Source organism: Rhinolophus hipposideros (genome assembly GCF_964194185.1).
Source record: "Rhinolophus hipposideros genome assembly, chromosome: 1".
Lineage (NCBI taxonomy): Eukaryota > Metazoa > Chordata > Mammalia > Chiroptera > Rhinolophidae > Rhinolophus > Rhinolophus hipposideros.
Genome location: NC_138047.1, coordinates 4,108,458 through 4,242,671, shown reverse-complemented (window position 1 = coordinate 4,242,671; position 134,214 = coordinate 4,108,458). Strand labels below are relative to the sequence as shown.

The following is a 134,214-nucleotide window of genomic DNA, read 5'->3' as shown; positions in this document are numbered from 1 at the left end:
CTGAATGTTTGTGTCCCCCCAAAATTCCTATGTTGAAACCCAGTCCCCAGAGTTATGGTATCTGGTGGTGGAGCATTTGGGGAGGTGAGTAGGTCATACAGTTGGAACCGTTATGTGGGATTAGTGCCCTTAGAAGAGAGAGAATTGCTTTCTCTCTCTGCTCTCCTTCATGTGAGGTGACAGTGGGCAAACAGCCACCTGTAAACCAGGAAAAGGGTTCTCACAGACACCAGGTGTGCTGACATCTTGTTTGTGGACTTCCCAGCTTCCCTATCCCTGAGAAATAAAGGTTGTTGTTTAAGCCCCCCAATCCGTGGCATTCTGCCATGGAACTAAGACAGGCTGAAGAAGGGCAGTGAGCATGCGCCAAAGCTAACCTACAGAATCCTTGGAGTCCCTTTGGCCCAGGATTTCTGTGCACTTTTCACTGAATCTTACAGACTCTTGTTGGATGTTAAACTACATCAAGAAGATGACAGGTGATTTATTGGTGCTTCTGTGATTTTCAGCTACCCCCAGGGTTGCCAGTCATCCTGTATACAAACACCCAGCATGAAAATGGTGGAGACAGTGATAAAAATGTGTCTATAGGACACTTTATTGTCTCACAGTTTTACTGAGTTATTAGTTATTACTAAGTTTGTAGTCAGTGATTACACAGCAATAGATAGCTAATATATCAGCCTCAAGTATTTGCATTTGGATCAGTTTACCAATATTCAGAGCTACTCCAAGTACCTTGATTTATATCTTTTTACCAAAGAAGCTCCCCAAAATAATTTCTCCCAGAATAAAATGTTTATTCTGAAGATAAATGACCTGTTTTATCTTCAGAGCAGTGAATTCTCAGCCCTGGCTACATATGATCATCATACTGAAGGTGTTTTGTTTTGATTTGTTTTGTTTTTAATGTTGATGCAGGAGCCCTATGCAGGTAGGCAGGGGACAGACTGGCAGGTATTTTTTAATTTCCACCTCCTCAGTTGTCCCTACTGGGAAGCCAGGGTTGAGAACCACTAATTTAGAGCCTCGTGATATAATTGTCTAGCACTATTAGAATGGCAGTTTTGTCCCTGTTTCCAACATGCAAAACTCAGAAATAATTGAAGTTCACTCTCAGAGAATCCAGCTACACAAGAACTGTTTTTAATAAAAGAAAGGACGTTTCAGTGTCTGGTTTGAATTTTCTCGTTTTATTGGACAGGAAGAAATGAAATGCCAGGGCATCCAGTTTGTGCTAGCCATCTGGAAAAAGGAGTCATGTCATGGGGGGAGCGTGATGCAGCCAACTCATGGTCCTTTAATGGGGAACAGGATTAATTGGAAAAACACAGATAACCAAAGTTTTTCATTTTAGATCCTTTTTTGAACCTCCTCCCTGAGCCTTTACCAAAGGTTGAAGAAAGCAGCAGATAACCTCATTAGAGTTTTACCCCTTCAATATGTTCACAGCCTCTAGTGCCAAAGCCCACAAGTTCTGCAGGCACCAAAGGCGGGCAGGAGGGGTAGGGAGGGAGAAAAAAAGCAAGGGGCTTTCTAATCACCTCCCTGGAGAAATAGTGTCTGAATAACCAAAGAGTGACTGCCACATAGCTATTTTCTTGTGTGTTGGTTGTATAACGTGGTGAACAGATGGTACTATTCAAGGGTGTTTCCTATAGTCTAGGAAAGTTGGAAGCTAAAAAGATCCTGAATCTTTATACTCAGAGCAGGTGGCTTTGGATAATGGCCATTTGGTTGCTGTAAGGTATTTGCCGTGGAAGAAACTGTCCTGGAGGTAGAATTCTCCTTGAGGCCAGTAGCTGACCGCTCTCTGGAACCCACGGAGTAATCCCCCAGCCCTGTGCTTGGTCAAGGGTGAGGCCAGATGTTAGGCAAGGATATACAGGAAGAGGAGGAAGCATGGGATGAAGAGTGTCATTTGCCTCTCTCCTTACATGTCTCCAGTTCTTACAGTTCTGGGAGGCTCAATACATGATACTACTGTTTACCCTTCATTCTTTTCCTTTGTCCTTTCCTCCACAAGCATTCAGTTAGTGTCACACTGATGAATTAGCCACACACCCTGCCTTCATGGAGCTCACAAATTAGTGAGGGGAACAGACACAAGAGCTAACCAGCAAGAAATGTGGTCACTGCTAGAATGGGAGGGTGCCCAAAATGCTACAGGATCACAGAGGAAGGATTAATGGATTCCAATTAGGGAAGGCTTCACAAGCAGGGTATAATTGATATTTAGTTGTTGCACAGCAAGAATATGCCTAACACTACTGAGCTGGACACTTAAAAAGGCTAAGATGGTAACTTTTATGATACTTGTTTTTCACCAAACATTTAAAAATGATCCTTAGAAAAACTTTCCAGTTGAGATTTGACTGGACAACCCAAGGCTTCTCAGTAGTTACCCACTTCCAGACTATAACATTTTAAAGAATTATAGCAGTTGCTGTGGGGAATGAGGATCACGATAGACTGAAACTTGAAAAAGATTTTCTGAGATAGAGGAGACAAAGAGAGACCAAGCTGACAGGCAGGGGAATGGGGTAAGCAAAGACTGAACTGCATGCCCTGTGGCTTAGGATGAGGGGGTATAAAAAGAGAGGAAAAGCAGGAGGAACTGAGATGGTGATTCCTTTTTATTGATAGAAAGTTTGTATCACAAAAATTTACTATTTTAAATGTTGTAAAGTGCATAATTAAATGGTTTTCAGTATATTCACAGTGGTGCGCAAACATCACCACTGTCTAATTCCAGAACATTTTTTCACCTCAAAAGAAACCCTGTATCCACTCTCCCCATTCACCCCCAGCACCTGGCAACCACTAACCTACTTTCTTCCCCTTTCTTTTCCTCTTCTTCTTCTGTGACTCACATTCAGTGTATTTAGTTAGCTTGTGGTATCCTACAGGCCTTTTAGGCTCTGTTCATTTTTCTTCATTTAAAAAAAATTTTTTTTCTCAGACAGGATAATCTCAGTTGACCTATCTTTCAGTTCACTGATTCTTTATTCTGCCTATTTGCATCTGCTGTTGACCCCCTCTAGTGAATTTTTCATTTCAATTGTGCTTTTCGACTCCATAATTTCCATTTGGTTCCTTTCAGTAATTTCTATCTCTTATTGACATTCCATATTTGGTGGGATATCGTTCTCATGGATTCTGTTTTGTTTATTATTTATATACTTTAGCACTACTAAAGAGGAGATACTTCACGATTTCCTCTGGACCTTCCTTGACGTAACAGCCTTATCTCGATCAGGGATCCATGTCGGCATCTGTCAGATGCCAAGAACATCTACTCCAACTGCACACTCGAGAGCTGGAAAAAATAACCACCGAATGGATTCACAGACCCGTGAGACTTACTGTGAGATGGACGTGAGCCAGAACACCATCTACTGTCTGGCCCCCATAAGTATCCCCTCTGATGTTGGCTCAGGGATAGCCCAGCACCATTGTCCAGTCCCAGAAAGGTTTTAGAATTTCCCTTTCTCCAGTGCACATTTAAACTGGAAATCACCTACATGTCCTCGGTAGATAACTAGGAAGATGTATGGCATTCTATATTGTTACTGCAAAGTCTTTCTTCCAGGGTTCCTTATCTCCCCTTAAATCAAGGGGTTCTCAGCACTTTTCAGGTCTTGGAATCAGTTGAAGGGCTATTACTTTCCCATAAGTAGAGACTCAAGCCAGGCTTCTGTTTGCCATATATATACATACATATACATATACATATACTTATACATATACATATACATATACATATACATATACATATACATGTACATATACAAGGTGTGATCACAAAATATGGTGAATGCTGCTGCTGAGTGTCACCCAACATAAAGGCAGGGGTCTTCAATATGGGAAGTGATGAATCGAACCTTAGTAACAGTGTGTGACAAGTTTCAACTTGTTCGGATGTGAGCTACGGTTGAGAGAAGGTGTGTTTTAAAGTGTGCTATAAATCATCCTCCATCATGACAAGGCTCTGTGTCACATATCACTTCTGGTATACGGCAGTTTCTGTCAAATAAAAACATTACGGTGTGTTCTCATTCACCTTATTCACCGGATCTGGCAGCAAGCGACTTCTGGCTCTTCCCCAAAGTCAAAATGACCATGAAAAGTAAACGTTTTGAATCGATTCAGGACATTGAGGCAGCCACGACAGTGCAACTAACGACACTCACAAAAGAAGCCTTCCAGAACGGCTTCAGAAAGTGGCATGAGAGATGGTACAAGTGTGTTTGAAGTGGGGGAATATTTTGAGGAGGATTAATGGCAATGTGTCTTTTACTGTAATAACTTTTTAAAAAAATTAAACATCCATCATATTTGTTGATCACGCCTTGTACATATTATCAGGAGCTCCATTAATTTTTTAGTCCTGGAAGCTCCTTGGTCATATTTTCTGTTAGTTAAATACTAACTTTGTCTCTGGAAGATGAGCATTGCTACATCTTTGTACCCTAGGTCCCCAATCCACAATGACATCAGGAACCACTTTCAGTGGCAATATCTCCACTCCTCTCTGATCTTTAGAGGAAGGTGATACTCAATAAATTTTTTGGTGACACTCAAGGATGGTGATAATTATTTTTTTTATTTGTTTCCAGTTTTATTGAGATAAAATTGACTTTGAACATTGTGTAAGTTTAAGGTGTACAATGTGTTGATTTCATACGCTTATGTATTGCAAAATGATTATCACCATAGCATGGCTAACATGTTACATAATAACTATTACTTTTTTGAGGTGAGAACATTGAAGATTTACTCTCGTAACAACTTTCACATATATAATATAGTATCGTTAACTATAGTCGCCATCCTGTACATCAGATCCCCAGAACTCATTCATTTTATAACTGGAAGTTTGTAAGCTTTGAGCAACATTTCTCAATTTTCCCTACTCCCCAGTCTTTGGTAACCACCATTCTAGACTCTGTTTCTGTGAGTCTGACTTTTTTAGATGCCACATATAAATAATACATACAGTGTCTGTCATACTTTGTGTGAATTATCTCATTTAGCACAATGCCCTCAAGGTTCATCCATGTTGTCCAAATGGCAGGAGTTCCTTCTTCTTTATGGCTGATAATATTACAGTGTGGATGTGCGTCAATCTTTTCTATCCATGCATCTGCCAACGGACACTTAGGTTGTTTCCATGTCTTGGCTGTTGTGAATAATGTACAATGAACATGGATGTGCATATATCTTTTTGAGGTATGATTTCGTTTCCTTTGGGTAAATACCCAGAAGTGAGATTGCTGGTAGCTCTATTTTAAATTTTTTGAAGACCCTCCATGCTGTTCCCCATAGTGTACCGATTTACATTCCCACCAACAGTGTGCAAAGGTTCCCATTTCCCCATATCCTCACCAGGATTTGTTGTTCCTTGTCTTTTTGATTATAGGCACCCCAACAGTGTATAGTGATAACTCATTGTAGTTTTGATTTGCAGTTCCCTGATGTTAGTGATGTTGAGCACATTTTCCTATAATTGTTGGCCACCTGTATGTCTTCTTTGGAGAATGTCTATTCAGATACTCTGCCCATTTTTTAAATCAAATTGTTTTCTTTTTGTTATTGAGTTGTATGAGTTATTTATATATTTTGTATATTAACCCCTAATTATGTATATGATTTGTAAATACTTTCCCCCATTCCATTGGTAGCCTTTTTCATTTTGATGGTTTCCTTGCTGGACAGAAGCTTTTATTTGATGTAATCCCACTTGTTTAGTTTTGCTTTTGGTATCAAATTCAAGAAATCATTGCTAAGACCGATGTTAAGGAGCTTCCCCTTATGTTTTTTCCTAGTACTTTCATGGTTTCAGATCTTTCATTCAAATCTTTAATCCTTTTGGAGCTGATTTTGTGTATGGTGTAAGATAGTGGTCAAGTTTCTTTCTTTTGTGTGTGGCTGTCCAGTTTTCCCACCATTTATTGAAGAGACTATCCTTCCCCATTATATATTCTTGGCTCTTTTGTAATAATTTGACCTTAAATGTGTAGATTTATTTCTGGGCTCTCTGTTCTGTTCCATCGATCTATGTTTTGATTTTATGCCAATAACATACTGTTTTGATTACTATAGCTTTGTAAGGGAGCATGATGCTGCCAGCTTTGTTTTTCTTACTTAAGATTATTTTGGATATTTAGGGTCTTTTGTGGTTTCATACACATTTTAGGATTGTTAGTTCTATTTCTGTGAAAAATGCCATTGGATTTTGATGGGAACTGCATTGAGTCCATAGATTGCTTTGGGTAGTATGGACATTTAAACAATATTAATTCTTCCAATCCATGAACGCAAAATGTCCTTCCATTTATTTGTATATTCAAATGTTTTCATCAATGTCTTACAGTTTTCAGCATACAGATCTTTCACCTCCATGGTTGAACTTATTCCTAGGTACTTTATGCTTTTAATGCAATGATACTAATTTCCTAATTTGTATTTATGATAGTTCCTTTTTAATAATACAAACACAACTGATTTTGCCGTATTAATTTTGTATCCTGCAACTTTACTGAATTTGTTCTAGCACTTTTTTGATGTGGTCTTTAGTATTTTCTATGTATAATAAGTCATCTGCAAATAGAGACAATTTTATATCTTTCTAATTTGATGCCTTTAATTTCTTTTTATGGCCTACTTGCATGGCTAGTAGTACTGTGTTGAATAAAAGTGTCATGATAGTGGGCATCTTTGTCCCTTTCCTTATATTAGAGAAAAAGCTTTCAGTTTTTCATCAAGTATGATATTAGTTATAGGTTTGACACATATGACCTTCATTATGTTGAGGTATCTTCCCTCTACACCCACTTTTTTGAGAGTTTTTCACATGAATGTTTGTTGACTTTTGTCAAATGCTTTTTCTGCACCTATTGAGATGATCATATGATTTTTATCCTTCATTTTGTTGATGTCATGTATCATATTGATTGATTTGTGGATGTTGAAACATCTTTGCATTCCCAGAATAAATCCCACTTGATCAGGGTGTATAATCTTTTAATGCATTGTTGAATTCAGTTTGTTTTTAATGTAATACTTGATTTTAATATAATATTGTTTTAGCATTTTTGTATGTTTTCATTAAGGATATGGCTTGTAATTTTCTTATAATTGTCCTTGCCTAGTTTTGTTATAAGAGTAATGCTGGCCTCATAAAATGAATTTATGAGATGTTACCTCCTCTTTTATTTTTTATTTTTTGAAGAGTTTGAGAATGATTGGTATTAATTCTATTTTAAATGTGTGGTAGAATTCACCAGTGAAGTCATCTGGTCCTGGACTTTTATATGTTGGAAGGTTTTTTTTTTTTCTTTTTCTTTTTTCTAGTTCTTTGGCCAACCTCATTTTTTAAAAAGATTATTGGGGTGACAATTGTTAGTAAAATTACATACATTTCAGGTGTACAATTCTGTATTACATCATCTACAAATCCCATTGTGTGTTCACCACCCAGAGTCAGTTCTCCTTCCATCACCATATATTTGATCCCCCTTACCCTCATCTCCCACCCCCCAACCCCTGACCCTCTGGTAACCACTAAATTATTGTCTGTGTCTATGAGTTTTTGTTTGTCATTTGTTTGTCTTGTTCTTTTGTTGTTTTGGGTTTATATACCACATATCAGTGAAATCATATGGTTCTCTGTTTTTTCTGTCTGACTTATTTCGCTTAGCATTATACTCTCAAGATCCATCCATGTTGTCACAAATGTTCCCAAATCATCTTTTCTTACCGCCAAATAGTATTCCATTGTGTATGTATACCACAACTTCTTTATCTATTCATCTATCGAAGGACGTTTTGGTTGTTTCCATGTCTTGGCCACCGTAAACGAAGCTGCAATGAACATTGGAGCACACGTGTCTTTATGTATAAATGTTTTCAGATTTTTGCGGAAGATATCCAGGAGAGGGATTACTGGGTCATATGGTAATTCTATTCGTAATTTTTTGAGGAACCTCCACACTGCCTTCTATAGTGGCTGCACCAGTCTGCATTCCCACCAACCAACAGTGTATGAGGGTTCTTTTTTCTCCACAGCCTCTCCAACACTTGTTACTATTTGTCTTGTTGATGGTGGCCATTCTGACTGGGGTGAGGTGATATCTCATTGTGGTTTTTGTTTGCATTTCTCTGATGATTAGTGATGTTGAGCATTTTTTCATATGTGCCATTTCATATTTGCCATTTGTATGTCCTCTTTGGAGAAATGTCTCTTTAGGTCATCTGCCCATTTTTCAATTGGGTTGTTTTTTTTGTTGTTGTTGAGTTGCATGAGTTTTTGTATACTTTGGATATTAGCCCTTTATCAGAGGCACTGTTTGCAAAAATCTCCCATTCAGTTGGTTGCCTCTTTATTTTGTCGATGGTTTTTTTTGTTGTGCAGAAGCTTTTAAGTTTCATATAGTCATATTCATTTATTTTAGCTTTTATTTATTTCCCTTGCCTTTGGAGTCAAATTAATAAAATGCTTTTTGAACTCAAGATCCCTAAGTTTAGTACCTATGTTTTCTTCTATGCAGTTTATTGTTTCAGGTCTTAGCTTAAGTCTTTGATCCATTTTGAATTAATTTTGGTACATGGTGACAGACAACAGTCCAGTTTCATTCTTTTGCATGTGGCTATCCAATTCTGCCAGCACCATTTATTGAAGAGGCTGTCTTTTCTCCATTGTATGTTTTTTGCTTCTTTATCAAATATTATCTGTCAAAAAAAAATGGCGGCGTGAGGTGAGCCTCTGTAACGCTCCCCTGGAATTTACAACGAATCGGACAACAATAACTCCACAAAGGACTCCTTGCATAGCAGATAGGCAAGACGAAGAGGCCGACTACTGAATTCACCTCCAGGTGGGTGAATCGCGCAAGCGGGGGAGGAGGGAGAGGAGAAGTGCGGAGACGGAGCCGCGCGGGCGCAGGACACAGACCTAGCTCAGTGCTCGGAGCCCGCTGCGCCCGGATCTTCCGCAACTGCGGGAGAGGGAAGGACTCGGACTGCTAGGGCTCCGCTTACGGCCCACAGGGCTGAGGGGGCAGCATACAAAACCGCTGAACCCAACGCTCGCTCACGGCAGACCTCGGAGCAAAGACTGAGGGAAGACGGCTGAAATCAGTGGTTTAAGCCCTCACTGCCGAGCGGAGAGCGGAAGCCTTAGGCACGGAGACTAGCCGCCCCCTCCCTACCCTCCCAGAGCTCGCCCCGCCCCCACCTGCCCGGTGCTAGAAGCGATAAAGTAGCAGTGTCGAATCAAAGGACAGAATATTTGCTGCTCTGAGAACTGTGGACCGCAGACACAGATTCGCAGCTCAACTAGTTCGGGCAAAGGGGAGGGAGCTGTGGAAGCAGGACTGGCTGTGGCGGTGGTCACCGCCATTGCTCTGGGCCACCTCTCACAACTCGCCCCGCCCCTAGCCCCACCTATCTGGGCGGATCCCTGCAGGAGTAAACAGAACTGCTGAAACATACGAGCTCTGAATCTGGTGCAGAAAGAGCTTTGGAACTCCAAAAGCTCTTCGCATACCTATCAACCTGTTGCAGAAGACACTCCTGTAAATGTCTAGGAAGAGAAATAGTAAATCAGTGATTGCCATGAATAACCAAGGCAACAAGATAGCTCAGAAAGAAAGTGAAAAGTCTCCAGAAAAGGAACTTAGAGATATGGACCTTTGTGATTTAAATGACAGAGAATTCAAGATCGCAATTCTGAAAAAACTGAACGAGATGCAAGAAAACACAGAAAGGCAGTTTAATGAACTCAGAAACACAATCAAAGAACACCACGAGCATTTTACAAAAGAGATTGAAATCTTGAAAAAGAACCAAATAGAATTTCTGGAGATTAAGAACTCAATAGAAGAAATTAACAATAAAATATCCAGCTTAGATAGTAGAGTTGACCAGATGGAGGAAAGAATCAGTGACATTGAAGATAGGAACCTGGAATTTACACAGAGGGAAGAAGAAAGAGACTTGAGACTTAAAAGAAATGAAAGAACTCTACAAGAACTTTCTGACTCCATCAGAAAGAGCAATATAAGAATAATGGGCATACCAGAAGGAGAAGAAAGAGGGAAGGGAACAGAGAATATATTCAAACAAATCGTCGATGAGAACTTCCCAAATTTGTGGACAGAACTGGATCCTCGAATCCAAGAAGCAAATAGAACACCTAATTACCTCATCCCAACAGGCCTTCACCAAGGCACATTGTATTGAAGCTGTCTAAAATCAATGACAAAGAAAGAATCCTCAAGGCAGCCAGGGAAAAGAAGACGGTAACTTACAAAGGAAAGCCCATTAGATTATCATCAGATTTTTCAGCAGAAACTCTACAAGCTAGGAGGGAATGGAACCAAATATTCAAACTATTGAAAGAGAGAAATCATGAGCCAAGAATAATATATCCAGCAAAGATCTCCTTTAGATATGAAGGAGGAATAAAGACCTTTCCAGACATCCAGAAGCTGAGGGAATTTTCTAATACACGACCTGCACTACAAGAAATACTAAAGGAGGCTATTAGACCACCATCAACAGGGACAACTTGTGGCAACCGAAACATAAAAAGGGGGAGCGTAAAGGCCTGAACTGGAATATGGGAATAGAGAAAGTAAGCGTACTGAAGAAACTGGAATACTCTAAATATCAAACTTTCTTTTACATAAACTCAAGGGTAACCACTCAAAAAACATCCAAATCTGAGATATATACTGTAATAAAAGAAGAAACAGAGGGAAACATCATAGAATACCACCACACAGAAATAACAGACAACAACAAAAAAGCAAAGAAACAATGGAGACACAGACTTACCAGAAAACTAAAGACAGAATGACAGGAAATCCTCACATATCAATAATCACCCTAAATGTAAATGGACTGAACTCACCAATAAAGAGACACAGAGTAGCAGATTGGATCAAAAAACTAAACCCAACCATATGCTGCCTACAAGAGACATATCTCAGCTACAAGGACAAGCATAGACTCAAAGTGAAAGGGTGGAAATTGACACTCCAAGCAAATGGTACCCAGAGAAAATCAGGTGTAGCCATAATGATTTCCGATGAAACAGACTTCAGGGTGAAAAAGATAACAAGAGACAAAGATGGACATTTCATAATGGTAAAGGGGACTATACAACAAGAAGACATAACAGTCATCAATATTTATGCCCCCAATCAGGGAGCACCGAAATATACCAAGCAACTACTAACAGAACTAAAGGGAGAAATTGACCAAAACACAATTATACTAGGGGACTTAAATACATCATTGACAGCTATGGATAGATCATCCAAACAGAAGATAAATAACGAAATCGCAGCCCTAAATGACACATTAGATGAATTGGACATAATTGACATATATATAGCACTTCATTCTAAAACATCAAAGTATACATTCTTTTCTAGTGTACATGGAACATTCTCAAGGATAGACCATATATTGGGACACAAAATCAGCCTCAGCAAATTTAAGAAGATTGAAATCATACCAAGCATATTCTCTGATCACAAAGCTTTGAAATTGGATATCAACTGCAAAAAGAAAGCAGGAAAAAACACAAATACATGGAGATTAAACAACATACTTTTAAAGAACGACTGGGTCAAAGAAGAAATTAGAGGAGAGCTCAAAAGATACATAGAAACAAATGACAATGAAAATACGTCCTACCAAAATTTTTGGGATGCCGCGAAAGCAGTTTTAAGAGGGAAATTTATATCATTACAGGCCTATCTCAAGAAACAAGAAAAATCCCAAATAAATAATCTCATGTTACACCTTAAAAAACTAGAAAAAGAAGAACAAGCGAAACCCAAGGTCAGCAGAAGAAAGGAAATAACAAAAATCAGAGCAGAACTAAATGAAATAGAGAACAAAAAGACAATAGAAAAAATTAATGTGACAAAAAGCTGGTTCTTTGAAAAGATTAACAAAATCGACAAACCCTTGGCTAGACTCACTAAGATAAAAAGAGAGAAGACACTAATTAACAAAATCAGAAATGAAAAAGGGGAAGTTATCACGGACACCACAGAAATACAACGGATTATCCAAGAATACTATGAAGGACTATATGCCACCAAATTTAATAACTTAGAAGAAATGGACAAGTTCTTAGAAACATATAGCCTTCCAAGGCTGAATCATGAAGAACTGGAAAATCTTAACAGGCCGATCACCAGTAACGAAATTGAATCAGTCATCAAAAACCTTCCCAAAATCAAAAGTCCTGGACCAGATGGCTTCACCAGTGAATTCTACCAAACCTTCAAAGAGGATCTAATACCAATCCTGCTCAAACTCTTCCAAAAAATTGAAGAAGAGTCAGTACTCCCTAACTCATTTTATGAGGCCAACATTACCCTGATACCAAAACCTGGTAAGGACAACACAAAAAAAGAAAACTACAGACCTATATCTCTGATGAATACAGATGCTAAAATCCTAAACAAAATTCTAGCAAATCGAATACAACAATGCATTAAAAAGATTATTCATCACGACCAAGTGGGGTTCATCCCCGGGGCACAAGGATGGTTCAACATTCGCAAATCCATCAATGTGATACATCACATAAACAAAATAAAGGACAGAAATCATATGATTCTATCAATTGATGCAGAAAAAGCATTTGATAAGATACAACATCCATTTATGATTAAAACACTTACTAAAATTGGTATAGAAGGAAAATACCTCAACATAATAAAGGCCATATACGACAAGCCCTCAGCTAATCTCATAATTAATGGTGAAAAGCTGAAGCCCTTTGCTCTACGTTCAGGAACACGACAAGGTTGTCCCCTATCACCTCTGCTTTTCAACATAGTGTTGGAAGTCCTCGCCAGAGCTATCAGGCAAGAGAAAGAAATAAAAGGCATCCAAATTGGGAATGAAGAAGTTAAATTGTCACTCTTTGCAGATGACATGATGCTATATATAGAAAACCCTAAAGACTCCACCAAAAAGCTATTAGAAACAATCAATGAATACAGTAAAGTTGCTGGCTACAAAATCAACGTACAAAAGTCCATTGCTTTCCTATATACCAACAATGAAATCTCAGAAAAAGAGATAGAAAAAACAATTCCTTTTGCAATTGCAGCAAAAAGAATAAAATACCTAGGAATAAACTTAACCAAGGATGTGAAGGATTTATATGCTGAAAACTATAAGACATTTTTGAAAGAAATTGAAGAAGACACAAAGAAATGGAAAGACATTCCGTGCTCATGGATTGGAAGAATCAACATAGTTAAAATGGCCATATTACCCAAAGCCATATACAGATTTAATGCAATCCCCATTAAAATCCCAATGGCATTTTTTAAAGAAATAGAACAAAAAATCATCAGATTTGTTTGGAACCACAAAAGACCCCGAATAGCCAAAGCAATATTAAAAAAAAAGAACAATACTGGAGGTATCACACTCCCTGATTTTTCCTTGTACTACAGGGCTACAATAATCAAAACAGCTTGGTATTGGCGGAAAAACAGACAAATAGACCAATGGAATAGAATTGAGAACCCAGAAATAAAACCACATAAATATGGACAGATAATTTTTGACAAAGAAGCTAAAAACATACAATGGAGAAAAGACAGCCTCTTCAATAAATGGTGCTGGCAGAATTGGATAGCTACATGCAAAAGAATGAAACTGGACTGCTATCTGTCACCATGTACCAAAATTAATTCAAAATGGATCAAAGACTTAAGCATAAGACCTGACACAATAAACTGCATTGAAGAAAACATGGGTACTAAACTTATGGACCTTGGGTTCAAAGAGCATTTTATGAATTTGACTCCAAAGGCAATGGAAGTAAAAACTAAAATAAACAAATGGGATTATATGAAACTGAAAAGCTTCTGCACAGCAAAAGAAACTATTGACAAAATAATGAGGCAACCAACTGAATGGGAGAAGATTTTCGCAAACAGTTCCTCTGATAAGGGGCTAATATCCAAAATATACAAGGAACTCATGAAACTCAACAACAAAAAAACAAACAACCCAATTGAAAAATGGACAGAGGACCTGAGGAGACATTTCTCCAAAGAGGATATACAAATGGCAAATAGACATATGAAAAAATGCTCAACATCGCTAATCATCAGAGAAATGCAAATGAAAACCACAATGAGATATCACCTCACCCCAGTCAGAATGGCTTTCATCAACAAAACAAATAGTAACAAGTGTTGGAGAGGCTGTGGAGAAAAAGGAACTCTCATACACTGTTGGTGGGAATGCAGACTGGTGCAGCCGCTATGGAAGGCAGTGTGGAGGTTCCTCAAGAAATTACGAATAGAATTACCATATGACCCAGCAATCGCTCTCCTGGGTATCTACCCCAAAAATATAAAAGCATTTCTCTATAGAGACACGTGTACTCCAATGTTCATTGCAGCTTTGTTTACGGTGGCCAAGACATGGAAACAACCAAAATGTCCTTCGATAGATGAATGGATAAAGAAGTTGTGGTACATATACACAATGGAATACTATTCGGCGTTAAGGAAAGATGATATAGGAGCATTTGTGACAACATGGATGGATCTCGAGAGAATAATGCTAAGTGAAATAAGTCAGACAGAAAAAGCAGAGAACCCTATGATTTCACTGATATGTGGTATATAATCCAAAAAGAACGACAAACAAATGAGAAACAAAAACTCATAGACACAGACAATAATTTAGTGGTTACCAGAGGGTAAGGGGGTGGGGGGTGGGTGATGAGGGTAAAGGGGATCAAATATATGGTGATGGAAGGAGAACTGACTCTGGGTAGTGAACACGCAATGGGATTTATAGACGATGTAATACAGAATTGTACACCTGAAATCTATGTAAATTTACTAACAATTGTAACCCCAATAAAATTAATTAAAAAAAATTATCTGTCCATATTTATGTGGTTTTATTTCTGGGTTCTCAGTTATATTCCATTGGTCCATGTATCTGTTTTTCTGCCAGTACCATGTTGTTTTGATTATTGTAGCCCTGTAGTACAAGCTAAAGTCAGGGAGTGTGATACCTCCACTAATGTTCTTTTTTCTTAACATCGCTTTGTCTATTCGGGGTCTTTTGTGGTTCCAAGCAAATCTGATGATTTTTCTGTTTTACTTCTTTAAAAAACGCCATTGGGATTTTGATGGGGATTGCATTAAATCTGTATATTGCTTTGGGTAATATGGCCATTTTAACTATGTTGATTCTTCCAATCCATGAGCACGGAATGTCTTTCCATTTCTTTGTGTCTTCTTCTTTTTTTAAAAAATGTCTTGTAGTTTTTAGCATATAGGTCTTTCACATCCTTGGTTAAGTTTATTCCTAGGTATTTTATTCTTTTTGCTGCAATTGCAGAAGGAATTGTTTTTTGTATTTCTTTTTCTGAGATTTCATAGTTAGTATATAGGAATGCAATGGACTTTCGTATGTTGATTTTGTAGCCGGCAACTTTACTGTATTCGTTTATTGTTTCTAACAGCTTTTTGGTGGAGTCTTTATGGTTTTCTATATGTAGCATCATGTCATCTGCAAAGAGTGACAATTTAACTTCTGCATCTCCAATTTGGATACCTTTTATTTCTTTCTCTTGCTTGATTGCTGTAGCAAGAACTTTCAACATTATGTTTAAAAGCAGAGGTGATAGGGGACAGCCCTGTCGTGTTACTGAACGTAAAGCAAAGGGCTTCAATTTTTCACCATTAATTATGAGATTAGCTGAGGGCTTGTCATATATGTTTTTTATTATGTTAAGGTATTTTCCTTCTATACCTATTTTATTAAGTGTTTTAATCATAAATGGATGTTATATCTTGTCAAATGCTTTTTCTTCATCAGTTGATATAATCATATGATTTTTGTCCTTTATTTTGTTTATGTGATGTATCACATTGATGAATTTGCGGATGTTGAACCATCCTTGTGCCCTGGGGATGAACTCCACTTGGTTGTGATGAGTCTTTTTAATACATTGTTGTATTCGATTTGCTAGAATTTTGTTTAGGATTTTTGCATCTGTATTCATCAGAGATATTGGTCTGTATTTTCTTTTTTGTGTGTTGTTATTCCCAGGTTTTGGTATCAGGGTAATGTTGGCCTCATAAAATGAGTTGGGGAGTACTGTCTCTTCTTCAATTTTTTGGAAGAGTTTGAGCAGGATTGGTATTATATCCTCTTTGAATGTTTGGTAGAATTCACTAGTGAATCTGGTCCCGGACTTTTGATTTTGGGAAGATTTTGGATGACTGATTCAATTTAATTACTGGTGATCAGTCTGTTTAGATTTTCCAGTTCTTCGTGGTTCAGCCTTGAAAGGCTATATGTTTCTAAAAACTTGTCCATTTCTTCTAGGTTATTGAATTTGGTGGCATATAGTCCTTCAGAGTATTTTTGGATGATCCTTTGTATTTCTGTGACATCCATGATAACTTCCCCTTTTTCATTTCTGATTTTATTTATTAGTGTCTTCTCTCTTTTTATCTTAGTGAGTCTAGCCAAGGGTTTGTCAACTTTGTTAATCTTTTCATAGAACCAGCTCTTTGTGACATTAATTTTTCTATTATCTTTTTGTTCTCTATTTCATTTAGTTCTGCTCTGATTTGTGTTATTTCCTTTCTTCTGCTGACCTTATGTTTTATTTGTTCTTCTTTTTCTAGTTCTTTAAGGTGTAATGTGAGGTTATTTATTTGCGATTTTTCTTGTTTCTTAAGATAGGCCTGTAATTGATATAAATCTCCTTCTTAAAACTGCTTTCACTGCATCCCAAATATTTTGGTAGGATGTATTTTCATTGTCATTTGTTTCTATGTATCTTTTTTTTTTTTAATTAATTTTATTGGGGTGACAATTGTTAGTAAATTTACATAGATTTCAGGTGTACAATTCTGTATTACATCGTCTATAAATCCCATTGTGTGTTCACCACCCAGAGTCAGTTCTCCTTCCATCACCATATATTTGATCCCCTTTACCCTCATCACCCACCCCCCACCCCCTTACCCTCTGGTAACCACTAAATTATTGTCTGTGTCTATGAGTTTTTGTTTCTCATTTGTTTGTCTTGTTCTTTTTGGTTTATATACCACATATCAGTGAAATCATAGGGTTCTCTGCTTTTTCTGTCTGACTTGTTTCACTTAGCATTATTCTCTCGAGATCCATCCATGTTGTCACAAATGCTCCTATATCATCTTTCATTAACGACGAATAGTATTCCATTGTGTATATGTACCACAACTTCTTTATCCATTCATCTATCGAAGGACATTTTGGTTGTTTCCATGTCTTGGCCACTGTAAACAAAGCTGCAATGAACATTGGCGTACACGTGTCTCTATAGAGAAATGCTTTTATATTTTTGGGGTAGATACCCAGGAGAGCGATTGCTGGGTCATATGGTAATTCTATTCGTAATTTCTTGAGGAACCTCCACACTGCCTTCCATAGCGGCTGCACCAGTCTGCATTCCCACCAACAGTGTATGAGAGTTCCTTTTTCTCCACAGCCTCTCCAACACTTGTTACTATTTGTTTTGTTGATGAAAGCCATTCTGACTGGGGTGAGGTGATATCTCATTGTGGTTTTCATTTGCATTTCTCTGATGATTAGCGATGTTGAGCATTTTTTCATATGTCTATTTGCCATTTGTATATCCTCTTTGGAGAAATGTCTCCTCAGGTCCTCTGTCCATTTTTCAATTGGGTTGTTTGTTTTTTTGTTGTTGAGTTTCATGAGTTCCTTGTATATTTTGGATATTAGCCCCTTATCAGAGGAACTGTTTGCGAAAATCTTCTCCCATTCAGTTGGTTGCCTCATTATTTTGTCAATAGTTTCTTTTGCTGTGCAGAAGCTTTTCAGTTTCATATAATCCCATTTGTTTATTTTAGTTTTTACTTCCATTGCCTTTGGAGTCAAATTCATAAAATGCTCTTTGAACCCAAGGTCCATAAGTTTAGTACCTATGTTTTCTTCAATGCAGTTTATTGTGTCAGGTCTTATGCTTAAGTCTTTGATCCATTTTGAATTAATTTTGGTACATGGTGACAGATAGCAGTCCAGTTTCATTCTTTTGCACGTAGCTATCGAATTCTGCCAGCACCATTTATTGAAGAGGCTGTCTTTCCTCCATTGTATGTTTTTAGCTTCTTTGTCAAAAATTATCTGTCCATATTTATGTGGTTTTATTTCTGGGTTCTCAATTCTATTCCATTGGTCTATGTGTCTGTTTTTCCGCCAATACCAAGCTGTTTTGATTATTGTAGCCCTGTAGTACAAGGAAAAATCAGGGAGTGTGATACCTCCAGTATTGTTCTTTTTTTTTAATATTGCTTTGGCTATTCGGGGTCTTTTGTGGTTCCAAACAAATCTGATGATTTTTTGTTCTATTTCTTTAAAAAATGCCATTGGGATTTTAATGGGGATTGCATTAAATCTGTATATGGCTTTGGGTAATATGGCCATTTTAACTATGTTGATTCTTCCAATCCATGAGCACGGAATGTCTTTCCATTTCTTTGTGTCTTCTTCAATTTCTTTCAAAAATGTCTTATAGTTTTCAGCATATAAATCATTCACATTCTTGGTTAAGTTTATTCCTAGGTATTTTATTCTTTTTGCTGCAATTGCAAAAGGAATTGTTTTTTCTATCTCTTTTTCTGAGATTTCATTGTTGGTATATAGGAAAGCAATGGACTTTTGTACGTTGATTTTGTAGCCAGCAACTTTACTGTATTCATTGATTGTTTCTAATAGCTTTTTGGTGGAGTCTTTAGGGTTTTCTATATATAGCATCATGTCATCTGCAAAGAGTGACAATTTAACTTCTTCATTCCCAATTTGGATGCCTTTTATTTCTTTCTCTTGCCTGATAGCTCTGGCGAGGACTTCCAACACTATGTTGAAAAGCAGAGGTGATAGGGGACAACCTTGTCGTGTTCCTGAACGTAGAGCAAAGGGCTTCAGCTTTTCACCATTAATTATGAGATTAGCTGAGGGCTTGTCGTATATGGCCTTTATTATGTTGAGGTATTTTCCTTCTATACCAATTTTAGTAAGTGTTTTAATCATAAATGGATGTTGTATCTTATCAAATGCTTTTTCTGCATCAATTGATAGAATCATATGATTTCTGTCCTTTATTTTGTTTATGTGATGTATCACATTGATGGATTTGCGAATGTTGAACCATCCTTGTGCCCCGGGGATGAACCCCACTTGGTCGTGATGAATAATCTTTTTAATGCATTGTTGTATTCGATTTGCTAGAATTTTGTTTAGGATTTTAGCATCTGTATTCATCAGAGATATAGGTCTGTAGTTTTCTTTTTTTGTGTTATCCTTACCAGGTTTTGGTATCAGGGTAATGTTGGCCTCATAAAATGAGTTAGGGAGTACTGACTCTTCTTCAATTTTTTGGAAGAGTTTGAGCAGGATTGGTATTAGATCCTCTTTGAAGGTTTGGTAGAATTCACTGGTGAAGCCATCTGGTCCAGGACTTTTGATTTTGGGAAGGTTTTTGATGACTGATTCAATTTCGTTACTGGTGATCGGCCTGTTAAGATTTTCCAGTTCTTCATGATTCAGCCTTGGAAGGCTATATGTTTCTAAGAACTTGTCCATTTCTTCTAAGTTATTAAATTTGGTGGCATATAGTCCTTCATAGTATTCTTGGATAATCCGTTGTATTTCTGTGGTGTCCGTGATAACTTCCCCTTTTTCATTTCTGATTTTGTTAATTAGTGTCTTCTCTCTTTTTATCTTAGTGAGTCTAGCCAAGGGTTTGTCGATTTTGTTAATCTTTTCAAAGAACCAGCTTTTTGTCACATTAATTTTTTCTATTGTCTTTTTGTTCTCTATTTCATTTAGTTCTGCTCTGATTTTTGTTATTTCCTTTCTTCTGCTGACCTTGGGTTTCGCTTGTTCTTCTTTTTCTAGTTTTTTAAGGTGTAACATGAGATTATTTATTTGGGATTTTTCTTGTTTCTTGAGATAGGCCTGTAATGATATAAATTTCCCTCTTAAAACTGCTTTCGCGGCATCCCAAAAATTTTGGTAGGATGTATTTTCATTGTCATTTGTTTCTATGTATCTTTTGAGCTCTCCTCTAATTTCTTCTTTGACCCAGTTGTTCTTTAAAAGTATGTTGTTTAATCTCCATGTATTTGTGTTTTTTCCTGCTTTCTTTTTGCAGTTGATATCCAATTTCAAAGCTTTGTGATCAGAGAATATGCTTGGTATGATTTCAATCTTCTTAAATTTGCTGAGGCTGATTTTGTGTCCCAATATATGGTCTATCCTTGAGAATGTTCCATGTACACTAGAAAAGAATGTATAGTCTGATGTTTTAGGATGAAGTGCTCTATATATGTCAATTATGTCCAATTCATCTAATGTGTCATTTAGGGCTGCGATTTCGTTATTTATCTTCTGTTTGGATGATCTATCCATAGCTGTCAATGATGTATTTAAGTCCCCTAGTATAATTGTGTTTTGGTCAATTTCTCCCTTTAGTTCTGTTAGTAGTTGCTTGGTATATTTCGGTGCTCCCTGATTGGGGGCATAAATATTGATGACTGTTATGTCTTCTTGTTGTATAGTCCCCTTTACCATTATGAAATGTCCATCTTTGTCTCTTGTTATCTTTTTCACCCTGAAGTCTGTTTCATCGGAAATCATTATGGCTACACCTGATTTTCTCTGGGTACCATTTGCTTGGAGTGTCAATTTCCACCCTTTCACTTTGAGTCTATGCTTGTCCTTGTAGCTGAGATATGTCTCTTGTAGGCAGCATATGGTTGGGTTTAGTTTTTTGATCCAATCTGCTACTCTGTGTCTCTTTATTGGTGAGTTCAGTCCATTTACATTTAGGGTGATTATTGATATGTGAGGATTTCCTGTCATTCTGTCTTTAGTTTTCTGGTAAGGCTGTGTCTCCATTGTTTCTTTGCCTTTTTGTTGTTGTCTGTTATTTCTGTGTGGTGGTATTCTATGATGTTTCCCTCTGTTTCTTCTTTTATTACAGTATATATTTCAGATTTGGATGTTTTTTGAGTGGTTACCCTTGAGTTTATGTAAAAGAAAGTTTGATATTTAGAGTATTCCAGTTTCTTCAGTACGCTTACTTTCTCTATTCCCATATTCCAGTTCAGGCCTTTACGCTCCCCCTTTTTATGTTTCGGTTGCCACAAGTTGTCCCTGTTGATGGTGGTCTAATAGCCTCCTTTAGTATTTCTTGTAGTGCAGGTCGTGTATTAGAAAATTCCCTCAGCTTCTGGATGTCTGGAAAGGTCTTTATTCCTCCTTCATATCTAAAGGAGATCTTTGCTGGATATATGATTCTTGGCTCATGATTTCGCTCTTTCAATAGTTTGAATATTTGGTTCCATTCCCTCCTAGCTTGTAGAGTTTCTGCTGAAAAATCTGATGATAATCTAATGGGCTTTCCTTTGTAAGTTACCGTCTTCTTTTCCCTGGCTGCCTTGAGGATTCTTTCTTTGTCATTGATTTTAGACAGCTTCAATACAATGTGCCTTGGTGAAGGCCTGTTGGGATTGAGGTAATTAGGTGTTCTATTTGCTTCTTGGATTCGAGGATCCAGTTCTGTCCACAAGTTTGGGAAGTTCTCATCGACGATTTGTTTGAATATATTCTCTGTTCCCTTCCCTCTTTCTTCTCCTTCTGGTATGCCCATTATTCTTATATTGCTCTTTCTGATGGAGTCAGAAAGTTCTTGTAGAGTTCTTTCATTTCTTTTAAGTCTCAAGTCTCTTTCTTCTTCCCTCTGTGTAAATTCCAGGTTCCTATCTTCGATGTCACTGATTCTTTCCTCCATCTGGTCAACTCTACTACCTAAGCTGGATATTTTATTGTTAATTTCTTCTATTGAGTTCTTAATCTCCAGAAATTCTATTTGGTTCTTTTTCAAGATTTCAATCTCTTTTGTAAAATGCTCGTGGTGTTCTTTGATTGTGTTTCTGAGTTCATTAAACTGCCTTTCTGTGTTTTCTTGCATCTCGTTCAGTTTTTTCAGAATTGCGATCTTGAATTCTCTGTCATTTAAATCACAAAGGTCCATATCTCTAAGTTCCTTTTCTGGAGACTTGTCACTTTCTTTCTGAGCTATCTTGTTGCCTTGGTTATTCATGGCAATCACTGATTTACTATTTCTCTTCCTAGACATTTACAGGAGTGTCTTCTGCAACAGGTTGATAGGTATGCGAAGAGCTTTTGGAGTTCCAAAGCTCTTTCTGCACCAGATTCAGAGCCCGTTTGTTTCAGCAGTTCTGTTTACTCCTGCAGGGATCCGCCCAGATAGGTGGGGCCAGGGGCGGGGTGAGTTGTGAGAGGTGGCCCAGAGCAATGGCGGCGACCACCACCACAGCCAGTCCTGCTTCCACAGCTCCCTCCCCTTTGCCGGAACTAGTTGAGCTGCGAATCTGTGTCTGCGGTCCACAGTTCTCAGAGCAGCAAATATTCTGTCCTTTGATCCGATACTGCTACTTTATCGCTTCTAGCACCGGGCAGGTGGGGGCGGGGCGAGCTCTGGGAGGGTAGGGAGGGGGCGGCTAGCCTCCGTGCCTAGGGCTTCCGTTCGCTCGGCAGTGAGGGCTTAAACCACTGATTTCAGCCGTCTTCCCTCAGTCTTTGCTCCGAGGTCTGCCGTGAGCGAGCGTTGGGTTCAGCGGTTTTGTATGCTGCCCCCTCAGCCCTGTGGGCCGTAAGCGGAGCCCTAGCAGTCCGAGTCTTTCCCTCTCCCGCAGCTGCGGAAGATCCGGGAGCAGCGGGCTCCGAGCACTGAGCTAGGTCTGTGTCCTGCGCCCGCGCGGCTCCGTCTCCGCACTTCTCCTCTCCCTCCTCCCCTGCTCGCGCGATTCACCCACCTGGAGGTGAATTCAGTAGTGGGCCTCTTCGTCTTGCCTGTCTGCTGTGCAAGGAGTCCTTTGTGGAGTTATTGTTGTCCTATTCGTTGTAAATTCCAGGGGAGCGTTACAGAGGCTCACCTCACGCCGCCATTTTTCTCTTCAGTCCTTTTTTTTTTTTTTTTAGTATCATCTCCTCACATAGTCACCATTTATTTTGTAGTAAGAACACCTGACATCTACTCTCATAGCATATTCTCAGTATACAATAGAGTATTATTAACTGTAGTCATCATGTTGTACATTAGATCTCTAGACTTATTCATCCTACATAATTTATTTATTTTACACTTTGACAAACATCTCCCCATTTCCCCCACCCTCGACCCCTAGTAAACACCATTCTATTCTCTGCTTTTATGTATTAGACATTTTTTTTGATTTCACATATAAGTCAGATCATTCAGTTTTTTTGTGTTCTCTTCTTAGAGTGGGTGTTAAAAATAGGGGTAGAAAGCAAATGAAGTCAGTACCAGGAAGAGATATTAGCACTCCCATGTTTATTGTATCTCACGTTTATTGCAGCATTATTCACAATAGCCAAGATATGGAAACAACTTAAATGTCCAACAGTGGATGAATAAAGAAAGTGTGGTGTGTATGTACACAAATGGAATATTATTCACCCTTAAAAAAAGAGATCCTGTCATTTGCAACAACATGGATTAACCTGGAGGACATTATGCTAAGTGAAATAAGACAGATGCAGAAATAAAAAAAAAAAAACTGTTGATCTCCCCTCTAATTTCTTCTTTGACCCCGTCATTCTTTAAAAGTATGTTGTTTAATCTCCATGTGTTTGTGTTTTTTCCTGCTTTCTTTTTGCAGTTGATATACAATTTCAAAGCCTTGTGATTAGAGTATATGCTTGGTATGATTTCAATCTTCTTAAATTTGCTGAGGCTGATTTTTATGTCCCAATATATGGTCTATCCTTGAGAATGTTCCATGTACACTAGAAAAGAATGTATAGTCTGATGTTTTAGGATGAAGTGCTCTATATATGTCAGTTGTGTCCATTTCATCTAATGTGTCTTTTAGGGCTGCTATTTCATTATTTATTTTCTGATTGGATGATATATCCATAGCTGTCAATGATGTATTTAAGTCCCCTAGTATAATTGTGTTTTGGTCAATTTCTCCCTTTAGTTCTGTTAGTAGTTGCTTGGTATATTTTGGTGCTCCCTCATGGGGGCATAAATATTGCTGACTGTTTTGTCTTCTTGTTATATAGTCCCCTTTACCATTATGAAATGTCCATCTTTGTCTCTTGTTATCTTTTTTCACCCTGAAGTCGTTTTCATCTGATATCATTATGGCTCCACCTCATTTTCTCTGGGTACCATTTGCTTGGAGTGTCAATTTCCACCCTTTCACTTTGAGTCTATGCTTGTCCTTGTAGCTGAGATGTGTCTGTTGGAGAGAGCATATGGTTGGGTTTAATTTTGTGATCCAATCTGCTACACTGTGCCTTTTTATTGTTGAGTTCAGTCCATTTACATTTAGGGTGATTATTTTTATTTATTTATTTAATTTATTAGTTTCAGGTGTACAAGACAAGGTAATACTTAGACGTTCATCATTTATATCCCTCAAACTGTGAACACCCCTCCCCCCATCCACTATCCTTCCGACCTCACACCAAGCCATCACATTATATATAAAATTATAATTGGCATTCATTAATGTTTAGCTTCTGGTGTACAATGCCATGATCAGGCATCCACAGTATCCTGAGGTGATCTCCCAAATAGGACGTATGTCCATCGGATACCCAACAAAATCTTTACAACATTATTGAATACGTTCCCCAAATTAATTTTCAAAAAACCCTGAGGCCATCTTGTGGTTACCAGCTGCTTCCTAATCCCTTCACCTTTCCCCTTATCCCCACCACACCCCAACACCGCCCGTCTAACAACTCCTGGTTTTTCCTTTGTGTCCCCAAAACTTTTTCTGATTAGTTCATTCACATATTCTTTTCTTTAGATTTAGGGTGATTATTGATATGTGAGGATTTCCTGTCATTCTATCTTTAGATTTCTGGTAAGGCTGTGTCTCCATTGTTTCTTTGCCATTTTGTTGTTGTCTATTATTTCTATGTGGTGGTATTCTGTGATGTTTCCCTCTGTTTCTTCTTTTATTAAAGTATATATTTCAGTTCTGGATTTTTTTGGGGTGGTTACCTTTAAATTTATGTAAAAGAAAGTTTGATATTTAGAGTATTCCATTTTCTTCAGCACGCTTACTTTCTCCATTCCCATATTCTGGTTCCGGCCTTTACTCTCCCACTTTTTATGTTTTGGTTGCCACAAACTGTCCCTGCTAATGGTGGTCGAATAGCCTCCTTTAGTATTTCCTTTAGTGCACGTCGTGTATTAGAAAATTCCTTCAGCTTCTGTATGTCTGGAAAGGTCTTTATTCCTCCTTCTTATCTAAAGGAGATCTTTGCTGGATATATTATTCTTGGCTCATAATTTCTCTCTTTCAATAGTTTGAATATTTGGTTTGTTTCAATATATTTTCTGTTCCCTTCTCTCTTTCTTCTCCTTTTGGTATGCCCATTATTCTTATATTGCTCTTTCTGATGGAGTCAGAAAGTTCTTGTATAGTTCTTTCATTTCTTTTAAGTCTCAAGTCTCTTTCTTCTTCCATCTGTGTCATTTCCAGTTTTCTATCTTCAATATCACTGATTCTTTCCTCCATCTGGTCAATTCTACTGCCTAAGCTGATTATTTCATTCTTAATTTCTTCTATTGAGTTCTTCATCTCCAGAAATTCTATTTGGCTCTTTTTAAAAATTTCAATCTTTTTCGTAAAAGGCTCATGTTCTTTGATTGTGTTTCTGAGTTCATTAAACTGCCTTTCTGTGTCTTCTTGCATCTCATTGAGTTTTCTCAGAACTGCAAACTTGAATTCTCTATCATTTAAGTCACATATTTCCATATCTTTAAGTTCCTTTTCTGGAGACTTTTCACTTTCTCTCTGAGCTGTCTTGTTGCTTTAGTTATTCATGGCAATTACTGATTTATTATTTCTCTTCCTAGACATCTACAGGAGTGGCTCTGCAACAGGTTGATAGGAAGAGGTCTTTCTTTTGTTTTCCAGTAGTTGTTGGTAGAATGTTTTGTTTTCTCTCCGACTGCAGCCTTTTTTTTCCTCTCTCACACAGTAGTGCTATGTTTTCCCTGCACTATTCCAGCTTCTCACACAATGGGGGGATTTCCTGGGAGACGGCTTCTCCTCTGTTAATAGTTCGTCTGGGTCACAGGGCGCAGTGTTTGTGTGGTTATGCAGAGAGCTTCTGAAGTTCCAAAACTCTTCCTACACTGGATTCAGAGCCAGTATGTTTCAGCAGTTCTGTTTAGTCCTGCAGGGACCCTCCCTGATAGGTGGGGCCAGGGGCAGGATGAATTATGTGAGGTGGCCCAGAGCAATGGCGGCGCCCACCACCACAACTGGTCCTGCTTCCACAGCTCCCTCCCTTTTGCCCGAACTAGTTGGGCTTCGGATTTGTGTCTGCTGTCCACAGTTCTCAGAACAGCAAATATCCTGTTCTTTTGATCTGACACTGCTACTGTTCCACTTCTAGCACCGGGCAGGTGGGGCCGGGGCGAGCTCTGGGAAGGTAGGGAGGGGGCGGCTAGTCTCAGTGCCTAAGACTTCTGTTCTCTGCTCAGCAGTGAGGGTTTAGACCACCATTTTCACTCTTCTTCCCTCAGTCTTTTCTCTGAGGTCTCTGCCGTGAGCGTTGGGTTCAGCTGTGGTATATGCTGCCCCCTCAGCCCTGTGGGCCATAAGCAGAGCCCTAACAGTCTGAGTTCCTCCGTCTCCACATTTGTGGTAGTTCCGGGATGCAGCGAGCTCAGAGCACTGAGCTAGGTCTGCGTCCTGCGCCTGCGCGGCTCCGTCTCCGCACTTTTCCTCTCTCTCCTCCCCCGTTCGCGCGATTCACCCACCTTTAGGTGAATTTAGTAGTGGTCTTCTTTGTCTTGCCTGTCTGCTGTGCAGAGAGTTTTGTGGAGTTATAGTTTTTCCATTTGTTGTAAATTCCAGGGGAGATTTACAGAGGCTCACCTCACACCGCCATTTTGATGATGTCTCCCGGGAGGTTTTTTATTACTGATTAGGTCTCCTGAATTGGTGTCTTCCGATTCTCTCTTTTTTCGTGATTCAATCTTTATAGTTTGCATGTCTAGGAATTTATCCATTTCTTCTAGGTTGTCCAACTTTTTGGCATGCAAGTGTTCATAGTAGTCCCTTATTATCCTTTGTATTTCTGTGGTATCAGTTATAATGCCTCCTCTTTCATAATCTGATTTTATTTATTTGAATCTTCTATCTATTAATATCTATCTATCCATCCATCCATCCATCCATCCATCCATCCATCCATCCATCCATCCATCTATCTATCTATCATCTGTCTATATCCCTCATGAGTTTAGCTAAAGGTTTGTCTATTTTGTTTATCTTTTCAAAAAAAAACCAGTTCTTAGTTTCATTGATCTTTTCTGTTGCAGTCTTGCGTCTATTTTACTTATTTCTGCTTTGATATTTATTTCCTACTTTCTGCTAACTTTCGGCTTTGTTTGTTTTTTTCCTAGTTCTTTAAAATCTGAAGTTAGGTTGTTTGAGATTTTTCTTGTTTCTTAATGTAGATGTTTATCACTATGAACTTCCCTTTTAGTACTGCTTTTGCTGCAGCCCTTAGTTTTGGTATGTTGTGCTTCCATTTTCATTTGGCTCAAGGTATTTTTTTTTCATTTCTCTTATTTGACCCACTGGTTGTTCAGTAACATGTTGTCTAATCTCTACATAGCTGTGAATCTTCCAGTTTTCTTCTTATAATTGAGATCTAGTTTTATAACATTGTGGTCAGAAACATGCTTGATATAATTTCAGTCTTCTTAAATTTATTAAGACTTGTTTTGTGGCCTAGCATATTGTCTATCCTAGAGAATATTTTATGTGCACTTGAGAAAATTCTGCTGTTGATGGAATGTTTTGTCAGTGTGTTAAGTCCATCTGGCCTAATGTGTTGTGTAAGTCCAATGTTTCCTTATAGATTTTGAGTCTGGAAGATCTATCCATTGATGAAAGTGGGGTCTTGAAGTTCCTTACTATTATTATATTGCTATTTCTCTCTAGTCTATTAATACATGTTTTGTATAATTAGGTGCTGCTATGTAGGGTACATAAATAATTACAAATATTATATTCTCTTTTATTGGCCTATTTATTATTATATAATTATATTCTTTTGACTCTTATTACAGTCTTTGTCTTACAGTCTATTTTGTCTGAGATGAGTATAGCTACTCCGCTCTTCTGGTTTCCATTTGATGGAACATCTTTTTTCATCCCTTCACTTTCAGTCTGTGTGTGTCCTTAAAGCTGAAGTGAATTTCCTATAGGCAGCATATAGATGAATCTTGTTTTGTAATCCATTCACCCACTCTGTGTCTTGATTGGAGAATTTTTCCATTTATAATTAAATATTGATAGGTATGGACTTATTGCATTTTGTTAATTGCTTTCTGGATGTTTTGTAATTCCTCTGTTCCTTCTCATTTTGCTCTCTTTTTTTGACTTAAAAATTTTTCTGCAGTGGTGTGCTTGGATTACTTTCTCTTTATCTTTTGTGGATCTACTATATGGTTTTGCTTTATGATTACCGTGAAGTTTACACAAAACATCTTAGAGATATAACAGTCTATTGTATGCTGATATCAAATTAAGTCTAAACACATTCTAAAGCTCTGCATTTCTACACTTTCCCCCTATATTTTGTTTTCAATGTTAATATTTACATCTTTTTATCTTGTGTATCCACTAACAAATTATTATAGTTATTTTTACTACTTTTGTCTTTTAACCTTCATACTAGCTTTATAAGTGATTAACCTACCACAATAACATTATTCTGATTTTAACTATATATTTACCTTTATCCATAAGATTTATATTTTGATATGTTTTCCACATATTTATTAACAACTTTTTCTTTTTTTTAAACATCTTAAGGAAGTCCTTTTAAAATTTTTTGTAAGGCCAGTGTAGTGTGCTGAACTCTGCTTTTGCTTGTCTGGAAAACTCCTTATCTCTCCTTTCATTCTGAAGGACAACTTAAATGAAACCGATTTTTGTACATTTATTTTATATCCTGCAATTTTACTGAGTTTATTTATTAGTTTTGTTTTTGTGGAGTCTTTTTGGTTTTACATGTATAATACCATATTCTCCTTCAATTCTGATATAACAACTTCGCCGAGTAGTGTTCTTGATTGGCAGTTTTGTTCTTTCAGCACTTTGAGTACATTACCCGAGTACCTCCGGCCTGCAAAAGATTTTTCTGTTTAAAAATCTGCTCATAATTTTATAAGTTGTTTTTCTCTTGCTGCTTTAAGATTCTCTTCTTGTCTAATTTTGACAATTTAATTATAATGTGTCTCAGCATGGATCTCTTTACATTCATCTTTCTTGGGAATCTGAGCTTCCTGGATATGGATGTCTGTTTCTTTCCCCAAGTTAGGGAACATTTCAGCCATTATTTCTTTGAATTAGCTTTCTGCCCCTTTCCCTCTCTCTGTCTCTGTCTCTGTCTCTCTCTGTCTCTGTCTCTCTCTCTCTCTCTCTCTCTCTGTCTCTCTCTGTCTCTCTCTCTCTATCTTTCTGTCTCTCTCTCCCTCTTGTCTTTCTGGGCCCCTGTAAATGTGTATATAAGCCTGTTTGATGGTGTCCCATAAGTTCCTCAAGCTGTCTGCAGTCTTTTGTTCCTATGGTTGGGTAAATTTTACTGCCCTGTTGAGTTCACGGATCCTTATGACTGACCTAGTCTGATGCTGGACCTCTGTATTAATGTTTTCAGTCCAGTTACTGTATTCTTTAGCCCTGTCATCTGTTTATCTGTTTGGTTCTTTTTTCTATTTTCTGTCTCTGTGTTGAAATTCTCACTGTTTGTGCATTGTTTTCCTGACCTCAGCAAGCATCTTTATGTCCATCCTTTTGAACTCTCTATCAGGTAACTCATATCTGTCTCATGAAGATCAGCTTCTGGAGGTTCATCTTCTTCTTTGTTTAGAACGTGTTTCTTCATTTTTCCTTGAGTCTCTGTGCTGCTTTTCGTGCATTAAGCAGCCACCTCTCCCAGTCTGGACTGTGCTGTTGTGTAGGAGATAAAACTCATCCACTAGATCAGCCTGGCTCATGCTCCTGGTTGTCTCTCCAACCTTTGTGACTGTCCAAGCCACCTACTTTCTTCCTAGTGGCTCCCAGTAGTAGCAGGTATACCAAAACCTGTTATTGTCCATAAAGCAAAGATCACAATCACTAGCTACATGCAGGCTGGTTGGAAACTGCACCTTCAGGCACCAGCTGAGAAAGTATGTAGTTAGACGTCGTCCAGGGAGAAACTGGGCAGTGGGCGCTTTTGCCTGCTCCCTCTGCTCTGGGCCCTGGGATGTAGTTGCAGACGGTGCTCCTGAGCCTGCTAAGAACCTTTTCTTTGTTTGCTACATCCTGAGGGACTCATGAATGCAAGCCCCATTAACTGTCACAGCCAGGCAGTTCGGGGGCTTGTCCCTAAGGTGGCAGCCATGAAAGCCGGGGCACCAGATGTTCACAAGCTCCCTTCAGGGAGAAACCGGTGCCTTGGAGAAGACTAGTGGGAGACGGCAGGGGAGGTGTATGACGGCTTCCCTGTCTTCAGGGAGGAATGCAGTCAGCCTCCAGGTGCATGCGAAATTAGAAGGCAGCAGCTAGTGAGCAATGCAAATCAGGGAGGCTGGGAGATGGGCATTTCTGTCGGCTCCCTTTGCGCTGGGCTCTGGGAGGGGGAGAGCCTGCTAACAGCATCTTTGCTACAGTCCTGTGGGACTCCTGAGTGGGAGCCTCATTGGCTATCAGAGTCAGGTGATCTGGGGACCCGTCTGAGTCACAGATGTTTGTACAAGTTCCCTCCAGGGAGATACTGGTAACTTGGAGCTGTCTAGAGGGAAGAGGGCAGGGGAGATGCCCACTGGCTCCCAGATGTGTGCAAAATTAGAAGCTTGGCCCTTAGGCAGCAGGTGTTAAAGTATGCACACAGACCCCATTCAGGGAACGACAGAGATGGTTGTGTTCAGCCTGCTCCCTGGGCAATGGTCCTGGGGTGACAGCCGAAGTGAATGCTGTGCCCCCTCGTAACTGCTTCATGGTTTGCTGTACAGTCCTGTGGTCTGGGTATGGAGTCCAAACCCTTCACTCCATGGATGCGGTTGATGGCAAGTGTGTGTCTCAGTCTTTCCTACTCGTTTTGGTGCAGGTGTAGTCTCGTTCGCTGATGTATGAGAGTCACTCAGCTCGTTTCTGTATTTCTTTCAGAGAAAATTGCCCCGTGTAGCTGTTCAATTGGTGTGTCTGTGGGCGGAGGGGAGTTCAGGAGCCTTCTGTGTCTCCATCTATAAAGACCACCTCAAAATACTTCCTATAAACTATGTTCTTTTCTTCCTGGGATGGGTCAATCTGAGCATGGCTGGGGGATAAAGGCAGGAGTGCCCAACAAAGAAAAGGTTTATGATAAAAGAGGGGAAACTTGGTGGAGGCAGGTTTCCAGAGGAGTGATATGAACTCAAGATAACAGGGAAAGCGTTTGACCCTGGGCGGCAGGGATGTCCCTTCCTCCGAGTGGGGAGGAAGGAGAGGGGGCTAGGCAAAACCGGACAGCGCAGTGACAGACACGCTAGAAAGCTGAGCAAGCACATTTCTGATGAACTATATATTCCCCGTAACTCGGGAGGAATAAATTACTGATTGTGAAAGAAAAGGAAGTGGCTCAGAAATAAGGGAAATGAGAAAGAGCTGGGATGGGAATGCTGTCTGGTGACTGGAAGAGGCAAAAGTTTAAGGTAAAGATTAACAAGAAAATTATACAGAATCTCACCAGATATTCTCTTATTTTTGACGTGTTGGGCCTTTCTGGTGAGCATTTATAATACAAATTATTACTGTAAGCAATCTGTTGAGTGCTTGTGCAGTGTCAGGCACCATGCTAAGCATTTACATGAATAATTTTGTTCGATCCTCTTAATAGTTTTGAGGTAGGAGTGATAATTACCTTCATTTTACAGATGAGCAAGTTTGAACGGAAGCAAAGTTGGAGTTGAATCCTTGATTGGCCTAGTTATGTACATTGGACAATTTACTTAACATCTTGAAGCCCCAGATTCCTCTTGGAGAATGGGGATCAAGAGAACTCTTTTATAACGTTATTAGGAATATTAAATGAGAGAATACATGTGAAAGAGCCTAATACATGTTGGGTGCTTGATTGTTTTTAAACCATCACAGAATGTGGACTGTTGCTGAGCCGACAGCTGGGCAGACATTGTGGTCTGAGTTTGTGTTCTCTCTCCCCAAAGGAAGACGGGGTTTTGTACCACAGCAGAGAGAATCCCTGTTAACTTCTGCTGCCATACACACGTGACCCATCCTGGTGTTAAAAAATAAAACACAGGGAGCTATAGCAATAGAGATGGTGGCCCAAACTGAAGTCAGCAAAGGTTTTGCAGTCAAACACAACGTAGCAACCCGAGAAACCTCTTCCCACCCAGGGTGCTGCCCTCCTGCTAGCAGCCTGTGACTCCTGGGGACTGTACTGAGAGTGTAGATTGTATCTGCCTCTTGCTTATTATGTGGCTTTGGATAAGTCACTTGGCCTCCTGGAAGCACAAAGTGGAACGAAACAATGGCCTGCATTCAGAGCTAGTGCTCGGACAGGTTGGCTAACATGTGTCACGTTCCAGTGAGCATTTATAATCACAGTTTTCCTGCATAAAAAATTCCCACTAGGACAATAAGCAGGTGGTAAGGGCTATGGTAAGGTGACAGCACAGCAGATAACAGGGACCCGGGGCATTCCCTTTGGCCGCAGATTCGAGTGTATGTTTGAAGACATTGATTAATGAAGCTGCTTGCCCCTCGGGAGGAGGCCAGATGACTGCTTTTCTGCAGATTCCTTGAAAAGGTTTCTTGAGAATGCTGGGAGAGACAGGGTTAGGCCACATCCCAATGGGAAGGCAGAGGGAGACTTGAGCTCAGTGTCGTCAATGGCCCAGGTGTTGCCCACACATGCTTCCCCCACAGGATCCAAATTGCTTTTCCAGGCCAAAGCTGGAAATCTTGAAATCCCCGACCCCAAAGAAATGCATCGCTTTACTGTTGTGGCTGAAATATTGCTCATATTTATTGAAAAGGCAGAACATAAGGCATCTATAGAGACCCAGCTTCCACAGTTCTTCAAACACTGGCTGTAAATCACCCTTAGGCTTTTCATTCCCTTGGGTAGAAGCAAAACTGCTCTAAAGAAATGTCCCAGGAAGAATAAACTAGAAGAGGCACTTTCTACTATACCCCACTAGGAAGCATACAGCTAATAAAGTGGTGGCAGAAGTGGGAAAATGAAGTGCCCTTGAGCAAAAAGGTCCAGTGCCATCCAGTCCTGGCCATAGAGTTCTCCCCTGAGGCCACTGACACGCAAGTGACACCAGGTTCAGCCCCCACACTGGCTGCCAGTGGAATGGAAATCTGACAGCAACTGCCTTTTCCAATGGAGAAGGCAGCATACTCAGGTCCTGCAGTGTCTTGGGTGGTCTATGGACAGCAGATCCCCTAGGGAGGGGCCAGAAGCTTCTATGTGAAAAAGCAGGGGAGGGAAACTTGATTCCATCAGCAGAAGATAACCAAGAGATGGGCACTCAACTGACTTAAGAATACAACTGGGACTTGATCCAATGTGCCTAAGTCAAGAGCTCGAGTGTCAGGTATAGTGAACACTCCACTCCCCTGCTATTGTAGTGCTGTCTTTAAAGGTTTCTTTTCAAAGAAGAGGGAATGTTTTGCTTGCATACAGGTGTTTTGCTTGCATACAGGTACATTCCTGACACGTGGGCAGATATGCAAACATTACCCTAGGGCAAGGTCAATCCTGGTGGGTGGAAAGCATTTGCATAAAGCAGCGGAGAGTGGAACAGCTAGAACAAGCTGTTTGGGAGCCTACATAGGAATGAGGTAAGGTCACCTGATCCCAATTGGTAAGGAGGTGTCTTTAAAGAACAGAAGTCCATGGCATACAGGGGCAGCTCACCTTGAATTTGGAAAAGTTGCAATAAATGACTTGCCAAACAACAAGTTAGAATTTAGCAATGGCTGAGATATTGCTCAGGGTTTTCCAACTTAGAAACGTGGTGTGATGAACTAGGATGGGCCCATACAGGCCATGCCCCACTTGATTACAGTGACTTGTGGGTATCACGTTCAGCTCTGGGGAGCTGGTGCTGGAAATCAGGTGTAATTTATCTTTTGAATGACCTGTCACCCAACTCAATTCCCTTACCTATGATGAGCTCATTAAGTCCTAATATGCCTCAGCTGTGAGGAAATGCTGGCCAGAGTAGGGACACCCTGCACATGTTTACTGACAGGCATTCTTGCTTTGCAAGGCCAAAATCCTCCTTCCAAAGATCTGGAAAACAAGACCCCCGAAGGTTGCATGACTTGATTCAGATCACTCCTCAAAACTAGTACGTTGTTCCAGAGCACAGAACTGAGGCCACACTGTCTCCCTTTTGAGATAAAGGCGTCTTACAGCTAGACAGTCTAAGGCAGGGGTGTCAAAACTGCGGCCGGCGGGCCAACTGCAGTCCGCAATCCATTTTTAATTGGCCCTCAGCAAATTCCCAAAATATATTTAGTTTACTTAAATAAAGCAGGTGAGGCAATACGTACTTCATCTCGAGTAAGTGGCCCAGCTGTTTGTGTATTTTACCGCATATGGCCATTGGTGAAAAACGCTGAAAAAAGTTTGGGCACCCCTGGTCTAAGGTGTTCTTTGCCCAGCCTGTGCACTTTGCAGGCCACCCCGGAAGCTGAGCACAGGCCCTCCGGGATACTGCTGCCTCTGGGCTCCGAGCATGTCTGCACCAGGCCAGGAGGGGACAGTAGGGACCCTTCAAACCAGCCAGACGCTACCACCAAACGCATAGGAAAAATCTCTTTGACAAGATGCGAACTATGGCAAGTCCAACACGCCCCCACTTGCCCTTCCCAGGGGAGAGGCCACAAGCCCCTGCGGTGCTGGGTGAGGCGCCTGGGGCGCCCGCTACCCCCGCAGGTAGGTGCTGCCGGGCTCCCGCCCCAGCGCGTTGATGTGCCTGACGGCTCCTGCCGTGGCCGCCAGCTTCTCACTGAGCTTCTGGTTCACCAGTTCCAGGTGGCGGCCATTTTTCCGCGCCTGCCGCAGGGACCTTTTGACTTTCTTCACGCGATCGCGGAGCTGCCTGTTCCGCTTCTCGAGGGTGGCCACCTTCCGCTGCAGCTTCTTGACATGGTCCTCCTCCTCAAACAGGGCCTTCTGCACCGAGGAGCACATGAGCTGCGAAAACAAACGCGGTGGAGAGAGAGGTAGGTGAGCTTCAGAAAACCGGCCCCGTGAGCGTCCCTGCGTGCTGCTCGGCGACAGACACCTCTCATGAGCGCTCATCACTTTCACCCAGTGTGTGACCCCTGACCTCAAACAGACACAAAGCCCCTCTTGTGCTTCCTCTAGTTGGGTTCCTTGGATGATTTCAAAAGATATTTTAAATATATCACTCCTGTCTAAAAGGAAAGAGCTCCAGTGAATCAAGAAATATAGAACCAAAACCTGAGACAGAAAAATGCACAAAGAATATGGGTAGTTCACAGGAGAGGTAAAGTAAATCTCTCTAACACACAGGAAAAGAAGCTCAGCCTTTCTCCTAGTAAGATAAATGCAGACTAGAGCCCCAGTGGATTGCTCCGTTTCACAGGTCAGTAAAATGACCTGTTGGGATGTGGGTAAATAGGCACTCTCCTCTACTGTAGATAGAGTGTAAACTGCATTAAAGAGTAATAGACTGTATCTATCAAAATGAAAGTTTCATCGACCCTTTGATCTAGTCACTATGGGGCTTTTGCTCATAGAAATACTGCCACACATGCAGACTGCCACCTGCACAAACATGACAGTATTGTTATAGAGACAAGACTGGAAGGGATGTTAGCATCACGGTGACCTAAGTCGTCCCTCAGTTTTGTCCTGCCCTCCAACAAAAACTTGGCATTCCTTCATGAACAGCAGTGCCTTTGTGGGAGCTGTGAGATCCAGCGGCCATATAGCGAAGGACCCAGGGGGAGTCTCGCCCACCCATGCATCAGACAGACCTCGATCCCCTGCTTGTGGTCCTTGAACTGGCTCCAGCCCCTCTCAGGCCCTTATAGGAGACACACAGGTGGCCAACAGGTACACGAAGATATATGTGACATCACTAGTCATTAGGGACATGCAAATCAAAACCACAGTGAGGTAACACCTCACAACTGTCAGAATGGCTGTCATCAAAAAGATGAGAGACAGGGTTAGGGTGCAAGAAGGTGACGGGAAGATCCTGAATTTACCTCCTTCCACAGACACACCAAATCTACAGCTTCATACAGAACAGTTTCCTATGCGAGAAACCCAATAACTAGATGAGTAACTCCGACACATCAGGCAAATGAGAAAAAAAAAACCCACATCGAAATGGGAAAGAGGCCAGGACATACTCTTGCCATAAATTCCCTGATGTGATGACCCACAAGCGGGAGGGAACGCACACTCCCAGCTTCTCCCTGAGGAATGAAGGGTTTGAACCACATGCTGGGGACTCCCAACTTTTAAGGCCTGGACCTGAGAGATGAAGACCCAAAGGAAGCCATCAGGGCTTGTGTCCACAAGGCTCTACTAAACCGAGAAACAGGTCTTAAAGGCTGGCACACATGGACGCACCCACATGCGGGCCCAGCACAGAGGAAACAGACTGAAAAACACCCCGTCTTTCTGTGAAAGAGGCCTATTTGCTTATCTTAAAGCATCACCCTGATGGGGCTTCTAATTGAAGTACACATCTGGAGGCCTACTGCAATACACTCCAGAGATCCGAGACTCGGCCTTGGCCTTGCTCCAGGTCATGGGTATTACCCAGAAGGGGTGTTGGCATAAAAACAAAGACACAGATCAATGGAACAGAAGAGAAAATTCAGAAATAAACCCACGCACGTAAGGTCAAATTATTTATGATAAAGGAGCCAAGAATATACAATAGGGAAAGGATCGTCTCTTCAATAAATGGTGTTGGATAACTGGCCAACCACATGCAAAAGAATGAAATAGGACCACTATTATACACCATACATAAAAATCAGTTCAAAATGGATCGAAGATTTGAACGTAAGACCTGAAACCATAAAACTCCTGGGAGCAGTAAGCTCCTAGACATTCGGTCATGCTGATGATTTTTTGGACTTGGCAACAGAAGAAAAAAATCAGCATTTGGACTATATCAAACTAAAAAGCTGAACAGCAAAGGAAACCATCAACAAGTGACAAGACAATGTATGGAATAGAAAAAGATTTGTAAGCTGTATATCTGATAAGGCGTTAATATTTAAAACCTATAAAAAGAACTCCAACAACTCAATAGCAAAAAAACCCAAATAACCCAAGTAACAAATGGACAAAACCTGAATAAACATTTCTCCAAAGAAGAAATATGAAAAGCCAACAGCTACACGAAAAGATGCTCAACATCACTACTTATTAGGGAAATGCAAATCAAAACCACAGTAAATTTTCGCCTCACACCTGTTAGAATGGCCATTATCAAAAAGATGAGATAACAAGTGTTGGTGAGGATGTGGAGAAGTTGGTGGGAGTGTAAATTGGTGCCGCCACTGTGGAAAATAGCATGAAGGGTCCTCAAAAAATTAAAAATAGAACTACTATAAGACCCAGCAATCCCACTCCTGGGTATTTATCCAAAAGAAAAGAAAACAGGATCTCAAAGAGATACTGCATTTCCACATTCATTGCATTAGTCAAAATAGCCAAGATATGGAAACAACCTTAGTGTCTGTCAACAGAAGAATGGATAAAGGAGATGTGGAATATATGGACAACGGATTGTTATTCAACCATGAGAAAGAAGGAAATCCTGTCATTTGAGATGCAACAACATGGATAGAGCTTGAGGGCATTATGCTAATGAAATAACTCATACAGAGAAAGACAAGTACTGTCTCATTTATATGTACAATCGAAAAAAGCCAAACCCAGTAAACAGAGTAGAATAATGGTTGCCAGGAAGTGGGAGAAATGGGGAAATGGTCAAAGTTACAAACTTTGAGTTATAAGATGAAAAGTCCTGGGGATCTGATGTACAGCATGGTGACTATAGTTAATAATACTGTAGTGTATACTTGGGCATTTCTAAGAGTAAATCATAAATGTTCTCACTGCAAAAAAATGGTAATTAAGTGACGTGACGGAAGTGTTAGCTAATGCTGTGGTGGTAATCACTTTGCGGTAGATAAATGTATCAAATTAATACACTGTGTACCTTAAACTTATAGAAGGTTATATGCCAGTTATCTCTCAATAAAGCTGGGGGGAAAGATTGAAAACAATCTGAAAATGCTCATCAAGACAGGTTTGGTTCAATAAATTATAGTAAATTCACACAGTGAAGAATCTGCCATCTTTAAAAGAACTGGGCAGTTTCATATAAATGGCACTGTAGCAATATCTAAGTCAGATTGTTAATATGAAATCAAGGTCAAGCAAGGTGAGATATGAGAGTGTAAAAATGTAGATTCCATGTCTATCTAGGTTGAAATATGCATAGACTGTCTTGGAAGAATATGTAAAAAAACTGGGAAGGACGACTGGCTAGGGAGCAGAGGGGACAAGGGTGAGAAGATTTATTTTCACTACATACCCTTTTGTACTTTCTGAATTTTGAACTATATGCTAGTATTACCTTTATTTAAAAAAAAAAATCTCACCTCCCATCTGTCTCCTCTCTCATCCATTCTACATGCTACTATCAAGAGTGATGTTTCTAAAGTAAGGTTTGAGCTGCACGTTGCCTCTGCTTAGAAACGTCCGTCAATCCCTACAACATACACTGTAATGGTGAAGCTGCCTTGCTTTCAAGTCCTGTCTCTTCCACTGAGGAGCCGACCTTGGCAAGCCTGCTAAGCTCAGGGTACTGGGATCTGGACTGCACCTGCCAGAACCCCCTCAGGACTAAAGGAGTCGTCCCCCAGCTTCTTGGCATGCTGAGTCTCTCTCCAGACACTGGCCCTGACTTAAGAGAGCCGTCCTTCCCCAGGGCCACCCACATCCAAGGACTGGTATGAAAGCCAGGACTCGGAGTCTCTCTGAAGGGCCCTCCCAGCCTCAGAGCGCCCCTGAGGTAGGCTGCAGCCTTTGCGGAGACTGCATGCAGTCCAGCTTCTCCTTCAGCCTACTCCTGCTTGTCCCTCTGCTTCCCTTCCCTCCCTCAGGTGTTGAACCCAGAAGCCCTCTCAAAACAACAACAACAACAAAAATCAACCTCAACATCTCAGTTGGCTTTCCAGAGAACCAACCTGCAATATTCAGTGTCCTGTGTGCAGTGGAAGAATCATGGTACCCATCTTACAGGGTTGTTTCAAGGATTTAATGATTTTTACTTGTAAAATGCTCAGAACCATACCCTGTGCTGGTGTCTGAACGTTTGTGTCCCTCCAAAATTCATTTGTTAAAATCCTAATGCCCAGTGTGATGGGATTAGGAGGTGGGGCCTTTGGAGTGATTAGGTCCTAGGGGCTGAATCCTCATGAATGGGATTAAGATCCAGAAAAAAGAGACCCCAGAGAGCTCCGTTGCCCCTTCTGCCACGTGAAGATGAGAAGTCTGAGACCAGGAACAAAGCTCTACCCAACCATGCTAGCACCCTGATCTCAGACTTCGGCCTCTAGCACTGTGGGAAAATAAATTCTGTTGTTTATAAGCCAATTTGTGGAATTTTGTCTTGGCAGCCCAAATGGACTAAGACACCCTGGTATACAGTAAATGTTCACTAAATGTTACTCATTATTATGGGATCTTCTAAAACCTTTAGCCTTAGTGATTGGACCTGGCCTAATCTCCAATCTTATTTTTCAACCTTCTGTTCAAACACTTTAGGCCCAAAGCAACCTGACTCTTAGCCATCCTGGCTTCTCTTTCAGGCCTCTGCCATGCTCTTCTTCTTTCTTCCTAGAGGACTGTCTCCCCGACCTCTGTCTGGCAATCCTAGAACCATTCTGTGGGTCCCACTTCATGACACTTTCCACAGGGTCTCCAGCTGTCCACGTTTCCTGCTCCCGCATCTCTAGAGTGCCCTTATGGTCTCGTGCTAACTCCTGAAAGCCTCCTCTGCCTTGGTCTTTGTAGCCTAGTCGCCCTGGTCATTTTAAGCATACAACACAAAAATCTGAGTCAAGTGACCTGTTCCAAAAATACCTGTCATTTAATAAAGAGCTTTGATCTCCTGGGGCCACCACTGTTCTGGGCGAGACAATGCGCACAACACTGCCCTCTTCTGGCCAAAATGAGCACCCACAAAGAAAAGATGGGCCCCGGAGACTGGAGAACTCACTGCACTGGACCCTTGAACATCGCAGGGGCTACAGGTGCTGATATTTGTGCAGTTGAAAATCTGCACATAACTTTTGATTCCCCTAAAACTTAGTTGTCTCTAGTATCTATGGGGTATTGGTTCTAGGATGCCCGCTGATACCAAAATCCACAAATGCTCAAGTCCCCTCTATAAAATGATGTAGATCAATGCATACAGTCGGCCCTCTGCATCTGTGGACTCCCACCCACGGAACACAAATAGTACAGGTATTTACTTTTTAAAAATCAGCATATAAGAGGACCCGCACAATTTAAACCCATGTTGTTCAAGGGTCAATTATATTTATATTTATTTATATGATCAAATATTGTCTATGTAACTGAGGGTTCAATATGGCCAAGTTCTAGGCTATGCACTTGATAGCCACTCTCATGAAATCACTGGCTTTCTAAGAATTATAGCAGATTCTTCATCAAGAACAGGATGCAAGAATCCCAGCAAAGTCTATGAAAACAAGAGGACTGAGTTTTTTCATGGCTATTTATTCAGTTGGAAAGGACAGTACGCTGGAACATCGCATCAAAGAGAAAGCTAAATCATGTTTGGTGACACTCTTCAAAAGCAGTGTTTTAAGATGATCAGACCAAAGAGTGGGCTGCGACAATGTCTACTCTTGGTGGGACTTCAGTAATCGTTTCTAATCCATCAACGCTGTCCATAAGCATCCCTTAGACCAAGGGGCCAGTTGTTCCCCAATCGAGAGAGGCTAAAGGAAGAGGAAGAGCACCTTAGTGATGGCCTGAAGAAACCACCATGGAACCAGGAACACCTGGAAGTGTGTGTGTGGGGGGGGCGGCTAATAATAAGATGGGATGGATGATATGATGAGTTCCTTAGTGAATATTCATTCGGGATCCTCACAATCTCTCTTTGACATGGGTAGGGTTGGAATAGCAGCAGAAAGACACAGAAGGACTCAGTGGAACTTGTCCAATGTCAGCAGCAACACAGCTTTGACTCAAGGACCCCTAACCAAGGACAAGATCTTCATCTCAGTGGAAAAGTCGGGGGTGTCTCTAAGAAGGGAGACCCTTGGCCCTAGGAATAGAGAGTAACCCCATAAAATAATGAAGCCACTGCCAATAGTACCTCAAGGAGGCCGCCTGAATCCTGGCCATCACCTCAAAATGAAATTCCTTTTCTTTGTCATGAAGAAAGCAGGAATTTCCCAGTGTTCATTGCAGCTTTATTTACAGTGGCCAAGAAACCAAAGTGTCCTTCAATAGATGATTGGATAAAGAAGATGTGACATATATACATATATATATATATATATATATATATATATACACATACACACACACACGCAATGGAATACTACTCTGCCATAAGAAAAGATTAAATAGTGCCATTTGTGACAACATGGATGGACCTTGAGATTATTATGCTAAGCAAAAATGTCACACAGAAAAAGTCGAGAATCATATGATTTAACTGATATGTGGGATATAAAACTGAAAGCAACAAAGGAATAAGACAAACAAATAAACAAAAACTCACAGACACAGACAAAAGTTCAGTGGTTACCAGAGGGTAAGTGGGGAGGGGGGTGGTAGATGAGGGTAAAGGGCATCAAATATATTGTGATGAAAGGAGAACCGACTGTGTGTGGTGAACACACAATGTGATATATAGATGATGTATTACAGAATTGTACACCTGAAACCTACGTAATTTTACTATCCATTGTCACCCCAGTAAACTTAAAGGAAGGAAGGAAGGAGGGAGGGAGGGAGGGAGGGAAGGAAGGAGAGAGGGAAGGAAGGAGGGAGGGAGGGAGGGAGGGAGGGAGGGAGGGAAGGAAGGAAGGAAGGAAGGAAGGAAGGAAGGAAGGAAGGAAGGAAGGAAGGAAGGAAGGAAGGAAGGAAAGAAAGAAAGAAAAATTTCTACACAAGAGCCGTGCTTTCAAATATGTGTGTTTCTCTAAGAAACTGTCCCTTCTCTGGAATACTCTCCAAAGAACATAAGTATCTTTAGAAAACTGCTTTTAAAAGATTTATAAAAGGTCAAGACATATCACTTGTTCATTTAGCTTTGTGGTATGTTTTTGGTAAGCTGAGGAGGCGGAAAGGCCAGGCCAAGCTGAAACAAGTCGTGTGCCATTTTCTTTGAAGAAGAACCGCATGCAGCCCCTGCCTCAGGTCCTAGTCGCACGAGTTCTGACTGCTGAGGAGGAGAACGCACTTGCCTGGCAGATGTCTGAGCACCCCCAGGGCAGGGCTCTTTTTCTCCGGCAAGCTCCACATGGCTGAAGAGAGGCTTGCTGCAGGGTGGATGGAAAGACTGTCACAGGGGAGCCTGCTCTTTTATTTGCAATAAGACAAAAGGCAGACTGGCATACCCATTCTTTATCTTTTTAAATTAAGCCATTTTAAAATTGGAAAAGCCAGACGTGTTTATTATAGAAAAACTAGAATTATGGGACAGAAAAAGGACAATTAAAGTCATCTACTTCTGTTGCAGAGAGATAGACATCGTGGACATTTTGACATATTTCTTCCTAGGATTGTGTCTATGGGTATAGATAAATAGATAAGTATTTTAAACAAAGTTGGGATCATACCGTTATTAGATTTTTTGTTCTACTGTTTTCCCATTGGCATTTTATCATGACCATTTTCCAGACTTCCGTTCATACACTTCCACTGAGCATTCTCTGGAAGCTGGGGGAGGCCGAGTCAGGTGGCTGTGCCGGGCCAGCACAGACGCAAGACTGGATCCCAGCTGCCAGTTCTCCTCTCTCCTCACCACGAGCCAATGGGGAGGACGCCAGCATGGGCGTTTTCATATCTGTGCGGCTGAGTGATCGTAGTGTGGTCTTTCGGAGGGTTGGGGGTCACCTGTCTCAGTGACAGGACAAACCTGTGGAGAGTGTCAACCCTGTGTCTTTACCTAAAACCTTCCTATGTGTTCCCTGGTCTCCCCAGGAAGCTCAGGGGCTGTGGGAAGCTTCCAACCAAGATCATGAAAGGTAAAGTCTACTATGTGTTACTATACACTCACCTCTAAACCATATAGAATCCAGATACCACATGCACATACCATATAGAGTCACCTCCGAATGATCTGTAAAGAAATCATTTCTAAACAGTTTCGGCTGCCATATGTTCACTCATTCCAGCAAGAAGCATTTATTATTCCATGCCTGGGACTGTAGGGTGCAGAAAATTTTCCTGAATTATTCTGCAGTATACCAGTAATCTCTACAGCTACCGTGTTTCCCCAAAAATAAGACCTAGCCAGACCAGCTCTAATGCATCTTTTGGAGCAAAAATTAATATAAGACCGGGTCTTATATTAAAATATAACATAATACAATACAATACATTTATAATATATAATACCAGTCCCATTTTAATATAAAACTGGGTATAATATAATATAATATAATATAATACCGGGTCTTATACTAATTTTTGCTCCAAAAGATGCATTAGAGCTGATGGTCTGGCTAGGTCTTATTTTCGGGGAAAGATGGTAGCTAAACAAAAAGTGTACTAAACTTTACTATTTTAAGTGCTCACTGAGAGGATTCTTGCCTTCACAGCTGCTTTCAATTTAACCATCTGTAAAGACAAGACAAAGTGGATTTTCTGAAATGTTAAAAATGAGGGAATGCGAGTCCAAAAGCAACGACACAAACAGCTTGCCTTTTTAACATTTTGTTCCTATTCTTGGGATTCAAAACAAAAAAGGAAAAACACAAAATCTAAAGCAGGGGTCAGGCAACTATGGCCAAATCCGGCCCACCATCTGCTTTTGCAAATAAAGTTTTATTGGAGCACCACCATGTTCATTTGTTTACATATTGTCTATGGCTACTTCCATGCCACAGCGGCAGAGTTGAGTGGTTGTGACAGGCTGATGCAAAAGGCCTAAAATACTTACTGTCTAGCATTTTATAGGAAACAATTCCCAGACTCTAATATTGAGAGGTGCTCAAGGCAAATGGAGAAGCAAAGGTAACAGCTGACAACTGGATGAGTTAGGAGGGAAATGGTGATAGCCAAAGAATGAAGGGAGGGCAAAGCAATAGGAAAAGTACCCCAGGACCCTCACTGGCCACACCTGACCTTTTGCACACTTTGAAAACACTGGTTTGTGATTAGCGCTTGGGCGGCCACGTCTTAGCTCACGTTCTCAGCAAGGGCCCTTTTGACTGCATCTCCATATACTGCTGCCAACTCCAACCCTCCAGACGGAAATGAACAATTAGCTCTTTCGTGAATGATGAGCCCACTGTTTCTAACATGCTTCCCCAGCGACACCTGAAAGGTAAGCTTTCTAGAACCTACCAATGTGTACTCCTCACAGCAGCAGTGTGGTGATCGGGGATCCCTCTGCTCACGCAGCTTGTCAGTTCAGAAGTGTTTACACTGCACCTGTTTCCTGACCCAGCTGAGGGCAGAGGCCAGGATTCCTCCACTCTGTGTGATTCAGGGACCCGTGGGGGGTTGGTGGTCAGCCCGAGGGCCTCAGCCCAAGTGCTCCGCAGCTCTCTTGGTTCCACCATTGTTTCCACCATTGTTTCCAAGCCCTTAGAGACAGATGTGTGAAGAGGTGGACAGCAGAATGAAGTCACTGCAGAATGGTGTCCTGACTGACTGGACACAAACAGGCTGGATGACACCCAGAGCTACCAAAGAAGCTTCCATACTGCAGCAGTGACAAAAGGACAGTTCTTCTGAGGACTCTCTGGAGAAATTCCTATGACTGAGTTTCCTATGAGTATGTTTGACTTGGTAGCTGGTTCTCTGCTCCACCCAAAGTCAAGTGTGGGGACAGAGCCAGGAGAGCAGTTTCCAGGCTCTCGGCCTCACGTGGAAAGGTACTGGCTCAGGTAGTAAATGGCCATCAACTGTGACTGGATGGCCATCAGCTGTAACCAGTCAGCCATTGGCCACTAATATAACTGCCGTGGCTATGCTAGCAGAAAATGGGGCCTAACAAGCGGTGGAGTGTGGATTGTGGATTGTAGAGAGACGGATGCCGCCAGCGAGAATACAGTAGTATGACTCCCCTAAATATGGCTCCATGGGTGTTCCTTTATGGCCTCACCGTGTTCTGTGTTCTTATGTGGGGAGCAGGACCAGAGACCCTGCATGACACCCTGCGTGACACCAAGAGAGTTCTTTTGCTGTGCCAGGAGCCCCGCAGAAGGGAAAACAAGTGCCCCAGACCAGCTGTGGTGGGAAGGTGAGGGGCATGAGAACGGGAGAGCGGGCACTGGGGTAGGGAGGGAGTTCGGAGGGAGCGGGGGCAGGACTGCCCTCTCCTGGGCAGCACTGGCTCCACAGAGCCCCTCCCACCAGTTGGCCCAGGCATCCAGGAGGCTGTCTAGCATCTGGGATGTGACCATGGGCAAAACCATTGGGAATCAGGCCATGCGATTCCATCCTGGCTCCCCCAGCATCTGACAGCGGGGTCTTGCTTAAGTCACGGAAGCTGCCTTGGCTCTGTCTCCTCATTTATACAGCGGGGAGAAACATGCCTCCGCCAAAGGTCTGCTTTGAAGATTAAATCAGATAATATACCTGATGCACTTGATATAGCACCTGGCATAGAGTAAACAAGAAGTGGAGCTTTCATTACTATTATTTGTCCTGAGTTTCGGCTTTCCCGATCAATTTGCTCCTCCCTGACCACACTAGGCTCTGTCAAATGGCTGTACTTTTGCATGTGTAGTTAATTCATTCTGCTTTGAAAATCTCCACCGACCCATACTCCTCACGCATTTATCCAAGTCATGAAATTCTACTTGTTCTCCAAATCTCAGGTCAAGGGTCACCTCCTCTGTGAGGCCTTCCCTGATTCCTCCAAGCAGGACCATATTGACCATTCCCTGATTCCAGCGTCAGGTTTATTGCATCATGTTCCAACTGTTGGCAAGTCTCACTCTCTCCTACATTGTAAGCCCTTCAAGGGCTCTGTCTTTTCATCTTTGTATCAAGCACCTAGCAGACAGTAAGCATTTAATAAATGAAGGGAGGGATGCAGGTGGAAACAAACAAGTTCAATGACTTAAAAAGGGGCCACAAACGGAGAAGCAGGAGCTACTTGGAAAGTGAGTGCTGGGTGCAGCATGATCTTTGTGAAGTCCTGCTTCCCGAGAAGAGTCAGTTTTGACTACCCATTCTGGGAAGATCAGGAACTAATGTCAGCTTTAAAGGTCACTGACACTAGTATAGTTTCCTTTCCTTAGACTCTCCCTGCGTCAAGATGACTGGGTTAGTTTGTATTTCCCTATACCAAATCCCACAAAAGTTGCAAGCCATGGTGGAGATGAGAAGAGACAGAAAATTTTAGAGAGGAGATGCCAGATTATAGAAAACAGGTAAATTTAGGAGATGGGATCGCACTTCAGAAGTGGCCTCCAGAAAGCAGGGAGGAAAGGGACAGGACCTTAGATGGCCAAAACTTAAATCCTGAACTGACGGTGATTAAAAACAAGTAGGAAAGACTGTGCTGCCTAGCGTCAGTTCCCGCCACCGTGGAATGGAAGTTCATTGGTTAACTTCAGTTACAGAGACATAAATCCATATCTTCAGAGAAATCCACTACAGAGTGTCACCTAAAGTGGGGTCTCCATAGCTCTCATCTCATAAGAGGGTGATAAAAGGGTTTTTTTGGTCCAAATTCAGAAATGCTGCATATTGTGTCTCCCTCTTTGATGTAACACTCATTAACATACCAGCTGTGCATACGAGTCCTGCGTGAACTACACCTCTGTAACCCTGTTTTACCCCGAACTTCATTTGATGATGGCAGAGCCCTCCAACAGACAACAGGAATTGACTACGAGTGTGCAGAGAGTTTGATCATCTCAGTCTCAGAGTCACCCAGACCCCGGGCCAGTGCATTCAGCTCTGAGCAGCTTGCTGCATTCTCCCTGGGGATTTTTCTTTTCAATGTCCATTACAAAATCTTTTCTTGTTATGGTTGAAAATGGCGTAATGACTCTAGGAGACTAGTAACTTTTAAAATAGATAACTTTCAAGATAATATTTTGATTACCACTCGTCTGTAAAATGAATGAGTTTCTCATTGCATCCAGCTGCTCTCTCTCTATTGTACTGTATGCACGTGAACTTCACTGACGGAAATTGAACGTGTCCTGTTCTGTGACATTTCAGTCTAGGTTCTAAGCTTCTTGTGGGTGAATGTGTAGCTCCCCAAGGAGTTTTGCAAACATCCTTTTCCATTGGCTATGATGCAAAGACTGGCAGGTGAATGCAAGGCCAGGGAATGCTGGATTCCAACCCCATTGCTTTTCTAGACCTACTGAGGGGAGGCAATACCGAAACACAGATCCTTGGGTACACGGGCCCCTGGCAGCTCTCATTCAGTGCCCAGCACTTCCCGTCCTGCAGTGCACAAAAGATCCCCTCCTCCCCAATAAAGTGGGAAGGAGGATGTTTTATTTTTTTAGGTTCTCAGAAATTCCCACCGGAAAATCAGCATCCCAGTAGAAGGCCCCTCCACTAGTCCCCATCCTCCTCTTAAGTGAGTGACTGCTGAATCGTGGTCCTCTCTGAGCCGCATTCACAGCCTCTGAAAGACACGTCTCACTCCTGATGCCTCTGAAGATTGCTCCAAGCCCCCTTGGGCATCTCAGTCCCAGCTGGCCAGTCACAGCCAGGCCTGGTAGACCCTTCCATGAAAACAGCAGGCAGGAACCAGGCGTGCTGCAGACTGGCTGATGTGGGAATTCCCGTGGGAGGGATGGGGGTTCTATGTGGGCAGTGGAATCTCAGGGTTTTGTGAAGATCTGACCACTGACATCTGATATGTGTGTGCTCAGCCTCCAGGGTATCTCAGGCTATGGGAAAGGAAAAATGAACGGGCTGATAAAGGAGCCTCCTCCCCCAAACCCAGTAGTTGACAGATGTGCTACTGTTCGGGTTGGAGGCCAAGTTCATTCCTGTCTCTTGAGTGTGCCAACCGGCCAACCACGGCTGAGGGAGGTGTGCTGAGCCACTGACTGGCTCTTTAAGCTCCATGCCTCAGGTCACTGCTGCTGCCCCAGGGAACAGCAGCCATTAGCCAAGTGGAAGCTTCTACCTGGCGCTGTGGACCTCTGAACTCGGTCCAGGGGAATCTCAAGGCAGTCTTCTCTGATCTCAGTGCACAGCCAGTGAGGCTGCTGAGTGGGAAGGCTGGACCGTGGAACACTGAGTCCACCGAGGAGGGGAAGCCTGGAGGAGAAACTGGCCCAGAACCAGGAGGGGCTGGCCTGCTCCGCCCCTGCTCTCTCCTCAACAGCACTGTCAGCCTGAGCCCTCCCTGATCTGATGTCCATTTCACTGGGGCCGTTCGCAGTCATGTGTTCCAAAGTATGTGGGGTTCAGACTCCAGCCCTTCTCCTGCAAAGGGCAGTTAAGGACCAGGCTCTACTTTTCCTCCTGGTGGCTGCTGTGTTTTCCTGGCATCATCACCTCTGGCTGAAAACCCCAAAGGGCTCCTGCCACCCGCCCTACTGGGGAATGTGACAGAGATTTATGAGCTGTGAGCACACTCCTATTTATTTCCCAGGGACTGATGAGTTGTCCAGTGGCTACATCCAGGGTTTTTCAAACCTAGACACTGGCTTGTCTGCTACTGAGTCAAGACAGGTGACCCTGCACATGCAAAAGAATGACACTAGACTGCTTTTTGACACCTCATACAAAAATAAACTCAAAATGGATTAAAGACTTAAATATAAGACCTGAAACAATAAAATATATAGAAGAAAACAGGTACTAAACTTACGGAAAACAGGTACTAAAAGCTCCAGAGAGGCTTTTGTGAACTTGACCACAAAGGCAAGAGAAGTAAAAGAAAAAATAAATGGGACTATATCAAACTAAAATGCTTCTGCACAGCAAAAGAAACTAACCGAATGAGAGAAGATATTTGCAATAAATAACCTCTGATAAGGGGCTAATATCCAAAATATATAAAGAACTCATATAACTCAACAAAAAAGCCAAACAATCTAATTGAAAAATGGGCAGAGGACCTGAACAGACACTTCTCTCAAGAAGACATACAAATGGCCAACAGATACATGAAAAACTGCTCAACTTCACTATTAGGGAAATGCAAATAAAAACCACAATGAGATATCACCTCACCCCAGTCAGAATGGCTATCATCAACAAGACAGATAGTAACAAGTGTTGGAGAGGCTGTGGAGAAAAAGGAACTCTCATACACTGTTGGTGGGAATGCAGACTGGTGCAGCGCTATGGAAGGCAGTGTGGAGGTTCCTCAAAAAATAACGAACAGAATTACCATATGACCCAGCAATCCCTCTCCTGGATATCTACCCAAAAAATCTGAAAACATTTATCCATAAAGACACGTGTGCTCCAATGTTCACTGCAGCTTTATTTACAGTGGCCAAGACATGGAAACAACCAAAGTGTCCTTTGATAGATGACTAGATAAAGAAGATGTGGTATATATGCACAATGGAATATTACTCGACCATAAAAAAAATGAAATACTGCCATTTGCGACAACATGGATGGGTTTTGAGATTATCATACTAAGCGAAATAAGTCAGACAGAAAAAGACAAAAAACATGATTTCCCTCACATGTGGGATAAAAAAACTGAAAGCAACACATGAACAAACAACACAAACAAATTCACAGACATAGATAACAGTATGGTGGTTACCGGGGGGAGAAAGGGTGGGGGAGGATACAAAGGGTTAGAGGGGTCAAATAGAAGGTGATGGACAGAGACTTGACTTTGGGTGATGAGCACACTGAGTGCACAATGCAATATGCACATGATGTATTATAGAATTGTACACTTGAAACTTACATAATTTTATTAACCAATGTCACTCCAATAAACTTAAAAAATTGGAGCTGTCTCTCAGAGTGAAGAGCTGGGGGTGGGATTTAGTGGGACCCTGCTTCAAACCTGGCTCTGCCACTTGCTGGCTAAGCAGCTGTTTCCCTTCTTTCGTAGAGTACTGATAATGTTGTTCAGAATATGCAAAGTCCTTTGGAGCCTTAAAGCCACTAAATGTTGATTGTTATTCATACATACTGCTGGGCTCTGTCAATAACATCATGTCCCAGAATCAATTCTCAGTCAATATTTTATTAAATAAAAATAGTATTGAAAAACCTTTAAACGACAGATGACAAATGGAGACTAAAGCATAGTGATGTGTTTCTGCCAACTTGCAAAGGCTGTCCTTTCTGGCTTGGTCTCTGGCACAAGTCCTTGCAAACTTGAAAGTTTCAATGACATGGTCAGGACAAAATTTACATGTGAAAAGCATTAGATTATAGAATCCTTTCCAGCACACAAGGTTATGACCACACTCGGTGACAAATGAAAAACGGATATTAGCTGTGAGAAGAAGTTTTAAATATGCCTTAATTGTTCCAATATACAAACAACCTACATTACTCTTAGCCACCTCATCAACAACTTGCTGTTCCATTTTTCTGGGATGCTATTCCATGACTGCATGGCAGATTAATTCTCATCTTTCTGTTTCCTGTGGCATCTCCTCAGATACCTTTCCTTACCTACCTGTGAGTGGCTTCCCCTCATGACTACCTCAGTACCCTGCTTGTGTTCCTAATTGCCTCATCAGGTTTACTTATTAACGGTTGTCTTTCTTCCACTATACCGTAAAACAGGTACTTTATCTCATTGTTACTGCTATCGCCCTACCACATAATACAGTGCCTGAAACACAGTAAGTGCTCAAAAGTGTCACTGTTGAATGAAATAATGAATTATAAAACTAGTATATGCTAGTTATTTTAAAAATTGGAAACTACCAAAAATTAGAAAAAATGAAAAGTCACCTATCATTTCACCACTGAAAGACAACCATCATTTCTTTTCTTACTGTTTTAAACTGCTTATAAACACCCTGCATTTTCAGTTTTGCTATTTTAAGGTTACATTTCATAAAAACCTTATAATCCAAGAATTTCATTATTGTACTGGCTGCACTTATTTCATTATAAGATTTTTCTTTAATTTACTTAGCTATACTTCATTTGGTGGGCACCCAGCCTGTTTCTAAATGTACAATTTTAAATAATGTTAAAGAAAATAAGATATCACAGTTTTCCTTATCAGGATTATTTCTTTAGGGTTGCCACTTGGAAGTGAGATGATCAGATTATTAGAAGTAATAAACATTTCTAAGAATTTTGCTTTATGTTACCAAACTGTTTTCTAAAAGTATTACACTAATTTAAGGTTTAATTTTTCATATTTACTTCTTTAATTTAGTAGAATTTATTTGGATATATGGTATAAGTATGTAAGTTTTTTCCAAATAGTAAGTCAATTATTCCCCCACATTTTATTAAATACCCCTCCCTTCCCCCCAGATTATATTACCTCCCTCCTGAAACTTCTGAGGTATACTGAAGTCTGACTGGACCGACTTCATCCTGTTTAGCTGTGAGTTATTGTACCAATCCCAGGTGGCTTTTATTAAATTAGTTTTAATAGGTGATGGGATATTCCTCTTTTTCAAAATATTTTGGCCAAATTTTTAAAACCCAGAAGGATTCTATAAAAAAACTATAGACTAATATTTGATTATTATATAATTTTAAAAATGAGCTTGAAGTATTATATATATTATATATTATATATGTTGTTCTGATCCATCTCCCTGCCCACTTCTTTTTCTTAAACATACTCTTGATTCTATATCAGTCTTATTCCTAGTCAGGGAATAAAGCCATAAAATTTTATGTTTCCTTCTTCACTTAACCTATAAAAGCTGTATTTTCCGCTCTTCTCATTACCCATCTAGGAAAATATGCACAGATGTTCCTAATGTGGACAAACAAGAATGGTCACTGCAGAATTGTTTGTAAGACTCAAAAAGGAAGGACAGCTTTCATGCCCAGCAATAAGGAATCCAGCTAAAAAAACTACAGCTCGTTCGTCCTATGAAAGACTATGCAGAATTAAAAGATGAGGGGAAAGATCTCCTATGAAAGACTATGCAGAATTAAAAGATGAGGGGAAAGATCTCCTACGTACGTTATCGAGTAAAAACAAAACAACAACAAAAAAACACAGAAAACCACCGAGTGTTACAACCATTCATATAGCATATCATTTATGCACCCCCAGGCCCCCAAAAAAGTCCACGAAACTATTTTTAAGTCCACGTACTGATGTATGTATGTAAAGCTTGGGTCAGAGCTGGAAGGCTTTTCCTGTCAGCACAGTCGCGTCTGGGGAGGGGCCTGAGACTGAGCATGCAGGAGCTGTGCTTGTATTTACAATGCTTACATTTTTATATGGATAATACATATATTCATACGGGAAAAGACAAAGTGATGGGGTAGAGTATAACAGGACTCATGACTTCATGAAGGCTTCATGTCTGTTCACTGTGCCATTAAAAATTAGTAAATCGTTTCAAAGTCATTCTCTTTGAAGGGATGATCAGCCCTGGGGTGGCACTTCTCTCGCATACGCCTTGGTGCCACAGGGCCAGGCGGTTCCTTCAGTGGGTGCTGAGTACAAAGTCAGTCCCACAGAGCCCGCTGCAGTGGCGACGGCACTCGGCCCCCAGGGAGACGTGCTATACCTACCTATGTCCGGGCCCTGCAGAAACCACAGGGACTCTGCAGATGCCATTTTAGGTAAGAAAAACCAAGCTTGGGAAAGGGGAGGGGCTTGACCAGGGACTGGCAGTGACTTGAAGCCCAGGCATGAGCGGAATCCAGGTTTCGCCTCACAAAGGAGCAATTGCTAAGCATGCCGATGGCCTGGGGGCGTCCAAAGTGGACCCACCGTGATCAGAGCTGGTTCACAGTTGTGGGGAGGGCTAGTCATTTACCCAGGGTAGTCAAGACCCCCAGACTTGAGCCCTAATCTTCACTATATTGTGGCGCTGGAGAAGGAACAACTACCATAACTGAGCGTTTACTATGTGGCAGGCTCTATATTACGCGCTTTAGATACTTCCTCTTCTTACAGTCTGACACTCAAGCCATATGGTAGGTTGTACTACATTCCCCATTTTGGAGGTTTTACAAATGAAGCTCAGAGAGCTGAGAAACAACTTGCCTGTGGCCCCATGTATGCCAAGGAGTTTGGACTTAAAATCAGCCATCTGTCTTAAAAGGTGGTGCCCCCAGGCTCTTAAGGTCTGTCATAGACTGCTGAGGACTTCAAATCAGGAGATTTCATTTGCAGTAGCTCCAGTGTTGGTGTTGGGGGCCTCAGCTTTCCTCTCTCAGCCCTTCCTTACCCCCAGCAGCATACAAGGCATTCTCCCCACAGAAAAACCCCCTCCATCTACTCTGGAGAACGACCTGGGCAAACCACAATTGGTGCTATTTGTGGTTTGGGTTACCCAATGGTTTTCGTTACCAAAGAATAAAAACTTAAAACCACCCCTTCCATAATTCCACTTGCAAGCAGTCTGGACATTCAATTTAAAATGAATTAAGGAGGCAACTTTAAGTGAGGAAGGACAGCAGGCCCAGCTTTTAAAAACTCACAGCCAATGAACATCAAATTCCACTCTGGTTCCTGAGAAAGTGACCTTTCGACTCATAAATTTTATACATCCTCTGTGGCCAGAGACGCCTCTGTGCCACGATCCTGTCCCCAAGGCTGGGTACGTCTGCTGTGAGGTCAGCCCGAAGCCCAGGGTAGGCAGCTGGCCCCCCATTTTTCCCAACAGGGCCCTCAGATTGAATTTGAAGCCAGGAAGCCCTGCTCACTGATAGACTTCACTGACCAGTGGAAAAGCCAGGCCTTATTTGTTTTTAAAGATTTTTTTTAAATTGTGATAGAATACACTGAACAGAAAACTAACCATTTGAACCATTTTTATGTGCACAGTTTGGTGGCATTCAGCACATTGGCACTGTCGTGCAGCCATCACCACCGTCCATCTCAGGCCTTACCTTTGGACTCCCTATGTGTTTCCATCCCACCCCAACTCCTATGGCTTCCATTTCTGCCCTTACAAACGGACACCTACTTTTCCAGATGGTTCTCTGCGTTCTGCCATGTTTTTGAAGAAAGCCTGCAACATGACCACTCTGCTCAGCTCCTGAGTGGGCCCCACTCTGATGGCGTCCTGGGTCTCCCTTCCAGGACTTAGGATCCAACACCTCCTCCTGGCCAGGCCCCATGTCCAGCCTTCCTCCTCCTCCAGGCTTCTCCGTCAGGAGACAGTTTGGAACCACAGCTCTGGGTAACAACCTGGCACCTCTTTAGCCACAACATGGGCATGAGCAGTTGACCAAATCTCAAAGAGCCTATTCATCCCCACAAAGCGGGGCCACCAATCTTTAACTGCTGGGTGGCTATGAGGACTGGAAACGAGGCTTGTCAGGGACCTGGGGCCTGGAAGGCCGTGCCATTGCTGCTAAGTGACGTGCCCTGTCTGAGACTATCCTGACCTGCTGTTCCCTCCCCAGCATCCCCCCTCTCCGTCGCTTTCCTTCTTTCTACAACATCCGCTTTCACCCGCCCTTCACACTCTGCCTTCTGTGGGAACCCAGAAGGCGCATTATCCCAGGAGGTGGTAGAAAGTAAGAGTCTGGTTCTCTGTTGTCTGAACCCCAACAAGTTTCCATTTCTCCCCTCTTCCCTTGGCTGAGTCTGGTAGAAAATGCCCACTTAGATATCACAGCTCATAGTAGGCCGTGTATAAAAGGAAGACTCACTGAACGCCAGTTTACAGCCTAGAAGCGGAGCCCAGAGTTTGGAAAACACGCCCTGTTCTGATACTTGCCCTATGTTCAGCAGACAAGCGTATGATGTCCTTTCCTTTCCTCCCCCTTTGGGGAGTGAGATAAGAAAGACAACCCTTGCCAAGCTAGAAGAATAAATCACTGATTTTTAAAAGTCAGTCAGAAAAAGGAGACCATCTGGAGGCTTTGAAAACGTCAGAAAACAGGAAAGAAACTGAGTAGACGAAACCAGATTGAATGGCCTTCTTCAGATGTCCCATGGCCCCTGTCTGCAACTTTAATCTTCTAGAAAGGAAAGGCCTCTCCAGGGGATGTCCCCTGCTTGGGGAACACATGCCCGCACACACTTGCATTCTGTCATTTCTCTGCTCAGAAACCTGCAAAGGCAGCCAGAGCCCCAGGAGAGGGTCCTCCCTTTGCTTTCTGATGTGATCTCACTGCTATTGCCCAAGCACTATATTATAGGCACCCTCACCCGCACTAGTCTCACTGTTCCCTGAACATACCCAAGCAGCACCTCTGAGTCTGGTTCAGATGCTTCCTCCACTTGGCACAGCTCCCACCCCCAATCCTTAAACAGCCTCCTCTCTCCAGGGCCAATCTGATGCCACCTTCTCCAAGGCTGCCCTGGATCCCTGGACTGCATGGAGCCCATCCCCTTGGGACTCCCATGGAGCTTGGAGCCTCCCTTTTTGTATTTGTCTTGCACGGGCAAGCATTAAAACCAATTCTGTTTTGTTAGAAGATACATAGATATTTACCTTTGGGGCACACATCACGGTCATGTACATGCTTGTCTTCACCTCGGCGCTTGACGATAAGCTCTTCGAAGGCCACATGTGTATCTGCCCCCTGGCCTCCATGGCTCACCACCCTCTCTGTATGTCTGGAACTTGCTGGAACTCAGTAAGAGTTCATCTGTTAAGCTTTACAAGTCTCAGCGCACAGTCTGTGGACACAACCTCCTCTGCCACATGTATCTTTGCAAGTATTAATAAGGTACCTGAACTCAGCAAGGCACACATCCCCCTGGAACGGCTGCCCTTTGCAGTGAACCCGGGGAACAGTGCAGTGTCCTCCCTGTGAGAGACTGTAGAAACACCAGGTCTGGCGTGGCTTTCATTTGTGAGCTCGGTTTCTTGCCTTGAAGGAGACTGGTTTCGGCTGCTATGGAATCGTCACAGCCCCCGTTTCTGCTTTAATTGTCTGGTATCATTAGCTGGCTATGCAAACTTCTAGATGGTGCTCTGAGTGTTTAGAGCCCTTCCCAATTTCCCAGAAAGCTGTCAAGAAGTGAAAGAGCTGGACAGTTCATATTTCCCATTCTGTCTTTAAACCACCTCACCATACAGTGTGGCTTAAGACACAAAAAGCATTACACGGGGAGGTTGCAAAGACTTCTGAGCAGAAATGTGCTTGTTATATAGTCTTCTGTGATGTTTTAGGAAACCCTATGCCTGTGGGTTGAAGTAGAAATCCTGGAATATCTTCCAAAGTGAAAATTTGTTGCCAAAATGGAATTTATAACTGTGTCGCTATGGCAGCCAATCTGTCACGTTTCATTCAGTCTAAGAATATCTAAACCCTGATGATTCTGAGAATAAGCCAAATAAAACAGCCAGGTGTGACTTCCACAAGGGGCCTGGGTTAACACCCATTTTTATTCTCTCAATACACTGCCTTTCTGGGGATCTCTAAGAATCTCTGACATCTTCTTCTGAATGTCATTGTGGGGACACAGGCTTTCAAACTGCAGTATCCGGGCTGAAAGTCCTACTTTGCTCTCACATCCTGTGTGTGTATATGTATATGTGTGAGACTCCAAAACACATGGTCAACTGGGGTCTCGAGAGTGTGGGAGACTGTGGAGAAGAATGGAGGAGAATGCAGAGAGAGTGGCTAGAGAAGTCTTCAAGGAAGACTTGCAGTTGTGGAAAGTGAGAACCAGGTGTGACTGTGGTAAGAAGCTCTCAGGTAACACTGAGCACAGGTGTAGAGGATGGAGGTAGCCTGAAGTTCTAGAAGCTTCTGTGTACTGAAAGAGAGGGAGCCACCCATACTGTTCAGGGGAGAAGGCAGGTTTGGGAGGCAGAGATGATCTGAATAAAACACCTGGTCCCAGGAGAGCCCAACTGGGGAGCAACAAACCTAGGTCAGACCAGTGGGTCTCCATCAGGAAGCAGGGAGGTGCGAAGGAGGGTCCAGAGAGAGAATAAAAAACAAAGCCTGCAGAGAGGCCTCAAGGCACTGAGAAATCCAGCCAGTGGGAAGGCTGTTAAGGGCCTCAAAACGGGGTGTACTCTTTGCCTCTTTGGCTTACATTCAATAGGTAACTGGTTCTAGTCAAGGATCATCAAGGTCTACTCTTTCCCATTCATTTCATACTATTCGTGAAGAGCAATTTCAAAATCCAGCCCCACCGAATCACGTTTTGAGGTAACCATAGGCCACCTCTCACCCAGGAAAGGCAAACCCTCAGCAACTCCTATGACAAGTGGCCAGTCGGCCTCCATGGAAAGACATGCCACTCATTGCCTGGCATCCAACCCTACTGTTTCGGTTATTTTTTCCTAGCACAACTACCTATCCCAAAAGGTTAATATACCGAGGTACCTTATAACACAATATAACATAAATGGTTTTAGTTCTTGCTTCTGGAATCACACAAAATAAAGCCATCTTGTTTTTTTCAAGGTAGCATGCCAAAGGTTTGTACACAGTATCATGTCTTATCTAAGCTTCTCTATCCCAGGGTAAATATTCCAGCTCCCTGGACCACTTCTCACATTACGTTTTCCAAGACGCCTCGTGGTCTGACCTCTCCAGTCTTCATGGTCTGGAATCCTCCAATCCATCCACCCTAATGTAGTGCCCAGAGCTGAGGGCTCTGCGTTAGGGTTGGTCTGACCAGGGCCATTAAAGCTCAGAGCTTATGTATGAGGCAAGAAGGAGTTGGGAGTAGAAGAGCTGGAAAGTTCCATAAGGCCAGCTCACTAGGTGGGAAAGGGCTTAGGAGGCCTTACTGGGCTGCAGAGGGAACACCTGCAGGTATAGTGGGTATTTGAGGTGCTGTGCCCAAGATTGGTTGGGCAGGAGCACAGAAGGACAGCTCGGCACCTGGTGACACACTTGGAGTGCAGGACAGTGTTCCAGTCCTGGGTGGGGATTAGGATACCGTGTGGGGTGGACACAGGTGGACAGTCAGGAACAGAAACCCAAACAAGAACATCAGTCCATGCTATGGCCTGGGGAATACAGGTGGAGTGAAGACAGCAGTGATTTAGTGATGATAAGCTCGTCTCTACTCCATGCACAGAGCTGTGTGTAACAGTAGTGAATTCTGAGCCTAAAAGCTGACACAACCCTAAGCTCCACCACTGAAGCCACGTATTGAAAGGCATTGTATTTAAAGCCACTAATATATTTCTCAAGTGGGCTAAGAAGTGTGGCTGCATGAAACCTAAGGATGGCAGGCAGCTGTGGCCTTCTCTGCGAGGTCCAGTACAAGGCAGGTGGCTGACACGATGCCGTACTGTAGGGTGCCTCGTTCTCGGTGTACCGGAACTGTGCTCCAGTAGCACGCTTCTCAGAGAGGGTGATATGCACGGTGCCGCCTGGGATTCTGCATCTGGCCATAGGGAAACGGCTGACTTTTATTTGCTGCACATCCCATCTTTTTATTAAGGTGGGAATGATGGTCTTATCACAGATAGGACAAACAGAAAACAACAGCAAGATGGTACACTTAAAACCAGTCATTAAACATGAATAGACTGAACACTAATTAAAAAGAGAGGACCAAATTGGACAGAAAAGCAAGACCCAACTATATGCTATCTACAAGAAATGGACTTCGAATACACAGATGCAAACAGACTGAAAGTAAAAGGATAGAAAAGATATACAGATATATCATGGAAACCTCCAGCATAAGAAAGCAAGTATGGCTATGCTGACATCAGGCAAAGGAGACTTCAGGACATGGAATATTACTCAAAACAGAAGAGGACATTTTATCGAGTCAACTCATTATGAGGACATTATAACCATAAATGTTTTTACCCTTAAAAACTCAGGGAACATTTATTTAGCACCGAGATATTCAAAAGATAAAACATAGTGACTTCTTCAAAACAATTTCTATCTTGTAAAAAAAAAAAAAAGGAAGATTTTCAGAATAGAGTATTAGCATCAAAGAAAGATACCCCAACATCCTGGTCTTTTTCTTATCAGCTGATGTGATGTTTGCAACATACTGTTTTCCATCTCCAACCAGAAAAGGAATCTTTTTAAAAAGATCCTTTTTTTATTATGGAAATTTCCAAACACAGTGAAAAGTGGAGAGATCAGTACAGTGAACCTCCATGCCCTCATCACCACCCACCTTCAATAATGCCCAGCATTTTGCTTCTCTTGTTTCATTTACCCACTAGCTTTCCCCAATTTTTTGAAACAGTGTCTTAGAGGAAATCCCAGATTCACATCATCTAGGCTACAAATGCTTTCATATGGCTTCTCTGGCTATAAGGACACTTTAAAAAAGCATAACCACCATACCCTTATCACATGTAACAAAATTAATAATAATTCTCTGGTATTAGCTAATACCCAGTACAAATGCCTCACAGATTTTTTTTTAATTTGGTTTGTTCAAATCATGATCCAAATAAGGTTGGATACATTTGGTTGTTATAGCTCACAAGTCTCTTTAATGCTATAATAATCTTTCCGTTTTTTTTTTTTTTAACCCATTGATTTCTTAAGAGAAACTGGGTCATTTATGCTACAAAATAACAACAACAACAACAAAACAACAAATATATATATATATATATATATATATATATATATATATATATATATATATATATATATTTCTGACCTAAAGACCTATTTTAGAGATGATTACTACCACCATATAAAAAAGAACAATAATGTGGAAGTTCAGAAGTGACTTCCCTAATATACACGTGTACTCTTTGTTTCAAACATTCCAAAGATATTGCTTCTCATTGCCCAAAGAATTCACGGAACCTCTTTAAGCCAGTGTGAACCCCATTAGAATCTCAGGGACCCCATTAGAATCCCAGATACCCCATTAGAATCATCAGGAATAGACACTTATTTCAGTTCAACTTCAAGTGAAATTCAATCTACATTTCGTAAGCACTAACAAGACAATACAGTCTTTCAATCTCAAAGGACAGGCACAATCCAGTAAAGGAACTGAAATGGAGAAAAGAGGGCCCTGAGTTCTGGAGGACCTGAGGTCTGCCAAGTCTTAAGGTACTGATTTTTTTCCCTAACCTCAGGGCCTGTTGGGGCATTTGGGAGCCATCAAGGAATGCAGGTGTGCACACCTGGGGCCTTTGCATGTTCACACACAGCCAAGCCAATGACATTGCCACACTGTTCAAATACAACTTAATACAGACTTAATCAGAGCTTGGAGGAAGTGCTCGTGAGGAGGGTGGCTGGAGGCACACGAGGTGAGTCAGCCAGTACCACTGGGAACCGTCTCCAACCCTTGCCCACAGCACACCCAAACTTTGCTTTTTTAGAGAGCTCAGAAAGCCAAAATCTTGGGAAGAAAAGTTCGAAAGCCTCAGGCACAGAAGAGAAGAATACAATAAAGCGTACAACAAAAGAAAGAGAAAGTGGGAAATGATTGCCCTTTCTCAGCAATTTTCTGCTAAATCTCCCTCCAGTCCTTTTAGGAACAGCCATGCTTGCCATCCTCGGTACAAGACGTCAGAAGTGAACCAGTACCAGCTTCTTATTAGCAATCCGTCTTCCCACCCCTCTGCAGCACTGCACTTTCCCGCCACATAGAAAGTTACCTCTTCCGTAAGGGAGGTTGAATAACCTCAGTAAACTCCCTCTGGAACTCCTTTTAGGATTGTAAAATTTATACCAGCAGCCGAGTCTTAACATCTGGACTGGAAGGACACTACCAGCTTTCCTCCAGCCTGCAGACTGTGCGACCCAATCTCTCATGAGAAGTCTTTCCATATTTCTATATTCAGAAATATAGACATTGTTAGAAATACCAAATTTAGAAATATTTGTATTTCTTTCTCTGGAGACCCTATATGGAGAACCCTAAGGAAGCAAGGACCCAGCCCCCCAAAAGTTGACTCTGAAGTTCAACAGGAGGATGTTGCCTAAACAAGACCCCTGCCCAACTCAGTTTTATCTTTGTGCCCTGTCATGTTAGACAAACGATTCAACCTTCCTCTGCCTTTTCCTAAGGTCACTAACTGAGTTGCAAGAGCTGTGAGGGGCTGTGTGAAGGACTGTCACAGAAACAGAGCTTGTGAGCACAAGGTGAGGCAGATGCCTCTGCTTTAGTGGCTCTATCATTTGCTATCATTCTCCCCATGAAGCCCAAGTCCTGGCAATGATGGGTGACACCCACGTGCCCAGGTGATAGTTAGAGTCCACGGGGATTAGAGCCCACTCTGCCCTTCTCAGCCACCGATTTTCTCTGTCACTGTCAACCATAGGGCATTGCACATCACAGGGATCCCCTCACCCTTCATGGCACCCCAGTTCTGGTTTTTACCCCTTCTCCACTGGTCCATTAAGACCAACATGCCTCAACACTGACCCCATTCAGACAATCCACCACCATTGGATCCTGAGCTGGTAACCTTTTCCTCCTGAGGCTGTTTCTTTATGTTTACAATGAAAAATAATGATGCCAGTCTGACAGAGTTTGGGGGAATATCAAACATGAACATGTATGTGGAAGGTCTTTGAAAACTGTAAAATGATATAAAAAAGCAAGCTAAGAAATCAAAGTGGGAAGGAGTAAGGTAAATATTCTGCAGGGCACAATCAGAAAAGCTAGAATGAGAAAGAAATTTTTGATCTGGCCAATGAAATTTATTTTTGTAATGAGTAGGTGAAAGATGGAGAGTATTAAAAAGCAGTCTGCAAATATAAAATGGGAAAGTAATGATGAATAATAGTTATGTGTCATTTTCAAATAAAATTACTGTTCACACGTCTATTAATATGGGAGAAACTAACTTGGGAGCAAGTTATGATGATGATTTTCTTAGTTTTCCATCATTGCACAGTTAGAATTCTGATGTCACCAAGCTTATGCTCCAAGCGGAAATTGAGCCTAATCATTTTCATCAAATAGGTCTCTAATCCTCTTAGAAAGCTTTCCAGGAGAAGAGGGAGTAAATTTCTCTAGGAAATGGTTTAACATATTTCAGGTTTCTTTCTATTCAGTGATAATAGGTCATGTATTTCCAGTGTGCCCTCAGGAAGCTTATGTCACAAAGGCAGTTTGCAGACACTTAACAGAGTGATGAGTATAACCAGATGTTACTTAAGGCAAGCATCACCTAATTTCTGATGACAAATACTGTGACAAATGGAAAACGTTCTTTTCCTATGACTGGAGTGAGCATTCCCCTGGGTTTGTGAACGTCTCTCTATTATTAGTAAGAGGCTCATTAGTAATATGACATTAAGGGGGTGGGTGTCATTACTGACAACTGCCTCAGCAGACAGTGGCTGCAGCGATTGGGCAAACAGCTGAAACCATATTCTAGACTAATTCTAGATTCTCCAATGGGGGTCTGTACCTCCCCAGGGGATGTCTGGCAGTATTTGGAGACGTTTCTATTTGTCATGACTTAAGGGATATGCTACTGCCATCAGTGGACAGATGTCAGGGATGACGTTGCAAATCCCGCAATGCACAGGACACAGGACCACAAAGAATTCTCCATCCCCAAATGTCAATAGTGCCAATGTTGAGAAAGCCCATTGTAGAAGAAGATCAGGAGCACAGAGGCAAGGAGGGGCTTGTGAGGATGGGACTTCAGTGAGAACTCCTATGACATGTGTGTGTCACATGCTCCGGTCCACGTCAGACTCTACCCAGGGAGGGACACAAGTTGGTATAAAGCTCTGACAAGTATACTGTATTCACAAACTTTTATGAATGAGGCCCACCCCAAATGCAGCAGTTAACAACTACTGATCTCTAACTAATTATTGACAATGCCTGGCAGATATGGCGGAATGGGAAAAGTTAGAAATCCTATATCGCCCGCATATCAAGAATCAGGTCCCACACGTGTGTTTCCTCTCTGAAGGGGTTCTTAATCTGGGGTCCCCGCCACCCAGAGGGTCTGTGAGTAGAATTCAGATGCTATGTGGATTTGAGTGGGAAAATGTGACATGTTTATTTTCACTAATCTCTAACTGAAAAATAGCATTTCTCTCTATTATACATATGATCAACAAGCCACAGCAGTGACAGCGGTACCTGACACTCTGTCACCTACAGAAATCACAGGTAATTTTATCTCATGTTGTATCTCCATATATTATTTGTGCTCATCATTACTCTGACATTTTATTGGTTATTAGACCTGCTGCTAGGCCTTATTTTATAATGTATTAATAATATAATGTGGTTATAATGTATTAATAATAGCGGGTGTGTATTTCCATATCACAATTTTTTAATATTCTCATAACCGATGTAAATATAATTGGTTTCCTTTGTAATTCTGAGCATTTGATCTTATGCATTTAAACATATTGTGCAAAGGAGTCCACAAGCTTCTGAGACTGTCAAAGAGCTCTATGGCACAGAAAAGGTTAAAAAGCCCTGTTGGGTGGGGACAGAGTGTGACTCAGAATAAGCCCACTGATAGCTTGTTGTAGCTTGTTGCTATCACTAAGGAAAGTGCACAGTCTTGTGGGAAGCACATTCATTGGAAGGCCTACCTGCTGCCCGTGGACAACGGCCACTACCTGGGACCTTAGCCTGCACGGAGGTCCCTGCAACTTTATATTGGGGCCCCACAGGTAACCTCCAGGGAAAATTGAAGGCAAATGGTCCACCCATATCTCAATTATCACCCAAAATATTGGCCCCTTCAATTCCCCCCATCCTACTCTCATTCCAATTTCCTCTATGTTTCTATGCCTTTGATCCAGGGACCCCAAATCTCCTCCCTCCCAAATCCCTGGAACTATGGAGTATAGAAAATAAATCCCCAAACATCTTCAACTCACATGGAGAATTCTCCTTCCATTTCCCTGCTTAGCTGAAACCTGGCTCTTTCCCAAGAACACAGCTTCTTAGTCCTTTAGGCTTCAGGCTTGGGAGGAGGGGTGAGCATTTTCCTTCTCCAACAATAGCACTATTCCTCCTCCACTCACATATATTATAATAACCCTGGGGCTTTGGGACACATGCCATCTGATTGTATCACTATATTCACCTCTTCATTTTGTCATCTACTGTCCTTCTAATCATCAGCCCGTACTCATGAATACTTTTCACCCCCAGCTCACTGCCTTCTTTCCCTCTAGTCTTGTCATTCCAGATGTGACATGAGTAATCACATAGATAATGCACCCATTAGTCTTGCCTCCAGTGATCTTTAGCCATTTGGCTTTAGCTACTTTCCCCATTCTAATATCCCTATTCCAATAGAAAAGATGTCCTCCTTTTGAGTAAGGCAGATAAATTTCTACTCCAGGGCTTAATTTCTATCCAGCCTATCCGACCTGTAGCACTTTAAAAAACAAACAAACAAAAAAAAACACATCACAGATAAATTTTATCTGTCACTGTGAAAAGTCTGAATTTTAAACAGATTCTTGGACTGGGGGCTCATATCCTTCAGTCCATCCAACTTTAGCACCTGTCTCATGCCCAGTAGCTTTTCCAGAACTGCTACCTTCACCATGAAGCTCCATGGATTTTCCCAATTCAAACTTGGGTTTCTTCAGCATTTTGAATTTTCTAACAAAGACATCATGGAGCAGAGAGATAGATTGGCAGGCCTTTTCGACGTCTTTTCCAGTGCTATCTAGAATCAAGGTATTGACCATTTTTTTCAAGTCATTTGTCTGCACCTCTCAGGTCACGATTTCCATCTTCTTCTAGATTTGGTGGACCTATTGATGCTGAGCATTCAGAGGTCTTCCGAATCTGATTGTTGCATTTGGTAGTAAAACCAACAGAGAACAGATGAAGCAAATAACCATCGGAGGTCGTGACATCAACATGAGCTTCAATCATGGTTGGCCATTTTTTGGAGCACATTTTGTCACAGGTAAGATCCACGCCATGGAAATTAGTCAGGTAGTTTTTTCCCCCAACATCCTCAGTGATTAACTTGAATTTTCTAAACGTAACTTCATTATTCTGCAGATCAGCTAGGCTCACTTCAAAAACATGACCCTTGAGACCATCAGATACAACTTTGGTTTCTTGAGTTCTCGTGACAAGTGTTTTCCCAATATTTCTTATATTGAACATAGCTGGTGCTTTCACATTATACCAATTTTTCTTAGAAAATGGGTCAACATTTTCTTTGCTTCCTTCGTGCCATCTTTTGTAAGGGGCTTATTCTTGCCAACCACCATGGTGCTTGCACAGAGAGCCAAAAAGGCCCAACCTGTAGCACTTTTAAGCTGCATGAGCAAGATGCTTTATATTTTATAACGAAGATTATAATTCACAATAAATGGTAGAAGTAGATCAATTCTGTCCAGATATCAACTGGCCTCTTAAGAATAAATTAGGCACTTTGAGAAGGTCAGTCTCTCTCACATGGGGAGCCATGCAAAAAAATGATTACATGACATAATAGAGATTCTGACCAAATCATAATAATTACCTAAAAGGCCGATGAAATCAAAGCCTGGTCAATCCCACTAAGAGTGACCAAATACAGAAGGTGCCAAAAAAAAGTAATATATTTTAAGAAAGGAAAAAACTTAAAATTGTAATATTCAATATATACTGACAACAAAAAATGAATACAAGTCATGTTTGACTTCTGCAATTACAAGAGGTGCTCAAAGTGGTTACCATCAGTATAATTTTAATACAGTTTTTTCCTTTCTTAAAATGTGTATACATTTTTTGGTACCGTGTGTGTGTGTGTGTGTGTGTGTGTGTGTGTGTGTGTGTGTCTGTATATATGTGTGTGTATATATATGTATAGTATTCAGTACCCACAAACCAAAAATTTACAAGAGATATACAAGAAATAAAGAGAAAGGAATCCAAACACAACACTACCAAAGTAATTAACATACAAGAGAAGAGAGCAAGAGAATAAGAAAGGAACAGAGAAAAACTACAAAAACAATCAGAAAACAATTAATAAAATGGCAACAACTACATGCCTATTTATAATTACTTTAAATGTAAATGGATTAAATGCTCTAATCAAAAAACGAATGGATAAAGATGATGTACATATGCAATGGAATATTACTTGGCCATAAAAAAGAATGAAATCTTAACATTTGCAACAACATGGGTGGATTTAGAAGGTATTATAAGAAGTAAAATAAGTCAAGAGAGAGAAAGAAATACCATATGGTTTCACTTATATGTGGAATCTAGTAAACAAAATGAACAAAACAGAAACAAACTCATAGATACAGAGAACAAATTGATGGTTGCCAGATGAGAAGGGAATTTGGGGAGCTGGGTGAAAAAGGTGAAGTAATTAAGAAGTACAAATTGGCAGTTACAAAACAGTCATGGAGATGTAAAGTACAGCTTAGAGAACATACTCAATAACGTTGTAATAACTATATATGGTATTGGTGAGTGCAAGACTTATCAGGAAATCAATGACATAACATCCTAAGTTATATAAATGTCTAACCACTATGTTGTACACCCGAAACTATATAAGATTGAATTTCAACTGTAATTGAAAAATGGAAAAACAATGTTTTTAAAGAGTGACCAAAATATAACTTTATATAGCCAATGATTTAATAAAAATATTAATGAACTGGCTGATCCCATGAATTTCCTGAACGTAGGTCAGTAGATAGCAGCATAGTTAATCAAAGGAGTTTGGAAGACTAAAAATAGGATAGACCTGGCCAACATAGGTGAACTGCCCATTCCAGGGCCTCATCTGTCTAATCTTACTTCTGTGTTAACACATCAGACCTAAATGTCTGCAAACACGCTGATTTGTCTGACAATGCACAGGACCCTGTTGGCAGGTGTTTTACATGGAAAAGGAAATGTCTCAAAATACATCAGACTATTCAGTTACAGAAGCGACAATGCAAAAAGAGAAATAAGGCATCTGAAAAAAGAGTAACTGAAATAGTTCTTTTCCTAAGCCAAGCCACAGTTTAGTGTTTCTCCTGGGAAAGAGATTTTATAATTGGGAAATGTGATAGGGAGATAATGGCTTCATTTCAAATACATGACTGGTACTCAGGAAACTGCAATGAACTGGTCTATAAGGACTTCAAAATCACATGATCCTTTGAGAGTACACTAATAAAATCCACAAAATGAATGCATTTAGATGTCTGCAGAAGTTACCATAGGATCAGGGTGATTCCCTGGTCAAAAGGGGGAAAGCAGGGTGAGGCCTTTGGTATAGCAAAAATAACAGAAGGTCTGGGGTCAGGCTCATCTGAGTTTGAATCCTCCTCAGCCACTAACTAGTCACATCACTGTCCAATCACTTAACATTTTAGATCCTCATTTTAGCATATAATCACATTTACTTCCTAAACTGGTGGTGAGGATTGAGCTAAGTAAGAATATGAATCAAGTGTACATATGAGGTGGCCAGTTTACTCCTGTCCTTTGTCTCCTGCCCCTAAATCAAAACAAGGAAGAACTGAAGACTAAAGAGCCTGCAGTCTAACCTTTGGCACTACCAGTTCTGAAGAAACATGTGATCAACAAGAAGGAGTGATGGAACTCTGGAAAGGGGAATCCATGAACATGACAGGGTTTTTGTCCATTGCTGTTCAGTGAGAGGACAGGAAGATACTGCATTTAGGAAGCATTGGCCTCTGATCCCTGAGCAGGAATTATTCATCTCTGACCCCTGGTGTGCTGTGAGTGGGCTTCAGACAATGAATAAAAGTGTAGTGTATACATAAGTGTATTTTTCTGGGAGAGGGTTCACTGCTTGTACCAAATTCTCCAAGGATTCTGTGAAAAAACACAGGAAAAGCAGTGGATCAACCAACTATAAAGGTAATACAAAAGTTAAAAGGCAAAAGGAGGAAGATCATGTGTAATTACAACAATAAATTGAGGGATACAAAAAACACACAAACAAAAGAAGTAAAAATTGATGATAGAAACAAACTGCAATGAACTGGTGGAGGGGTTGAATAAAAACCGTAGTGATCTTAGAATGTGCTCAATTTAAGCAACCGTCAACTTAAAACAGACAGCTATAAACAGAGCTTGGTATATATAAAGCACATGGTAACCACAAACCAAAATGTACAAGAGATATACAAGAAATAAAGAAAAAGGAATCCAAACATAGCACTACAAAAGTCATCAACATACAAAACAAGAGAGCAAGAGAATAAGACAGGAACAGAGAAGAACTACAAAACAATCAGAAAATAATCAATAAAATAGCAAGAACTACATACCTATCAATAATTACTTTAAATGTAAATGGATTAAATGCTCCAATCAAAGACATACGGAGGCTAAATGGATAAGAAAAGAAGACTCATACATAGGCTGCCTACAAAAGACCCACTTCAGCTTGAAATACAGACACAGAATGAAAGTAAAGGGATGAAAGTAAAGGCAGCCACGACAGCGCAACTAAAGACACTTATGTAAGAGGACTTGTAGAACTGCTTCAGAAAGTGGCAAAAGCGATGGGATAAGTGTGTTTGAAGTCAGGGGAAGTACTTTGAAGGGGGGTAATAGCAATGTGTCTTTTACTGTAATAATTTGTTTTAATTTAAAAATTCACCGTATTTTCTGATCACACCTTGTACATTCTTTTCAAGTGCACATGGAACCTTTTCCAGGATAGACCACATGTTAGGCCACTAAACAAGTCTCAACAAATTTAAGAAGACTGAAATCATATCAAGCATCTTCTCTGATCACAATGGTATGAAACTAGAAATCAATTACAATCAGACAACTGAAAAAGATACAAATATGTGGAGGTTAAATAACAAGCTACTACACAAGGAGTCGGTGAACAATGAGATCAAGAAACAAATCAAAAGATACCTTGAGACAAATGAACATGAAAACACAGCAACCCAAAATCTGTGAAACAAAGCCAAAGGAATTCTAAGAGGGAAATTTATAGCAATAGCAGCCTAACTCAAGAAACAAGAAAATCTCAAATAATTTGACCTTGTACCTAAAGGAACTAGAAAAAGAAGAACAAACAAAGTCCAAAGTGAGAGGGAGGAACTAATAAATATCAGGGTGGAAATAAACAATATAGAGTCTAAAGGAAACAATGAGAAAGATCAATGAAAGAGCTGGTTCTTTGAAAAGATAAAATTGATAAACCTTTAACCAGATTCATCAAGGAAAAAAGAGAAGTGCCCAAATAAATAAAATCAGAAATGAAAGAGAAGTGATAACTGACACCATGGAAATACAAAGGATTATAAGGAAATGCTATGAATAACTACATGCCAACAATTTGGAGAACATGGAAGAAATAGATAAATTCCTAGAAACATACAATTTTCCAAGGCTGAATCAGGAAGAAACAGAAAAAATGAACAGACCAATAACTACTAACAAAATTGAACCAGTAATCGAAAAATTCCCAACAAACAAAAGCCCTGGACCAGATGACTTCACAGGTCAATTTTACCAAACATTCAAAGAAGAATTAATACCTATGCTTCCCAAACTATTCCAAAAATTGAAGAGGAGGGGAGGCTTCCAACCTCATTTTACAAGGACAGCATTACCCTGATGCCAAAACCAGACAAAGACACTACAAACAAGAAAATTATAGGCCAATATCCCTGATGGACACAGATGCAAAAATCCTCAACCAATATTAGCAAATCAAATTCAGCAATGCATGAAAAAGATCATATACCTTGATCAAGTAGGATTTATTGCTGGGATGTAAGGCTGGTTCAATACCCACAAATCAGTTAATGTGATACACCACATAAACAAAATGAAGGATAAAAATCATATGATCATGTAAATAGATACGGAAAAAGCATTTGACAAAACCCAACATCCATTTATGATCAAAATTCTCAGTAAAATGGGGATATAGGGAACATACCTCAACATAATCAAGGCCATATATGACAAACCCACAGTTAACATCATACTTAACTGTGAAAACCTGAAAGCTTTTTCTTTAAGATGGGGACCAAGGCAAGGATGTCGACTTTCACCACTTTTATTCAACATAGTATTGGAAGTTCCAGACACAGCAATCAGACAAGGAAAACAAATAAAAGTCATTCAGATTGGAAAGAAAGAAGTAAAACTATGATTATTTGCAGATGACATACTATATAGAGAGAACCCTAAAGAATCTACCAAAAACCTATTAGAACTAATAAATGAATTCAGTCAAGTATCAGGACACAAACTTAATGTTCAGAGATCGGTTGCATTTTTATGCACCAATAACTATCAGAAAGAGAAACTAAGAAAATAACCCAGTTCACAGTTGCATCAAAAAGCATAAAATACGTAGGAATAAATTTCATCAAGGAGGTAAAAGACTTGTACTCAGAAAACTATATGACACTGAAGAAAGAACTTGAAGAAGATACAAATAAATGGAAAGATATACAATGCTCATAGACGGGGAAGAATTAACATCATTAAAATGTCCATACTACCCAAAGCAATCTGCTGTTTCAACACAATCCCTTTCAAAATACCAATGGCATTTTTCACAGAACTAGAACAAATAATACAAGAATTTATATGGAACCACCAAAGACCCCAGATAGGCAAAGCAATCTTAAGAAGAACAAAGTTGGAGCTATCACACTACCTGATACCAAACTATACGACAAGGCTATAGTAATCAAAACAGCATGGTAACTGGCATAAAAATAGACATAGATCAACTAAACAGAATAGTGAACCCAGAAATAAGCACATGCCAATATGGTCAATTAATCTATGACAAAGAAAGCAGAATATACAATGAGGTAAATACAGTCTCTTCAAAAAATGGTATTGGGAAAACTGGATAGACACATGCAAAAGAATGAAACTGAATCACTTTCTTACACCACATATAAGAACAAACTCAAAATGGATTAAAGACTTAAATGGAAGACCCCAAAACCATAAAACTTCTAGAAGAAAACATAAGCAGTAAACTCTTTGACACTGCTGTTGGTAATAGTTTTTTTTTTTGTTTTTTTTTGGATATGTCCTCTTGGGCGAGAAAAACAAAAGAAAAAATAAACATATGGGACTACATCAAACTAAAAAGTTTTTGCACACAAAAGAAACTTTCAACAAAATGAAAAGACAACCTACTGAATGGGAGAAGATATTCACCAATGATACATTCTAAGGATTTAATATCCAAAATACATAAGGAACTCATACAAGTTAACACCAAAAAAATCCAATTGAAAAATGGGTAGAGGACCTGAATAGACATTTCTCCAAAGAGGACATACAGATGGCCAACAGACATATGAAAAAATGTTCAAGATCATTAATCATGAGATTAATCAGAAAAATGCAAATAAAAAGCACAGTGAGATATCACCTCACCAATAAAACAACATACAAGGGCTGGCGAGGATGTGGGGAAATGGGAACACTTGTGCACTGTTTGTGGAATTGTAAAGTGGTACAGCTGCTGTGGAAAAAAGTATGGAGATGTCTTAAAAATTAAAAATAAAACTACCTTATGACCCAGCAATTCCACTCCTGGGTATTTATCCAAAGAAATCCAAAACACTAATTCCAAAAAACATACACACTCCTATGTTCACTACAGCATGATTTACATTAGTCAAGATACAGAAGTAACCTAAGTGTCCACTGAGAGACAAATGGATAAAGAGTTGGTACATACATACAGTGGAATATCACTCTGCCATAAAAAGAGGGAAATCTTACCATTTGCAACAACATGAACGGACCCAGAAAGTCAGAGAAAGAAAAAGACCATATGATTTCACTTACATGTGGAATCTAAAAAAAATAAATAAATAAACAAACAAAATAGAAACAAACTCTTAGTTACAGAGGACAAATTGATGGTCACCAGATGGGAGGGGGGTTGAGAGGATGGGAGGAAAAGGGGAACAGACTGAAACGTATAAATTGCCAGTTATAAAAACAGTCATGGGGGTGGCTTCCGGAAGCTCTCACGGTCCTCGCTCTCTTTTTTGCTGCTTGGCCACCGCCATCATGGGTCGCATGCATGCTCCCGGGAAGGGCCTGTCCCAGTCGGCTCTGCCCTACCGCCGCAGCGTCCCCACCTGGCTGAAGTTGACATCTGACGATGTGAAGGAGCAGATCTACAAACTGGCCGAGAAGGGGCTGACTCCCTCACAGATCGGTGTGATCCTGAGAGACTCGCATGGTGTTGCACAAGTACGTTTTGTGACAGGCAATAAAATCCTGAGAATCCTTAAATCCAAAGGACTTGCTCCTGATCTTCCTGAGGATCTGTACCATTTAATTAAGAAAGCTGTTGCTGTTCGAAAGCATCTTGAGAGGAACAGAAAGGATAAGGATGCTAAATTCCGTCTGATTCTGATCGAGAGTCGTATTCACCGGTTGGCTCGATACTACAAGACCAAACGAGTCCTCCCCCCCAATTGGAAATACGAATCATCCACGGCCTCTGCCTTGGTTGCATAAATTTGTCTATGTACTCAAGTAATAAAGTCATTGTTTAATGAGAAAAAAAAAAAAAAAAAAACAGTCATGGGGATGTAAAGTACAGCACAGGGATGACAGTTGATAATATTATAATAACTATGTCATGTCAGGTGGGTACTAGACTTGTTGGGGTGATCACTTAGTAAATTATATAAATGTCTACCACTATGCTGTACACCTGAAAATAATATATTATTGTATGTGAACTCTAATTGAAAAACAAAGTTGTAGTCTGGCCCAGAGAGCACTAATCTGCTTTCACATATAGCACTACTCAAAAAAGACTTTTCCCACCTCCTTCACTTCTCCTCCCCAATCCCTTGTACTTCAACTCTGGAGGATCAAACTTCCACTTAGTGAACTAGGGGAGAAGAAAAGATTACTTTGGAATGAATAAACTAAGCATGATCAATAGAGCCTCGGGCCTGAGATTTCAGGCAAACAGAAAACTCTCTCGAAGGCACCCAGAAGCCCCAAAACAGTATACAAGTATATTTAAGAGAGAGAATCAACCTGAGGAGTCACCAATCCACTCTGCCCAAGGCACTGTTTCAATTGCAAATAAAGAAGGGACGCCACTCTGCTGGAATACTAAGCAAGAATATAAAGGAAGGGATTCCTCAAACCTATGTAACTTTACTAACAATTGTCACCCCAATAAACTTTCATTAAAACAATAATAAATAAATAAATAATCCAGCCTTCGTGACTGAGATCAGCTCAGGGGCAAACAGCAGAACAAGGTGAAGTGTTCTCTGTCAAAAACAAACATGAAATGCTTTAACATGTTGGTGCTGGTGAACCCCAGACAAATGTGTATTTGATTGTCATTGTTCCCCCTCATCCTGGGTTTTCTGGCTAAATCTCCCGTACAAGATTGGAACAGAGAAGACAAACATTCCTAAACTTCCTACTGCCTCGCTCACATCAGAAACCCTGAGCCCATGCACCGCAACCAGGCTGACTGCACAAGCTCAGACCTGCGGTCCTCCCCGGGGAAAGGCTTCATGTCACAATCATTTATTCAGAGCCGACAGCAAGAACATTTGAAAGAAAGGGGAGGGGAGCAGGGCAGGCTTCTGACCCACCACATCTGACTTCATTCAATGCCCAACTGGAATAATCACGACAAGGCAACTTGGGTGACCTCAAAGGGGGCAGAGTGCATCATGGGCACGTGTGACTGGTGTTCCTGCTATAGAGACTGAGCGATCTTCGCAAAGTTTTGTGTGCACAGTTGCTTGGGTTAGAAAAGGCCAAGTAGAAGTTGAAACAATCCATCAACAAGTACTTAGCGAGAACTGGGAGAAATGAAGACAGTTTAAAACCCTGCCCACAAGGAATGTTCAACTTAAGGCAGCATTTCTTAGCCTGGAGACCGCGATCCAGGTGCACTGGGCTGTGAAATCAATGTAGCAGGTCTCTACCAGCATTTGTAAATAAAGCAGGATAGAACAGAAAAAGTACCAGAGCATCACTTTCATAACTTTGTGAAACTTCTGTTTGGGTTCTAAAATGTTATTTGTGTGAGCCACAGCAAAAAATGTTTGGAAGCTACTGACTGACTAAAGGATAGATAGTTCATGTTCCCACTGGAACATCTCTTTTGAATTCAACCCCCATCTGTACAATGTCTGATTAACTCTTCTGGTGTTTTCACCAAAGATGGCCATGATTATACCCATTTGACAGATAAGGAAATGCAGGTGCAAAATAGGAAACAACTTCTTGTGGCCACACAGAGAACAGAGCCAAAATGATTGTGCTAAAATCTAGTAAGACCCAAAAACAGGCCTGTCCAGTCTTCTCTGTAGCCAAACAAAGTTCAGCCACAAGCAGTGAGTGGGCACCAGTTAGATTTCCAGGAGGGAAAGGCTTTGTTCAGCTCATTGCTCTATTCTCTGTAGCCGCACAACAGCCTAGCCAAATGTCCCTTCATGTCTTTCCTTAAGGAAAGAAGAGTGTGAGATAGTGCCTTTCTGGGACTCTGTTCCATCCTTTGTTTACACCTTATGTCTCTCTGTCTGGTCCCCAAAAGATGGTTTGCAGCCAAAGACGGGTAAGATGTCTCACGGGAGATACAACTTAAGCCAGGCGGAACCGAGTGGGGACCCCAAACGAGCTGCCTCGGACAGGTATGGGAAGGGGCCTTGCCTCCCGTTCCCCCTGCTTGGGAAAGTCTATTGCCGGCTCTGGCTCTCCCCTTGCACCTGGTTCCACTTCTCTCAACAGAGTTGTTACAATGTGAAAGACTTGATCCTGAAAACTACATACTTTAGGTACAAAACATCCTGGGACCTTGTGCTTCAGCTGTTAACAGACAAAGGGTGATTGAAATAAACATTTTTCTGTTAGGAAGTCTGAGCCTCACAGACCGTAAGAAACAATGTTGCTTTCTTGTAGTTGTAGACCTCTCAATAAAAACCTCCAGCCAGCTTTATTCTGGGCTCCAGCCCTGTCCTTCGGAGAGATTTAACTGCATTAAGTCTCTGGTTGTTTCTTGCTTAAAAACTTAACCCAAACCGCCCCTTCTCACCTCCTCACTGCCCTTGTTGCGCGCAACAATCCTCAGTTTCTAGAACAGTCCCCAGCCCAAAGTAGGCCCTCAATAAATATTAGTTGAATTAATAATTTAACGAAGGAGTGAATTAGCACAATCCCCAAACTCAAAAATAATTATTTATTGACAGACATTTAGCTAACCCAACGAAGAAATCGTCTTTCCCTGAGGTGCCCTCAGCTAGACTTAAGAGAACTAGCGAGAAACAGAACCAAGGTTATTTTCTCCAGCTTTAAATGTTTTGATGGCATCCTCTCAACTAAATGCTAAACTGGCCCGTGGTATCTCTTCATGCCCAAGTTCCCACCTACCTTTTTAGCTACAACTTCTTCTTCCCTCTCACCCTATCTTGAAATGTATTCTTTAGCAATAATGAACTTATGTAAATTCTCTAAATGCATGAGAGTGTTTTATGACTTGGTGCTACTGTACCTTCAGTGCCCTTTGCCTGAAAAGCCAGTCCTCTTTGAGAGCCCAGCCAAACAGTACCATCCAGCTCAAGTGCGACCTCCTCAGAGCCATCCCTGGTCATGTGTTCTTAACCCCTACCTCTGCAGAGTAAACCAAGTTCTCCTCCGTGCTACCCGTGCACTGTGTCCACATTCTTTGTGGTATTTCTGAGATCCTGCTGTGATTTTTTTATTGTTGTTGTTTAGTGTTTCCTTTGTGTGTCTTTGAGAAGAGGGGAGGAGAGGAGCCAGAATGGAGAAAGAGCAGGACGAGAGAGATCATGGGGAGCCAGAAAGATGTGTCTGGGTACTTGTCTCAGAGGGTGGTGGTGCCCATCCCTGGGTTCAAGGCTCATCTGCTTATTGGCCCAGAGAAGGCAGCTGCCAGGCACTGAGATTTATAATGATAACATTCCAGCCCTGATCCATGTGGAATAAGCAGACCAAAGCCCGTAATGCTCAGTACATGTCCGGTGCTTTTGTACCAGGCTCAAGATGCTTTCCCAACACAATGACAAACTGTGCAGAATCGAAACACGAGGTGTGGCAGGGCAATTCGACAGAGGGGAGAGGTGAGAAATGTGGGAAATGGCCCAGAGGCCCCGAAGGGGTCAGGTCTGCACACCTCTCCCCTAGAGCCAAGCGCTTGGAAAAGTCACCACAGATCCAGAGTAACTCTGCTGCCCAAGCTCTGCCCACAGACCACAAGTGTGGACCTTCTGACCTACCACCCAGAAGGAGCCCTACTGACCAAACCGAGGAGGACAGCAAATGGGAAGGCATTGTGTAGGGTATAAAGCGCTCTGTACCAATACAAGGGAGTTTGGGGTAACCTTCCGATTTTCTTACCTGTTACAGTTTGGGTTGGTATTCTTAGAATATGGTATCTCAGTGGGAGCGAAGTGGGCAGAAGAGGGAACAGAAGTGCCTAACAGCAGGGGAGGACCCTAGAAATACACCCTCCACTTCCGATGTGGATACCCTGGAAGGAGTTGGCCGAGAGCACCACCATGCAGTCAGCTCTGTGTGGTGCTACGTACAAGCATGGGCTTGGAATCCCGCAGACCCACCCCCAGCCCAGCTTCTGCCCTCACTTACTCAGTGTCTTAGACAAGTGGTCTGACTTCACATCTCTTTCCACATCTGTGACATGAGAGTAATAACAGTGTACACATCACAGACCTGTTGTGAAAATCTAGTGTCCTGAGAACCTGCCAAATCTAGTGTCCTGAGAACCGCTATCCACTGTTCCTGCTATTCCCAAGAATGTGCCAGGAAAGAAAACAGCAGGTGAAAACTTTCCTTGAAAGTCCAATAAAAATAAGAAGAAGAAGAATGAAACCGATAGCATGGAAAGTAGAGAAAGAAAAAGGCTCCATCAGTCTTAAACTATCCTAACTACAGTCTACGAAACAAATCCACGAATAGAAATTGTCATTGTGAGCCTTTGAAAATATGTTGGCGTACATAATTTTGGGGTATTTATCCTGTTGCTTCTCCCCGAAGGCTCTGGGACCACTGCATAAATATATCCGAGTAGCACTCAGTGTTTGCTCTCAAGCCTGGAGAAACTCAGGACAGCTGGTGAAGTCCATTACATGGACATCCAAGGGAAGACTTTGCATGAAGAAGTTAATGGAGCTTAAGCTCATAGCACCAGGAAAGCAGAAAGGGTCTCCCACCCCCAAAGAATCAGTCAAAATCAGTACAGTTTCTATTTCAACCCTCTCCTTGGGGATCCAGAGCTAGCTGCAGTCTCAAGTTCAAAGACAATACTCTGGATGTATAGAGACATACCCTTCTGACCCTTTTGGAGGGGATATGAGTGGGAAGAAATATAAGCTGCTGATAAAGGACGAAACGATCATCGGGACTTGTAGATGCTCGGGGCCAAACCAGACAGAACAGGCAAACGTCAGATTTATGAAGCTGATTAGCAATACTGCAATGTTGCTTTCTGAGAAGATGCAAAGTAAAATTTGACAAAAGGCCAAGAAGAATGAAAACATCAATGCGGCACGCCAGACTCAAAGCTCCAAGATGCCTCTGTGCTTTCTTTGGCTTCCCTGAAGAGGGAGGACTTGATATGACAGATTCTCCTGTCAGATGGACACCCACTCTTTAAAGTAATTTGCTTTGCATTTAAGAAAAATACATAATCAGCAACACACTCCCCCAAGTCTCTTCAAGGCTATAAAAATAGAACTTGATGCATTAACGTGAAATAGACTTTTACCTTTAGAACTGCTTCTTCCTTTTTTTCTTTTAGAGACATGCACAGGAGTTTCACAGTTGTCATCTATTACGTCTAAAATGCCACATCAAGTGGCCAGCGCAAAAGCCTGTCCCAAATGGTATAAAATGCCATCAGATACAACAAGGACCTTCTTACAGCCACACAGACTGAAAATGAACTCTAAAATCGTTCAGGTACACAGAGTAAATTTCTTCTTGAATGATGTTTCAAATATGGACTAGGAAGATTATTTTTAGTTATAGCTGAAAGCTTCAAGAAGCCAGTTTTCTTTGTTCCTTTTTCTTGGCTAGAATTGCTACAGCTTTTAGAGAGTTTCTCACAAGTGTATGTGTGTGCTTTTCAAAGATATTTAAATTTACACACATAGATACACAGCGTATGATTTTTCACCTCCATTCTCCCTACCCCCCACCCCCATCAAAAGTAATAAAATTTAAACTTTTTATTTGGTTAAGAGACCGCCGGCTGTTTTAAAAATACTTTGGCAGTTAAATACCACTTTCAACTCATGAAAGAAAATAGCTGTGGGAAAGAAGAGACTATTGGGGCTGGAATTCATTAACACGTAGGGCAACAGTAGTTTTCCTTTATTTAGAAGGCTGTCGTAACTCCTCCCAGTGTAAAGACTATGACCAAATATGGGCCCACTGCTCACTCTATCTCCTTTTTGCTTCTGAGCATCAGCTAGACTTCCTCTCTTATTTACCTTTGGCATCCATCCACTTCCTTTTATCTAATAAAACAGCAGTCAGGATACTATTTGTATTAGTATGGAGTGCTGAGACTTAGCAAACACATATATGACAATAAACATACACGTATATAGCGCTTCACACATCCTAAGCACTGTTTGAAGAGTTTTATATGTGTTCACTCATCAAACTATATGTTATACCGTCTACTCCTCATAATAATCCTATAGAGTTTCTTATGTTGGTTGCTTAAATCCTTCTTCCGTTCCTAATGAGCCACGATTTTGTTCAAGTTCCACCCTTTTCCACATGGCCATTACTTCAGGAGGGGCTGTTCTAGGAGGTGGGCTCTTATTGGCCCAAGCTAAGTAAGAAGGCCCACGAGGTACAGGCGTGTGACACTCTTCTGGCCAATGATATGTGAAAGGAAGCCTGCTGGTTTGGGGGAGGGGTAGTTGTTCATGAGAATACTTTTTTTGTTGTTCCTAATAAAAGCCACACAGAAGAGAGAATGTCTCCCTCTTTTGGATTTTGTTGGGTCTGGAGTTGATGCCTAGAACTGCTGCAGCCTTCTTGCACCCACGAGGGAAGCCAGTCTGAGGACAGCGGCATCACAGAGAGAATACAAAGCCCAGAGAGTCACCCAAAGGGGACCCAGAGCCCTGATTCTGCGTCTGGAGCTGCTGGAGCTTTTGCTTTCTTGTGGCATGCGATTCTTTCCTCATTGTTTTAAATGAGCTGAGTCCAGCTTTCTCTCTTACTTACAGCCAAAGCCATCCCTAATGATGTAATTAACTCTACAGGTGAAGAAAAAGACGAAGAGGGTAAGTGCCTTACCTACCATCACACTGCTAGTAAATGTGCTAAGCACATGCAGGCATTAGGGTCTAAAGTTCATACATTAAATTAAAAAGGACTCTAAGAGAAGGATTTTAAACACCAATATTTTACACATTATACATACATATACTCTCATAATCACACACATACTCTAACATCACAACTAATCTTAAAATAATGATTAGAAAGTTCATTACCTAGAGCTCAATATATATTTCTGATTTCTACTCCCAAAGATTGTTAGATTTTGATTCTGCGTATGTGAGATTATAGATGTGAGTCACTGACAGTGTCATAAGGCACATGGAAAGGCAAATATATTATCATTTTTTACTAAACTCTCATGGGTTTGATACAAAAATTCATCTTGGTAAAATCAAGTCATTAGCCATGATAGTCAACGTATATAAATGCAGCAGAAAGCTGCGAACTGTTGATGCTTCTTTTCTCATGTGATCATGAATTATTAACTTGTGGATGCTAGCAGTGTGGGGTTTCAGCTATCAGGAGACATCATGCAAAACAGAACCCAGAGATGGCTCACCCCACAAGAGAAGGCTTCATTACTCTACATGAGCTGCAAAGTGACATGTGAAGAAAGTACACCCCACCCAGTGGGACTCAGAATATAATTCACTTTGCATGAGAAATCATTGTGTTCTATGAAAACGAATAGAGTTCCTTTTTCTGTCCTCAGACTGGCTTCCCTCATGGGTGTGTTTTTAGTGACATACACCATTAAGTCTCCAGCATAGAAAGCGAATTCTCCATCCAAGCATCTTGCTTGTGTGTTCTCTTTGCCAACATGTCCCCAGCTGTTCCTAAGGCAATGTCTCAATATATGTCACGGTCTGTGGAGAAGAAGCATCTGGGAGTGATGCAAATGGGCTTTAAGGAATTCAAAGTCCACAGCATCAGCTCTTGGGGGCTAAGTTACTTTAAATGGGAGTATCCGTTGGAAGGAATCGCCTTCCCTGACATTTAGTTTCTGTGCAGTGAGTCCTTCATTAGGGTTACATTTCTGGTCTCTCCAGGGCCCCTCACTCACACCTCCTGAGGACAGAAAGCGAATCCGAATTGGTGTATTGGGAACAGGAAATGCGCATGCTTCAGTTACCCTCTCCCCTATCCTTTTGGGAGCTAGTTGACCACAGGGAGCTGCCTGGCCAATCTTCTCAAAGCCGAAAATGTACAAGCTCCAGGGCCCAAGGACCCAAGCTGTGGTTTTGCAGGGCCACCTGTGCCTGCCTGGAGGGGCAAGTCCATTGAATCCTGAGTTTGGGAAACAGCGTTCTCACCTGCAGAGAACAACCACATTTTCCAACACCATCTTGATCAGTTAAAAAAAAACACTTCAGTGCAGTTAAATCAGAACATGGGTGACGAAGCTAATGGTTACTTACTGAGCTTGCTCAAACCCCAACATTTTCTAAAATTGGGGTGGCTTCGCCACACCTTCTTGTATAGTGTTTGACGGCATTCAAAGTTCTCTCCCATAGCCTATCTCTTTGGGTCTTCGCAACAAACCTGAGAGGAAATCAGGGTTTATTATCCTAAATGAACACCAATATGGAAACTGAGACCCAGAAATTTTAAGTGATCTGACCAGTGTACCAGCCCCATACAATGCTCCAGATCTCTAGCTCCCACTCTTCTGTTCATTCTAGAATACCTTTCCCTCCTGACTTCCTTCACACTCTGACTCCAGTGAGCTGACAACTTACATGAGATGGGGCAGGGCATGGACCCTGCCTCTCCACCCCCCACACATAGCACTTCTGCCTTTTAAAGGCTGCGTTAGTATACTACACGATTTATTGACTTCGGTGCCATCTAATAAGCAGCCTAATTTACTGGAAGCCCCAACTTGAATTTTTCCAAGCTTCAGAGGCTTCTGCCAGGCAAAGAAGATAATTATATTGATTCTTTGTTACCCTAACAACCTATTTTTCATGCTTAAGCAGTACAGTCTGTACCCAAATTAAAGACTCTTTAAAAGTTCTTTAAAAGCACTCCACAAACTAATAAGCTAAAGCTAAGCAATTAAAAAGCACTTTGCAAAGTCAGACAATTCATTAAAGCTTTCTACTTCTCAAGTTCTCAGTGTCTATAGTTTAACTAGGGAATCTGTCTACTAAGTAGTGTAGTGTCAATGCTAATTACTCCAATATATAAATCTACCCAGTTATCATTTTTTCAAGGGAAGAAAAGCCCTTGCCTGTCATCATGTGCAATCAGATCCCAAGCCACCTGCTGCCCTCGGATGCCTGCCTGCTGCCCTGGCCCTGGGGCCTTGTAGACTATATTTACACCCTGGAGTAAAACTCTAACTCTCTGTAATGAACAGGAACGGCACCACTGTGGTCAGCGGAGCCAATCCCTGGGGAGAAAACACAAGTGACCGCCGTCCTTTCTAAAACGAACTAGGACGTTTTCTTGCCTTAACTGCTCCTGTGCAATGAACACAACTTACTCTCCAAGTTGCCAGATCACTCAGAACAGAACTTCTCATCATAGATTTTTGCAGGTGACGATGTAGAAAAGTAGCAACATGCCCCCTGGGGTGCTCGATGACCCCTTTCATGACAATCCAGGGTCCTTTCTGCTCCTTGAATTTCAGCTCATGGCACTGCTGCCCTCTTCCTCCTGGCTATCTCCGCACATGGGTCCCACCACACGGAGGTCTCCTGCCCATTTTTCCCATGGCTCCCTCTCTGCCTGCTGGGCTGAGCCTTATCCATCCTTCCAACCTTAAGTTCAGCCAAGCCTCCAAGGCTGGTTTCTCAACCTCTGTTCTCTCCTGTCTCCTCCAAGACGGACTCATTCTGGCCTGTGGCTGCTACCATCACTTCCCGGGCTGAGGGCATTACCTTCTTCCCACCTCTCACCCTGCTGCCTGCAGGACAGAAACCCTCACCGTCAGACTGTCATTTCACATCGTCTACAAACCCAGAACAGTCATTGTTTCTCCCCCAGAACCTCGAATGCAACCCTTCTCCCAACTTGTGGTTTTGTTTTGCTTGTTGTTTGATTTTTGTCCTAGTACTGGCAGCCAAGCAGGCTTAGACTCTAAGAATGCATAGTGTACTGGGGCTTCATGTAACCTCATCCCCAGTTTCTAAAGCTGGTTGGAGGCAAAGGCCCCTAATCTCTGCCACGGGTCCAGGCCATACAGTTGGCTTCCACCTTGTTTTCCAGCCTGGCATTCTGGCTTTCCTGCTGGACTTGACTCCCTCACCCAAGCCACATCCCATTCTAAGCTGCTTGCCCTCACACGTTTCTAGTTCTTGCCAAGTATCTGCAAAGTACAGTAAGATGAGGTATGCCTGCACTTTGGGCTTCTGGGTACACCTGACCGAGGTCTCATACCCCCAAGGCCTCTTGTACATGACCCCAGCTTTTCCCCAAGTAGCAAGATGGCACTAGAACAGATAGTGGGGACCTGAATTTTTCCCTTTAGCTAATTAACAATCTCTGTGACCTTGAGTGAGTCACTCACCTCTGTGTTATAATCTGTAATCACATCCACGGTTAGGAAAATCAAACAAGAAGGGAAATGAACACTCTGAGAACCAGGCAGCATTGCAGAAAGGTCCAAGATGGTTGAAGGCATGGTCAATAGCCTCTTTACTGGTGGGAGATAAGCAGCAATGGGTAGAGAATCCCAAGTACCTGAGGCCACCAAAATGAAATACGTTAGATAGGTAAAGCCTGCTGGGTACAGTGAGAAAAATCTCTTCCAAGGCAGAAATCAAGGCCAGGTTTCCAAACTTCCAGTCTGGAGTTTCCATTTGTGAGACGGGCTGCTTTCTGAACCTGGGGCCAAGCCGGTCAGCATGTCCCACGTGAGGCGTCATCAACAGAGCATAAGAACAGAGCATAAACACAAGCCAGAGGTTTCCACTGCCACCAAAATGACTGTCTTGCTGGTCGGAACTGGCCCCATGCCTCTCTTCCTGTTTTTCTCTCAAAGTGTGTTTTTATAGTTGTTATCTCCACCGGCAGAGGGGACGGAGCTGCCTGGTGGCAGATTGATACATTTCAGTGACATCAATTGTATGCAGTTGGGAAATCTTGTATGTGGCCATTTTATCCACCTAAACTCGGCCTTATAATATCTTTCCGAAGGCACGGGTGGGGTGAGGAGGAGCGATGGGGAATTATGACCTGGAAGCAGAGGGCATGGGGCAGGGCAGTGAGGTCCAGTTATGAGTCACAGAGGGGACAGGGGCTGAGCTCATAGGCAGGAAGACCCAAGCTGGGCTGTACCCCAAGGCCAACAGGACACCCCCATCTTTCTAGGAGAAAGAAAGAGCGGGTGAGAGGGTCAAGAAGAGCTCTAGATTTTTCTAGTGATAGGATTTCCCCCCTTGAATCCCATAGGAGGAATTGGCAGCATGTTTTATGAGTTCTCCCTGAAGCCCAGGGAAGAACGCGACCTGATGTTCTGCTCACTTCCTCCTTGTCCCTGAGGCCCATCCCTCAATGTGGGACGAGGACACTCTTGCCAGGTCCTACAATGGCAGGAACCAACCATATGGAGAACAAGACCTGATTGGTGCCAGGCACACGGGAAGAAAATTGCACTGACTCAGTGTGTCAGAAGAGAGGTGGGCAGGTGGGAGTGGGGGTAGGATGAACACAGCTTCCATGAAACAGTCCCAACTGTCCCCTGCTCTTTCTGGAAACTTCTTGGAACCCAAATCGAAAATGAGGGGAGAAGAAGGTAGAGGACAGAATAATCACAGTAACAACAGTGCCAATATTTATTGGGCCCATAATAAAAGTGTGTTAAGTAATTAACATGAGTTACTACATTTAACCCTAACAATCCTATGAAGTTCTATTATTGTCTCATTTTTTGATGAGGAAATTGATCCCACAGCTGGAATAATTAAGGTTCATGTTCCTGCTGCATGTTTGAAAAATGCCCCAGAGGCCTCCAGGACACAAGTTAACTGTCACTCTAGCCAATTAGAAAAGGCCAGCCGGCATATCTGGAAAATGCCAATCCATGTGGCAAAATGGGGGCTTGATATCCTGCTATTGAGAGCTTCTGTGACAGCGTCAGGAAGGGGAGATGACACGGCCCTGAGGGGCCCCTGGACACCCTTTGGTGCTGAGCCACGAGCGGAGTCATTCACCTTTCCAAGCAGTATGGAAAGGTCACTACCTAACTGGAGGGCAACCTATGTGCCTTTGGTCCTTCACCGTCTTAAATGTTACCATACTGAGGTCTGACAATGAAGTCTGCGAACTTATGCTAGAAAAAGTGCTGCATACCTCATTACTGAATATCACTACGGTCACCTTCGAAGTACTCCCCTTGGGAAGCTATGCACCGACACCAGCACCTAGTCCACCCTTCAAAGAAATGTCGGAGCTCTTTTTTTGGAATGGCATCAGAGCTGTCGTCGTATTACCCTTGATGTCCTGAATGTCATCAAAATATCTTCCTTTCAATATTTACTTTATCTTCGGGTAAAGAAAGAAGTCACTGGGGGCCAGATCAAGTGAGTAGGGAGGGTGTTCCAATAACAGTTATTTGTTTACTGGCTAAAAATTCCCTCACAGACAATGCCTGTGAGCTGGTGCATTGTCGTGATGCAAGAGCAATGAATTGTTGGCGAAAAGTTCGGGTCGTTTTCATCAACTTTTTCACGCAGCCTTTTCAGCACTTCCAAATAGTCAACTTGGTTAACTGACCAGTTGGTACAAATTCTTAATGAATAATGCCTCTGATATCAAAAACGTTTAGAACATTGTTGCAACAAATTTGCGAACTGATTGTCAGACCTCATATAGCACATGGCCCAACCACATCCTTGAAAGTACTGTCATGCCTACTGTGTATGTCTCACGACAAATGAATAGCATGAGGCTTCTGTGGTTAAGCCATTCCCAATGGTCAAAGGGCTGGCAAGGCCAGGAGTCAAGTCCATGCCTAACTGACTGCCCTAGTCATCATGGGCTGCTCTGGTCAGCCTCAGTCTTAGGTTTAAATCGTCTTAGGTGCTATGGGCTTTGACTCACACCTTCTTTCCAAGCCCCTGACCCAGCAGGGGCCACCCCCCTCGTAAATGTCCTCCATGCAGGGTCTTCCAGCCCTCTGCCCATCTCATCTCAGAGGGCTCAGTGAGGAAGAGGCTCTCTGGCCCTCCCATCCTCCCCAGACACACACACACACACACACACACACACACACACACACACTCCAGGCCTCCCCAGACCAGCCAATAGAAATGAACCAAGGTTCATTTTGCACTTAGCCTCCAGCCCAAGTTCTGAACAGAGTAAACCTTCCCATGTTTTGCTTAGTTCCAACTCCACCTGCTAGGCATTAGTTCAGCCTTAGAAAGGAATAACAACACAATGGGTAGCAGCAGCCTTTGCAAAGAAAGGCTTAGAGAGAAAACACCACATCAATTTATCCCTCTTCGCTTTTCAACTAGAGGAAGGAGGGACAAACCGATACTGAACCACCGCTCCCATGGTCCTGGGACTCAGCAGCCTCCCTTTGTGCAGATGGGCTGGCCTGCAGCAGAGCACGGGAAACAGACATGTCCCCAGCTGCTGGGCATCAGGTGGGCGAGTCCTGCTCACAGTCCTTCTGTGGCCAGCGCCCTCTGCCACACAAAGGGGTACCCCTGGCAGTTGGCAAAAGAAATGGACACACTCTGCATTTAACCGGCAATTCTTACAGAAAGGTTTCAAAGCAGTTCACTCTTACCATCTCTTTTCATGTTACCAAGGGTGACACAGTTAACCCAATTCCTATTTGCACATGCAAAATTGGATTCCTCTGGAATTCAATGAGTTGAAATGAGCCATCCTAGAACTTGAGGACACAGTACAGTCATGGGCCCCTACGTCCCCAAACACACCCTTCCGCACTGCATCCTACTGCCCGAAAGATAGGAGATGAGAATGCCTTCATGGGTAAGAGTTCTCTCATTTGCACGAAGTCCCCTTGTGTCCACAAATGGGGTCCAGACACTGGAGCTTACTCTGCTCAAAGGCATGAGCTCAGAAGCAGAGGCTCTGGAGACCTGGGCCTCTGCCTTTTTCTCTCAGATGGATGGGTAGAAAGATGGGCAGGGGCAGCAGCAGCACAAGTGAGGGCAGCATGGCCTGTGGTCAGTGGAAGGTCATGGAACAACATCAATGAAAGGAAGTGGGCTTTTAGGAGCTGGTAGCCGAACATGCACTGAGAACCTGCTGTGTGCTAAGCTCCAGGATACAAAGATGAAGAGGACATGGTCCCTACCCTGAGGATCCCTACCCTGAGAGCGCCTCGTACATACAACAAGGAGCAGGGGGTGACAAGTGGCAGGGATGGGGAGCAGGAGGAGTCCAGAATTCCAAGGCCGAGAATTCACCACACAAGGTTTACTTGGCCAGGTAATAATCCACAGCCACAAAGAAATGAATTTATTTGTATACATCTGAACCTATGTTTACTCGTGGTCTTATGAGGCAAATAGATAAAAAACAGACCCGTGGACCTCTAACTATACCCTGTCTGATATGCAAAATAATGTAATTCTTGATTAAAAACCAGTAAGACTAGAGGGGAGGTAAGAATGCGTAGGGGGAGCATATGGGAATCTCAGGGCAATGAAACTGCTCTGTATGATGCTATATTGGTGGGTACCTGTTACCACACATTTGTCAAAACCCACAGAATGTACAACACAGGAGTGAGCCCTGGGGTCAACTATGATTCCGTGTGAATCAATGCAGGTTCATTGACTGCAACAAATGTCCCACTGTGATGGGGAACATAACAATGAGGGAGGGCTATGGATGTGTGGGGGCAAGAGGTATACGTGAAATCTCTGTACCTTCCACTCAGTTTTGCTGTGAACCTAAAACTGCTCTACAAAATAGTCTATTTTAAAAAAATCCAATCACACCACTGAAATGGAATATTTACAGGTGTCTTAGTCCATGCCAGTTATTGGAACAAAATACTATAGACAGGGTGGCTTATAAATAACAGGAATTTACTTCTCCCAGTCCTAGAGTCTAAGAAGTCCGGGATGAAGGTGCTGGCCGCTTCAGTGTCTGGTGAGGGTCTGAATCCTGTTCACAGACAGCCACCTTTTCACTGTCTTCACATGGCTGAAGGGCTGAGGGGGCTCTCTGGGATCTATTTTACAAACACACTAATCCCACTCATGAGGGTTCCAGCCTCATGACCTGTTCACCTCCTAACTGTCATCAGAGGTTAGATTTCAACATATGAGAGGGGAGAGGGAACACAAACAGTCGACGGCAACAGAAGTCCTGGGCATCCAGCCAGCCTCCTCGCCCTGAGCACTCTCTCTGGCACAGGGCTCTCTCCATGGCAGCAATCAAACCTGTGCTCTCGCCTGGACGGAGACTCACACGTGCCAAAATGGGACGTTTCACAGCATGCCAGGCATTTGAGCCTCCATCCCCATCTTCTGGGGTCCAAGATATAAAGAGATGTACACTTAGAAGCCAAAATTTCTTGATTGGATAGCTGTATCCCCTCTGCCCACCCCTGCCAACACTATTCTGAGATGGCAATTAAATGGATCAAAATGTACTTTGAGGATTTACCAAATTATAGAGCTCCCATTCACCTGCTGGCCACCTCTCACTCTGTGCCAGGCTCTTTGCGTGAATGTCTCATTTTAATCTCAAAATAGTCCTGTGAAAACAGATCGTTATCCCAGTTTTAAAGAAAAGCTGGAGGATCAGAGAAGTTGAATGACTTGCCTACTGTCACAGAATTCATTTGGAGAGATACTAGGATTCAACCATGGGTCTACCCCAGTCCAACGTGCGAGACAGTCTCCACCACTCCTAAGTGTCCACAAGAGAGCAAGTGGTGCCTTCTATGTTTTTCCTTGGCATCCCGAAATGCCTGTCGATACCAGCGCTGATACAGCTTCTCAAAGGAAGAGAGTAAACTCAGCGGCCCGTAAGGTAGCTGACTGCAGTGCTCACTATGACAGCACCTGACACTAATGCCCTCAGACAGGTGTCTCCAGTAAGCATGCAATGCCAGCCGCAAGAGAAGCATATTTGCAACATGAATTGCCTAGAGGGGGAAGAAATGACCTTCCCCAGAGGCTTTCAATTAGTGTTTCTCATGACACAAAATCCAAGCCCTCACAGGACATTTCCAATAAGGCTTTAGAAGCAGTTTTCAAACACTAAGAAGACTTATTGCCTGACTCCTTCAGCCATATTAATATTTCGTCATTGACATATTAAGTTCTCATTATTCATGAAAAGAATTGGATTTAAAAGATAGGAGTCCTTTTCATTAATAGCTCATGACCTAATTATAGACAGATACTCATAAAAGACACACCCGGAGTAAATGTGGGTTTCATCTTCCTTAGGACAATAGGACAGAGGAAGGGACTCCGCCTGGGCGCGTGTGTGAGTGGGTGAGGGCTGGAGTGACTCAACGTATGGTCCAGAAAAGAAAAGCTATTTTCCCCTCTTGCTGTTCCATTTATATATATATGTGTGTGTGTATATATATTTATATATGTGTGTATATATGTGTATGTGTATATATGTGTATATATATGTGTGTGTGTGTATACATATATACATATATATATGTGTGTGTGTATATATATATATATATATATATATATATATATATGTATGAAGCTGGAGAATCAGAGAAGTCGAATGACTTGCCTACTGTCACAGAATTCATTTGGAGCGATACTAGGATTCAACCATGGGGTCTGCCCCAGTCCAACGTGCGAGACAGTCTCCACCGCTCCTAAGTTTCCACGAGAGCAACTACATATGTATATATAGAGAGAATTATTAGAATTTAGAATTATATTAGAATTTAGAGATCAAAAGCTTTCAAATGAAAACTGTTGCCACGCAGCAGCCTACCCGTCTGTCTCCTTGTTCTTGCCCCCAAAGAAAGGAGAGTCTGTGAGACGGATCCTTTCAGGGACTTTGCTTCACCTTTGTGCTTGCACCTATGTCTCCCTGTTTGGCCCCAGAAAGATGGCTGGTCAGCCGATGATGAGTAAGATTCCCCATGGGGGGGGGGCAACTCAAGCCAGGTGCAGTTGAGTGGGGACCAACAGGAGAACTCACGGGGTTCGTAGAGGTGGGCACAGCCCCCCACCTTCCCCCGGCTAAGGAGAGCCTCAGCCTCTGTGGCTGCATTCCTCCCCACAAACCTGCAGGGGAAGTGATTCAATGATGCGCTCTCCATCTATTCACATGCATAAAGGTTTTGTCCCTTGGGGAAGGACATACATCCTGAGACTTAGGGTTCAGCTGCCTGCAGGCAAGGGTGATTGGCTTGAATCAGTTTCCTATTATGATGTATAGGATTCACAGATCTTGAGATTGACAAGCTTTATCTCCTTTACTTCCCCACCTAACTAATACAAGCTAATGCATAGGCCCAATTCAGGGTGTCCAGTCCTTGAGACTGGGGGTCCCTTGGCCCTGCTTATAATCTAGTATCGGCTACTGTCTTTTCTTAACCCTGCGCTGCCTTCCTCGTTCCCCACAACTCTCGTCGAGTGGGACACAACAGAAAATGTTTACGGAAAGGTAATAAACAATGCCACTTCTACTTGTTACCACTTCAACTTGAATTATTCTCTGAGATCAGCAGCGATCAGCTTCCACTGTCTAGCAGAGTCTTGGGTTACATGACACAGGTCAGCAAACACTGGTGGGCAGAAGAAATCTGTAGGGCTTGGGGAATGAGACACTGAGAAAGAGATAGGGTGCGAAGCCATTGGGCATCAGATACCAGTTCAATAGGGGGTCCACCAGGAGAACCCAGAGAGGAAAACACACAGAAAGACAAACAGACAGATATGCAGACAACACAGAGACACCAACCTTGGCCCAGGCACAACTACAACCATTTCCCAGAAAACTGAGAAATTGCTACCTCTCTCCAGCCACAGGATAATAAAAAAAGGACCCTCTTCTCAAAGTAAATCAACAGAAATAACTTTAAAAGCACGTACAGAGTAACCATCTGATGCAGTGTGAGAAGGTGCTGCCCTCACTTTTCACCTATGTATGTATGTATCTGTGCACGTACTCGTAGGTACTGTGTGCTGGTTCACTTCCTTTGACTTTTGTTATGACCATTTTGCTTTGACAAAGGCGTACACACTTTTGGAACCCTATGCTAGTTCCTACTAATATTTTAAACAGTTTTATCATTGAAATGATGATAATTGTATTTAAAGTCAAAACAGTATCACTAGGCCATGTGCTAATGGAGCTGTGGGTGAGTGTTTGTTTTCCTAGAAAATTATGCTGTGATGTTACATAAAGCAGTTGAACTAGATGACTTCTTAGCTCCCTTCTAGGCCTGACATTCTTTCTCCTGTGTCTGTGCAAAGTAAATGGACTGGCCTTGGGTGCACTCTGGGGACAATGGCCTTCGAACATGCTGGCAGCATCCAGGTTTGCTTAGGCCCCCAAGGAAAGCATGGCTCTAGCAGGTGTCACAGCTGATTTAGCTGAAAGATGAGAACCAGTCAGGGGAACTGAAGCTTGACAGTGTTCCCGAGGGTCTAATGAGAGCCAGAGCAGTGTGAGGAAGACAGGAGGTGATCTCCTCAGGTCCACTACTCACAGGCAGAGCTTGTGGTAACAACCGCGACCAATGCCCAGTAATGCCCCCGCCTGCCTGCAAAGCCACAGTGCATGCTGAGAAAGGTAAGAGCTAAAGCTGCCAGTCCAAGGGACATGGTGCAGAAGCGAAGGGCCTCCAGGGAGGGGTATGGGAAGAAGGAAGCAGCAAGGCAAAGACACTTTTCCCCTTCCCAAGAGACATTTGCATGAGCTAAGATGTCCACAGGGAGAGCTCAGATGGTGGCAGATTTTCTTCTTCCAAGACAAAAAGGAGAGACACGATCATCATTTCCTATTTAACACCGCAGCTTGATGGCCAGAGATCTTACAAACCTCTCCTGCCTTCCTGCAAAGCCCCTGCAAGGACAGTCACCACATTCAGCCTCCCCATCCACATGGGGACAGTGAAACATGGAGAAAGAATGAAGAAAGCAACAACAGGAGACTTTGGGAACAAAAGTCAGAACTTCTATTTTATTTTTCTTTATTTTATTTCTTTAATTAAAGCTTATTGGGGTGACAATTGTTAATGAAGTCACATAGGCTTCAGGTGTACCATTCTGTTTTCTAGCCTGCAACACTCGGATGCTTAATTTCATTTCCTTCTAGTACTGGAGCACGTTTCCATAGTAACTGTCTGGGAATTCGGTGCGTTGTGAGGCCAGGAGGAGGCTAGCTGGAGGGCCTTCCCCTTTGGGAACAGAGAAGACCCTTGGTGGAGGACAAGACTTCATTTTGATGCCCTCCCTTTCCATCTTGGTATGTATGTACTGAAGTACTCTGGAAAGGCTCCGGAATTGAACATCATTATGCAAGAAAAGAAATAAAATTAAGGAAGAAATGAGACCACTCAGTGAGTTCTCTTCAACAAACCAGGATGAGAACTTTCTCCTGCTGACTTCTGACTTTTTGTCATAGACGCTGTAACTGACAGCATCTGTGACACAAATCATAGGACTCCTGCACTATTTACAAAGCTCTGATTTTGTTTACTCCCAAGTTCTGTACCACAATGAACTGTTATCCACTTTGATGATATAGAAACTGATTCATGGCGAAACCACATGATTAGCAATGAGTTAAAACTGAAAGTGACCTAAAATGAAGCCAAATCTATTACTACCGTCATGTTACAACATGGGTGAATGCTAAAGACATCATGCTAAGTGAAACAAGGCAGGCACAGAAGGACAAATACGCATGATTCCACTTAGGTAGATATCTAAAATAGTCAAACTCAGAAGCAAAAAGTAGAATTGTGGATGCCAAGGTCTGGAAGAAGGGGAATGGGGAGTTGCTATTCGATGAGTCCAGAGTTTCAGTCATGCAAAGTGAAAAGTTATGAGAGATCTGCTGTATGACAACGTGCATACAGTTAACAATACTGTAGTGTTGTAACAATACATAAAATTTTGTTAAGAGGGTGGATTTCATGTTATGCGGTTTGTCTTTGTTTTTGTTTTTTGTCACAATAAAAACACTGTGATAAATGTTTTATCACACAGCATCTATAGCTATGAGTAGCTTAACAGTCATGTCTCTGATCCTTCCTAGTGCTGTTGCAAGGAAGAGTTTGAAGACTTTTTAACTTATACCACAAAGGGAAATGTCTCCAGCCATAGCTTTATAAGGAGATACCAAACATGGGCAAAAGACATGAACAGACATTTCACCAAAGAAGCCATACAGACAGTAGCCATGCTCCACAAAATGGAAGAAAATGATGCAAATCATATATCTGATAAGGGCCTAGTATCCAAAATATATAAGAAATGATTACAACTCAACAATAGAAAGACAACCTAATTAAAAACTGGGCAAAAGACATGAAGAGCCATTTCTCCAAAGAAGACACACAAATGACCAGTAAGTCCATGAGAAGATGCTCACTATCATTAGCTATCAGGGAAATGCAAATCCAAACCATAACATGATAGCACTTCATTTCCACTAGGATGGTTAGAATCAATAAGACAGAAAATAACAAGTACTGGCAAAGACGTGAAGAAATTGGAACCCTTATACATTGCTGGTGGGAATATAAAATAGGGCAGCTGCTTGCTTGGAAAAACAGTTTGGCAGCTCCTTAAAAAGCTAAACATAGAGTTACCACATGAACCCCAACAATTCAACTCCAAGAGAAATGAAAACATCCACACAAAAACTTATACATGAATACTTATAGCAGCATTATTTATAACAGGCAAAAGTGAAAACAACCTAAATGTCCATTAACAAATGAATCGATAAGCAAAATGTGGTCTATCCATGCAATGGAATATTACTCAGCCATAATGCATGAAGTACCAATTCATATTAAAACAGGGATGAACCTTGAAAACATGCTAGGTGAAAGTAACCAGACACAAAAAGCCACATAATATAAGATTTCATTTATAAGAAATGTTCGGAATCGGCAAATCCACTAGGTTGCCAGGGGCTGGGGAGAGGGCAGGACTGTGAGTGACTAATAATTGGTGCTTTTTCTTTTGGTGGGGAGGGATGAAAATACTTTGGAAATAGATAATGATGCACATCTGTGAATATACCGAACACCACTGAATTGTGTACTTTAAAATGTATGTGAATCATATCTCAATGAAAAAAATTTTAAACCACAATGGGATAGCACTACATGCCTACCAGAATGGCTAAAATGAAAAATAGTGATAATACCAAATGCTGGCCAGCAATGCAGAAAACTGGATCACTCATGCATTGTTGGTGGAAATGTAAATGATTTAGCCACTTTGGGAAATAGTTTGGAAGCTTCTTTTAAAATGAAAAATGGACTTACTATACGACTCAGCAATGACACTTTGGGCATTTACTGCAGAGAAATGAAAACTTATGTCCACACAAAAATAATGCATGAATATGCAGAGTAGCTTTATTCATAATAGCTAATAACTAGAAACTACCCTAAGTCCTTCAGTGAGTGAATGGCTTAACAAATGATGGTACATCCATAACAGGAAATATTACACAGCAGTAAGAAGAAATACAACTACTTGGATCCTCCTCAGGGAAATTATCCCGAGTGAAGAAGACAGTCTTAAAAAGTTACATACTATAAGGTTCTACTCATATACTTGAAATAACAAAATTCTAGAGAGAGAGAACAGGGTAGTGGCTGCCAGGGTTTAGGAATGGGCCTGGGAGACAGTGTGGCTACGAAGGGGTAGCACGAGGGAGTTTGGGGTGAGGGAAAGTACTGTCTGTTGACTGTGGTGGTAGTGACAGGAAGCTACACATGTGACCAACTTGCCTAAAGTGACACACACGCACACAAAGCAGTGCGTGTATAACTGGTGACATCTGAATCAGCTCTGTGGACTTCATCAATGTCATTACCTGGGCCGGTTACCGTCCTATAGTTACACAGTATGCTCACTGTAGGCGACAGTGGGGGATGGGTACCAACGACCGCTCACCATTTCTTTGTAGCTGCCTGTGAATCTATATTTATTCCAAAATAAGAAGTTTTTAAAATGTAACTATATAGTGATAGCATTAGTCAATGTTGAAGAGTATTGACTGTGTTTCAATAAAACTCAAAAGTAAAGAAGAAATGACAGCTGTCATCGTACAGCCCCAAACATCACCTCTCGTGTAGGAGGAAGTCCCCCTCTTACTGTGAATGCCCATATTGGAAAACAGGTCAGGAACCTCCAGTGTGGACCCATCACTTGTGTGTCCTCATTTCCCTTCACTCCCCGGCACGCAGCTCTAGTGTCCCTAATGCACCGTCATTCTCGTCTCTGGGCCTTCGTTCTTGCTCTGCTGTCCTCCACCTTCCCATGTCCTTCCCATCTCATAAGGCCCAGCAGCAGGATCCATCTTTCCAGGTGGGCTAATTATATCTCTCCGAGTAGATACCAGAGTTCAGACACCAGGTCATCTTCTCCTAATTCTCCACAATACAGGACACAGCGCTAAGAACGTGGGGGCGCTCAGAAATCCTTCCTGATGGAATAGAAGATTGTCTGCCTCCAGATCTTTTATTCTCACTCTTGTGAGATATGTAATGAAGGAGAGTGGTACATGTGCAGGTGTAAGAGCCACGACATAATGTTTCACACGTAACCGGTACTTTGTCCTTTTAAATATCATATCTCGGTTGTTTTTTCTTATGAGAGAGCTATGAGTAAAACATAGTAGATGTAATTAGACCCATTTTTCAGGGAAAGAAACTGAGTCAGAGCGGTTCAGTAAAATCCGTAGTCATGGTTAGTACTGAGTCATGGTTAGAACCCAAGACTCAGTCTAAGGCCCTATCGAGATGCAAATTGCCACTTTATAACTTTATTTTTAAGGTTAATTATCAGTTAATTTAGATTTAAATCTTCCCAGAAGGAAGTATAACATTTTGCAACACAAAATGTAGTGTTTAGCCAATACTTTGGGGGAGGCGGAGGCCCTGTAGGAAAAGGACCCAGAATAAATGTCTTTAGAAAGTGGGGATAGAGGAGTGGATTGTGATCAAGGACAAACTGGGAGAACACAGGGAGCGTCCACTTCCAAATGTAGTGGAATCCACTCAGTTCTCCCAGCACCAACACTACGTCCTCCACCAAGCCTCCCTTACTCAGATCCTACCACTCCATTCAATGGCTTCCCAAGGCACAAAGTCCTAAACTCCTTACACTTACTTAAAAGGCTCTGAAAGATCTGGTTCCTGCTCACCTCTCCAAACTCATCCGGTCCCATTTTTCCCCACCAACAATGCTACACACATCCTTCTCCACCCTTCAGGCATGCCAAACAGGCTCTGCCTTGGCCATTATCACCAACTTTTTCTTCTACCTGGAATGCTTTTCCGCCTGACTTTGTTTGGCTGGCCCTGTGCCATTCAGATTTCAGTGTGTTAGCCCCTCAACCTATAGTAGTTAATCAGTTCCCCTCTATCATATAACCTTCTTTTAATTCTTTGCCAAACACCTATTGCGATGTGACGTTTTTCTCACTGACTGATGTACTCGTATTGATGGATGTGTCGACTGTCTCTCCCTCATCCCACTGCAGTGTAAGCTCCAGGAGGAACGCAAGAGCTTTTCTCTCATTCTCTTTTGTATTCCCAGTGCCTGGCACACAGTAGGAGTTCAGTAAATATGTTTAGAATAAAAAGTATGAATGGGAGGAAGGGGGATGGCAGGGGTGGAAGGAAAGAGGAAGGAAGGGAGAGAGAAAGAGAGGGGCGAAAAGGGAAGAGAGGGAAGGGAGGGAAGGGGAGAAAGACAGAAAGAAAGGAAGGGAGGAAGGAAGGGAATGGAGGGAAGAGAGAAAAGGGGACAAAAAGAGAGAAAGGGAGGAAGGAAGGAAGGGAGGGAGGAAAGAAGGGAGAAAGGAAGAGAGGAAAAAAGGAAGGAAAGAAGGCCTTCACCCTACCTACTGCACAGTTCTGGCTCTCTCTGGCCAAATGAATGGCCTGGTGGTAACAATCTGAAAATAGGGCAATAGCCTTCACCTAAGGGGTAAGTGAGCTGCATGATCCTAGTTATATCAAAAGCACTTTCAGAACAGTATATTATGGGTCCCCTTATAAGGTCCAGATCAAGCCCCCCCCCCTTCTCTGAGATCTTCCTGGACCACTCAAGGCCTCTCTGACACCTCCTTCCTCAGACTTTCTGCAGCTTTATTGCCCACACCACTCGTGTGATATTTAATAATCCCCTTATTCACAATGGTATGAGTACCTACTATGTGAGGGGACCGTGCTAGATTGGGAACACAACAATGAATAAGAAGGAGTTCATATGGAATTTACACCCTGGTTGGGGGACATAGATATTAAACCAATCTTTGCACAAATCATTACTAATTATTTTTGTGATAAGTGCCACAGAGAAAAGTAAGTGTGTGCTCCCAGCATAATTGGAGGACAAAACCAGACCAGCTGGAGAAAGGAAGGAAAGCAGGTAGGAAGTGGGTGGAAGAAGTAAAAGTTACTCTGTGAGCAGAAAGTCTGTCCAGTATGGAAGGCAGCAGACCAGTGAGCAGGCAAAATGGAGAACAAAATGGCATGGCCCTGAAGTCAGGAGACCATGGCTTCCCTTCTAGCGGTCACTGCCTGCCTACATTCCACTGGACTTACCAGGCCTCCGTTGACTCAACTACATATAAAGAACAGAATCAATGTTTAGTGTTAAAAAAAAAAACCCAGAGAACTAAAATATAACCACTTGATTTCTCAGAGGTGAAACAATTTAATTTCGATGAACGAAAAATGTATTGAGCATGCACTAATTATGAGCACAAAGATCCATAAAGGTGAATGGATTTGCTTAAGATTAATGTGTGAGTGAAAGCAGTCCAGAGTAGAATCCAGATCTGCTGAATCTCAGCTCTGGATTCTTTCCAAAGGTATCCACAGCCCTCCACAATCTGATCCAACCCTCACTGTGCAATTTCCCGCTATTTTCAATGCTAGAAGCCCAACAGCAGAAGTCATTCCAAGCTCATCGTTTACTCCAGGTCTTCTGAAATTCTGAGCCTCATGGGAAGGTCACACATGCCCCCTGCACAGCTCAGGCTGTACAACGGCCTCCATCCCTGAGCACTTGGCTCACATAACAGCCCCTCCTCTACCATTCTCTCATCCCCGAGTGGGTCTGCTTCAGTGGTTCAGAGTCTGCATATTTCTGGGGGATCCCAGCATCCTTTCGTGGGGGTCCATGAGTCAAAACTATTTTCAGAATAACACTACGACCTCTTTTCCACTGCATTTCCATTTGCATTGTTGGTGCCAACTCAAAGGTGAGTAAAACTAGTGACACCTGGCACAGTGACACCAAATTATACTCAAGTCATGTTCTGCAGTGCTTGTGTGGGCAGAAAAGGAAAAGGCAGTTCAACTGAAGAATGTCCCTGATGAAGCAGTAAAAGTCGTTAAATAAATCCTAACCCTTGGGTACCCGTGGTTTGAACACTCTGTAAAGGAATGCGAAGCACACATAAAGCACGTCGGCTGCTTATCAAAGCACAATGGTCGAGTCAAGGAAAAGCACTGTGAGACTGAGTTCTGAGCTGAACTAGTGGCTTTCTTTGTGAAACACTATTTTTACTTGAAAGAATGAATGACAGGTAAACTACAGTCATTCAGATTTGTGTGTTTGATTGACATTTTCTTGAACATGGATAAAATGAGCCTGTCATGTCAAGGAAAACAACTAATAGTACTTGTTTCCAGTGGTAAAATTCAAGCTTTCAAGCAAAAATTAGAATTTTAGAAAACTTTCCACTGTGTGCTTGACATTTTTCCCAATGCTTAAAGACGTTCTTGATTAGATCGACAGTCTATTAATGAATAGGATTTTTAAATACTGCATAATTAAAAGTCTCAGCATATGCAGGATCTGTATAACTCTGCATTTCCCAAATGGTCAAATCATTATGTTACAAAATCATGCATGGGAAAAATAATCCATTCCAAGTGCAAGGGTCTGATGGATTTTCATGTAAGAATACAAAAAAGTTCATTGATGAGGTTTCAGATTCTGCACTGCAACTAACTTTTAAGAAACTATCACCTTTTGGAATTTTGATGTGGTTATCAAAGAAGAAAACAGGAAAAGAGACATTCAAATACCTGTTAAACTGAAGTTATGCTCCTCTACCCCGAAGGGGTCTCTTTGTTCTTCAACAAATAATCTGGTGAACTAGACTTTCTCAGCAAACTTCCAGTGATATTTTAAACCAAATACTTCTAGGGCTTTATGGAAGATCTGAATAAATTGAGTTCCGATTTTCTTGATCCATTTGGGGCTCAAACCTCACTGTAAAAACTACAGATCATTTTTGCTTTTGATAACCAGAAATGAAATACTGTCCTTTTTCTCCCTGTAGTAGGTGCTGCCCAAACTTGACCAGGTGTTCTCAATGGGCCTAGTCAAAAGGAAACACCAGCCTCCGGGGCCGCTCAAGAAGAAGGAACCTGAACACAATCTATGACTCCTACTGATTACAATTGAAACCTCTGCACATAATACAAAAAGAAACTATCTCGGGGACTCTGAAAACTCAACAACTACAAGCAAAGGGACCTGAATCAAAGGGGATTATGGAATTGAATTATGGAGTTACGCAGAAAACTGTGGGAGATACCTTTATTCCTATCCAGGAGAACCAGAAAGGGGGCCCCAGTGTACGGAGAGTATGGAGGCAGTCCTTGGTTGTCTTCCTTTTTTCTTCTCTTTTTTCTCACCCAGCCTTGTCCTAAGGCCAACCCTAGTTTCAATCTGCACTGCCACAGTGGCACAGGCAAGAAAGAGATAACCTGAATAGTTCTATCTACTAAAGAAATTGAATTGTTTGCAGAATTGATCTTATATGTATAAAACCCTAAAAATTACACACATACACACACACACACACACAAACCTGTTAGAAATAAAAAATGAGTTCAGCAAAGTTGCAGGATACAAAATCAATATACAAAAATCAGTTGCATTTCTATATGCTAACAACGATCTATCAGAAAGAGAAAATAAGAAAGTAATCCTATTTAAAATTGCATCAAAAAGAATATAATGCCCAGGAATAAATTTCACAAAGGAGATGAAAGACACATACATTGAAAATTGTAAGACCTTGATGAAAGAAATTTAAGAAGACAAAAATAAATGAAAAATATTCCACACTCAGGGATTAGAAGAATTAACATTGTTAAAATGCCCATACTACGCAAAGCAATCTAGAGATTCAATGCAATCCGTATCAAACTTCCAATGGAGTTTTTCACAAAAATAGAACAAGCAATCCTAAAAAAAAGAACAAAAGACCCCGAATAACCAAAGCAACCTTAAAAATTAGAATAAAACAGAGGCATCATGCTTCCTCTATATTACAAAGCTACAGTAATTAAAAGAACATGGTATTGGCATAAAAAGAGACACACAGAACAATGGAAGAGGAAAGAGAGCCCGGAATTAAAACCACATATATGTGGCAAATTAATTTACAACAAAGTAGTCAAAAATATACAATGGGGAAAAAACAGTCTCTTCAACAAATGGTGTTGGGAAAACTGAACAGCCACTTGCAAAAGAATGACACTGGACCACTATCTTACATCATACACACACACAAAATCAACTCCAAATAGATTAAAGACTTCAACATAAGACCTGAAACCATAAAGTTCCTAGAAAATATCTGAGAGTGAGCTCCTTGACATCAGTCTTGACAATAATTTTTTTTATTTGACACCAAATGCAAAATCAATAAAAGCAAAAATAAACAAGTGGGCTACATCAAACTAAAATGCTGCTGTGCAGCAAAGGAAACCATCAGCAAATGAAAAGGCAACCTACAAGCCAAGATGAGAAAAAAATATTTGCAAATCGTGTATCTGGTAATGGGTTAATATCCAAAATATAAGAAACTCATATAACTCAATAGCAAAAAAAAAACACCCCAAAAAACACCAATTTAAAAATGGGCAGATCCGAATAGACATTTTTCCAAAGAAGATATACAGATAATCATCAGGGAAATGCACACCAAAACCACAATGAGATATCACCTCACACCTATTAAGATGCCTATTATCCAAAAACTAAAAGATAACATGGGGAGGCAAAGATGTGGAGAAAAGGGAACCCTTGTACACTGTTGATGGGAATGTAAATTGGTATAGCCACTATGGAAAACAGTATGGAGTGCCTCAAACAAAATTAAAAGGAAAACCATAAGATCTAGCAATCCCTCTTCTGGGTACATATCCAGAGGAAATGAAATCAGTACCTTGAACAGATATCTGCCCTCCCACGTTCATTGCATCATTATTCACAATAGCCAAGATATGGAAAAAACCTAAGTTTCCATTGACAGATAAAGAAATCGTGGTATATAGACACAATGAAATATAATTCAGCCTTTTCAAAGAAGATCCTTCCATTTATAACATGGATGGACCTTTAGAGCATTATGCTAAGTGAAAGAAATCAGAAAAAGACAAATACCACATGATCTCACTTGTATGTGGAATCTTAAAAAAAAGACACCACCATACACCCATTAGAATGTGTGTTTGTGTCTGTGTGTGTGTGTGTGTGTGTGTGTGTGTTTACCTAGTACTAAATACTGATCAGGAGGCAGAACTGGAGCTGTCGTACATTGCTAATGTGGATGCAAAATGGTACAGCCAGTCTCAAAACCAGTTTTGCATAAAGTTCAACATGCACTTACCTTACAATTCAGCAAACCTACCCTAGGTATTTACCCGAGAAGCCAAAATTTATGTTCACACAAAAACCTATACATGCATGTTTATAGAAGCTCCAGGAGCCTAAAGCTAGAAACAACCTAAATATCTCTCAGCTGGTGAATAGATAAATAAAACTGTGGTACACCCCTATCATGGAATATGTATTGTCAATTAAAGGGTATGAACTACTGACACACATGACATGGATGAATCACAAGCACATTCTGTTAAGTTTTTTAAAAAAAGCCAAACTGAAAAATGCAACATACTTTATGATTGATTCCATTCATACGACATTCTGGAAAATGCAAAACGTCATTCAGAACAAATGTATGGTTCCCGGGAGTTGCGGTTGGGGACGATCTGACTATAAAAGAGCTAGAACACACGAGGTTTTCTGCAGTGATGGAATTTCTGTGTTGCGGTTGTAGTTGTGATCATACAACTACATACCTCTGTTAAAACTCATAACTGTCCATGAAAAAGAGTGAATTTTACCGTCTGTGGATTTTCAATATTAATTTAGAAAATGAGAGGGGAAGGCGAGGAGGTAGGAAAAGGACAAGAAGCCCTTTGCTTAGGCCTCAGAGATCTCCAGATGAGAGATTGTTCATTTTACAAATGTGTAACATACCATAAAACATGCACCAGATACACAACAGTAAACAAAGCAGACATCCCAGCCCTTGAGTAGTTTAGTCTACTTGGATAGACAGTGTCTGAAGAGTGGGAAAACAAGGACCAAGACGGTTTGAACAGGATGGCTGCCATCTTTAAAGATAACAAAACCCCTCCGTCTCCAGTTCTGCCCCCTTCACCGGCAACCTTACATGTATTAAACCATTCACAGCCAAACTGCATGACAAAGTTGTCCACCCTCACTGTCTCCATGTCCTCTTGTCCACCCACACTCCTCACACCCTCACAATCTCCTCCCTCACTATATGGAAGTTGTCCTCGTTCAGGCCACCAAAGTTGAGTGACTTCTGAACAGCTTTTGGCTCTGTCCATCACTCATTCTCCTGGAAACATGCTGTGCCGTGGACTCTCCTAGTTTTCTTCTACCTCTGTCTGCTCCATCTTGACCAAAAATAGCATTCCACGAGTCTCAGCCCAACCCAAGGTCCTCTGCTCTTCTTTCTCTATGCCCTCTCCCTTGGAAATCTCATTCAGATCCAATTTCAATTGACATCTAATTATTGTTCAGACCCAAAGGTATATTTTCCTCTCAGAGTTCTAAACTTATAAATCCAACTGTCTACCTATTCAAGGTCTCATGTGGATGGCTCGAAGACACCACAACTCAGTATGTCCAACAGTAGTCTCATGAGTTCCCCTACCAAACCTGTCCTATTCACATTTCTCAGTGTTGGTCCTGGCATGCAGTGTACATGCCAGAAACACAGGAGTTCTCTTTGACCACACCACCTTCTTTACCACCCAAATCTAAACCGTCATTAACACCTCCTGATTTTATTTGCTAAGTATTTCTCAACTTTGCCTACTTCACGCCATCCCCACGCCTCCGCCATAGTCCAGCATCAATCTGATAGCTTTATAACAACCCACACCTGCTCTCACCACATCACTTAGATCCTCTCCAATCCAGCTCCTTTTTTCAAAATGTAAATCTGATCCTATCCCTCCTTGTTTTCAAAACGTTAAAGGTTTCCCATTACTGTGAGGACAAAGCCCAAATTTTCTTCAGGATCTATCAGTCCCTGTATGTTCTGGTCCTGCCTAATGCTCTCGCCTCATCCTTCTCACTCACTCCCTTTGCTCCAGCCACAGGGCCTTCCTTTCATTTCCTCAACAGCACTGTGTACCTTGCTACCACAGGGCCTTTGCACAGACTGTCCTTCTCTGGATTGCTCTCATCTCCCCATGAAGCCTCTTCATCCAGCAGATCTTAGCCCCAGTATCAATGCAACACAGAAGGCTTTCTTTACCCCTAAGACTACTAAGACTCTAATTATTTCCTTTCTTTCCTTTGGAGCATTTTTTCCCATTTGGAATTATAAAGTCATTAATGTGGTCTTTTGATCATGTCAATCACCAACACTAGGACTATAAGCTTTAAGAGATCAGGGACTTTGTATTTTGCTAAACATTGAAACTCTAGTGTCTAACATAGTAGCTGCCTCACAGTAGTTACTCAGTAAATATATGCTCAAGACTGAATTCAACAATCCCACAAAATGAGGTATATATAATGTCGTACGTGTTCACACTCTTTGTAATAGCAATGTATTGGAAACAACCTAACTACCTATCAATAGGGGACTTGATTAAATATATAGTGACACATCCATACAATGGAATATTATGCAGCTATTCATGACAACTTTGTATCCATTGATATGGAAAAATCTTCAAGACATCCTTGTGAATAAAGCAAGGCAATAAAAGTATGCATAGTGTGCTGCCATTTGTGTCAAAGAAGAGGGTAAATAATACGTTTGTATTATTTGTTGGATGAAAGTACTCACTGAATGTTTATAAGAAACTAACAATGGCAAGTACCTGTTTGGAGAGTGGGTGAGAACTTGGTGGATAGGTGTCAGAGGTGGGAGAGAAACTGCATTCACTACCACTTTATACTTCCAGATATGGGAACCCATGGGAATACGTTATCTGTTTATAACTCAGTAGACACATTTTTCAGTGCCCCCTGCATGGAACACAATAAATTCCACTGAATGAATGAAAGCACACATGATGGCTTGCCCATCATCTGTTCCCATCTCTAACACATATCCCCATCACCTCCATTGCCACCACTTGGCCCCCATCCCTGGGAAGTAGCAGGGAGCTCTTTAAATTGAAAAAACTATGTCATTTTTAAAGTCATACTTTCAAATGATCAATTTACAGTAATACACCCTTGCATAACCCTTTATAGTTTATGAAGTAATTTCAAATATGCTCTAATTAGTTAGGTCCTTAACAACAACCTTAGATAGTTTATGTTATCTTTAGCCCCATTTTATAGATGAGAAAACTGATGCTGTGAGAAATTAAGGGCCCTGCCCAAGGTCATTCCTGTGGAAATGGCGGAGCCAATCTAGACTTTAGGATTACAAGTTTATATTCCTTCTAAAGCTGCTTCAAGAATAACTCCCATCATCCTTCCCAAGTCCAAAACCGGGGGGGAAAAAAAAGATGGCAGAAGGACTTTCACAAACTTTATTTCAATCCCATGACATTCTGTGACAGACTGATACGAGCATAGGTCAGTCGGGGTGTTGGTCCTAGGGGAAAATATCCAACTTCTGTTTTGACGGTTACACTCACCCAGCAGGATAGAAAAGAAGGAAGAAAAACGTTGCTGGCTGGTGTGGAGAGAATCGTTCCTGTAAATCTGGTGGATGCTCCAAACTTGCCAGAGGCATCCCCGAAGGGCCTGTTAACACCATGACACTGAACCAGAGCAGTACTGAACACTTAGCAACATTGCTGACCTCCTGGCAACATTTGAAAGCAAGATTGTGTTTCTGCTCTCTAAGGCATGTGTCGGACATCTGAAGATGGAACTAGAGAGTAGGAGGATTTTGCTGCTGAGGACATGGTGAGCGGGGAGAATGTCAGCCTTGGTGTGCATTGCGGACATTTCCTTGCATAAGATTTTCTTCCTTTTCCATTTCTTAACCTCCGAATTGACTCTAGAGTTCCAGATTCATGGGGTCCTCCAAGACCAAGTGAGAACCATCAGTGAAGAGAATGAAATACGCCTCTCACCACCACAGTCCAGAGCCACTATTCACACTGACCGGAAGCTGAGAGCCACAGAATAAACAGTGTGAAGTGCAAGAACTCACCAATCTTGTCCTCTAAGATATGGCATGTGAGTGATACAGGAGAAGCGTGTAGCAGCAATGTCCGGGGCCATTTATAATGGTCTCAGAACATGCGAAGGATTCGTGTGTTCTGATTTTTCAAAGCATCCTCATACCTATTCCTCCTGCAATAAAAAGGTGACCAGAGCACCTTTTCTGATCACTCCCATGATGACGACTACCATAGGAAAAATATAGACTGCTTCTGATATAACAGGATGTACTTATCTGAGTAGGATACACAATGTGATACACCCCATCCCACAGAAAATGTGGAGAATTTTTAGCTTTTTTCCCCCCAAAGAAAGGAACGAGTAATTGTCAATAATTCTTCATCTACCCCTAAGATTGTCAATTCACAACCACTTTAATCACTCCAGAGTACATAAAAATTTCTCAAGGAGCACCATAAAATGTAAATCATAAAACTGACTCAAAAAGCAATTTAATTTTAAACTCTATGCAAGCTAACTAATTTAACGTAGAGCTAATGCGCTACCTTTCAAATTGGGCAAGGGATTAAAAATGGAAGTGTTGAAAAGCGCAAGGTACATCAGATCTAACTTCTAAATCTGGCAACACAGGAGCTCAGCAGTCTGGAACAATGATTTTCCTCCCTAAAGCTCCTGATGCTTCCTCAGAGCTGCATAGCACACTCTCCCTTTGGTATCTAAGCGGCCAGGGTGATTAGAGGGAAAGGGAAAGAATTCTCCCAATGAACATCTGACCACCAGAAACAGGACTGTTTTCACACTGAAACAATTCTCCATGGTCCCATTGTTCTGTTCTGTTTGTCAAATGATGGAAAATCTAATTCCAGGAAAATGCTTAATGGCATCATTATGTGACCGTAGGGCTAATAAGTTATGTAGCTGAAGAGTTTGGAGGCTAAGCTACTAAGATATTTTTGGAATATCTGATCTCTTGATATAAATATATTGTTACCCAGGATCTAGGAGTTTACGTAAAGTTCCCACAAAATGGAGAACCAAAGGGCAGAGGCTAAAAGGATTTCATTTGGAACACGCTAAGATATGACTCGGGCTGGGGACACCCAGGCTTACACTTGCCAGATCCTGTTCCGTACGGAGTGGGGGCTGGTGCAGATCCGTGGGGGAAGCGCTTGGGACTGTGTTGGGAGCAAACTATAGGACAAATGTTCCGAAAATGCTGGCAAACCATGGAGGAGGGGTTAGAGGACTCTAGATTGCTGTCAATGGGTAGGCCTAAGGCGGGAACCTCTTGATAAAATGTGAAGGAAATAAGAATGAACCATTTTCCTTAGTCAGACGTACTTGTCCATCATGCAAACAGTTTTTGGGCAAGAGCATGAAGAAGGCCTCCAGGTGCCTGGGAGGCCTGGGCAGAAGATAAGGAAGTTTGGAAGAACTTCGCAGCTCTCTTAGGCCAACCCACCAGACAAGAGAAGGGCATTCGGCCCAAACCCATCACATAAGGGTGGAAGGAAGCCGCCCTACACATGCAATTGTTCATTAACCCACAAAGGAGTCATTGTTGCACGAGATAGCCATATCTACGCAGCAGAACTCTCTCAGCAGTCTGTCACATTGCCCTAAAAATGTCTCAGACAAGGGACCGGGAGTGCTGGAACACCACCTGGATGCCCTGGTCCCACCGTCATCCCATCTCCACTGTGGCAATGCCACTGCTTTGGAAAAGTAACTTTCCTCAAAATTTCCCCCAACTCTGGCATCTGCCACAGAACGCAAGATCCCTTTTACATTTTAGTCCCCCCAAATAATATCGACCCTCACATTCCACAACCAGCTTGGCCACCCTGTACTTCTACGTCTTAACAACCATATTTACGAATCATGGAAGTGTTAACTCTGATAATGTTTTCCACTTCATTTCCTTGAGGACATTTTCTCTCCTTTTAGAAAATGTCTTAGAGCACCCTGCTATCAATCGCAACGATACTCACGATGTATCACGTGGGTACAACACTGACTCTGGCAAGCACTATGCTAAGGGCTTTACATGTTTACATATTTTGCACAGTGAGGTCACACTGCATCAGCTCTCTAATGTAGAAGCTACTGTTGTCTCCATTATACAGAAGAAACAGAAGCACAGTGTGCCAACCTTCATCTCGTCCTTTCTCTTAGTGAGGAACCCTTTGCCAAATAGGAAGGCCCTGGGAATCCAAAGTTTACGAGCAGTGTTTTTCAACTGCTGGCAGGGAGGGAGAAGGAAGGTTAAGACTCTTTGTTCTGGGCTTTTGGAAGAGTATTCTTGACACTTTGGTCACAAAACTCATACAACAGAATAGGTAGCTATTCTATTATTTTGCTGCTGCACAGGGAACAGCCAATTCTTACCCTGTTATCTTCCTGGATCTCCCAGTCACTGGAGAAAGTTGCCAGTTGCTGCCCTTGGGAACAGTTTGAAAACTGGAAAAGGCTGGAAAACATCCTTCTGTTCTCTTGAGTGTCTGGAAAGATGGCATCTTGGAAATTGACTCCATGAGGCAAAAGGTTATAATTTTCATCCATCCTAATGGGAAAGAGAAAAACAAAGCAGGGATGTACACTGGTCGGTCACCTATAGGGTGTACCATCTTTAATCAAGAGTCAGAGAAGACTGAGACAATCTTGCCAGTTACACAACAATGTCTCACGTGTCTGTCATCAGAGTTACTGTTTCTAATTGTTTTTCTGCTTCACACTATGTGCCTCTATCCTTAAGGTTTTCAAAGTGATGACTGGGTAAAAAGGGGGAAAGTTTGTGCTTGCATATTTGTCTATTTGTATATCTCCCAAGAGGACTTCCTTCTCATAGAGAGTGTTTCTAGCTTCTTGGTGAAAGAAGACCATTTGTAATGACCTGGATTCAAATCCTGCCCTTGCTACTTACCTTCGATCTGACATGAAATGGATTTTTTTTTAATTCTCTAAGTTTCAGTATTCCAATCTGTAAAAAGAGGATAAAGACGCCTGACTTCTTGGTGGCAGTATAAGGCTTGCATTAGAAAATGTACATAAATAAAGTATTTGGCACAGAGTGAGTGCAGTATAAATGTTAGTTAACATTTTTATAGTGCCTAAATAATCTGTTGGAAACAAAGAAGTCATGAAAAGGAAAAGGAGAGATGGACGTTAAACTCCAGCTCACCAGGGAGCTCCTGTGACACTGACCAGAATCCATTTCAGTGGGTCCCCGAAAAACAGAGGAGGGATGATTTGTATGCAGCTTTAACGCACTGAAGAACACAGGCCTGTGAAATGGAAATCTGTCAGACTACTGTTTGACTACTGTTTGACTCTGTATTTCTGCCCTAACTTTTTATAAATATGTCACAGCAAAAGATGAAAGAGTTGGCTGACCACCACAGAGCCAGTGGACAAAACTGTATTTCATGATAAAGTCAGGAAAAAAAACATCAACAATGTCTACATAAGCACTCTCGCTCTTTTTTCTTTGGAAAATAAAGTTTCATTGTTGAATAGTTTTATAGCTGGGTTCTCAGTGTTTATCCTAAACAAAAACATGAGAAATCTGAGTCAAGTTTCTCTGTAAGAGAAAGGTACAGTCTCAGACCTTGCTAATTTTATTTAGAAACTACACTTTCCCAGAAATGAAAAAAATTCAACTGAAGCTAGCTAAACCCCTCAAGCCAAAACAAAGCACATCATGCATTCTAAACTTAGATATTCTGGCTTCAGTATGGAAAACGTGTTGCCATGGGCTTATGGACGCCCACTGGGGAACTTACTGCTTTCTTTCTCAGATACATGTGAAATCTCAAGTGCTCAAAGCAAATCTGCAGACCCAGGTCACAGTCATTCAAATATCCTTATTGCGACTTTACCCACTGGGCAGACTGGAACTATTACTAATCACAGCTTGGATTAATTCACTATCTGGATATAGATGTGAGATTCCATTCTGATGTTTCTTGTAGTTGCTATGGTATCACTCTCCTATTTCAATTGCAGACAACCAATGCATTTAGGCTTCCACCTGCTGCTGTTTTACACTTCAGTAGAACACAATGACTGAATTTTTATGCACATACATTCCATCATGACCACAGGCTAACTTTCATGGAACGTCACACAACTCCAGGAGTCTCCAATCAGAGAGGTCCTCCTGCCTGATTCACCTCTGTCCTCTTGGAAGCAGTGACACCCAAGGTTTTACACTGAGGAGGAACCTCCCCCCACACAGCCCATCCCAACTCAAATCTTGGCTATTTTAAATAGCCTGCCATTGAGGTCTGTTGGCAGCTGATATGAGTGAAACAAGAGGACAGCTGGGCTGCATTCCATGCCATTCACATCCTGGCATTTAAGCAGGTGGGCAGGAGACCTGCATCGGTGTCTGCCTGACTTTCTGTGTTTGAGTCTCCACCAGCCTTGCTTCTCACATGACTAAGGGGAGGACAGCGAGGTTCTTGAGGTCAGTAACTTGCTCAAAATCAGTTAGGAAGGAGCAGAACCAGAATCCCAACAGTGTGACTTCAAATGTTTTTTGTTGTTTTGTTTTGTTTTTTTCTCTCCATCCAAGCTACTCCCACTGAATCCAGTTTTTTATAAAAAGGCAAAAAAGAAGTTCAATCAAATGGAGTGTTGGAAACAACCTTGAGCGTTTGCCTGAAACACTCTTCTTTGATGAAGCACAGAAATCCTCCGTGTTTTCTCACCACCCTTAGCCAGAGGTACCCGGACCTTGGTGGAGATGTCGGACGTACCTCGCAGGCGAGAATTTTCTAAAATGGCACAGACAGGATTCCCTGGGAGTCCCGACCTGGCTCCAGATCACGGTGACTTTGGGCGGTCACACAGATAGGTGGAGGAGGTGGTATGGGCATGAGGTGCGCGGCTCACCTGAGGAAGAAGAAATAGGAGTAATCCTGGACCACGGCGTGGGAGTGACAGGAGAAGTAGCCCAGGCCCGTGAGGTTGAGCCTGGAGCCGGCGGGGACCTCGAGCATGCTGCCCCACGCCTGGTCGCACAGCATCTCGATCTCGGCGGAGTAGAAGAGCCCCGCCTGGCCGGCGTCGTACTGCCAGGGCAGGTAGTTGTAGAGGCCCTGAGCCTCCTGGTGCAGCGCCAGCACCCTGGCGTACACGATGATCTCGGCCAGCTCGGCGCGGCAGCCCTCGCTCAGGGGCCTCCACTCGGACGGCAGCTGGCAGCCGGCGGCAGGCGCGAGCCCGCGGGCCAGGCAGAGCGCGGCGAGCAGCAGCGGGCGCAGCATGCCGGCGCGGGGCGGGCGGCCGGGCGGCCGGGGGCGCTGCGCTGCGGGGCGCTAGCCAGGGCGCATGGCCGGGCCTCCCGGGGCACGCAGGGATGAGCCGGGGCGGGGGGGGGGGGCGCCGCGGGCGCGGGAGGGGGCGGGGAGCCGGGCGCGCTCCGCCCGGGAAGGGCAGTCCTGGCGCCGGGCTCGGCGCGCTGCTCCCCGCCGCCAGGCTCGCAGTGCCGGGCCCTCGCCCCGGACGCTTTAAAGGGTCTCGGGGCGGGCCGGCCGCCGCCTCCTGCCCTGCCCCCCGCGACGGGGGCGTGGGCGGCGCGCGCGAAGGCGGGGAGGCCCCCGGCGGAGTTGGGACGCGAGGCGGGGGCGCACGGGACGCTCGGGGACCGCGGGGCCGCAGGCCCCCCGCGAGGAGCGGCGTTTAGGGGAGTACGAGGCGCCCGAGAAGGGCGCTGGGGGCGTGGCCGCCAGCCCCCTTTGCGCCCTGCTGACGCCCTGGGGCAGCGCTTCCCGCGCGGCATCCTGGACGGCTTTTCGCACGTCGTTGTTAATTTGCATGGTTACTCTGCGTGAGGTTTTATATTTTCTGTGCATTTCGTTCTGAGTCGAAATACAATAGAAATCAAATCTGACTTGACCTTCACAGGTGTTAGCTACGAAAATCAGTGGGAACTAATGAACTTTTTGCGTTTCTCTCTGCTTATTATTTAATCATGATCTTAAGAAAGGCTTAATAAAATATTTGAAAAGCCATTTTGCCCTGATTTTTCTAAAGCTACGTGATTTACATAATTCCTTCTTCCAGATTCTAAACACCCGACACCCAAGAAATATATTCTGACGTCAATTCCAAACAGCTTTTCAAAAGTCACTGAGTGAATCTGGGGAGACCCAGACTCAACAGTTCTATCTTTATCTCTAAATTCAGCAGTTCCTTTTATCTCTAAATTGTCTTAATTATTCCTAATGTAGTAAGAAGAAAAAACAGATGTTTGTTATTTATAAATATGTTTATAATATGTATATCATACATAAAATATGCATATATAATATACATATCATCATACATATATCATACATATTATATATTTATTTATAATTTTTTTAAGGAAAACTGACTTGAAGTGGAAGGCCCTTTTGTTCTGCAAGCATCTTACAAACTAGGGTTTCTGTAGATTTGAGCCTTGGAACTCAAATGCATCCTTCTATGTACTGCAGGGTAAGGTATTCTTGGGAAACTATGGAAGGAAAGATAAGCAGAAAAGAGGATAGAGAAGAATGCAAGGCTGGGCCTCACCTCCGGTGACTCCCAAGTCTCCTTCCTGTGATCTCTCAACCTTCAGTTAGGACCACTAAATTCATGCATGCTTGTTGTGACCATAGTTTTTGAAAGGTGACCCTGGGGTACAATCCAGCCCCTTGGGACAGGAGGAAGAGGCCATGGGAAGGATGGCCTCAGGGACTTCAAAGACATCTGAGGGCATCCCCAGAAGTGGAATGATAAGGACTCCAGCCAGCGCTGTCCAGCTCCTGAGGAAAAGGAACGCCACAGCTGACATGAGGTCGCACTAGTCCAGAATCTGATCAGTGACTCAATCGACCACATTCTTATTCTTATAAAACCCTCTGGAATGAGCCTAAAATCAGAAAGAAAGAAGAGTGAGAGCTCCTCACAGGTAATAACAAATCCCTGCATTTGTGGGAGTCAGTCTAGGGCCTCAATACATTTTGCTGAAAAAAAAAGAATTGTTACCCTGAGAGGGATTCAAGTGGGCAGCAGTCAAGATGGCATATGACTCCCTGCAGTGACCTTCCCACCCCCACCCCGGTAGATACCAGACTTTCACACAACAGGGAAATGATATTCAAGGATAACATCAGACATTGTGTCAGAACGGTTCATTTGTCTCATTTAATATGTGAATAGGAAACTTCTTAATGTCATTGTCTTAGTTTGCTAGGGCTGCCATAACAAAATACCTAAACAACAGACATTTATTTTCTCACAGTTCCAAAGGCTGAAGTCCAAGATCAAGGTGCCGTCAAGGTTGGTTTCTGGTGTGATATCTCTTCCAGGCTTGAAGACAGTTACCGTCCCATTGCATCCTCATATGGAGGAGAGAGAGAGAGAGAGAGAGAGAGAGAGAGAGAGAGAGAGAGAGAGAGAGAGAGAGAAAGAGGAAGAGGGATAAGAAGGGATAGAGGAAGTGGAAAGGGGATCTGGGGTCTTCCTGTTCTTATTAGCCCTGTCAGATTAGGGCCCCACACTTTTGACCTCATTTAACCTTAATTACCTCCCCTAAAGGCCCTATCTCTAAATACAGTCTCATTGGGGGTTAGGGCTTCAACATTTGAATGAGGGTGGGGGTGCAAAATTCAGTCCATAACAGTTTTCCTGCAGATTTGCTAGAGAAAGAGAGATGAAGGATATAAAATGGTTTATATTCCTGGCAAGCAGACTTAGAGCAAGCATTGCCAAATTATCATATTAACAATTGCTAACATTGATTCATTGTTTACTATGGGCCAAGCACTGTTGTAAGGACTTTGCATATGTTATGTTAATGAATTCTCCAAATAACACTCTCAAGGAGATACCACTATCATCCTCATTTTATAGATAAGGAAATTCAGGCACAGAGAGTTCAATTGATTTACCCAAGATCTCGGAGCTGGAAAGTGACTAAGCCAGGATTCAAATCCCAGCCGTATTGCTTCTCAGCTTTTTAAGTAAGATCAAGTGCAAACCCTAGCCTCAGACTCCTCAGAGTTCATGTGCTTAACTACCAACTAGAATATGGACAAAATAGGCAATCTTTAAAAGGCACAAGTGCATCCTTTATCTAGAATTAATAGAGAATATGAATAGTGATAACCTTGGCATAATCACCAGTGATGGCTAAGGGAGTGCGTAAAGGAATTAACATTAATTCTGGGTGAAGCAGCAGCCCTGCTCTATTTTAGTCCTGTGATATAACTTATGCAGACAAGATAGTAAGAAAGTTTTTCTTTTTAATTGCACCTTCAATTGCCTCAGAGACCTGGAAAAGATTTGTCCACTTCTACAGACCTTAAAATCGTGAATTTTCTTTCCATTTAGATGAGCAAATTAATAAAAATCAGTATGCATGGTTGTTTTCTCTCTTCTTGTATAAACTTAGAATCAAATCTCTTCCAGTACTACCCAGAATGTATTTTCCAGAAGTGAGCCCAGTTGAGAGATTGTCCTTTGCCCAGATTCTCCACAGACACATCAGTCATGCTTTTCTTCTCCGTCAGGTCTGGCAGAGTGCCTCTTTGACTGGGGTTCTTTACCTGGATCATGGGTTTGTCCCTTGGGGAGCCCCTCCTCTCTGGGGAGTAAGAACACCAAACAAGCATAGCTCAAGGTAACCAGGATAGGAAGCAAAATTTTATAAGTGAATCTTTTGGCTTGATACTGAGACGAGCTGCTTCCACTCCTTGATTTCGAGACCCGTATTATCTGGCTATGGGGGGAGAGAGCACCACATATTGTTCTGTTTCAAAGAATATGCAGTCTCCTTTAAGATAACACCTCATACTTTCAGTTGGTGCTGACTCCCAACTGACACAATAACTTGAGTTTTCAGTAAGCCATTCCATTACATTAGTAAGCTTTCAAAATTTGCCCTGTTGCTTCTAGACGATGGAGTATGTGGTAAAACCAGTTAATTTCATGGCCAAGAGCCCACTGCTGATTCCTTTTGCTGTAAAAAAAGAGATGCCATGAAAATCATTGATCAGAAGCAATGCTATGGGAAATACCGTGATGGCGGGTAAGGGGTGCTGTGAGCTCATATATAGTGCTACTGGCACAAGCAATGTGGGGCAGGGAAAGGATAGCCATATTCAGAATTGTCTTTTCCAGTGAAGACAAATCTCTGCCCACTCCAAGATGAAAGAGGTCCAGTTGTAATCAACCTGGTTACCCCAGTGAATGGGACCATATTAGGGGATCAACGTTGCTCTCTGTTGTTGACATAGTAAGACCTCATCCGTGGTGTTGCTAGGTCGGCCTTGGAGAGGGTAAGTCTGTGTTGTCAGATCAATGCATAGCCTCTATCCCTACTATGCATGGCCACTTTTCTCATGGGCCCATTGAACAAGCACTGTGGTGGCTGGGTAAAGCGACCGGCATCCACAGAGTACATGATTTGTTCACTTAATTACTAGAAGCTTCTTGTCAGTGAATGCCCATCATTTACATGGGACACAAATACGAGTATCTTCACACTCTGACCGTTCCAAGAGGTCCATCCATATGCTTCTTCTCCAGATGCCCTTGTCACCAATTTTCTCATCCTATTTCTTTTAAGTTCCTAGCCATCTGTGATGATTAATTTTATGTGTCAGCTTGAGTGGGCCACAGAGTACCCAAATTAAACATTATTTCTGGGTGTGTCTGTGAGGGTGTATCTAGATAAGATTAGCATTTGACTCAGTAAAACAGATTACCCTCCCCCATGTGGGTGGGCATCATTTAGTCCATTGAGGGCCTGAATAGAGCAACAGGTAGCGGAAGATGGAATTTCACCCCTTTTTTTTCTGCCTCACTGGACTAGCTGGAACATCTCATCTCACCTCTTGCTCTCAGACTGGGCTTTATTCTATCAGTTCCCCTGGTTCTCAGGCCTTTGGATTCAGACTGAATTATACTACTGACTTTCCTGAGTCTCCAGCTTGCAGATGGCAGATCATGTTCCCTTTCAGTCTCCATAACCATGTAAGCCAATTGATCTCCAAATATAGGAAATACAAAATATATAGACATAGATATAGATGATATAGATACAGACATAGAAATATACTGTTTTTCTAGCGAACCCTAACACACCATCCAACCAAACCACTATCAACTGCCCAGGAGTTAGTGTCCGTCTGTACCACTGGCCATCTCTCAGTCTAGACATAGTGTACAACGAAATGTGCTGCCCAAAGTTCTACCTACTGGGAGAATTTTCTTTCACTGGTGTCTTTCAGGGTCAACCCTGAGTGGTGCTACAAGATACTCACTTATAATACAGAACAATCTGTAAACCTGGCTTGAGTGATCTCTTCCTCCATCAACCAGTCATCGGGAACATGCCCAAGAGGACTTAGACTAAGGAGAGGGAAGAGACAATGCACCTTCAGAGTCAGAGGAGTCTAAGCCACTTGCTCATGCCATCTACTTGTACCTTCTGGACCTGCTCAAGCTTGGGGTCATAGAAACCACTACCATTTGACAACAGATTGCTGCTGCACACACACGACCTTATGGCTGGTTGGGTCAGACAACACCCAGTCAAAAAGGTGAAGCTAAGGTCACATGAATGTCATTACAGTATTGGTTGTAATAGCCCCAAACTGGAAACAACTCAAATGTTCATCCACAGATCAACGGATAAACAAACTGATTCCTTTATGTTACTCAGCAATAAAAAGGAATGAACTATTAAAACATACCAAAACATGGATGGATCTCAAAGTAATTATGCTAAGTGAAAGAATATAGATTTTTTAAAGAGCATATATACTGTATGGTTTTCTTTACATAAAATGCTAGGAAATGCAATCTAATATATAATAACAGAAATAAGATCAGGAGTAGCCTGGGGAGGAGACGTGAGAAGAATGAGACATGAAGAAACTTTGGGGGATACGTTAGTTATTTTTATTGTGATCATGTTTTCCTGAGTGTATTTGTATGTCAAAACTTACTAAATTGTACATTTTAAGACGTATAGTTTACTGTGTCTATGATAATTAAATAAAATATTTTAAAGTCAACATAATTACTATAATGTGCAGTTCATCATTTTAGTTAATTCTCAAATTTTGTAAAACTTTCATCAGTTGCTACTCAGTGACATAAAAACTTTCATTTATAATTCTAGTCTTCAGATCTTCCCCCAAATGAGGATTTTTTAAGACTTTCATTGGTTTTGCCTTTTTTTTTTTGAGATGTAATCAGTGTTTCATGAAGGCCATCCTTTTTAAGTATACAATTTTGTGGGTTTTAGTACATTTGTAAGGTTGTGTAACCATTACCACTTCATATTTCCAGAACATTTTCATCACCCCAAAATGAAATCCTGTACTCATTACCAGTCACTGCCAATTTCCCCCTGCTCTCAACTCCCCGAACTGCTAATCTACTTTCTATCTCTATAGATTTTCCTATTCTGGACAATTCTTATAAATGGAATCATACAATATGTGTCCTTTTGTGTTAAGCCACTTTCATTTTGCATAATGCTTATAAGGTTCATCCCTGTTGTAATATGAATCAGTACTCCAGTCCTTTCTGTGGTTGAATAACATTCTGGGTAGATCACATTCTGTTTATCTATTCATCAGTTGTTGAACATTTGGGTTGTTTCCATTTTTGCCTATTATGAATAATGATACTATGATTATTCATTGACAAGTTTTCATACAGACATATCTTTTCTATTATCTGGGGCAAAATACCGATGAGCAGAATTGCTGGGTCATATAACAAATCTATGTTTACATTTTGAGGAATATAGATTTTTCCAAAATAGTTTTCCAAAGCAATAACACCACTTTACAATCCCACCATCAATGTATGAGGGTTCAAATTTTTCCACATCCTCAATGACACATCTCTGTTCTTTATTCTAGCCATCATGTGTTGAACCAACCTTGCATTCCTGGGATGAATGTGTAGATCAATCTGGAAAGTATTGCCATATTAAATCTTTTAATCAATGAATATGGCATGTCTTTCCATTTATTTGGGCCTTTTAAAATTTCTTTCAATGATGTTTTGTAGTTTGCAACGTACAAGACTTGCAATTGTTTAGTCAAATTTATTCCTATGCATTTTATTCTTTTTTGATGTTATTTGTAAATGTAATTGTTTTCCTAATTTCATTTTTGGGTTGCTCTGCTATTTTGTAGAAATACAACTGATTTTTGTATCCTGCAACTTTGATGATGTCATTATTTGCTCCAATAGTGTTTTTTTTCAATTTCATAGGATTTTTTCTGTAAATTATCATGTCATTGGCAAATAGATAGTTTTGCTTCTTTTCCAATCTATGACTTTTATTTCTTTTTCTTGCCTAATTACCCTGGTTAGAATTTCCAATACAATGTTGAATAGAATTGGCAAGAGCAAAATTGTTGTCTTTTTTCTTATCTTAGAGGAAAAGCTTTCAGTCTTTCACCATTAAGTATGATGTTAGCTTTGTATGATGTAGGTTTGTTTACAGATGCCTTTTATCACATCGAGAATATTCCCTTCTATTTCAAATATCTAATACATTGAATGCTTTTTCATAAAGGGTGTTGGATTTTGTCAAATGTTTGTTTTTTTTCTATTAATACAATCATTATTTTTGTCCTTTACATCTATTAATATAGTATGTTGATTTTCATGTGTTGAACAAATCATGTGGTCCTGGGATAAATACCACCTGGTTATGGTGTATGATTCTTTTCATATGTTGCTGGATTCAGTTTGCTAATTTTTCTTTTTGAGGACTTTTACCATAAAAGATTTTGGCCTGTATTTTCATATCTTGTGATGCCTATTTTTGGTTTTGGTATCAGGGTAATACTAGCCTCATAGAATGAGTGGGGGAGTACCCTTTTTAATTTGTTTGGAAGTATCTGTGATTTATTGGTGTTAATTCTTCTACCAAATGTATGGTAGAATATATCAGTGAAACATGTTTTCCTCAGCTTTTCTTTGTGAAAAGTTTTTTTGAGTACTGATGCAATCTCTTTACTTGTCATAGATCCATTCAGATTTTCTATCTTTTTTTTTATTGTAAAAATAAGTTTATTGATAACATTAGATAATTTACTCCCGATATCTGATGTTACAAACTTTGGGGTCTTTGAGATACACAGGATCCTTGTATGTAACTGGCATAAAACCCATTATTTGAGCTCTCTTAATCACTTTTGTGATTTCTTTTTGTTTCATCCCACAAAGACCTGTTAGGTGCCTTCCCTAAATGCATCCAGTAAATGGAGAAATTAACTGGGACAAAAGCTGCACATTCTTATAATCTACACGTTTTCCACATAAGATACACTTTTTAAGAGGTTCCTTATAAGGATTTTCCACTGGAGTGGGCAGGTCCTCATTGCTGGTTACATGTTTATGTTGTGAACAACTTCTCCACAGCACCGCGTGATTTCCGGGATTTGGGATGCAGACAGTAGCCCTTACGAAGAGGGTCAACTTTTTCCTCCCTAGACCACTGCCAACAGCAACCACAGCGGCCATGGTTCTTTGCTCCTTTTCCTTTTTCCTATCTTTTTTTGAGTCAGTTTTTGTAGTTTGTACTCTAGGATTTCACCCATTTCATCTAAGTTATCTAATTTGTTGGAAGAATGGTGCTTTGATGCATACATGACAGTTTTGATGTGATCCCACAAGAAAAAAATCTAATGGAGATGGATCAGGTGAAGAGTTGGCCAAACAAGAGAATCTCCTCTGTCAATTCAGTGGTCTCAGAAATGCTTATCCATAACACAGTCACAAACAAAACCTTAAAATTAAAAACCATATTATTCAAAATCATCAAAATTAAGTGTAAAGAAATGTAAATAAACCTCCCAATGATATTTTTTGTGGATTTATAGCATTTGTACTTTCGAAGTTCTAACACTGCAGTAAGACTTTTGGGATACCCTGATAGACACACATACTTTCTCTGGCTCTGTCCGCTGAGAGGGCCTAGGAGCAGTAATCCTCCAGTAGCAATGAGAGCACCTCACTCCCAGATCTGGGTTTTTAAATATCATTCTCCCCTAAAAGGAACCAGGGCTCCTTGGAGAAATAGCTGATATCAGCGACTAATTGAGGAAGTGGACATACAATTTCTCAAATGAGCCAGGAATATTGCTGTGCCAAAAAGTGAACAAGTGCTCAAAATAACAATTGGAACATGTCAAACACACACACACACACACACACACACACAAACACACACACATCCCTTAAGGGGTTCCCATTAATCAATTAAAATTAATAATGATATTAATTGTTTATAAGCCATAGAATAAATAGGAAATCATGAAGTCACACTAGTAAATACATGAATGATTAAAAAGAACATTTTAGGGATATGTATATAGTTATAAATAGCTCCCAACAAAATATTTATGCATTACAAAGGGAAAAAGAACAACTTTACAGTTGGAGAAGCCTGAAAGATACCACCTTAACTAAAGTAAACATCCTGAATAATGCAACACATTGAAATCATTTGCCACCTGATAAAATGCAACGAGAAGCACACAGTATCACTTTTATGATATTCCTTCTGAAGATGTATTAACATAAATATAATCATGAAGAAATATCAAGCACAAATTGAGGAATATTGTAAAAAATAACTGGTCTATAATCTTTCTGTTCACAAAAATCAATAAAAGACCCAAAAGCTTTTCCAGATTGAAGGAGATAAAAACAAAATGCAAAAGACTAAATTCAACACATGACTCTGAACTGGATCCTTTTGCTATAAAGGATATTTTTGGAACAAGTGGCAAAAGGTGAATGGGATCTGAAGTTTCGATGATGGTGATATATCAAGGCTAATTTTCAATTTCTATGCTCTTGATTGCAGGAAATACACACTAACATATTTTCAGATGATCGGACATAATGAACCAACTTATTTTCCAATGGTCTGGGAAGAAAATTTGTTGGAGCTAGACCTGTAACTATTCTATAAATTTGAGAATTTTTAGAATAAAATAATAAATTTCAGAATAAAAAAAGAGAAGAAAAATTAATGAATAAGTGGAAAAGCTAAGAAGTTTTCGAAAGAGGATTGTACAGCTACAGTGCTTGAAACGGTGTGGTAATTGTGCAGGAAGCAACAGGCATACTGAGAGAACAAAATAGATCTGTATTTATAATAACTTAACAAATTGTAGCACAGTCATATGTTCAAATAATTTATCACAATTAAACATATTTTTAAACATTCTAAATATCGTGCACATGATATAATGTTAAGTGGAAGAGTACAAATGACTGAGTGGCATATGGTAGGCTCTTGGGGTGTTGGCAATGGTCCATGTCTTGACCTTGGTGGTAGTTGTATGGTCATTCACTTTGTTTCATAAGTATGTTTTACATATTTTCCTGATGTATGTTACAGTAAAAAATTTTTAAAGGACATTTAGTACCGTTTATCACACTGTACTATATTCTAGACATTGAGCTGCTAAGTAGATCGAATGTTATCACCCTCTTGTATAGATAAGGAAGCAAGTTCCAAAAAGGTGAAACCATTGTTCTCCAGGAGTTGAGAAGTTACTAAGGCCAGGATACAAACTCATTCATGCTTTGGCCACCACACTGACCTGTGTCCCCAGCATGAGTGGTGAGAGAGCTAACCATTGTCACAACAGTTGCTGTGATTGTACACCCCACAGGCGTGTCAGACAGTGTGCTAGGCACTTTACACATATCACTCATCTAACTCTCACAACAGTTGCACAAAGATGGTGTTATTACTCCCAATTTACAATTAAGGAAAAGGGGCACAAAGCTAGGAAAGAATGAAGCTGCATTCAGATCCTAGTTAATTCATTCATTAGATACACACAAACTAAGTAGCAGCTATATGTCAGGCATTGGAAATGTACTGAAGATATAAGACACATAAGACAAAATTCCTACCCTCCAGGAGCCGACCATCCTGATGAACTTTAAATTTCAGCTGTTTCATCTATGCCTACAGCTGTTCTTCAGTAGGAGGAGTGCCTATCTGTTGTTATCTAACCCTTTTGTTGCAATGGTCGGATATATCTGAATGAATATTTCTATCTGCTTACTGGTATTCTAGTTTACCCCACAAGCTCAAAAAAAACGTTTCCCTGTACTGCAGAGTTCGAGTATATTCTCAGGCACTTGAATCCAGCGCCAGAAGTCCATGAGAGCTGCTGTCAATGTGCAAGAACAGGAAACACCTAAGGTGTTGGTAGCTGTTGGAATTGGGATGGGTTGGTATGAAAGCCAAAGTTAGAGTCATGCTTTCAGGGCACTATTGGTTGACTCAAACTCCTGGTTTTAACACTGTTTTGAGAAGGAATGACTATCAACTAATTAGGTCCTTCCTTCATTTTTCCAAGACTGACGATGAATCTTCAAAGACTGATAGGCTTGCAAAAATCAAGCCCATCATAGATTTAGTGAAGGATACGTATATTTCCGCCTATAATAGCAATATGGAATTGTGCGTGGATGAGTCCATGTTGAAATTCAAAGGGCCTCTATTTTTCAAGCAATATCTTCCCAGTAAACCAAGTACAAAGTGGGGCATAAAGATTTGGTCACCATGATTCACAAACAGGATTTCTGTTGCAGTTTGATGTATATACATGCAAAGATTCATCTCAAGGTAGAAAAGCTGGTTTGTGTAGGGGGCGGGTGCCTGTAAGGCACCATCACATAACTGAGAAGCATGAGATAGAGGAAGTTACTTGGGTAACGCCCACATTCTGTAGGATGTGTCCGGATGGCTTAAGACCACTAGCCTGCGGCAACCCTTCTTATGTTAATGCCCCTCCACCCAGCAAAAGAATGTATATAACCCATGATTGAGCTGCAATAAAGAGAGACTTGATCAGAATTCCTGTCTTGTCTCCGGTCTTTGTGTCTCCCATTTTCCTCCCTTCTAGGTGCTTCGGGGTCCCTCGTGTAGTGTCCCTCGGGTCGGGACAGGTTTGGGAGGAGGGTGGTGTCCAGCTTGCTGAATAGATTGATACATATATAGGTAAAGATTCATTTCAAGACAGGAAAGTTGGGTTGGGAGCAAGGGTGGTGTCCAGGGTGTTGAATGGATTTGAAGGTAAGGGACATGCAGTTTGTACAGACAATTTTTAACCAAGTGTAGAACTTATTGAGTCTAAGATGGAGAAACATTGTAGCATGTGGTACAGTGTGTGCCAATAGGAGAGGACTACCTTCGAATGTGAGGATTGGCAGGCTGAAGCATGGTGACTTCCCGGTGATGTGGGAAAATCATGATCGCTCAATGCTTGCTTACACTTGGCAGGACACGGGGAGAGTTAACAAGATCTCCACTGTGGGGAATGGTGGTGTCAGGGAAGTGCATGTAAGATCAAAAAAGGGAATGAGAACTGTATGGAAACCAAATATTCAAATTCTGTACAGTGCATTTATGGGTGGAGTTGCTTGATTTGGTCAACTCTGTGCCACGTACCCTTTTGATAGGAAGTCTAAGAAGTGGTATCAAAGCATATGTCATTTTCTCACTGAACTGGCTCTAGTAAATGGCTGTACATGTTACAACATTCAAAACCCAAACAATAAATTGAGCCAGCGGAAATTCAGGGAAAAAAATGATAGAGGGCTTAGTAGATGGATTTTCAAGAAAAGATGGAAATAAGGGCGGTTGCAGGATGTCTCCACCAAAAAAAATTAAGCTGACAAAGCGCCATTTTCCCAGGCAATTTGAGGACAAGAAAAAGCAACCTAATTGCTGCATGGGCAACACTATGCCCTCACAATGTGCAAAAATGGGAATGGTGTTTGCAAATGAAAACAAAACACATATTATTGTGCTATGTGTCCTCGAAACCCAGCAATGTGTGTTGTTCCTTATTTTGAGAATTATCACTCAAAAGTAAAATATAAAAAATGGTATCAGTATTCCAGAAAGGATGTTTAGGAAAGCAGATGTACATTTTTCTATATTTTTGTGTTTTTCAATAATGAATAACAATAGGACATTTTTATAAATAAAAATGTCATTTATACACAAAGCAACTCAAATTGCTATTATTAAATGCATAAAATAGTCAAAATGTCAACTTTTTGTTTTTTGTGGATTTCCGATACATTTTGGGGAAAAAACCTTGAAGTCAATTAATGCAATGAAAGAGCTAAATGCAGTCCAAAGTCAGATACTTCTCTAGCAGCAACCAAGTTACCTCCCCCACATAGCTCTTTCCCCGCAAAGTTAAATAATGGACAAACAACCAAAACAAAAACCCAGCAGCTATAATTTGGTTATCCTACCTGAATTAGGTTCAGAACTTTCTGACATTTGCCTTTTATTTTAATACTGGATAAAAGGAATAGGTCCAGCAAGCCTGGCCAGAGACCAACAAATTAAAAACAAAAGACATTTTTCCTATTATATCATAGTTTCTACTCATGTGGTATGTTTCTTGGAGGTTCCCAACGTGCTATGTAAATGCTAACTCATTCTTCCTTCTGGTATCCTTGGGAGGCAGGAAGCCAATGCTATTTCATAGATAAAGAAGCTAAAGGGTCAGGAGGTTAAGTGCCTTCTGCAGGGTCACATAACTACAGGCAGTTGGGGATGCTGGGAATGGGGTTTGGGGTGAGGAATCCCTGCCTATGGTCCCCTAGCTCCCAAATGGGGCCCCCTTCTTATGAGATAACTTTGTATATTAAAACTCTGTTGGAGTCTTGTTCTATAAAAGGAATGTTCTGGGACTGCTGAGAAACAACTGCGTTTTTCTTCCCCTGCACATTCACACATGGTACATTTTCAGAAGTCAAGTTTAGGACATGTAGCCATTGTCTATAATAGTTTCAAATTCACACAATTTGGGGACTAATATTTAGCCTAAATGACTCTGCCAATGATCATGAGTCCATGACAATTTTGTTTTATTAAAAAAGAAAAGAAACCAGTGGCCTGAACTGTTGATAGACATCTTAGTCTATGCCATTTTAAGCAGCTGCATTTCAGAGAAAGAATGAACTAAATTTGGGATTGACAAGCACCCCACAGAAATGTATTGCTCTTCGTCAGGTGTTATGAGCACTTTGGCTAAGCCCTCTGCTTGCTTCCTCCATCTACTGTCATTTTGAAGACACTGCCAATAGCGCCTTGCACAGCTGGAGAAAATGGAAACAAGATTAATTGATTTTTCAAGTAACTGAGATGAGACTCTAAGAACTCCTATTGTAATTTTAAGGCCATCAGACCAAATTCCCAACATCCTCTGCAATTTTTTAGATACTGAACTGAAATACTAGGCATGGCTTGAGCATTTTGACCTTTTATAGCTATCATTCAACATTTACGTTTCAACAAACAACTCTCAACATTCACCCTTGAATTACTAAGTGCGCGGCACTATTCTAGGGTTTGCGTAGAGAGCAGCAAATAAAACAGACACCTGCCTTCTTGGAATACACATCTATCAATGCTCAAGTTGGTACAATTGGATAAGTTTGGGAGAGAAAAACCTGCTTTTGAAGATATAACTTTTACCTGGGAAAGAATGGCTTGACAATCTTCTTGTTCAACATCCTTTGAATACTTACATTTAAATGTCTGTGTAACTGACAAGGTTAAGATTAAGCACATGGGTCTTAAGTCTCTAAGAAGCCAAGCTTCCCTTTACATGTTACAGCATAACCAACCCTCAGACTGAGAGCAAGGTGGGTTTCATTGACCTTCTTTTTACATCAATGTCCTTGGACTGAAAAAACAACAACAAAAAATAAGCCACAGTTTGGGAGAAGTGGAGAGAGGGAATTTGTGTGAATATCGTAAAGCTGCTCCAAGTGTTCCTGACGTATTGTCAGTACATAGCTCTTTCCCATAGGAAGTGAAGTCTCCTGGGGCGGTGACAAAAGCCATGGTGGGAGAAGTGGAACAAAGTTCTTAAAAGGCAAGACCCCTCTTGCTGAAGGGGAGACCCACAGCTGGGCCTGCTCAATAGACTAGAAATTCACAAACTGTGCACACCAGACCAATTTTCACTGCTGAGCACTTGCCTGATAGCTCAGTTCCCCTGTTTCTGCTCAGGGAATGTGTAAAGCCGATGGAATCACATGTGTGGGAAAGTTTATAAAGACTCCAAGTATACATACCACTGTGTGTTTTCAATTTGCTTGTTCAGTGTTCTTGCCAGCTGCATAGAAGAGTTAAAATCCTGTTGAAAAGCATGCTGGAGAAATGGCCTCTTACTCCAGAGGAAGGCTCGCACAGAATTCTCAGCTTGGTAGGTCATGGCGGTGAGCGCTGAGAAATGAATGGAAAGTACGGAACAAGTTTGGGTCTTCTTACATTTATGACGAAAGCATTTCATTAAAAGGGTTACTACAGATTGCTCTTAAATGTAAATAAAACTAGATATTGCTAGGAAAAGTCCAAAGACATCACAATTAGACTATTTTTTCACTTGCTCTCTGCATTTATTAACCTTTCTATCTGTGCTCTCATTGTGAAGGCCTAATGTGGTCAGTATTTCAGCAACTTCTACCCATAAAGGAAAGAACTAAGTAGAAGAATATCTGCTTTTTCAAAATTTTCCATTACTTTGTTCTGTTTAAAAATATTATGACTTAGTGCCAGTGACCCCACTTTATACATTATATCTTTAAAACGTTTTCCAAACCTGCATTAATAATATGAATGCTAGATATAATGACTGGCACTGAGCAGGCACTCAGTATTTATTGAATGAATGAATGAACGAATGAATGAATGAAAATGTCCCATTCCTAAGAATGAACTTTTTCAGATTTCTGGAAGTTTATTCAACACTAAAACTGTTAATTCAACTTAAATGTTCTCTTATCATGTGTTTAAACTCAAAAGTGTGAGCTTTGAGGGGTCAATTATAGCTTTAATATTATCCAGCTATGAATGTTCTACTCTTTATTTTCAAAAATGTAGTTCTTTGTGGAAATAACAAAGAATAATATTTACCAATAAAAGCAGATAACTCTTCTGGAATAACTTTTTAAAATAAACCAATTCAAGATACAACTGGTTCCTTTCCCTCTTTCTTTTATTACCAATCATTTCCATCTTGCAATGATCTCCAGATCATCACTAAGAGCTTCTCACTCCACTTCAGTCTTCCCTTGGAGTCAGCTCTCTTCTAGTTCTACAAACTTTGGGAAAACTTGGCTTTAAAGAAATCTTACAGCTCTTTTTAGCAGTAAGTTCTGAGAACTTCAATTCAGATAAAACCACATTCCTGTGACCAGCTTCTCTTAGCCTGTTGCTAAAACAATTCTCCTCAGGGGTGTCGCTTCCTTTGCTCAGTACTCTTCAATCCTTTCCACTGGGAGGATTGAAGAGAGAAATACAGTGACATGCCCTCTGAGTACAATACCTACCCCCTTTCTCTACGCTGTGACTTCCCAACTTCCCATCACCCTATGGGTAGATCCTCCGATAAGATAGATATTGACCAATGGGATACCTCAGTCCTCTTTTCCTACTCGTGGATTTCTCTACCTTTTCTTTCTTCCATCCTCCCACTAAAGATAAAGATTGACTAATTTTATTGATGAGAGCCCGAGGCATTCACTAGGTTACCTGTACCGGTGAGTGGACTCATGGTGCCTTTAAGGACAACACAGGTGGGCAGACCTCACTTTGCAGCCTCTGCTTGCAGACTACACAGAAGCTGAATTCTCAGAGCGTTCATCACACTGTTGTCACCTCTTCCACATAATGGCATGCTAGAACAGGCCTGAGGTCCAGACTTCTCTCTAGTTCTCTCCCTCCCCCAAGATATTTCTGATGGGGTTGCACCAAGATTGAGATCCAGGGTAAAAAGCAGGAAGCTGTTCTTAGACCATGAGCCTAAATTACATGCTTCAACTCAGCTTTTGCCAAGAAAGTCCAGCATTGTCTGGTACCACGGGCTGCTTAGCTCTAAGTAGAGTACTACAGGGGGCCTTCACTATCTGAGCATCCTTTATCTGAGTTGTTTAAGAGAAGCAGTTTAAGAGTTGTTTAAGAGAAGTTGTTTAAAGTCATCACAAAGCAAAACTATTTATTAATGAGCTGACCACTTATAAAATTAATCCAAAACCAAACACCCTTCCTTTCAAGACATTGGTATCTATCCCACCAATATTATAGCAGATAATAAATTAAAATACAGTAGAAGTCTACTGTGAAAATAAATTATAAATACTGCAAAAGATGCAGGATTTCATGGAGCTAATGAAAGAAATATTGCAGCATTGCTTGAACTGTACGTAAGCCAATAATAAATGTGGATATGGCACAATTTGACCAGTTAACAATTGAAGAAGAAAAAATAAACAAGGATGACATAAAATATACTTTAAAAAATAAAGAAATTCATATATCAAAGGATTGACAAAGCACTTGAGAAAAACTAAATAAAATCCTTGAATATTTTTGTAAAAACAGCCCTTTTTGTGACCATATGGCAAAATTCAAATACAAAGTAAAAGATATTTTATCTGGCTGTTATACAATCTTATCTAAAAATTATTTATCCTTTCTGGTTCATCTATTGTGGCATAACAAACCACAGATACATTTAATGATTTTGCACAATTCTACAGGCTGATGTGGTAGTTCCGCTTCACATGTTATTAGCTGGGATGCTGGAATGACAAGGAAGTCCAATATGGCTTCATTCACGTGACCAGAAGTTGGTGCTAGCCATTGACTGGAAACTTACCGTAAGTGTTTGCTGGGGCCTCAGTTTTCCTCCACATGGTTGCCTGGGCTTTCATATAGCGTAATGCCCAGGTTTCCAGGAGAACTGCTCCAAGAAAATAAGCCCCAATGTGCATTTGTTTATCGAGTCTCCAGTTGTATCATGCTTGCTATAGTTCCATTGTCCAAATCGCAGAGTCAATGAAGGAGGGAAGGACGCAAAGGTCTGCATATCAGGAGATAAGGTCCTCTGAAAGCCACCAAAGTACAGTCTACCACAGCACCCTCTGGCCTCAAGTGGAGCATGTCCTTCCCACACGCAAAATATAAAGCTCCCAAGGTCTTATCCCCTGATGGCCTCAGGTATAGAATTTCATGACCCAAATCAGGTGCTGAAGCAACCAAAGGCTCGGGTGCAGCTGCTCTTGATCTGAAGAAGTGTGAACAACAGGGATGTGTTTTCTAGCCCTTACATAACCAACATACAATGAAAATGCAAGAACAGGAAAACTGCACTCACTTAAAATTGTTGAAAATGGAAGACACGCAGCCCTTCCTGGTCTATAGCAATTTTGAAATATAGCCAGGCACAGGGACCCAGTTTCTCGACTATGACTCAGTTCTGTTACTGGAGTGATTCTCGATGGCTCGTATTTCTACCTTCTGTGCTCTACGCTCTGTTCTCTGAGATATCATTCTTTTTCCAAGAGAGAACCCCAGGTTTACAGCTGTTTCTTTCTGTTTGCTTCCTTCCCATAGGAGTTTGGGGGTTTTGAGGCATTTTTCATTTTGTAACATGTCTGTCTTTTTAATCTAGGATAGTATAACTTCATTGAACATTTTGTAATTTTCTATGTATCAAATTATTATCCACTCTATTAACGAAAATCACACTCACAAATCTCTTCAAGACAGTCCTCTCTCTGTTTGGGCCTACAAATCAGAGTGCTATGGGAAAATACCCTTAGGATTCTTCTTGTCTAGCTGAGAGGATCTTTGAGATACCCCTTAAATCTTTCTGATGCCTTAAAGAGTCCTGGACCCTGAGGCCATATTTTACTGCCAGAACCCTGGCTTTTGTCTTCAAACCAAAGCTATTTCTTACTTTCAGAATTTTTTTCTTGGAGAGACTGGGGATAAAAAACAATTTTATTATTAAACCCACAAGTTCTAGCTCTCTTTTAGTCCTTCTAAATTCTGCTTTAAATCTGAGTATTTCCTTCCTAGAGCTCAACTTTCTCCTCCTGTACTTTCCCATTGGTAGCTGAAAGAAGCCAGACAACACTTTCAGCATTCTGCCTGGGAATCTCCTTAGCCAGATCCACAAGTTCATTAGGTGCTCTTCCTGTTTCCCGTATTTCCATAGGCAAACAGTTTTGCTAATTCTTCTGCCAATACATAATTCAAGTTCTCTTTTCTTCAGCTTCCAATAGGAACTTCCTCGTTGCCCTCCCAGCCTCCACTAATGATCTCTTTGTCATTCCTCCAATTTCTCCATTTCTTCTACCAGACTCAAAACCAATGCCACATATTATGGTAAAACTCTATTTTCAGGTAACACTTTCTGTTTTAGTCATCTATTGCTGAAAAACAAATCATCCCAAAATGCAATGGTTTATAAAACAATACAATGTGCATCACTATATCAGATAACCATATCAGAAGGAGCTCTGTAATTGACATCTGTATGATAAAGTTCCTTTCATTCTCATCTACTTATTTTTATGAAAAAGTTTTCATAGTGCTTACAATAACTGTAACAACAATAATTGTAAAATGGGAATAATGTTGATGAGGAGCCCCATGTATTTTAGAAAGAAGTCTGATGAAGAGTAGTTTTTCCAATAAAATGTTACTTTTTATGTTTAATAATCACTTATAAAAATTATATTTTTTGTTACAAATGAATAAATTACAAGTGAATAGGGCCTACAATGATAATTTTGTCCAGAAATATATGTTTGATACCTAAAGCTATACGGGCATAGGAAATATTTTAAATTAATTTCAAATTAACTAAAGTGTGCAGGATTAATTTCGTATTATACAGATATTCTTGCTGCAGTTAATTGTTGTGGATGAGCAATAAAAGGATTTTAGGCATAAAATATATCACTTAACATAAAATTACTTGGGTGTAGGGGGCGGGTGCCTATAAGGCACCATCACATAACTGAGAAGCATGAGATAGAGGAAGTTACTTGGGTCTTTAGATAACACCCACATTTCTGTAGGGGGTGTCTGGATGGCTTAAGATGCTAGCCTGCGGCAACCCTTCTTATGTTAATGCCCCTCCACCCAGCAGAAGAATGTATATAACCCCTGATTGAGCTGCAATAAAGAGAGACTTGATCAGAACTCCTGTCTTGTCTCCGGTCTTTGTGTCTCCCATTTTCCTCCCTTCTAGGTGCTTCGGGGTCCCTCGTGTAGTGTCCCACGGGTCGGGACAACTGGCGCCCAACGTGGGGCCTGAAGTCTCCTAGAAGACGAGACGTCTGAGTTCGTCCGGTCTAAGGAGCTGCAGCATATTTCTTCTTTGATCACCATAAGACTACCCAACTTGTGGGAGATCTGTACAGGTAAGCGGACGACTCCTTCAAAAAATGGGACATATATTTATGTTCTAGACTTATGTATAGTCTACAGGCTTCCCCTCAGACACTTAGACTAGGGTTCCCCTTTCCCCTAACCTGTTGTCCCAGTCTCCTTTTTTATCTGCTCTCAGCTCACTTTGGGTTTTAGTCGTTCACCAACGAGACAGTTTTCTAGGTGTTTGGGACCGTTTGAGCGAGATTTTGCCTGCTTACTTTGAGCTCCAATCGTCCACCCAGAGGATTTCCCGACCGGTTGAGTCCCGACTGGCTTTCGCCTGAGGGTCGTTACCAGCCGCGTCGCCTCTCGGGGTCCGTGTTGGCGGATTATACCAACCGATTGCTCACGTAAGGGTTTTTTCTCCTCTCATCCCAACACCCCCGTCTCTCCGGCCGGGTGAGTCCCAAAAGACATTCGTCTGCGGGTCGTTACCATCCGAGCCTTCTCGTTTGGGTCCGTGTTGGCGGATTGTACCAACCGACTGCCTACGTGAGGAGAGTCTTTATTCCTTCTCATAATGGGACAAGAGGTTAGTGTTCATGACAAGTTTATCTCAGGACTAAAAGAATCCTCACCTAATTGTCCTGATTTTAATGTAAATTCGAGCCCACCTGAGGACGATCAGTTAAGCCTTGAGGATGAGGCTGATTTAGAGGAAGCTGCCGCTAATCCTGACTGGCAGTCTCTGGCCTCTAATCAATTGCCCCTTCCCTATAATCCCCAACTGCCTTCAGCTCCTATCCACGATCCTGATCAAACTCTCCTCTCCCACCAAGTCCAACAATTAGAAAAAAACGTTCAACTCAAAAAACAACATCTAACTCTCCTTAAACAACTTCAACAGTTAGATTCACAACTCTCCTCTGGTGCTAAAAAACCCCCTCTTAATCTTTTCCCTGTTATTGAATTCCCCCCAATAACAACTGAAGGAGGCAGTGCAGATAGTGATGAAGACCTCATAACAAATCGATGGTCAGGCCCAGATCCCGTCCTCGTTTGGGGACGAGGATCAGTCTGCATTTTCGATAATAAAACCCAAGCTGCCCGGTGGCTTCCCGAGAGACTTATAAAACAAATAGATGTTAACCCCCATTCCAGGGACAGCCCTGCTCCCTGAGAAGCCATCTTTTACAACAGGCACAAAAATGACTGCTAATTCATGCAACATAGCTCTCCCTTTTTTTTTTAGTCCAACCCCTTGGCTTTAACAATATACTACAGAGGTTTATTTTAGGAAGCCTCTCCTTTACAAATTGCTCCTCCTTCATTAATGTATCCTCTCCTATGTGTGCACCCAATGGATCGGTATATATTTGTGGAAATAATTATGCCTACACCTATTTACCACAAAACTGGACAGGAGTTTGTGCCCAAGGCTCCCTCCTCCCAGATATATCCATCATTCCAGGAGATGAGCCAGTCCCTATCCCGACTTTTGAACATATTGCAGGACGCACTAAACATGCAGTCCATTTTATTCCCTTATTAGCGGGCCTAGCATCACCACCGCACTTGCCACCGGGTCCGCAGGGATAGGACATTCCCTAGTACAATACCATAAATTATCTGGGCAACTCATATCAGATGTCCAGGTACTCTCAGAAACTATCCAAGATCTTCAAGATCAAGTTGATTCCCTGGCAGAAGTTGTCCTCCAAAACAGGAGGGGATTAGATTTACTTACTGCAGAAAAAGGGGGCATCTGCCTGGCCCTCGGAAGAAAAATGTTGTTTTTATGCTAACAAATCTGGAATTGTTCGTGACAGAGTCAAAAATGACAAGAAGACCTTGAAAAAAGAAGAGACCTCCTTTCCAACCCTCTCTGGACTTTTTCCCTACTTACTACCCCTGCTTGGCCCCATGGGTGCTTTATCCCACTATCACTGGGACCCATCCTCCTCAATAAACTCATGGGCTTTCTCAGACAACAAATAGAGGCCTTGCAGGCCAAGCCCATACAGGTCCATTACACCCGACTGGAGATGCAAGAGCGAGGAGATCCCTATCTCCAATGACAGGAGTCATAAAACAGGACTCCTCCCCTGTGAGATGAACTGGATAGCCAATGACGGGTAAGAGGACAGCTCTCTAAGTAACATAAAAAATAAAAAACCTGTCACTGTACCAGGTTTCACAGAGATGGACTGTCCCAACCTAAGACAGGCGCAGTTCCCTAGGGGCTTAGAGCTCTTTTTTTATAAAACAGAAAAGGGGGACCTGTAGGGGGCGGGTGCCTATAAGGCACCATCACATAACTGAGAAGCATGAGATAGAGGAAGTTACTTGGGTCTTTAGATAACACCCACATTTCTGTAGGGGGTGTCTGGATGGCTTAAGATGCTAGCCTGCGGCAACCCTTCTTATGTTAATGCCCCTCCACCCAGCAGAAGAATGTATATAACCCCTGATTGAGCTGCAATAAAGAGAGACTTGATCAGAACTCCTGTCTTGTCTCCGGTCTTTGTGTCTCCCATTTTCCTCCCTTCTAGGTGCTTCGGGGTCCCTCGTGTAGTGTCCCGCGGGTCGGGACACTTGGGGAAAGTGGAACTGAAATATAGCTTTAAGGAGTGAATGAAATAATTTTTTGCTGATCGAAGACCAACTTGTTGGTGTATATTTAGAATGAATTATAATGGATACCAAATTGCTATGGTATTAGATTTCATTGGAAACATTTATAAAAGTCATATGAGTTTTATTCTTAAATGTTCAATATTTCCAATGCACCAGAAGTTGTATCTTTTTGCAACTACTTAAACTTTTGAAGAAATGTTTTAGATGTTAACTTAAACGGGTGTGAGAAGACATGTAGTTTTTAAAAATTATTTTAAGATGTAATCGAGCAAGGAGTTGAGGTTCTCGCATCCAATAGCCCATAAGGAGAACGAAAACATTTGGCTGAAGTCAGGCTTTGGGGTGTTCTGCCTTCCACTCACTTCATTCTTCCTCCCTCTGCAGTCCTTTCAGTCTGTCATCCATGCCTACCTAGGTATCGGTGCCCTCGGCCTTCAACTTCATGTCCCACATCACCGCTAAGCTCCTCCTCCCGGACACAACACTGATTTCTTTCGTACTTGATAACCAACCAGGGGCAAAGCCCTGTCCCTTACTCCCCACCTCATTCTTGCCCCAGATCCCACAGACCCTCAGATGGTAGGAAGACAAAGCAAGTCCTGTTCCCTGAGGCCTCGTCCATCCATCACCATCTCAACACTTAGCCTTAATTTGTACATTGGAAGTTTCCAAAGTGCTTCCCTCGCTATATTATCTCATTGATGTCTTGACACGGCTTGCTGTGATAGATGAAGAAAGTGGGACTCAGAGGATTGCAATGACTTGCCTGTGATTACATAGCAAGAAACGGCGGGGTTAATGTTTGGATTTAGATCATCTCTCTTCAAACTCTAGGCTTTATCCAAGACATCTCACTGTCCCAGGGGAGTCAGATTTAGTCACAGGCCAAAGCAAACCAGCTGGGATCTCCTGAGTCTGGGCTGGTCCACTTCTCAGTTCCGCTACTAAGCCCTCCCCTGAGAGATGGGAGATGGCGGTGGGTGTTAGCACAGCCTCTTGGTCTGATGACCAACTCTCTGGGGTCTCCTGGAAGA

General features: G+C 41.7%; 2 protein-coding genes and 2 pseudogenes across 4 annotated transcripts; 1 reads left to right on the top strand and 3 right to left on the bottom strand.

Moving 5' to 3' along the window:
- Positions 1-33,172: 33,172 nt before the first annotated feature.
- CCDC3 (coiled-coil domain containing 3) lies at positions 33,173-110,718 on the bottom strand. Its single transcript, XM_081046641.1, has 3 exons — positions 110,206-110,718; positions 107,698-107,872; positions 33,173-35,382 (listed from the first exon to the last, which is right to left on the bottom strand). Exons 1-3 carry the CDS (start codon positions 110,577-110,579, stop codon positions 35,110-35,112), a joined length of 822 nt encoding a protein of 273 aa, XP_080902767.1. The 5' UTR covers positions 110,580-110,718; the 3' UTR covers positions 33,173-35,109.
- Positions 64,852-65,634, bottom strand: LOC308497227 (small ribosomal subunit protein eS1-like; annotated as a pseudogene). The gene has a single exon. The product of its transcript is annotated as a small ribosomal subunit protein eS1-like (transcript).
- LOC308497990 (small ribosomal subunit protein uS15-like) lies at positions 72,357-72,912 on the top strand. Its single transcript, XM_081049145.1, has one exon. It carries the CDS (start codon positions 72,413-72,415, stop codon positions 72,866-72,868), a length of 456 nt encoding a protein of 151 aa, XP_080905271.1. The 5' UTR covers positions 72,357-72,412; the 3' UTR covers positions 72,869-72,912.
- Positions 110,719-118,407: 7,689 nt separating the features above from the next.
- On the bottom strand, positions 118,408-118,852 carry LOC308497987 (small ribosomal subunit protein bS18m-like; annotated as a pseudogene). Its single transcript has one exon. The product of its transcript is annotated as a small ribosomal subunit protein bS18m-like (transcript).
- Between the last annotated feature and the right edge of the window lie 15,362 nt (positions 118,853-134,214).

Coding starts and splice junctions, on each gene's coding strand:
- LOC308497990 (XM_081049145.1), top strand. CDS start 72,413: ATGGGTCGCATGCATGCTCCCGGGAAGGGCCTGTCCCAGTCGGCTCTG.
- CCDC3 (XM_081046641.1), bottom strand. CDS start 110,579: ATGCTGCGCCCGCTGCTGCTCGCCGCGCTCTGCCTGGCCCGCGGGCTC. Junction 107,873..110,205: donor TCCTATTTCTTCTTCCTCAG/GTGAGCCGCGCA, acceptor CTTTCCCATTAG/GATGGATGAAAATTATAACC. Junction 35,383..107,697: donor AGATCCAGGAAGATAACAGG/GTAAGAATTGGC, acceptor TTGTTTTCGCAG/CTCATGTGCTCCTCGGTGCA.